Raw genomic sequence first — 144,179 nt, 5'->3', positions numbered from 1 at the left:
GTAAGAGGCCCGCATACTGCAAAAAAAAAAAAAAAAAAAGTGATGAAGGAGAAAGATCTACAACCAAGTTTACTCTACCCTCCAGGGAACTCATTCAGATTTGATGGAGAAATTAAAAGCTTTACAGACAAGCAAAAGCTGGGAGAGTTCAGCATGACCAAATAAGCTTTACAACAAAAGCTAAAGTACCTTCTCTAGGCAAGAAACACAAGAAAAGGAAAAGACCTACAATTACAAACACAAAACAATTAAGAAAATGAGAATAGGAACATACATATCGATAATTTCCTTAAATGTAAATAGACTAAATGCTCCCACCAAAAGACACAGACTGGCTAAATGGATACAAAAACAAGACCCATATATATGTTGTCTACAAGAGACCCACTTCAGACCTAAGGACACATACAGACTGAAAATGAGGAGATGGAAAAAGTTATTCCATGCAAATGGAAACCAAAAGAAAGCTGGAGTAGCAATTCTCGTATCAGACAAAATAGACTTTAAAATAAAGACTATTAGAGGAAACAAAGAAGGACAGTACATAATGATCAAGGGATCAATCCAAGAAGAAGATATAACAATTGTAAATATTTATGCACCCAACATAGGAGCACTTCAATACATAAGGCAAATACTAACAGCCATAAAAGTGGAAATTGACAGTAACACAATCATAGTAGGGAAATTTAAAACCCCACTTTCATCAATGGACAGATCATCCAAAATGAAAATAGATAAGGAAACACAAGCTTTAAATGATACATTAAGCAAGATGGACTTAATTGATATTTATAGGACATTCCATCCAAAAACAACAGAATACACATTTTTCTCAAGTGCTCATGGAACATTCTCCAAGCTAGATCATATTTGGGTCACAAATCAAGCCTTGGTAAATTTAAGAAAACTAAAATTGTATCAAGTATCTTTCCGACGACAATGCTATTAGACTAGGAATCAATTACAGGAAAAGATCTGTAAAAACTAGAAACACATGGAGGCCAAACAATACACTACTTAATAACGAAGTGATCACTGAAGAAATCAAAGAGGAAATCAAAAAATACCTAGAAACAAAAGACAATGTAGACACGATGACCAAAAACCTATGGGATGCAGCAGAAGCAGTTCTAAGAGGGAAGTTTATAGCAATACAATCCTACCATAAGAATCATGAAACATCTCAAATAAAAAATCTAACTGTGCACCTAAAGCAATTAGGGGAAGAACAAAAAACCCCCCAAAGTTAGCAAAAGGAAAGAAATCATAAAGATCAGATCAGAAATGAATGAAAAAGAAATAAAGGAAATGATAGCAAAGATCAATAAAACTAAAAGCTGATTCTTTGGGAAGATTAAAAAAAATTGATAAACCATTAGCCAGACTGATCAAGAAAAAAAAGGGAGAAGACTCAAATCAATAGAATTAGAAATGAAAAAGGAGAAGTAACAACTGACACTGCAGAAATACAGAAGATCATGAGAGATTACTACAAGCAACTATATGCCAATAAAATGGACAACCTGGAAGAAATGGACAAATTCTTAGAAAGGCACAGCCTGCCAAGACTGAATCAGGAAGAAATAGAAAATAAGAACAGACCAATCACAAGCACTGAAATTGAAACTGTGATTAAAAATCTTCCAACAAACAAAAGCCCAGGACCAGATGGCTTCACAGGCGAATTTGATCAACAATTTAGAGAAGAGCTATCACCTATCCTTCTCAAACTCTTCCAAAATATAGCAGAGGAAGGAACCCTCCCAAACTCATTCTATGAGGCCACCATCACCCTGATACCAAAACTAGACAAAGATGTCACAAAGAAAGAAAACTACAGGCCAATATCACTGATGAACATAGAGGCAAAATCCTCCACAAAATACTAGCAAACAGAATCCAACAGCACATTAAAAGGATGATACACCATGATCAAGTGGGGTTTATTCCAGGAATGAGAGGATTCTTCAATATACGCAAATCAATCAACATAATACACCATGTTTGCAAATTGAAGGAGAAAAATTATATGATCATCATAATAGATTTAGAGAAAGCTTTCGACAAAACTCAACACCGATTTATGATAAAAACACTGCAGAAAATAGGCATAGAGGGAACTTTCCTCAACATAATAAAGGCCATATATGACACACCCACAGCCAACATCATCCTCAATGGCGTAAATCTGAAAGCATTTCCACTAAGATCAGGAACGTGACAAGGTTGCCCACTCTTAGCACTATTATTCAACATAGATTTGGAAGTTGTAGCCACACCAATTAGAGGAGAAGAAAAATACTAGGAATCCAAATTGGAAAAGAAGAAATAAAGCTGTCACTCCTTGCAGATAACATGATACTCTACATAGAGAATACTAAAGATGCTACCAGAAAACTACTAGAGCTAATCAATGAATTTGGTAAAGTAGCAGGATACAAAATTAATGCACAGAAATCTCTGGCATTCCTATACAGTAATAAGGAACAATCTGAAAGTGAAATTAAGAAAACACTCCCATTTACAATTGCAACAAAAGGAATAAAATATCTAGGAATAAACCTACCTAAGAAGACAAAATACACATATGCAGTTATTTATGAGACACTGATGAAAGAAATTAAAGATGATACAAATAGATGGAGAGACATACCATATTCTTTGATTGGAAGAATCAACATTGTGAAAATGACTACTACCCAAAGGAATCTCCAGATTCAATGCAATCCCTATCAAACTACCACTGACATATTTCACAGAACTAGAACAATATATTTCACATTTTGTATGGAAACACAAAAGACCCCAATTAGCCAAAGCAATCTTGAGAACGAAAAATGGAGCTAGAGGAATCAGGCTCCCTGACTTCAGACTTACTACAAAGCTACAGTAATTAAGACAGTATAGTACTGGCACAAAAACTGAAATATAGATCAATGGAACAGAATAGAAAGCCCAGAGATAAACCCACGCACATATGGACACCTTATCTTTGAAAAAGGAGGCAAAAATATATAGTGGAGAAAAGACAGCCTCTTCAATAAGTGGTGCTGGGAAAACTGGACAGGTACATGTAAAAGTATGAAATTAGAACACCTCCTGACACCATACACAAAAATAAACTCAAAATGGATTAAAGACCTAAATATAAGGCCAGGCACTATCAAAGTCAGAGGAAAACATAGGCAGAACACTCTATGACATAAATCACAGCAAGATCCTTTTTGACCCACCTCCTAGATAAATGGAAATAAAAACAAAAATAAACTAATGGGACCTAATGAAACTTCAAAGCTTTTGCACAGCAAAGGAAACCATTAACAAGACCAGAAGACAACCCTCAGAATGGGAGAAAATATTTGGTAATGAAGCAACTTTCATAGGATTTATCTCCAAGTTTTACAAGCAGCTCATGCAGTTCAGTAACAAAAAACAAACAACCCAATCCAAAAATGGGCAGAAGACCTAAATAGACATTTCTCCAGAGAAGATATACAGATTGCCAACAAACACATGAAAGTATGCTCAACGTCATTTGTCATTAGAGAAATGCAAATCAAAACTACAATGAGATATCATCTCACAGCAGTCAGAATGGCCATCATCAAAAAATCTAGAAACAATAAATGTTGGGCAGGGTGTGGAGAAAAGGGAACACGCTTGCACTGTTGGTGAGAATGTAAATTGGTAGAGCCACTATGGAGAATAGTATGGAGGCTCCTTTAAAAACTAAAAATAGTACTACCATACGACGCAGCAATCCCACTACCTGGCATGTACCTGAGAAAACCATAGTTGAAAAACAGTCATGTACCAAAATGTTCATTGAAGCTCTATTTACAATAGCCAGGACATGGAAGCAACCTAAGTGTCCATCAACAGATGAATGGATAAAGACAATGTGGCACATATATACAATTGAATATTACTCAGCCATCAAAAGAAACGAATGTGAGTTATTTGTAGTGAGGTGGATGGACCTAGAGTCTGTCATACAGAGTGAAGTAAGTCAGAAGAGAAAAACAAATACCGAATGTTAATACATATACATTGAATCGAAAAAAAAAAGGTCATGAAGAACCTAGGGTTAAGACAGGAATAAAGACACAGACCTACTAGAGAATGCACTTGAGGATATGGGGAGGGGGAAGGGTAATCTTGACAAAGTGAGAGAGTGGCATGAACATATATACACTACCAAATGTTAAATAGATAGCCAGTGCTAAGCAGCTGCATAGCACAGGGAGATCAGCTCAGTTGTTTGTGACCACGGAGCGGGATGTTATAGGGTGTGTGGGAGAGAGGGAGGGAGATGCAAGAAGGAAGAGATATGGGAACATATGTATATGTATAACTGATTCACTTTGTTATAAAGCAGAAACTAACGCACCATTGTAAAGCGATTATACTCCAATAAAGATGCTAAAAAAAAAAAGAAATGAAATCAGCTTAAGAGACCTCTCAGACAACATTAAATGTAACAACATTCACATTATAGGTGTCCCAGAAGAAGTAAGATAGAAAGGACCCAAGAATATATTTGAAGAGATTATAATCAAAAATTACCCTAACATGGGAAAGGAAGTAGCCACCGAAGTCCAGGAAGTGCAGAGAGTCCCATAAATGATAAACCCAAGGAAAAATACATGAAGACACATAGTAATCAAACTGGCAAAAATTAAAGACAAAGAAATATTATTGAAAGCAGCAAGGGAAAAATGAAAAATAACATACAAGGTAACTCCCATAAGGGTAACAGCTGATTTCTCAGCAGAAACTCTGCAAGCCAGAAGGGAGTGGAATGATGTACTTAAAGTGATGAAAGGGAAGAACCTACAACCAAGATTACTGTACCCAACAAGGATCTCATTCAGATTTGATGGAGAAATCAAAAGCCTTACAGATAAGCAAAAGCTAATAGAATTCAGCACTAGCAAACCAGCTCTACAACAAATGCTAAGGGAACTTCTCTAAGTGGAAAACACAAGACAAGAAATGACCTACAAAAACAAACCCAAAACAATTAAGAAAATGGTCTATGAACACACATATTGATAACTACCTTAAACGTGAATGGATTAAATGCTCCAACCAAAGGCACAGGCTTGCTGAAGGGATACAAAAACAAGACCCATATACATGCTGTCTACAAGAGACCCACTTCAGACCTAAGGATGCATACAGACTGAAAGTGAGGGGATGGAAAAAGATATTCCATGCAAATGGAAATTAAAAGAAAGCTGGAGTAGTAATACTCATATCAGGTAAAATAGACTTTAAAATAAAGAATGTTACACGAGATAAGGAGGGACACTACATAATGATCAAGGGAGCAATCCAATAAGAAGATATAATAATTATAAATATATATGCACCCAACATAGGAGCACCTCAATACATAAGGCAACTGCTAACAGCCCTAAAAGAAGCAATCGACAGTAACACAATAATAGTGAGGGATTTTAACACCTCACTTACACCAATGGACAGATCATCCAAAATGAAAATAAGGAAAGAGAAGCTTTAAATGACACAATAGACCAGATATATTTAATTGATATTTATAGGACATTCCATCCAAAAACTTCAGATTACACTTTCTTCTCAAGTGCACACGGAACATTCTGCAAGATAGATCACATCTTGGGTCACAAATCAAGCCTCAGTAAATTTAAGAAAATTGAAATCATATCATGCATCTTTTCTGACCACAATGCTATGTGATTAGAAATGAATTAGAGGGAAAAAGACGTAAAAAACACAAACACATGGAGGCTAAACACTACGTTACTAAATAACCAAGAGATCACTGAAGAAATCAAAGAGGAAATCAAAAAATACCTAGAGACAAATGACAATGAAAACATGATGATCCAAAACCTACGGGATGCAGCAAAAGCAGTTCTAAGAGGGAATTTTATAGCCATACAAGCCTACCTCAAGAAACAAGAAAAATCTCACATAGACAACCTAAGCTTACACCTAAAGGAACTAGAGAAAGAAGAACAACAAAACCCAGAGTTAGCAGAAGGACAGAAATCATAAAAATCAGAGAGGAAATAAATGAAACGGAAACAAAGAAAATAATAGCAAAGATCAATAAAACTAAAAGTTGGTTCTTTAGCAAGGTAAACAAAATTGATAAACCATTAGCCAGACTCATCAAGAAAAAGTGGGAGAGGACTCAAAGCAATAAAATTAGAAATGAAAAAGCAGAAGTTACAACAAACACCACAGAAATACAAAGCATCCTAAGAGACTACTACAAGCAACTGTATGCCAATAAAATGGGCAGCCTGGAAGAAATGGACAAACTCTTAAAAAGGTATAACCTTCCAAGACTGAACAAGGAAGAAATAGAAAATATGAACAGACAAATCACAAGTAATGAAATTGAAACTGCGATTAAAAATCTTCTGACAAACAAAAGTCCAGGACCAGATGGCTTCACAGGTGAATTGTATCAAACATTTAGAGAAGAGCTATCACCCATCCTTCTCAAACTCTTCCAAAACATTGCAGAGGAAGGAACACTCCCAAACTCATTCTATGAGGCCACCATCACACTGATACCAAAACCAGACAAAGATACTACAAAAAAAGAAAATTACAGACCAATATCACTGAAGAATATGAATGCAAAAATCCTCAACAAAATACTAGCAAACAGAATCCAACAAAACATTAAAAGGCTCATACAGCATGATCATACGGGATTTATCCCAGGGATGCAAGGATTTTTCAATATACGCAAATCAATCAATGTGATACACCATATTAACAAACTGAAAAATAAAAACCATATGATCATCTCAATAGATGCAGAAAAATCTTTTGAGAATATTCAACAGCAATTTATGCTAAAAACTCTCCAGAAAGTGGGCATAGAGGGAACCTACCTCAAAATAATATAAGCCATATATGACAAACCCACAGCAAACATCTTTCTCAGTGGTAAAAAACGGAAAGCCTTTCCTCTAAAATCAGGAACAAGACAAGGATGTCCACTCTCACCACTATTATTCAACATAGTTTTGGAAGTCCTAGCCATGGCAATCAGGGAAGGAAAAGAAATAAAATGAATACAAATTGGAAAAGAAGAAGTAAAACTGTCACTGTTTGCAGATGACATGATACTATACATAGAGAATACTAAAGATGCTACCAAAAAACTACTAGAGCTAATCAATGAATTTGGTAAAGTAGCAGGATACAAAATTATGCACAGAAATCTCTTGAATTCTTATACACTAATGATGAAAAATCTGAAAGAGAAATTCAAGAAACACTCCCATTTACGATTGCAACCAAAAGAATAAAATACCGAGGAATAAACCTACCTAGGGAGACAAAAGTCCTGTATGCAGAAAACTATAAGACACTTATGAAAGTAATTAAAGATGATAACAACAGATGGAGACATATACCATGTTCTTGAATTGGAATAATCAATATTGTGAAAATGACTATACCACCCAAAGCAATCTATAGATTCAAGGCAATCCCTATCAAATTACCAAAGTCCTTTTTTAGGGAACTAGAACAAAAAATCTTAAAATTTGTATGGAGACACAAAAGAACCCGAATAGCCAAAGCAGTCTTGAGGGGAAAAAACGGAGCTGGAGGAATCAGACTCCCTGACTTCAGACAATACTACAAAGCTACAGTAATCAAGACAATATGGTACTGGCACCAAAACTGAAACATAGATCAATGGAACAAGATAAACCCAAGAGGTAAACCCATGCACCTATGGTCAACTAATTTATGACAAAGGAGGCGAGGATATACAATGGAGAAAAGACAGTCTCTTCAATAAGTGGTGCTGGGAAAACTGGACAGCTACATGTAAAAGAATTAAATTAGAACACTCCCTAACACCATACACAAAAATAAACTCAGAATGGATTAGAGACCTAAATGTAAGACTGGATACTACAAAACTCTTTGAGGAAAACATAGGAAGAACACTCTTTGACATAAATCATGGCAAGATCTTTTTTGATCCCCCTCCTAGAGTAATGGAAATAAAAACAAAAATCAACAAATGGGACCTAACGAAACTTGATGCGTTTGCACAGCAAAGGAAACCATAAACAAGACCAAAAGACAACCCTCAGAATGGGAGGAAATATTTGCAAACGAATCAAAGGACAAAGGATTAATCTCCAAAATATATAAACAGCTCATGCAGCTCAATATTAAAAAAACAAACAACCCAATCCAAAAATGGGCAGAAGACCTAAATAGACATTTCTCCAAAGAAGACATACAGATGGCCAAGAAGCACATGAAAAGCTGCTCAACATCACTAATTATTAGAGAAATGCAAATCAAAACTACAATGAGGTATCCCCTCACACCAGTTAGAATGGGCATCATCAGAAAATCTACAAACAATAAATGCTGGGGAAAAGGGAACCCTCTTGCACTGTTAGTGGTAATGTAAATCTATACAGCCACTATGGAGAACAGTATGGAGGTTCCTTAAAGAAATAAAAATAGAATTACCATATGACCCAGCAATCCCACTACTGGGCATATACCCTGAGAAAACCATAATTCAAAAAGACACATGCACCCCAATGTTCATTGCAGCACTATTTACAGTAGCCAGGTCATGGAAGCAACCTAAATGCCCATCGACAGACGAATGGATAAAGAAGATGTGGTACATATATACAATGGAATATTACTCAGCCATAAAATGGAACAAAATTTGTTTATTTGTTGAGATGTGAATGGATCTAGAGTCTGTCATACAGAGTGAAGTAAGTCAGAAAGAGAAAAACAAATATCGTATATTAATGCATATATGTGGAACCTAGAAAAATGATACAGCTGAACTGGTGTGCAGGGCAGAAATTGAGACACAGATGTAGAGAACTAACGTATGGACACCAAGGTGGGAAAGTGGCATGGGGGTGCGGGTGGTGGTGTGATGAATTGGGCGATTGGGATTGGCATGTATTCACTCATGTGAATGAAATTTATGACTAATAAGGGAAAAAAGGGGCTCATAACTTAATAAGAACAATATTTCTTCCTTTCTGTATTCTTATACCTTGTAGTTATATTTCTTGCATTATTGTACTTGCTAAGACTCCAGTACAGTGTTAACTAGAAGTGGGAATATTTGGGAGCTATGAATTATTCTCAGTCTAAAAGTGAAAGCTTTTAATGTTTTACCAAGCTAATTTTTTGTATATAGGGAATAACAAATTGAATAATAATTGTATCCTTTAAAAAAAAAAACAGACCTCCTCAATGTTAGAATCCTTTTCTTTGTGACATAAGACTTTCAGACTTCATAGAATAAAACTCAACTCAAAGGAAAAAAAAAGTCCCAAAGCTTAATGATTCTCTGTTTATTTCTTTAAAATATCTTTTTTCTTTGTGTTTCTCATTCTGTTTTAACTTCACTGACCTTTTCACTGTAATGTTTAATCTGCCAGCAATCCCATTCAGTGCATTTTCCATCTCAAACATGGTAGTTATCATCTCTAGAAGTTCATTGCAGATATCTTGTATACCTTCTGTGTTTCTAATTAATTTCTGAACATATAGAATATAGTTACAGTAACTATTTTAATGACCTTGTCTCTTAATTGTAGTGTCTGTGTCAGTTGGGGGTCATTTTCCATTGACTGATTTTTCTCATTTTCACTCATATGTTCCATTTTTGAATGCCTGATAATTTTTTATCAGTTCTGAGACATTATTAATTTTACATTGTTGAGTGCTGATAATTTTTGCATTTCTATAAATACCATACCTTTCATCTTCGTTCTGGGACACAGTTACTAGGAAATTGTTTAATCCTTTCAGGTGTTCCTTTTATGTTTTTTAAGGCAGTACTAGAGCAATTCTCAATCAATCTTAAGGTAATTATTCCCCAATATGGAGGCAAGTCCCTTCTGTGTACTCTAACTAATGCCCCAAGGGTTATGAGGTTTTCCAGACTGGCTGATGGAGACAGACACTCTTTTCCACTTTGAGTGAGTCTCAGGTATTCTTTCTTATAATATTTTGATGTTGTTTTTTCCCTAGCCTCTGGTAGTTTCCTCACCTGCACACACAAATCAGAACTCAACTGAATACTTGAGAAGAACGCTTTGCAGATCTCTGGAGTTCTTACTCTGTGCAGCTATCTCATCTCCTTACTCTGTCCTGTGGACTCTCTCTGACTTGATCTCCTCGACTTCCAACTCCATCTGCTAACTCAGGGAATCCTGTGGGCTTCACCTTAGTTCTACCTACTTGTGCCTCAAAACTGTAAGCTGGGGCAATAGTAGACCCCACCTCATTTGTTTCCCATTTCTCAGGGATCATTGTCCTTTGTTACCTGATGTCCAGTGTCTTGAAACACGTTGTTTCATAAAATTTGTCCTTTTTTGTTTCTTTTGTGTGAGAGGATAAAATCTAATTCTTGTTCCTCCATCTTTCCCAACAATTGTGAGCCTGCACTCTTAAACCCTAAGGTATAAAGCAGCTCTCTCCCCACTTCTCCTTTTTTTGTTTAACATCTTTATTGGAGTATAATTGCTTTACAATGGTGTGTTAGTTTCTGCTTTATAACAAAGTGAATCAGTTATACATATACACATGTTCCCATATCTCTTCCCTCCTGCGTCTTCCTCCCTCCCACCCTCCCTATCCCACCCCTCTAGGCGGTCACAAACCACCTATCTGATCTCCCTGTGCTACACGGCTGCTTCCCACTAGCTATCTATTTTACGTTTGGTAGTGTATATATGTCCATGCCACTCTCTCACCTCAACACAGCCTACCCCTCTCCCTCCCCATATCCTCAAGTCCATTCTCTAGTAGGTCTGTGTCTTTATTCCCGTCTTACCCCTAGGTTCTTCATGACCTTTTTTTTTCTTAGATTCCATATATATGTGTTAGCATATGGCATTTGTTTGTCTCTGACTTACTTCACTCTGTATGACAGACTCTAGGTCCATCCACCTCACCACAGATAACTCAATTTAGTTTATTTTATAGCTGAGTAATATTCCATTGTATATATGTTCCACATCTTCTTTATCCATTCATCTGTTGATGGACACTTAGGTTGCTTCCATGTCCTGGCTATTGTAAATAGAGATGCAATGAACATTTTGGTACATGACTCTTTTTGAATTATGGTTTTCTCAGGGTATATGCCCAGTAGTGGGATTGCTGGAGAGGGTGTGGAGAAAAGGGAACACTCTTGCACTGTTGGTGGGAATGTAAATTGATACGCTCACTTTTCCTTAAATGTTAAAACAGAGCAGATAGCCAATCCTGTGGGGATAAAACAGAACAAAGACTCTGAAAGGAAGGAAGCCAAGGGAATGTATGTAAGCAGGCATCTCAGAGAGTTTGGGGGCTCAGTTTTCCCCTAATCTTCCTGAAAGCTTTAGCAGAAAAGGGGGGTGGGGAGCAGAATTCCCTAGTTTCCATTTTCTGGAAAAAAGGAGGCACAGAGGCATGTCTAAATGGACATTTGTCTTGGGCTGAAATTCCAGAGGAGTTGATCTTGTGGCCAGATCAGCAAACATCTGGGACCAGAAATTCATCTGTGATTTCATGAGGTGCTAAAAGTCTTATTCACACACGTTATTCTGACAGTCAGAAAGTAGAGGGGGAAGAAAGCACATGAAATTCTATCCCAGAAGAGAACCTTGCTAGACTGCAATTTCTTACACCAGTAAGGGGCATGGGAGGAGACTTAGAACCTGTCTGTGTGTCCGTCTCTCTCCACAACACACACCACATGACCCCTCTTGGAAGAGACCCAGTTTACCTGAGGACATGACACTCTTCAGAGGCTGGCTCCTGGAAAGGATGGTGAGTCCAGGGTGAGGTTATGAATGAGGGGTGCAGCCTTGGTGCTGAGGGGAGGGATGGTTCTCTCAGGGTGGGCTTGTTGGAAGAGGCAGGGCAGGAAGAGCTGGTTGTAGGTTTGGAGAGGAGCATGGCATTTGGGCAGGTGGAATAGTGTTGCAGGCAAGAAAAAATAAACAGTATGTGGTACAGGGATTACTTCTCATCCTACCCGGATATTGCCCCTTTTGATGTCACTTTACGTGGCTTTCTGTTTGGTAATCCCTCTGCCTTAGTCAATTTGAGCTGTTATAATAAAATACCACAGACTGGGTAAGCTTATGAACAACAGAAATTTATTTCTCATAGTTCTGGAGGTTGGAAGTCCAAGATCAAGCTACTGACATGGTTGCCTTTTCCTGGTTCATAGCTGATGCCTTATTATTGTGTTCTTACATGGTAGAAGGAGCTAGGGATCTCTGTGGGGTCTCTTTCATAAGGCTCTAATTCCATTTATGAAGGCACTACCCTCATCACTTAAGCACCTCCCCAAAGCTCTAACTCTTAGTATCATCATTTTTGGGACTTCAACATATGAATTTTGGAGGCACACAAACATTCAGATCATAGCACCCTCCATCCTATCCCACCCCATTCATACAGGTGAAGCTGACTTGCCACCATCCACCAGAATTGAGAAGGGAGAAGGCTGTATATGTATCATCTTCTACCCATACTGCAAGGCTAGTCTGGGTTGACTAGCTCAGTTATCATGGTAGATTTCATGATCCAATATGTTGTAGCCATGGAGGACCTCACTGGACATGTGTAGATGTGGGGGTCCAGGGAAGTAGAAGGAGCACTGACTTTGAAGTTGATGCTTGTTCTACTTCCTAGCTGTATAATAGTAACTAAATTCCCTTATCTCCTTATGCCTCAATTTACTCTAATAATTGACTTATTTTTAAGATGTTTGACTGAGCTGATGTGATAAACCCTTCCCCTGCCCCCCCCACACATATTTCTGTGAGAAACTCTGGGTATTTTTCTGCTCCCTAATCTCACAAGTGAGTGGAATACATAACAATAAAAGAAAGCATAAATAACTACATTAGTATTAGACAATTACATTAGTATTAGACAATAACTACATTAGTATTAGACAATTTAAGCTTAAATTCACTAAATACGATAAAGAGGATCATCAACAATAATACAAATCATATTTTCTGAAGAAGTCATAGCAACATAAGAGCTAAATGCCTACCACCCAAATTATTAAAATGGGAAATAAAAACATACGTTATAGTACAGATTTCAATGATCTAATTTCAAAATAGAATATATATAGCAGGAAAAAATTTAAATACATAAAGTAATTAAATAAAACCTTAAAGTAATTAATAAAACCTTAAATTATATACATTTAATAGAAAAGATATTGTTTTTTTTCTCCATATATCCACGAAACATATCACCAAACAGTCCCTGAGATTTAATACACTGTGTCTGTCCTCTGCTTTGTAACTTGGGGATTGTAAGGTTAGTCAGGCCTAGCTTCATGCCTTGAAAGAGCTAACAGATTTTTAGGAAGCAAATACATAAAAAACAACAGTAATAAATTAGTTTAGATAACATGCAGATACATATACCAACATATTGGAACACAAAGAAAGGAAAGATTATTTTTACCTGTGCTGAGGTGTGAGATCAGAGATGGGAGGACAGAAAAGGCTTTGTAGAGAAAGAAATACTTGAGTTGAAACATAAAACATGAATGGGACCTTACCTTCATCAGGTGAACAAGGTTCAGAGAAAGATGGTTCTAGCCAAAGGAAACAGTATGTATAGAAATACAGGGGTATGAAACAGCATGACAAAACAGTATGGTACTGGCAAAAAACAGACACATAGATCAGTGGAACAGAATAGAAAGCCCAGAAATAAACCCACACACATATGGTTAATTAATCTATGACAAAGGATGCAAAAATATGCAATAGCAAAAGACAGTCTTTTCAATAAGTGGAGTTGGGAAAACTGAACAGCTACATGTAAAGGAATGAAATTAGAACATTTTCTCACACCATATACAAAAATAAAGTCAAAATGGACTAAAGACCTAAATGTAAGACCAGAAACCACAAAACTCTTAGAAGAAAACATAGATAGTACACTCTTTGGCATGTCTCAGCAATATTTTTTTGGATCTGTCTCCTCAAGCAAGGGAAACGAAAGCAAAAATAAACAAATGGGACCTAATTAAACTTGAAAGCTTTTGTACAGCAAAGGAAACCATTGAGAAAACAAAAAGACATCCTATTGAACGGGAAAAGATATGTGCAAATGATATGTCTGATAAGGGGTTAATATCCAAAATATATAAACTGCTCATATAACTCAATATAAACAAACAAGCAACCTGATTTTAAAAATGGGTGGAAGAACCTAGGAGTAAGACAGGAATAAAGACACAGATCTACTAGAGAATGGACTTGAGGATATGGGGAGGGGGAACGGTGAGCTGTGGCAAAGAGAGAGAGAGGAATGGACATATATACACTACCAAACGTAAGGTAGATAGCTAGTGGGAAGCAGCCGCATAGCACAGGGAGATCAGCTCAGTGCTTTGTGACCACCTGGAGGGGTGGGATAGGGAGGGTGGGAGGGAGGGAGACGTAAGATGGAAGAGATATGGGAACATATGTATATGTATAACTGATTCACTTTGTTATAAAGCAGAAACTAACACACCATTGTAAAGCAATTATACCCCAATAAAGTTGTTAAAAATAAATAAATAAATAAAAATAATAATTTTAAAAAAATGGGTGGAAGACCTGAATAGATATTTTTCCAGAGAAGACATAAAAATGACCAACAGGAATATGAAAAATGCTCAATATCACTAATCATGAGGGAAATGCAAATCAAAACCACAATGAGATATCACCTCACACCTGTCAGAATAATTATCATCGAAAAGAACATAAAATAACAAATGTTGGTGAAGACATGCATAAAAGGGAACCCTAGTACATTGTTGATGGGAATGTAAATTGGTGCAGCCACCATGGAAAACAGTATGGAGGTTCCTCAAAAAACTAAAAATAGAGCTACCATATGATCCAGCAATTCCACCCCTGGGTATATATCCAAAGAAAATGAAAACACTAATTTGAAAAGATATATGCATCCCAATGTTCACAGCAGCATTATTTACAATAGCCAAGATATGGAAGCAACCTAAGTGGTCCATCAACAGATGAATGGATAAAGAAGATGTACAAACACACACACGCACACACACACGGTGGAATATCAATTATTCAGTCATAAAAGAATGAAATTTTGCCATTTGCAACAACATGGATGTACATAGAGGTCATTATGTTTAGTGAAGTAAGTCAGTTAAGGGCAAATAGTATGCTATCACTTCTATGTAGAATCTAAAAAATAAACACAAACTAATGAATCTAACAAAACAGAAACAGATTCATAGATATAAGGAGCAAACTAGTGGTTACCAGTGGGGAGAGGTATAAGGGGAGTGGCAAAATAGGGGAAGGGGATTAAGAGGTACAAATTACTACATATAGAATAAATAAGATACAAGGATACAATGTACAGCACAGGGAATATAACCAATATTTTATAACTTTAAATGGAGTATAATCTTTAAAAATATAGAATCACTATGTTATACACCTGAAACTAATATAACATTGTAAATCAACTCTACTTCAAGTTAAAATAATTTTTTTAATTATTCGTCAAGGTTAAAAATAACGTTTCATGTAGCTGACATTCTCCATTCAGAGAACTGCAAAACAGAGCAGAAGGAAGAAAACTTTTATGGGACAAAGAATAAAGAACAAGGAAGAGAAAAATAGAAAATTTCTGATTGGCTGAGGCCACAGACTCAACCTTGTTTGGGATGAGAAGGGACAAGAAAATAGTACAGTGTCCAGAGTTGGCTTGACATTTGGGGATTGGCTGACCTGGTATATGTACTACGTTTCTGGGCAAGCAGAACATTTACAGGAACACAAAAGCTATCTAAATTTCAACTTGCTGACATGGCACCCAGGGTAGGAGCAGCTCCATTTTGGACCTATAAAATTATGCCAACAATATTAATAAAAGTAAAACCACTCTCAGGAAAAACAAAACGAAACAAAACAGCACAGCAAGTAGGAAGGAAAGCATTTCCTCCACTCAGAACTGAAGGGAGCATCCACTTTAGAGTACACTTCCACCAGGGGGCAGTAGGAGTCTTACTCTTGTTCTTAGGCACAGATGTGGTTAGTTAACTTAGAAATTTGTTAACTTTCCCCACTTATAACTATTTCTAAACTCCCCTATATTAATAGTACGAAACCATGTCCACTAAAGGGTGTAAGAAATATTGCTTTCTTTTTTTTCTAACACTATTTTTTTCTTTCTTCATCCCCATCACACTAGAATGGTGGATACTTAATTTCAGTTATTTAAGGACTCTTTCCCCTTTGACATACTTCTCTCCAGGGATGTATTTATATTCTGGAGGGAGGATACAGAGTTAGGCATCTAATACTCTGTGCTCTTATATATCCTTGCTGGCATCACTGAGATATATTCTTGTGAGGCTTTTGGTCATTTGTCTATGCCAGTCACTGATACCTCTTCCTTGTTCTGATCACAGAATCACTTCAGTTTCCTTGCTTGGAAAATGTTTTATTGCTCTTGCACTGCTCTTGACTATAGGAAATTATGGGCAGGTTTATTTGCCTAGATACTACACAGAAATGTCTTCTTTATTCTTGCAAATTGTGATGCAATGAGGGGACTCTGGGATTTTGCCAGGTACCTGTCCTCCACACTAGGGAGGAAAAAAAAAATTCACTCTTCTTCCTGATATTCAGACTAATCTAGGAGTTCTGGAGTCTCAGTCTGAGTTTTAGCAGGCTATATGTTCCATTCTCAGAGTCCACAGTGGTATCTAATCTCTCTTTGCTTTGTCTTTGAGACTTTTCTCCTCTTCTTATATTGGGAAAATTTAATCTAGTCTCAAAGGAAAAACTGACCCTGACTGTTCACTTAGGCTTATGGATGAATTTGCCTTATGCCCAAATTAAGGATTTTCAAAGTCAAAAGCCAGGAACTGACTTTGCTATTTACTTACTTCATGTCCCAGATACACTGAAGGCAGATTGCCTTCTATATAGAGGTATGTATTTAGGTGAGACAAAGAAAGCTGAAGGAGAGAGGTAAGGGTTTAGAATGTCCATTGAGGGGACTGTGAAATGTTGCTGACCAGCGATTTGCCTGTAAGTTCTGGAGCATGATTGTGATACCCGAGGAAATGTTGGAACCATGGAGTTGGAGTCAATCCAGACAGGTTAGTGATTTTACCAGAGTGTCTCCTCACTTGCCTAGGCATGGAGTCAAAGGAGGATAGCTGGGGAAATAGTCTAGGCTTGGGCTATTGCTGGGGAGTTCCCAGACCCATGGGGAGTATTGTTAAAATTATTGGACTAGGGACAGAGAACATTCTTCAGAACAATGAGCAACTTTTAGATTCAGACTGTTTATTACTTGTATAGACCACAAAAGGAAGAGTAGTCAAAGGTGTCATTTTCCTGGGTCTTTGTCTCACACACTGAAAAGGATGACACCAAAATAAAAGAGGCAGATGCCTATAGTGTGAACTGTGGATACTCCACTCCTGAGGAGCCAACTCCAGCCTTCAGGTAAGTGGTTTTATGTTCTTTAGCTCTATTCTGAAAGATATGAGTCAGGAAGCTTGATACCTCATCAGAACCCAAGAGGCAATGAAAAGTTGTCTTATGATGATAGCCTGATAGGAGAGTTAAGGAGGCAAGTGGGAGGTGACCTTATAGAAACTCATCACACGCCTCCCACCAGCTTCTGTTCTGGGAGGATCAAAGGCACTCAACCAAGATCCAGATTTGCTGTAGTTAAAGCCTTTGCCTACATGGCAAATATGGATGCATGCAAGGTTGCCAGGGGGCTATGGCAGAGAATTTTGTCTACTTTCCTCCCATCTCCCCTTTCTGCTTGAGAGAGGAGGAGACAGTGTGTACAGCCTTATGTATCCCTTAGCAAATTATTATAGTTATATTTACTACTTTTGCCATTTAACCTTCATACTAACTTTACAAGTGATTAACCTACCACCTTTACATCATTGGGTTACTTTGAATTTTATCAATACTATATATTTACCTTTACCAGTAAGATTTATACTTTGATATTTTTTCCTGTTACTAATTACCACCATTTCTTTTCAACTTAAAGAAGTCCCTTTAATATTTCCTGTAAGGCCATTCATGGTGATGAATTTCTTTAACTTTAGCTTACCAAGAAAACTATTTCTCCTCCAATTTTGAATGACAACTTTGCCAGTTAGAATATTCTTGCTTGGCAGAGTTTTTTTCTTTCAGCACTTTGAACACATTGTGCTACTCACTTCCAGGCTGCAAAGTTTCTGCTGAAAAATTTGCTGATAGTCTTATGAGGATTCCCTTATGCTTAACAAATTGTTTTCCTTTGCTACTTTTAAGATTCTCTCCTTGTCTTTAACTTTTGACACTTTAATTATAGTGTCTTGTTGTGGGTCTCTTTGGGTTCATTTTATTTAGAAACGTCTGAGCTTCCTTTCATCTTGTCTTTTGTTTGAAATATATTTCTATGTTTTTTTCATTTTCCTGGACTCTTTATGTTGGTTTCTATGCATTAAATAAAACAACCACCTATCCCAGTCTTGAAGGATTGGCCTCCTGTGGGAGATGAACCTAATTGTTCCACCCTGCCCCAATCTTTGTTGTCTCTCAAAACTTTGTGCTTATCCAAGCAGCCTATTTTACTTTTAGTGGTTTCCAGTAGTTGAGAGTGTGTCAAGACCTGTTGTTACAAACAGGAGGATCTCAGTCAGCCTTTAGATTCAGTCTGTATGGAAAATGGACTCTCAGGCAGCAGCCTTTAAAGTATGCAAATATACTTATTTTAGGGGAGGATTGGGAGATAGATAGGCATTTCTTTCTGTTCCTTCTTCACTGAGCCTTGGAATGATAGCTAGCACAGAACTGTTTCTATCCTACCATCACATTGAACTCAAGAACAAAAGTCTTGTTGGCCACTAGAGCTAGGAGATCAAGGTACTTCCCCTAAGGGGCAGCCATGAAAACTGGAGCACCAGACATAAAAACCAGGACACCAGGTGTGTGCACAACTTCCCTTTAGGAGTTACCAGTGATCTGGAGCATGGCAGAGGGAGTGTGAAGATAGCTCCTGCCCTTTGAGGTCTTTGGAAAGGATTACATTGAGTTCTTAGGTGTGTGTTTAATTAGCAGCCTGCCCCTCAGGACACAGCTATAAAGATAAGCTAATAGACCTCTTTCACAGAAAGACTGGGTGCCTCAGTCTGTTACCTCTCACGTGTGCCCTCGGAGGTGGTAGCCGGTTAAGAATACTTTCTCCATTTGTCACAGTCCTGTGGGACCCATTAGCATTAGCCCCACTAGTCAACATAGCCAGGTAATCTAGAGGTGTCCCCTGGGTGGCAGCTACAAAAATTGGGGCATCAGACTAGTGTACAATCTCCTGAGAGATATAGTGAACTGGAGCAAGGCAGAGGGAGAATGCTAAAATGGCATCCACTGCCTTCTGTCTCTGGAGAGCACCTAAGTAGGCTCCTAGATATGTGCCAAACCAGAAGCCTGCCCCTCATACCAAAGCTCCAGGACAAACAGATAGACCTCTTTTTCGGAAAGACTGCCCAGGACAACTGGCCAGGATCTGTTTCTCTACTTGTTACAGTTCCATGGGACCTGTGAATGCAAGCCCCACTTGTCACCAGAGTCAGAAGTTCTAGGGGCATCCCCAGGGTGGCAGTCACAAAACTGGGGCATCAGACATAAAAACCAGAGCACCAGATGCCTGTACAATCTCCCCTCCAGGGGATTACTGGTAACCTGGAGCATGGCAAAGATGAGTATGAAGATAATTCTTGCCTTCTGAGGTCTTCGGAGAGGATTACACTTGGCTTTAGTTAAGTATTTTTCATAGAAAACTATTTGGAAATTGGCAGAAGAACTCCTATATAATCAAAGTTGCAAGAAAGATCTCCACCTAACCAAGTAGGGGGAAAAAAAGCATCAGGTAAGGATCTGCGCCTCTGGGAGGTATCTGTAAGGACGAGGAGGTCTGCATGGGTGGACCTTCGCCCTGGGGGGTTAGCAGTTTGAGCCACAATCTGGGTATCCCTGTCCTGGGATCTTACATGGAGGAGTTAGGCTGCTTTACCTGCTGGGAAATCCACCAAGACAGAAAGAAGGGCTGTAGGAGTCTAGGCTCTACTTGTGAGAAGTATGTGCGTGTTAGCTTGCTGACAATCAAGGCAGACAGACCCTTTACTGGTGGCTGGTGCCTTGTCACACTTGCCAATCTGAAGCGGTGAACAACACAGCCTCACTCATGCCCCAACACAGCCTGGTGTGAGACCTGGGCAGAGACTCAGCCTAGCTGTGTAGAGACAGACCAGGGCACCTGGGGTGTGATATGAGTGGATCTGAGAAGACTATTGTCAGTGAACACACACAGCAGCAGGTGTAGCTGTGGCAAACATTGTCAATGTACACATGGGGCAACACCACAGGTGCACAAATGGCTAAGTGCTGAATCTTGGGCAGATAGGCCCTGGAAAATGACTCATTTAGCTATGCAGAGATAGGCTGGAGGTCCTGGGGTGTGGTCCATGTGGGGTGGCGATGGCTATTGTCAGCATGTTCCAAGAGTATGCAGTGGTTTATCTCCCAGCAAGAGTGCCCAAGCTCCACCCACTATACATCACAGTTAGCTTAGTGCTAGATCTGGGGCAGATAGGTCCTGGGAGAACTCTGCCACAGAGGCAGCCCAGATCTCAGACAACAGCACAGCCAACTCAATTCCTGCACTCACAATCCCCTAACCCCCAGTCCCAGTCTACTCCCCACCACAGCTTTGCACTAGATGTGGGAAGAATACTACAGAGAAAGGGACACAATATTGAGTTGCTTCTGAGCAGAACTGAGGATGCCTACAAAGGCAACACATAGGTCAACTGTGACCACACGGGCCTCACTAGCTTCAGTAATCACCACATTTGGGGTAAAAACATGCACTCAATGGCAATGGAGCTTGATCCAACTCAACAATAAGGGCTTCTACTTCAACAACTGGAGAATAGGCCCCACCCCTGACAGGGCTGTGACATCCACAGAAGAGAGAGGAAGCCATGCCTCACATCCAGCACAGGCTCTAGATACTACAACATGAAAAATGAAAAGGAAGAGGAACTACTCCCAATTAAGAGAACAAGAGAACAGTCAGTTTTACCCACCACCAGTCCCTCCCATCAAGCCTCTTAAATACCCTAATCCACCAGAGGACAGAGAGCAGAAGCAAGACAAACTAGAATCCTGCAGCCTGTGGAACAAACACCACATTCACAGAAAGATGGACAAGATGAAAAGGCAGAGGGCTATACAGTAGATGAAGAAACAAGATAAAACCCCAGATAAACAACTAAATGAAGTGGAGATAGGCAACCTTCCAGAAAAAGAATTTAGAATAATGATACTGAAGATGATCCACAACCTCAGAAAACGAAAGGAGGCAAAGATCGAGAAGATGCAAGAAATATTTAACAAAGACCTAGAAGAATTAAAGAACAAACAAACAGATGAACAATACAATAACTGAAATGAAAACTACACTAGAAGGAATCAATAGCAGAATAACTGAGGCAGAAGATCAGATAAGTGACCTGGAAGACAGAATGGTGGAATTCACTGCTGTGGAACACAATAAAGAAAAAAGAATGAAAAGAAATGAAGACAGACTAAGAGACCTCTGGGACAACATTAAATGCAACAACATTCGCATCATAGGGCTCCCAGAAGGAAAAGAGAGAGAGAAAGGACCTGGGAAAATATTTGAAGAGATTATAGTTGAAAACTTCCCTAACATGGGAAAGGAAATAGCCACCCAAGTCCAGTAAGAGTAGCGAGTCCCATACAGGATAAACCCAAGGAGAAACATGCTGAGACACATAGTAATCAAATTGGCAGAAATTAAAGACAAAGAAAAATTATTGAAAGCAGCAAGGGAAAAATGACAAATAATATACAAGGGAACTTCCATAAGGTTAACAGCTGATTTCTCAGCAGAAACTCTACAAGCCAGAAAGGAGTGGCATGATATACTTAAAGTGATGAAAGGGAAGAACCTACAACCAAGATTACTCTACCTGGCAAGGATCTCATTCAGATTGGATGGAGAAATCAAAAGCTTTACAGACAAGCAAAATCTAAGAGAATTCAGCACCACCAAACCAGCTCTAAAACAAATGCTAAAGGAACTTCTCTAAGTGAGGAACACAAGAGAAGAAAAGGACTTACAAAAACAAACCCCAAACAATTAAGAAAATGGTCATAGGAATATACATATCGATAATTACCTTAAACGTGAATGGAATAAATGCTCCAACCAAAAGACACAGGTTTGCTGAATTGATACAAAAACAAGACCCACATATATACTGTCTACAAGAGATCCACTTCAGACCTAGGGACACATACAGACTGAAAGTGAGGGGATGGAAAAAGATATTCCATGCAAATGGAAATCAAAAGAAAGCTGAAGTAACTCTGCTCATATCAAAAAAAAATAGACTTTAAAATAAAGGATGTTACAAGAGACAAGGAAGGACAGTACATAATGATCAGGGGATCAGTTCAAGAAGAAGATATAACAATTATAAATATATATGCACCCAACATAGGAACACCTCAATACATAAGGCAACTGCTAACACCTCTGAAAGAGGAAATCAACAGTAACACAATTATAGGGGGGAACTTTAACACCTCACTTACACCAATGGACAGATCATCCAAAATGTAAATAAATAAGGAAACAGAAGGTTTAAATGACACAATACACCAGATAGATTTAATTGATATTTATAGGACATTCCATCCAAAAACAGCAGATTACACTTTCTTCTCAAGTGTGCACGGAACATTCTCCAGGATACATAACATCTTGGGTCACAAATCAAGCCTCAGTGAAATTAAGAAAATTGAAATCATATCAAGCATATTTTCTGACCACAACGCTGTGAGATTAGAAATGAATTACAGGGAAGAAAACGTAAAACACACAAACACATGGGGGCTAAGCAAAACGTTACTAAATAAAAAAGAGATCACTGAAGAAATCAAAGAGGAAATCAAAAAATACCTAGCGACAAATGACAATGAAAATACGACAATCCAAAACCTATTGGATGCAGGAAAAGCAGTTCTAAGAGGGCAGTTTATAGCTATACAAGCCTACCTCAAGAAACAAGAAAAATCTCAAATAAACAATGTAAACTTACACCTAAAGAGACTAGAGAAAGAAGAACAAACAAAACCCAAAGTTAGCAGAAGGAAATAAATCATAAAGATCAGAGCAGAAATAAATAAAATAGAAACAAAGAAAACAATAGGAAATATCAATAAGACTAAAAGCTGGTTCTTTGACAAGGTCAACAAAACTGATAAAATATTAGCCAGACTATCAAGACAAAGAGGGAGAGGACTCAAATCAATAAAATAAGAAATGTAAAAGGAGAAGTTACAACAGACACCACAGAAATACAAAGCATCCTTGGAGACTATTAAAAGCAACTCTATGCCAATAAAATGGACAACATGGAAGAGACGGACAAATTCTTAGAAAGGTATAACCTTCCAAGACTGAACCAGAAAGAAACAGAAAATATGAACAGACCAATCACAAGTAATGAAATTGAAACTGTGATTAAAAATCTTCCAGCAAACAAAATTCCAGGACCAGATGGCTTCACAGGTGAATTGTATCAAACATTTAGAGAAGAGCTAACACCCATCCTCCTCAAACTCTTCCAAAAAATTACAGAGGAAGGAACATTCCCAAACTCATTCTATGAGGCCACCATCACCCTGACACCAAAACCAGACAAAGATACTACAAAAAAAGAAAATTACAAACCAATATCACCGATGAATATAGATGCAAAATCCTCAGCAAAATACTAGCAACCACAATCCAACAGCACATTATAAGGTTCATACACCATGATCAAGTGGGATTTATCCCAGAGATACAAGGATTTTTCAATATACGCAAATCAATCAATGTGATACACCATATTAACAAATTGAAGAATAAAAACCATATGATCATCTCTATAGATGCAGAAAAATCATTTGACAAAATTCAACACCGATATACGATAAAAACTCTCCAGAAAGTGGGCATAGAGGGAACCTACCTCAACATAATAAAGGCCATATATGACAAACCCACAGCAAACATCATTCTCAATGGTGAACAACTGAAAGCATTTCCTCTACTATCAGGAATGAGACAAGGATGTCCACTCTCATCACTATTATTCCACATAGTTTTGGAAGTCCTAACCATGGCAATCAGAGAACAAAAAGAAATAAAAGGAATAGAAATTAGAAAAGAAGAAGTAAAAGTGTCACTTTTTGCAGATGACAGGATACTATACTTATGGAATCCTAAAAATGCCACCAGAAAACTACTAGAGCTAATCAATGAATTTGGTAAAGTAGCAGCATACAACTTTAATGCACAGAAATCTCTTGCATTCTTATACACTAATGATGAAAAATCTGAAAGAGAAATTATGGAAACACTCCAATTTACCATTGTAACAAAAATAATAAAACACCTAGGAATAAATCTACCTAGGGAGACAAGAGACCTGTATGCAGAAAACTATAAGACACTGATGAAAGAAATTAAAGATGATACCAACAGATGGAGAGATATACCATGTTCTTGGATTGGAAGAATCAATATTGTGAAATTGACTATGCTACCCAAAGCAATCTACAGATTCAGTGCAATCCCTATCAATTTACCAATGACATTTTTTACGGAATTAGAACAAATAATATTAAAATTTGTATGGAGACACAAAAGAACCCGAATAGCCAAAGCAGTCTTGAGGGAAAAAAACGGAGCTGGAGGAATCAGACTCCCTGACTTTGGAGTATACTACAAAGCTACAGTAATCAAGACAACATGGTACTGGTAGAAAAACAGAAACATAGATCAACAGAACAAGATAGAAAGCCCAGCGATAAGCCCACACACCTATGGTCAACTAATCTATGACAACGGAGGCAAAGATATACAATGGAGAAAAGACAGTCTCTTCAATAAGTTGTGCTGGGAAAACTGGACCACTACATGTAAAAAATGGAATTAGAACACTCCCTAACACCGTACACAAAAAGAAAGTCAAAATGTATTCGAGACCTAAATGTAAGACCGTACACTCTAAAACTCTTAGAGGAAAACATAGGAAGAACACTCTTTGACATAAAGCACAGCAAGATCTTTTTTGATCCACTTCCTAGAGTAATGGAAATAAAAAAACAAAAATGAACAAATAGGACCTAATGAAACTTCCAAACTTTTGCACAACAAAGGATACTATAAACAAGATAAAAAGACAACCCTCAGAATGGGAGGAAATATTTGCAAATGAATCAACGGACAAAGGATTAATCTCCAAAATATATATACAGCTCATGCAGCTCAATATTAAAGAAACAAACAACCCAATCCAAAAATGGGCAGAAGACCTAAATAGACATTTCTCCAAAGAAGACATACAGATGGCCAAGAAGCACATGAAAAGCTGCTCAACATCACTAATTATTAGAGAAATGCAAATCAAAACTACAATGAGATATCCCCTCACACCAGTTAGAATGGGCTTCATCAAAAAATGTACAAACAACAAATGCTGGAGAGAGTGCAGAGAAAAGGGAACCCACTGTACTGTTGACAGGAATGTAATTTGATACAGCCACTGTTGAGAAAAGTATGGAGGATCCTTAAAAAACTAAAAATAGAATTACCATATGACCCAGGAATCCAACTACTGGGCATATACCCAGAGTAAACCATAATTCAAAAAGACACATGCACCCCAATGTTCATTGCAGCACTATTTACAATAGCCAGGTCGTGGAAGCAACCTAAATGCCCATCGACAGACGAATGGATAAAGAAGATGTGGTACATATATACAATGGAATATTACTCAGCCATAAAAGGAAGGAAATTGAGTCATTTGTTGGGACATGGATGGATCTACAGACTCTCATACAGAGTGAAGTAAGTCTGAAAGAGAAAAAAAAAATATCATGTATTAACACATATATGTGGAACCTAGAAGAATAGTACAGATTAGCTGGTTTGCAGGGCAGACTTTGTGACACAGATGTAGAGAACAGATGTATGGACACCAAGCGGGGAAAACCGCAGTGAGGTGGGGATGGTGGTGTGCTGAATTGGGCGATTGGGATTGACACGTATACACTGATGTGTATAAATTTGATGACTAATAAGAACCTGCAATATAAAACAAACAAACAAACAAAACAACTAATACTAAACTTTCTTTGAGTTATTTGTATGGAAATATGTTAATATAAATGTTTCAGACATTGCATGAAATTTCTAAAGATCTTATATGTTCTGGTATAATGTTATAAATCATAATTCCAGTTATTACTTTAAAATGTATATCTCAGAAATAACTAAATTTCCTTGTCAATTGCATTATTATGAACTTTCATCAAATATTTAACCATGGTCATTTTTAAGTCTTTTGTAATTTACAGACAGTTCTGGGTGTACTCTGATGCTTTTGCAAATATGTTCCTGTAAAAGGGTTTCATCTTCAAGGAATTCATGGAAAAGACTCTGACAAGTACAGTTTCTGGTAACCCACTATACTGCTGAACTGAATGAAGAAGCATTTTCAGAACTCTAATGGAAAACTGATGAACTCTTAAAAGTGCTAACAAAAGATCAAGAGGAAAATAAAAAGATTAATTACACAGGACTGAGTGAACTGATGTGGACGATTATAATTTTTGCGACTTTGTGTTTGAATAAAAGAAAAAAAAATCCCACAAGGACCCAGAGGCAAAAAATATACAAATCAATTTTCACTGCAAAGTAAAGGAGCTGTTATAGTGGAGGATTACTGGACTGAATGTCAATATTATGACATATTATGAGTGTGTTTTGTGCTTGGTAATTGCAATCATTGTTGCTTTTTTTTGTGGTCATTCATTTACAATGCTTGTTGTCAGTCTATTTATCTCTTGTAAAAATAAAATAGTGTGTGTGTGTGAAAAAAAAGTGAGTGGCGGGCTTCCCTGGTGGCGCAGTGATTGGGAGTCCGCCTGCCGATGCAGGGGACATGGGTTCGTGCCCCGGTCCAGGAGGATCCCATGTGCCGTGGAGCGGCTGGACCCGTGAGCCACGGCCACTGAGCCTGTGCGTCCGGAGCCTGTGCTCTGCAACAGGAGAGGCCACAACAGTGAGAGGCCTGCGTACCACAAAAAAAAAAAAAAGTGAGTGGCATTATATGGGGAAAGAATCTTATAAAGAGTGAATATATGTATATGTATAACTGATTCACTTTTGCTGTACACCTGAAACTAACACAAGATTGTAAATCAACTATATTCCAATAAATTTTTTTAAAGTGAAAAAAAAAAGAACAAGAGAAGTCTCCTGAAAGAACAAATAATGAAACAAAGCTCACCAGTCTACTAGACCTTGAGTTTAAAAAAGAGGTGATAAAAATGTAAACTGAATTTAGAAATATTATTGATAGAAATGTAGATCACTATACCAAGGAACTAGAAACTGTAAAGATAAGATAATCAAAAATAGACAATTCAAGTGCCAAGATAAAAACCAGTCTAGAAGCAATGAATAGCAGACTAAATGGCACAGAATAATGAACAAGTGATCTGGAAGATAAAATAATGGAAATCACCCAATCATAACAGCATAAAGAAAAGAAAATTTAATGAGAACTGTTTAAGGGATCTTTGGGATAACATCAAGCATACCAACATTTTCCTTATAAGGGTCCCAAAAGGAGAATAGAGAGAGAAGGGAGTCAAAAATGTCTTTGATGAAATCATGGCTGAAAACTTCCCAAACCTGAAGAAGGAAACAGATATCCAGGTACAGGAAGTAAAGAGCGTCCCAAGGAAGATTAACCCAAACAGACCCACACCAAGACATATCATATTAAAAATGTGAAAAGTAAAAGATAAAGAGAATTCTAAAGACAGCAAGAGAAAAACAAAAAGCCAGGTACCACTACAAGGGAGCCCCCATAAGGCTATCAGCTGATTTCTCTCCAGAAACTTTGCAGGCCAGAAGGGAGTGACATGATATATTCAAAGTCCTGAATGGGAAAAACCTGCAACCAAGGATACACTACCCAGCAAGATTATCATTTAGAATAGAAAGATAAAGAATTTCTCAGACTAGCAAACACTAAACCTACCCTAAAAGAAACATTGAATGGTCTTCTTTAAATAGAAAAGAAGCAGGAATCTATAGAAAAGGGAAATCACAATAGGAAAGGTAAATATACAAAAGGATCGAAGATCATTTAAATAAGCCAGTACATATATTAATAAAAAATTATAAAAGTGATTATAGCTACAATTAACAGCAAAAGGATAAGCATGAAGATGTAAAATAGATTATCAAAATCACAAAATGGGGGTAGGGGAGTATAAGAATGTAGATTTTTTAGAATGTGTTTGAACTTCAATGACTATCAGCTTAAAGGAAGAGTTATAGTTATGGATCAATGTACTTGAACTCCATGGTAACCACAAATCAAAAACATACAATAGATTCACAAATACCAAAGAGAAAGGAATTCAAGCACACTACAAAAGAAAATCATCAAACCACAAAGGGAAAAACAAAAAGAAGAAATGAAGAAAGAAGAACTGCAACAACCTGAAAACAAGAATTAAAATGGCAATAAATACATAGCTATCAATAATTACTTTAAATGTCAATGGACTAAATGCTCCAATCAAAAGACATAGAGTGCTAGGTTGGATAAAAACTTAAGAACCTACAGTATGCTGCCTACAGGAAACTCACTTCAGGGCAAAAGACACACACAGACTGAAAGTGAGGGGGATGGAAAAAGATATTTCATGCAAATGGACACAACAAGAAAGCAGGGACGATGATACTCATATCAGACAAAATTGACTTTAAAACAAAGGCCATAAAGAAAGACAAAGAATGGCATTATATAATAATAAAGGGATCGATACAAAAAGAAGATATTACAAATATTAACATATACATGCCCAATATAGGAATATCTAAATACATAAAACAAATACTAACAGACCTAAAGGGAGAAATTGACAATAATACAATAACAGTAGGAGACTTTAACACTCAATTGACATCAATGGATAAATCATCCAGACAGAAAATCAATAAGGCAGAAAAGATCCTAAATGACACAATAGAGCAGTTGGACTTGACTGATACCTACAGGACACTACATCCAAAAATAGTAGAATAAGCATTCTTTTCAAGCATGCATGGAATGTTCTCTAGGATAGACCACATACTAGGTCACAAAACAAGTCTCAACAAATTTAAGAGGATAGAAATTATTTCAAGCATCTTTTCTGACCACAATAGTATGACACCAGAAATCAACTATAGAAAGAAAATGGGAAAAGAATGAACACATGGAGAGTAAACAGCATGCTACTAAAAAACCAGAGTCACTGATGAAATCAAAGAATTCAGAAAATACTTGAAGGCAAATGAAAATGAAAACATAACCTTACAAAATCTATGGGATGTAGCAAAAGCATTTCTAAGAGGGAACTTCATAGGAATACAGGCCTACCACAAGAAACAAGAAAAATCTCAAACAGCTTAATCTACCTCCTAAAAGAATTAGAAAGAGAAAAACAAACAAAACCCATAGTTAGCAGAAAGAAGGAAATAATAAAGGTCAGAGAGGTAATAAATAAAATAGAGATTAAAAATAGGAAAGATAAAAAAAAATAGGAAAGATCAATATACCAAGAGCTTTTTTGTTTTTTAAAGGTACACAAAATTCAAAAACCTCTAGCCAGGCTCACCAAGAAGAAAAGAGATAGAACCCAAATAAACAAAATAAGAAATAAAAGAGGAGCAATACCAAGTGATACTACAGAAATACAAAATCTCATAAGAGAATACTATGAACAATTCTATGTCAAGAAACTGGACAACCTAGAAGAAAAGGTCAAGTTTCTAGAAACATATAGCCTCCCAAAACTGAGTCAAGGAGAGACAGATAATTTGAACAGACTAATCACTCAAAGTGAAACAGAATCTGTAATTTTAAAAACTTGCTGCAAAATAAGTCTTCAGCTTCATTGGGGAATTCTACCAAATATACAAAAAAGAACTTATACATATCCTTCTCAAACTCTTCCAAAAATCTGAAGAGAAGTTTTGACTCCCAAATTCACTCTATGAAGTTGCCATCACCCTGATACCAAAACAAGACAAAGACATTACAAAAAAAAAAAAAAAGACCAACATCTTTGATGAATATAGATGTAAAAATCCTCTGCAAAATATTAGCAAACTAAATTCAACAGTGCATAAAAAGGATCATACACCATGATCAAATTAGATTCATTCCAGGGTCACAAGGATGGTTCAACATATGAAACCAATCAACGTGATACACACCATCAACGAAAGGAAAGACAAAAACCACATGATCATCAATAGATGCAGTAAAAGCATTCAACAAAATTCAACATCCATTCATGATAAAAATTCTCACCAAAGTGGATATAGAGGGAACATATCTCTACATAATAAAATCCATTTACAACAAACCCAGAGAAAATTAATATTCAATTGTGAAAAGCTGAAAGCCTTCCCCCCAAATCAGGACCTAGACAAGGATGCCCACTCTCACCACTTTTATTCAACATAATATTGGAAGTCCTAGCCACAAGAATCAGACAAGAAAAAGAAATAGAAGTTATTCAAACTTTAAAGATAGGGTAAAACTCTCTCTATTTGCAGATGACATGATACTCTATATAGAGAGCCCTAAAGACTCCACACAGAAACTATATCAGAAGTAATAAATTAATTCAGCATGGTAGCAGGATAAAAGATTAACATACAGAAATCTGTTGCATTTTTCACTAATAATGAAATAGAAAGAGAAAATTTAAAAACAACCAGTTTAAAATCATGTCAAAAAAATACCTAGGAACTTAGCCAAGGAGGTGAAAGATCTATACACTGAAAACTATATAACATTGATAAAGAAATTGAAGATGATTCAAAGAAATGGAAAGATATCCCATGCTTTTAGATTAGAAAAATTAATATTGTTAAAATGACCATACCACCCAAAGCAATCTACAGATTTAATGCAATCCTTACCGAAAGACCCATTACATTTTTCACAGAACTAAAATAATTAGTCCTAAAATTTATATGGAACCACAAAAGATCCTGAATTACCAAAGTAATCCTGAGGAAGAAGAACAAAGCTGGAGGCATATGCCTTCCATACTTCAGAGTATACTATAAAGTTACATTAATCAAAACAGCGTGGTATTGGCACAAAAACAATAGAACAGAAGAGAGAGCCCAGAAACAAACCCACTCACCTATGGTCAATTAATCTATGACAAAGGAAGCAAGAGGATGTAATGGAGAAAAGATAGTCTTTTCAGCATGTCGTGTTGGGAAAGATGGACAGCAACATGTAACTCAGTGAAATTAGAATACTCATTACACCATATATAAAAATAAATTCAAAATGGTTTAAAGACTTAAATATAAAATACGAATCCATAAAATTCCTAGAAGGGAACATAGGTAAATCATTCTCTGACATAATTCGTAGCAATATTTTCTTGTTAAAAAAATTTTTTGTAGCAATATTTTCTTAGATCAGTCTCCCAAGGCAAAAGAAACAAAAGCAAAAATAAACAAATTGGACCTAGTTGAACTTAAAAACTTTTTGACAGTAAAGGAAATCATCAAAAAAATGAAGACAACCTACTGAAGGGGAGAAAGTATTTGCAAATGATGTGACTGACAAGGGGTTAATAGCCAAAATATACAAACAACTTATACAACTCAATATTAAAAAAACCCAATCAAAAAATGGGCAGAAGTCCTGAATAAACATTTCTCCAAAGAAGACATACAGATGGACAAAAGGCACATGAAAATATGTTCAACTTTGCTAATTATTAAAGAAATGCAAATCAAAACTGCAATGAGGTATCACTTCACACCAATCAGAATGACCGTCGTCAAAAATCTACAAATAATAAATGCTGGAGAGGGTGTGGAGAGAAGGGAACCATCCTACACTGTTGGTGGGAATGTAAACTGGTGCAGTCACTATGGAAAACAGTATGGAGATTCCTCAAAAAACTAAACATACAGCTACCTTATGAACCAGCAATCTCACTCCTGGTTATATATTAGGAAAAAATGAAAACTCTAATTCAAAAAGATACATTCATCCCCCAATGTTCATAGCAACACTATTTACAATAGCTAAGACATGGAAACAACACAAGTGCCCAACAGATTATTCACTTAAGAAGATGTGGTAGGTATATACATCAGAATATTACTCAGCCATAAAAAAATGAAATATTGCCATGTGCAGGAACATATATGGACCTAGAGAATATTATGCTTAGTGAAGTAAGTCAGACAGAGAAAGACAAATACTATATGATATCACTTATATGAGGAATCTAAAAATAATACAAATGAATCTATATACAAAAGAGAAGCAGACACACAGGCATAGAAAACAATCTTATGGTTACCAAAGGGGAGGGGGAGAGAGGGACAAATTAGGAGTATGGGATTAACAGACACAAGCTATTGAATACTATACATAAAATAGATAAGTAACAAGGATTTACTGTATAGCACAGGAATTTATATTCATTATCTTGTAATAACCTATAATGGAATATAATATGAAAAAACACTGGATCATTTTGCTTTACACGTGAAATTAGCAAAACATTGTAAATCGACTATACTTCAATTTTTTAAAAAGTCCATGTTCACTGAAGCCTTTCCTTGTGTAAAATAATGTCATTTTCCTCTGGCTGTTTTATAGGTTTTTAACATACCTTTGGTTTTAAGACTTGGTTTTCTTGGAAGTTATGCTGTTCACTGAGCTTCTCATACATACAGAAATGTTTTACTCACATAATTTAGGAAGCTTTTGTTTATGACTTCTTCAAATATATTTTCTACCCCAGTCTATTTCTCCTCCATTTTTTGGAACTCAAATTACACATATATCAGTATCTTTGGTAATGCTCAATAGCTCTCTCAGTCTCTGTTTATTTTTCCCCTAACTTTTTTCCTTTATATATTTCTGATTGGTTAGTTTCTATCAATCTAACTTCAATTTCACCAATTTTTTCCTTTGAAATTGCCATTCTGTTATTAAACTCATCCAATTCCTTTTTATTTTAGATAGTGCACTTTCAATTCTAAAATTTACATTTGCTTCTTTCTTACAGTTTCTACTTCTCTTCTGAGATTTGTTTTTCCTTCATTTATTTCAAGTGTGTTTTTCTGTACCTCATGGAATATAGTTATAATAGCTACTTTAATGTTATGCCTCATAATTCCAATATCTGGGTCTCTTCTTGTTTGACATCTGATGATTTTGTTTTTCATTTTGAATGGGGCATATTTTCTTGTTCTTTAATACTAAGTAATTTTTTTGTTTATCCTGGACATTGAAAATGTTTTGTGTAGACTCTGTTCTTTTATAACCCTCTGGAAAATGTTGATCCTTTTCTTTTAGTAGGCAATCAATTTGGTTAGATTCTGCCCATCAGTTCTGTCTTACATTTTCTGGGCTGTAGTTAAAATCTCAGTTTAGTTCTCAAAGCCTTAATTTGCTAATTTGGATATGTGTGTGCATGTGTGGTTCAGGGTTTAGGCTGATAATTTTGTGATTCAAATCTCAGCTCATTTCTCAAAGCCTTTGATTTGCTTGTGAGGTTAACTCCTGCATGTGTGGTTAACTCCTGCATGTGCATTTTCCAGTAAGTGTTGTGTGGTTTTATTCACAGATATGGAATACTTTCTCTGTCTCTTTTCCTCCTGAGATTCCTCACTTGCACTGCATCTTACCCATGCTCCCTTGTGAGGTCCTTTGGCCAGAAAGATGGCAGGGTTTCCATCAGAGTTTCAGCTACCTGTGCTTCTCCAATCCACAAGTGGGACACAATAACCATGCAAGGCTGAGAAAGAAAAAAAAATCTGGGTAACTTACCCTCTTTCTTATGTTATCACTCTTTTCCACCATTTGCCTCCTTTTTGGCTACTTCTCAGAGTCCTCAAGTAGGATTTTTCTTTTTAAAATTTTTTCCAGTGTTTATAGGTGTCATTAATGGCGGGTGTGGTTTGTAAGGGAGCTTACATTCCCATTGCAGAATTGAGTCTCCCAAGAGCACTGTATTTTAAATCTCATTCTATGTCTTAATTTATGTTCAACATTATGTTGATAATTATCCAGTTGCATCTTTTCATAGAATTTTAGGTTTTATTGTGAAAGACATAAAAAGTAACCTGAACACGTGGACAGATATACCATATTTATGAATAGGATTATTTAGCACTATAAAAATTTCAGTGTCTCCCAAATTTATCCATAAATTGATTGACAGTTCAGATAAAATTACAGCAAGAATTTTGTACATTAGTGTACAGATTATAACATAACAAACACTTGCTAAGCCATTATCCATACCTATCATATCCTAACATTTTATAAAGTTGTTTCCAGAGGTGATATTCAAAATATAACAATCTGTATGGCATAGACATCAACTAATGAGAAAAATCCCTGACTACCAGTTTCTATGAGCTCAATCTAGCTACCAAGCCCTGCTAGATTTTTATATTTTTAATAATAAAATATTTTAGATAGAGTTAAATATGCTTTTGTACCTGTTTCCAAATCCCATAACTTCCTCCCTCCCTGTGCAGATTTTTATACTATTACTGTATATGTATGTATCCATAAAATGTATAGCATAGTTTCACATGTACATAAATGGTATGATACTGAAGATATTAGTAGGTAAATATCCATTTTGATACATATTTTAACTGTTGTGTAGTATCTCATTGAACGACTATGCTACAATTTACTTATCAAAATTGCCTATTACTTTGTTTTAAATTTGGGGTAGCCTTCTGATTCTGTTCTATTACAAATAATGTTGCAATAAACATTCATTTCATGTATCATTAGGAACATGTTTCTCTTGGATACTACCTAATAGTGGAATTTTGGGTTATAGGTTATATTTATATTTAATTTTACTAGATAATATAGTTGGACAAATGTATACCACCACAAATACTGAATGGGATTGCCTATATTCTGATACTCTCCCCAACACCATGTATTATCAATCTTCATTTTTAAAAAATATATTTTTTAGCTTTTACTAATTTAATAGACAAAGTGGTATTTTATTTTATGGTAATTTTCATTTCCTTAATTAATGCTTATTGATTTTCATTCAGGCCAGTCTCAAACTCAGTTTATTTCTTTTTAGTAGAAATTATTTTGAGGTCCCTTATTGTAGCCAACATACCTTCATACTCTATACTTTTCTAACTTCTCCCCTCTGTTGCAGTTTCTACCCATAACAACTTGGTACTAATTTCTGTATAGGCATGCTTTTGCCTGTAAATAATAGAAAATTCAACTCCAAACTGACTTTAAAAGGGGGGCATTTTATCATACATTAGGAAAATTCAGGGATAGCACTGGATTTAGGCATGGCTTAATGTAAAAACAAAAATTGGCAATAAAAGAAAAAAAGAAATAAGGGGAGGAGAGAGGGAAACAGTGGAAGAAGATGTGAAGAAGAAGAAGAGGTGACTTCCTCACATGGCCCACTGAACTGAGATGCCAGGCAGCACCGTTTCTCACTAGGAAGTCTGGTCTGAAGTGCCAGGTGTGAGGCTTTTACGGTGCACACTATGAACAAGTGAAACTAAGCAAAGCATGAAGGATAAGGGGGAAAACGTCCATATTTGCACAGCTACCATAAACACACCTTGATCAGCTCAATATTCTGCATGAATCTAATAGAAACCACAGGTTCTCTGGCTGTATCTGTTTCATAAAGACAAGAGTTCATACCAAGTTTCCGTGGCAAAGATTTTCAAGGAACAATGAGATAAAACTGCTGGTTTTCAGGGATATTTCCAGCTTTGGACCTCAGTGATAAAAATGAGAAGATAGAAGTGGATAATCTACCAGAAGATGCTACTAAGAAAATTGGTGGACCCCTGAGAAGAAGGCTAAATTAATTTTGATTTATTCTCTTGATTCATGCTGAACTTTGCTAATACTACCTAACACATGAGGAAGCTGTGAGCTTAATCTTTGCCATAGTCAGAAAGTGTAAGACCCTGTAGCAGCCAGCATTCAGGTCTGAAAGATTAACAGAAGTCAGCAGAATCTGCAAGGGGCCATGGGGAGGACTGTGTAGAAGCAGTGAAAAGTGGATGTCTGGTTACAGATAAAGCAAGTCCTCATTCCACAATTTTCTCTTCTTCCACTGAGGTAAAGCTGTCATAATTTGTTTCATAAGAACACTTGGAGGAGTAGTATGAAATTTCTGGTAATGTGCTCTATTAAGAGATAGTCTTTTAGACAGAGTGAAGAGTCAAGATGGTGGAATAGGAGGACAAGGAATTTGTCGCTCCTCACAGGTACATCAAGAATACATCTACAAATAGAACAATTGTCTCAGAGCACCAGCTGAACATTAGTGGAAGACTTCAGACACCTAAAAGAACAAGAAACATCCTCTTGCAACCAGGTAGTTTGAAAGAAAGAAAAGAGGAATCAAAAAAGAGACCAGCAACCCTGGCAGGAAGCTGAAGGTGAGAGGAGGTCCCAGCACTCAGAAAAACTCCCTCACGGTGGAGAAATCAGCTGGGACAGAAAAGAATCTTCGGGGATCAAAGGAGAATACAACGGACGGTCTGTGGAAGGCAGGACAAAGTAAGAACTGCGTGCATGGTCTGAACTGCAGCTCTGCACATCCCAGCCTGAGTTGTGAGTTTCCTGTTGTGGAGGGGGATTGGGTGCTGGAAAGTGGGATTTGGAACATGGACCCAGGAAGGAGACAGCTGTTGGCTGTGAAACGACAGCCTGACGGGATAGGAGTAAGGAGCTCCACAACCTGGAAAGTTTGCAGAGAAACCTCAGGACCCCGTAGAAGAAAGGCATCACTGTTGAGTGGCAAACAGGGGTGGGGCCACTATTACAACCCCTTTCCCCACTTGCTGGCTACTTTGGCCTCTGCAGGCATTGGGAGGGGCAACCACCTGAGCAGGCTTACCTGCCCCTCAAGCCAAGGTCTCCTCCACATCCTCCGCCCACGTAGGCCACAGGGTCCTGAGTGTCGCCCAACCTAAAGCCTCCTTGGGAAACAGCCCTTGGCACCCTGCCTGAGACAGGAATCTGCGGATGCTGGCTGGTGCTGAGTGCTAAAGTGTGGGGTTAAAAGAGCAGATCCAGGGAGAGGACCACTGTTGGCTGCATGGATACAACAGAGGGGATGGGAGTGAGAAGCTCCAGGACCAGGAATGTCCCTATAAGAAGCATTGTCTGCCTAGAAAATGAGGTGCCATTGTTGAGTGGCACACAAGGGGAGGGACTGCCAAAAGCCCCACACACCAGCCCCTCCAACAAGAGCAAGCTTGCCCCAGTCAGTTGCAAATTCCTGCCTGTCCCTGCTGCCACAGGCAATTTTAGAACACCCCAGTTGTGGTTGCCTTACCACTCCCCAGACTGAGGGAGTAAGTGGATCCCAATTAGCTGCTGCTTTCTCTCTCTCTTGCCTGGGTGGGGAACAGATGTCTGAGGGCGGTGCTGACAAAGAGTTGGGGCCAAAATCAAAGCTGAGCCCCACAGGCACTGCGACTGAGGAGGAGGAATCTTTCCATGCAGCTGCATAGGTCTCAAACTATTTTATTTTATTTTATCTTCTTCTTTCTTTCTTTCTTCTTTCCACTTTTTATTCTGAGCCATGTGGATGACAGGCTCATGGTGCTCCAGCCAGGAGTCAAGGCTGTGCCTCGGAGGTGGGAGAGCCAAGTTCAGGACACAGGTCCACAAGAGACCTCCAAGCTCCATGTAATATCAAATGGCAAAAATTTCCCAGAGATCTCCATCTCAATGCCAAGACACAGCTCCACTCAATGACCAGAAAGCTCCAGTGCTGGACACCCTATGCCAAACAACAAGCAAGACAGGAAAACAGCCCCATCCATTAGCAGAGATGCTGCCTAAAGTCATAATAAGGTCACAGACACCGCAAAACACACCACCAGACGTGGAACTATTGACCAGAAAGACAAGATCTAGCCTCATCGACAAGAGCACAGGCACTAGTCCCCTACACCACGAAGCCTACACAACACACTGAACCAACCTTAGCCCCTGGGAGCAGACACAAAAAACAATGGGAACTACAAACCTGCAGCCTGAGAAATGGAGACCACAAACACAGTAAGTTAAGCAAAATGAGAAGACAGAAAAACACACAGCAGATGAAGAAGCAAGGTAAACACCCGCCAGACCTAACAAATGAAGAGGAAATAGGCAGTCAAACTGAAAAAGAATTCAGAAAAATGATAGTAAAGATGATCCAAAATCTTGGAAATAGAATGGAAAAAATACAAGAAACGTTTAACAAGGACCTAGAAGAACTAAAGAGCAAAGAAACAGTGAGGAACAACACAAAAAATGAAATTAAAAATTCTCTAGAAGGGATCAGTGGGAGAATAACTGAGAAGAATGGATAAGTGACCTGGAAGATAAAACAGTGAAAATAACTAACAAAGAGCAGAAAAAAGAAAAAAAATGAAAAGAATTGAGGACAGTCTCAGAGACTTCTGGGACAACATTAAACGCACCAACATTTGAATTATAGGGGTCCCAGAAGAAGAAGTGAAAAAGAAAGGGACTGAGAAAATATGTGAAGAGATTATAGTTGAAAACTTCCCTAATATGGGAAAGGAAAGAGTTAATCAAGTCCAGGAAGCACAGAGAGTCCCATACAGGATAAATCCAAGGAGAAATATGCCAAGACATATATTAATCAAACTGTCAAAAATTAAATACAAAGAAAACATATTAAAAGGAGCAAGGGAAAAACAGCAAATAACACACAAGAGAATCTCCATAAGGTTAACAGCTGATCTTTCAGCAGAAACTCTGCAAGTCAGAAGGGACTGTCAGGGCATATTGAAAGTGATGAAGGAGAAAAACCTGCAACCAAGATGACTCTACCCAGCAAGGATCTCATTCAGATTTGATGGAGAAATTAAAACCTTTACAGACAAGCAAAAGCTGAGAGAGTTCAGCACCACTAAACCAGCTTTACAACAAATGCTAAAGGTACTTCTCTAGGCAAGAAACACAAGAGAAGGAAAAGACTTACAATAAAGGAACTCTAAACAATTAAGAAAATGGGAATAGGAATATACATATCATTAATTACCTTAAATGTAAATGGACTAAATGCTCCCACCAAAGGACACAGATTGGCTGAATGGATACAAAAACAAGACCCTTATATATGCTGTCTACAAGAGACCCACTTCAGACCTAGAGACACATACAGACTGAAAGTAAGGGGATGGAAAAAGATATTTCATGCAAGTGGAAACCAAAAGAAAGCTGGAGTAGCAATTCTCATATCAGACAAAATAGACTTTAAAATAAAGACTATTAGAAGAGATAAAGAAAGACACTACATTATGATCAAGGGATCAATCCAAGAGGAAGATATAACAATTGTAAATATTTATGGACCCAACATAGGAGCACCTCAATACATAAGGAAAATGCTAACAGCCATAAAAGGGGAAATCAACAGTAACACAATGATAGCAGAGGAATTTAACACCCTTCTTTCACCAAATGACAGATCATCCAAAATGAAAATAAATAAGGAAACACAAGCTTTAAATGATACATTAAACAAGATAGACTTAATTGATATTTATAGGACATTCCATCCAAAAACAACAGAATACATGTTCTTCTCAAGTGCTCATGGAACATTCTCCAGGATAGATCATGTCTTGGGTCACAAATCAAGCCATGGTAAATTTAAGAAAATTTAAATTTTATCAAGTATCTTTTCTCAACACAATGCTATAAGACTAGATATCAATTTTGGGGAAAAATCTGAAAAAATACAAACACATGGAGGTTAAACAATACACTACTTAATAACCAAGATATCACTGAAGAAACCAAAGAGGAAATCAAAGAAAACTAGAAACAAATGGCATTGAAAACACAACAACCCAAAACCTATGGGAAGCAGTAAAAGCAATTCTAAGAGGGAAATTTATAGCAATACAATCCTACCTCAAGAAACAAGAAAAGTCTCAGATAAACAGCTTAAACTTACACCTAGAGCAACTAGAGAAAGGAGAAAAAACAAAATCCAAAGTTAGCAGAAGGAAAGAAATCATAAGGATCAGAGCAGAAATAAATGAAATAGAAACGAAGAAACAATAGCAAAGACTAATAAAACTAAAAGCTGGTTCTTTGAGAAGATAAAAAAAATTCAAAAACCTCTAGCCAGATTCATCAAGAAAAAAGGGAGAGGACTCAAATCAATAAAATTAGAAATGAAAAAGGAGAAGTTACAACTGACACCACGGAAATACAGAGGATCGTAAGAGAGTACTACAAGCAACTATATGCCCAAAAGTGGACAACCTGGAAGAAATGGACAAATTCTTAGAAAGGTACAACCTTCCAAGTCTGAATCAGGAAGAAATAGAAAATATGAACAGCCCAATCACAAGTAATGAAATTGAAACTGTGTTTAAAAATATTCCAACAAACAAAAGTCCAGGACCAGATGGCTTCACAGTTGAAGTCTATCAGACATTTATAGAAGAGTTAACACCTATTCTTCTGAAACTCTTCCCAAAAAATTGCAGTGGAAGGAACACTCCCAAGCTCATTCTACAAGGCTACCATCACCCAGATACAAAAACCAGACAAAGATACCACACACAAAAAATTACAGGCCAATATCACTGATGAACATAGATGTAAAAATCCTCAACAAAATACTAGCAGTGTGAATCCAACAATATATTAAAAGGATCAGACAACTTGATCAAGTGGGATTTATCCCAGGATGCAAGGATTTTTCAATATCCAAAAATCAATCTGTGTGATACACCACATCAACAAATTGACTAAAAACCATATGATCATCTCAATAGCACCAGAACATACTTTTGACAAAATTCACCACCATTTATGATAAAAACTCTCCAGAAAGTGGACATAGAGGGAACAATCCTCACCAAAATAAAGGCAATATGTGACAAACCTACAGGTAACATCACACTCAAGGTTGAAAAGCTGAAAGCATTCCAAGATCAGGAACAAGACAAAGATGCCCACTCTAACCATTTTTATTAAACATAGCTTTGGAAGTCCTAGCCATGACAATCAGAGAAGAAAAAGAAATAAGAGGAATACAAATAGGAAAAGAAGAAATTAAACTGTCACTGCTTGCAGATGACATGATGCTACACAGAAAATCCTAAAGACCTTACCAGAAAACTACTAGAGCTCATCAATGAATTCAGTAAAGTTGCAGGTTACAAAATTAATATACAGAAACCTTTGCATTTCTACAGACTAACAACAAAAGATCAGAAAGAGAAATTAAAGAAACAATCACATTTACCATTGCATCAAAAAGAATAAAATACCTAGGAATAAACTTAACTAAGGAGACAAAAGACCTGTACTCCTAAAACTATAAGATGCTCATGAAAGAAATCAAACATGATACAAACAGATGGAAAGATATACCTTGCTCTTAGATTGGAAGAATCAATATTGTGAAAATGACTCTACTACACAAGGCAATCTACAGATTCAATGCAATCGCTAGCAAATTACCAATGGCATCTTGCACAGAATTAGAACAAAAGAATCATAAAATTTGTATGGAGACCCAAAAGACCCCGAATAACCAAAGCAATCTTGACAAAGAAAAACGGAGCTGGAGGAATCTGGCTCCCTGACTTCAGACACTACTACAGAGCTACAGTCATCAAAACAGTATGGGACTGGAACAAAATAATAAATATAGATGAATGGAACAGGATAGAAAGCCCAGAAATAAACCCATGCAGGTACAGTCAATTAATCTATGACAAAGGAGGCAAGACTGTACAATGGAGAAAAGGAAGTCTCTTCAGTAAATGGTGCTGGGAAAACTGGACAGCTACATGTAAAAAAATGAAATTAAAACATTCTTTAACACCATACAGAAAATAAACTCAAAATGGATGAAAGATCTAAATGTAAGACTGGATACTATAAAACTCTTGGAGGAAAACATAGGCAGAACACACTTTCACATAAATTGCAGCAAGACCTTTTTTTCATCCACCTCCTAGATTAAAAACAAAAATAAACAAGTGGGACCTAATTAAACTTGAAAGCTTCTGCACAGCAAAGGATACCATAAACAAGACAAAAGAACAACCCTCATAATGGGAGAAAATATTTGCAAATGAAGCAACTGACAAAGGATTAATCTACAAAATATACAAACAGCTCATGAAGCTCAATATCAAAAATCAAACAACCCAATCAAAAAAATGGGCAGAAGACCGAAATAGACATTTCTCCAAAGAGGACATACAGATGGGAAACAAACACGTGAAAAGATGCTCAGCGTCAGTAATTATTAGAGAAATGCAAATCAAAACTACAATGGAGTATCACCTCACACCGGTCAGAATGACCATCATCAAAAATTCTACAAACAATAAATGCTGGAGAGGTTGTGGAGAAAAGGGAACCCTCTTGCACTATTGGTGGTAATGGATTGGGATAGAGGTTCCTTAAAAAACTAAAAATAGAGTTACCATATGATCCAGCAATCCCACTCCTGTGCATATATTTGGGGAAACCTCTAATTCAAAAAGATACATGCACCCCAATGTTCATAGCAGCACTATTTACAGTAGCGAGGATATGGAATCAGCCTAAATGTCCATCAACAGAGGAATGGGTAAAGAAGATGTGGTACATATATATACATATACGATGGAATATTACTCAGCCATAAAAAGGAACGAAATTGGGTTATTTGTAGAGATGTGCATGGAACTAGAGACTGTCATACAGAGTGAAGTAAGTCAGAAAGAGAAAAACAAATATTGTATATTAATGCATATATGCGGAATCTAGAAAAATGGTACAGATGATCTTATTTGTAAAGCAGAAATAGAGACACAGATGTAGAGAACAAACATATGGATACCAAGGGGAACAGGGGGTGGGATGAATTGGGAGATTGGGATTGACATATATACACTTTTGATACTATGTATAAAATAGATAACTAATGAGAACCTACTGTATAGCACAGGGAACTCTACTCAATGCACAGTAGTGACCTAAATGGGAAGGAAATCCAGAAAACAGGGGATATATGTATATGTATAGCTTATTCACTTTGCTATATAGTAGAAACTAACACAACATTGTAAAGCAAGTATACTCCAATAAATTTTTTTAAAAAAGAAGCGATAATGGGGCTTCCCTTGTGGTGCAGTGGTCGAGAGTCCGCCTGCCGATGCAGGGGACACGGGTTCGTGCCCCGGTCCAGGAAGATCCCACATGCCGAAGAGTGGCTAGGCCCGTGAGCCATGGCCGCTGAGCCTGCATGTCCGGAGCCTGTGCTCCACAACAGGAGAGGCCACTACAGTGAGAGGCCTGTGTACAGCAAAAAAAAAAAAAAAAAAAAAAAAAAAGACGTAATGTAATATTTCATTCAGATGTCTATTCTGTGAAACAGGACATGAGTTCTGGGGTGTCAGAGATGAAACAGATCTGCATGATGGGGCCCCAAGGAGCTCACAATCTAGCATGTAGGAAAGAGAGTAAACAGTAAACCAGTAAACAGAGAGCTCTTACCCAGTTTATTAAGTGCTCTGACAGAGCCATGCAAAAGAGCAAGGAGGAAGGAAAGACTAACTAAGCTTGGGGTGATTTCAGATGGCTTCTTGGAAAAAGCAGAATTTGTACCAATCTTTATAGGAAGGCAGGCCTTTTATTGGTAGGCATGGGGTGTGAGAGAGGGGAACAAAAACATTCCAGGTAGAGGAAGAGTTTGAGCAAAGGTATGGCATTGGCAGGAGGCAGAACATGAGTCATCCACTGTGACTGAGGCCTGTGAGGCTGTCAGAGACTGACTGTGGAGGGCCTTGAATGATAGGCTAAGGAGCTTGGATTTAAACCTGCAGGCCAAGGGAACCCTTGGTGGCTGTAGATATGGTCATCTTGGCATTTGAAACATGACTCTGAGGGCCTCTGTGCAAGTAGAACAGATGGGAAGCAGGTGCATTAGATCAGAGACCCATCTGACACTGTCCCATGTGCCCCTATGCTCAGCAGAGGCTCCTCAGAGCCTGCAGTCCTACAAGAACTACTCCTTCTTCCCTTCTCTTCTTCCAATGTTCTACTCCTCCCACAGGACACACCCAGCTCAAATACACCCTATCTGGAAGCTTTCACTGCCTTCCAGTAGGCGATTTCCTCTGTGAGGCCCGTCAGTATCCTGCTCTGGGATTCTTCAGTGGCATGTTGTATTCTTATGCATCCCAGCCAGATGGAGAAATCTTCAAGGACAGGTTGTGAATCTCATCCAGTTTTGCATCTCCAGTGCATAGTATGGGTTTTGGCACATGGAAAACCACTGGGGAACTCTTCACCAGTGAATTAGAGAAAGAGAAAGTACATGAAGAGAAAGAAGAAATGGGAGAAGGGGAGGAGAATACTTGGAGAGAGGGAGGGAAGGGGGAAGAGAGATAGGGTGTTGGTATGGTCAAGGGAAATAAGAGGAAGAGTGTGGAGGAGAGCACAGGGCCAATGTGGGTTCTTTCTTCTTCCCATCAGTAGCACCAAGTATCAGACCTGCCACAGTGAGTGTCAGGCTTTGGAATCAACCAGATGTGGGTTCATATTCTGGTTCCATCACTTAGTGACCATGTGCCTTTAGACAAGACACGTCACCTCTTAGGCATTAATTTCATCAACTGTGGAATGGTGATAATACTAGTTCTTCCTACATGGGCGTTTTAGAACTTAAGAATAGAGTCTGTCATACAGAGTGAAGTAAGTCAGAAAAACAAATACCATATGCTAACACATATATATGGAACCTAAAAAACAAACAAACAAACAAAAGGTTCTGAAGAACCTAGGGGCAGGACAGGAATAAAGATGCAGACATAGAGAATGGACTTGAGGACATGGGGAGGGGCAAGGGGAAGCTGGGACGAAGTGAGAGAGTGGCATGGACATATATACACTACCAAATGTAAAATAGATAGCTAGTGGGAAGCAGCCGCATAGCACAGGGAGATCAGCTCTGTGCTTTGTGACCACCTAGAGGGGTGGGATAGGGAGGGTGGGAAGGAGATGAAAGAGGGAGGGGATATATGTATACTTATAGCTGATTCACTTTGTTATACAGCAGAAACTAACACAAAAGTGTAAAGCAATTATACTCCAATAAAGTTAAAAAAAATAGATGTGAGTTCTTTGAGGGCAGGGATCCAACATCCAACAAGGGCCATGGCACAACTGTGTGCTCAACAAATAATTACTGACTGAGGGAGTAAGTGATTGCCCTAGAAGAACTGTTTTCCACACTGGGGAGCAGTGCTCCATTCCACAAGAGACAGAGGCTAAGCACTTGTGTACCAGTGTACCAATAAAGGAGAAACACAGTCCCAGTAAAAATTTTCAGCTAAGTTGATATACATTAAAAGCATCAATATAGTGATCAGGGGATAAATAAAAACTTTTGGTAGACTTTCTTATATTTACTGATTTTATTCTGAATTACATATGATGCAGGGGATACCCTAACTTTTAGCGTTTAGAGACTCTAAATGTCTTAATTTGGTCCTACTTAAGCAATAGAAATTAACATGATCTAGTCCCCTACCGCAGAGCAGCTCCTGGGGAGAGAGACCCAGACACACAACACACTACAACAACACACTATGTAACTGAGGTTGGCATAGAGGGGTCTGTAGGAAGCATTGGTGTGGGAGCCCAGAGAAACACAGTCCTCCTAGGGGCAACAGAGGAATCAAATAGGAATGGGGATACAGTGTGGGGGATAGAGAAATCAAATGGAGAATAGAAAAGAATGATTGCTGAATAAGAGGTAGTAAGCAGAAAAGAGGTCACATTGGGGAGAAAGGAAATCTGGAAGTAGGGAGTGAGGGAGGAGACTGACAGGCAGGGAAGGAGACCCCTCTGGAGGCGGAAAGAGGCAGGATCACTTCCGGCTGGGGAGGGGGAGCAAATAGGCTCAGACCTAAGGAGAGGCTTGGAGAGAGCGGATGCCTTCTGGACGGGAGAGGTGAGCTAAAGTGCCCTGCTTTACTGAAGACCTTGTGGGGGACTCCAGGCTAGGGTTTGACGTGCTTGACTCCACACATCCCTAGGGTTTGAAGGAAACCTGCTAGAGGTTCAGGAGCTAACCGCATAGAAGTGGTCGGATAGAGGTGTCTGGACTCGGTTTGCAAGGGAGAAAGGAGAGGGCAGAATCCCCTTTGGGCAACGGAAAGAGAGATCTGGACTCAGTTCGGGCTGCAGGAAGGAGGGATGCTGACCCGGTTGGGACTGCAGAAAAGAGAGATGGAGAAATAGTTCCGGCCATAGAAAGAATGGAACACGATCCAATTAGGTAGGGAGATAGGCGATGGGAGGCTTCGTTTAAACTGGAGAGAGGTCACAGGACCTGGTTTGGGCCACAGAAAGTAGAGACTGGGAGCTAGAAAAAGTAAGAGGCAGAATCCTTATTATACATCTGAAATGACCTGGCTCAGAGGGGAGAAAAGAGGGGCTAGGACCCGGTTGATACCGGTTTGAAAAGAAAGGGACAGAACCTGGTAGCGTTTGGGAAGGATTACACAAAAGCCGAATACCATAGGATTTGTGGGTGGGGTAACCATGTTGCAGTAAGGGCGGGATGGTCACTTGCAGAAGTAAGTAAGTAGGGGTGCGGTGTTGCGGAAGGGGCAGTGCAGGCACTTACTGCAGAGCATAGGGAGGGGGCATATAAAGAGAAGAGGAGGTGCGGAGGAGTACAGCAGAGCGGAGGGAGGGGGCATTACAGAAAGGGGCAGTGCGCTGCGTGGCTATACTGCAGAGGAGAGGTGTATGGTGTTGGGGAAGGGGCGGAACGAAGAGGTGCTGCAGAGCGGAGGGAGAGGGACCGGTGTTGGGGGAAGGGTTGGAATGAGACGAGATGCAGTTAGAAAGAGTGGGTCAGGAGTGGCGTCAAGATGTTCTGCTGCTCTGAGGGCAGAGGGCTTATGTGGGATTGAGGTGGTCAGGCTGTCCAGTCCACCAAAGCACATGCGCGCTGAGCGCCTGCGGTTGCCCTCACGCCTCTGGTTGATGTGCATGCGCACTACCGAGTTGCGGTAAGGGTGTTTGTAGGGTAAAGGGGCGGGATCGAGAGCAGGCTTGCGGTTTCTTGGAGGCAAAAGGAGCTAGGATTTGGAAGCCAGATGGTCTGGGTTTCTAGGTATGAGAACCCAGTAGTTGAAGGGTTTGGGGCCCAAGGTTTGATCAGAACCCCCTCCTTCAGGATTGGCAGGAGACCTGATGAATGTCCACCTCCCTCTTATTCTTTCCTGACTCAGGCCCCTTCTCGGCTTTCCAGAAAAATGGATAGGAGAAATGACTCCGATTATAAGATGACCCCGTTCCAGGTGAGGCCCCTCTGCATTCTTGGCAGGCCATCTGCCCTATTCTGAGTTCATTTAAGGCTGTTGAGCCCCTACCACTCTGTAGTTGCATAATTTCCTGCCTAACCTGTTTCAGTCCTCCCCTGAATGGTGGAGGAGGAGGTGAAGAAAACCTGCCTATTTCTTGCTCCCTTCCTCTTCCTTCACCCTCCCCTTCAATCAGTCACCATTCAGAGGAGGGGGAGGTTTTGTAGAAAGGGTGGATTGTAGGGAGGCCAAATGGCTCAGCACGTTATAATCTTAAGTGTGTAGGGCCCTCTGGGAGCCTGGGCTTCACTTCCCTCCAGATGTACAGCCTGAGACAACAGAAGAAGATAGTGTCTTGCTGATGCATACCCTCTTGTCATCAACCAAGGACCTACTAGCTATGGACCCACCAGTTGCCAACCGGCCTAAGAAAAGCAAGACCAAGAAGGCCCCTATTAAGGCTATCACTAAGACAGTACGCACTGCCCCTCCAGTTCCATCTGCCAATGTGATTACCACCAACAAGCCTAAAATAACTTTTCTGGCTTTAAACCTGCCAATCATCCCCCAGATCAACCAGGCTTCAGCTACCACTGAGGTAGCCAATACTCAGGCTTCTTCATTCACTGCTCAGCCTAAGAAAGCCAACAAGACAAAGAGAGTTACTGCTAAGGCAGCCCGAGGCTCCCAATTTCCAACTGGCAGTGAGAGTGTTACTACACAGATCAAGTTACCCTTGTAGGCCCTAAATGTGCCAGTCATCCCACAGACTATCCAGGCTCTGATTGCCACTGAGTCAGCCAATTCTCAAGCCTTGTTAGCCTCCATCAAGCCTAAGAAAGCTCCCAAGGCTAAGAAGGCTAACAATAAGGCCATAACTAGTGCCACTGAGATCTCACTGACTCCATCCACCACCTACTCAGCTACCATCCAAGGCCAAATTACCTCCATCCGAACTAAGAAAACCTCCAAAGCCAAGAAAGCAACTGTTAAGGACACAAATACTGACACTGAACTCCTAGAGACCCCAGATGCCACTGAGACAGCTACCAGGCAGATTGAGGCCTCAGCAGCAGCTATCTGGCCCAAAAAATCCAAAGTCAAGAAGGCTGCCTATAAGGGCCCAAATTCTGCCTGTGAGATCTCTGAGGCCCCACCTGCCGGTCAAATGGTCACAAAACAAGCCCTAGCAGCCACCCTCCGGGTCAAGAGAAGGTACAGGGCTCAGAAGGTTGCCACTAAAGCCCGGACAACTGAAAGCCAGACTCAAATTGACAAAGGGGCCCAGGCTAAGATGACTACCCCTCAGATCAATATAAGTGCCCTTGAGACTCAGGTTGTTGCTGCTGTCCAGGCCCTGGCAGATGACTACCTGGCTCAGTTGAGTCTGGAGCCAACAAACAGGACCCGGGGCAAGAGGAACCGAAAGGTGAGATCTCTGACATCACCATCCTTAACTCTGTACTCCTTTTCCATTCCTATCTGCCTGGTTTGTTCACTTGTTCTTTTAAGTTTACTGAGCCAGTCCCTGCATTCACATAGGCTGTGAGAGATGCTGAGAGGAATGTGATATAGTTCCTGCTGCTTTGCAGTTCAAAAATTGGTGGGGAAATAAGGCATCCATACACTTAGCTACAAACTGGATATAATTCAACTTGTATTTATCAATACATAGTAGTTAGCATGGACCAGGCTTTGTGTTGGGTATAGTCACACAGGTTATGCTTTTATGTTTTAAAGTAACTCTTACCAGCTAGGTCCCAGTGTTACAGATAAGAAAACCAAGTCCCAGAGAGGTGAAGTGACTTGTTGAAGGGGTACAGCTAGTAGAGCCAGTGGTGGCCAAAAGAAGAGGAAGAACCAGACCCTGCCCTTGGGTTGCTCCTGTCTTGGCAGGGAAATGAAACTCCTGACCGGAAGACAGTGAAAGACAAATCTAGAACTCAGTGTGGCTAATGGTAAGGTCAGGACCCCTACAGGGAGGGTTTAGGGGACTTTCAGGAATAGGCAGGGTGAGGAGACAGAGCCATCTCTTTCACCTGGTGATTTTGGACCTTTCTGCTTTCTGATGATGCAGTCCAAGCATCTGAACGGGGATGAGAGAGGTGGTGGTAATTATAGGTGGATTCCATGGGGCCGGAGGCCTCCGCTATCCTGAGATGTGGCCATTTTGCAAGAAAGGGTAAGAATCCAATGCTGCCCAGTCTCTTCTCTTCTTCACCTGCCCTCTTCTCTGTCATTCTTCCAAGTTTTATGAAAACATATTGAGATCTCCCCATGTATTCCTCTTCTCCCAGGCAAATAAGTTTATGAAATACCTGTTGGTTAAGGACCAGACAAAGATCCCCATCAAGCGCTCAGGTAGAGTCATCCCAACCCTCCTCCCTGAGCTCTCCTTTCTACTCCCCTCTCCTCCCTGCCCTGGGGGTAACCATTTAGTTTTATGGCCTCTTCATTCTCTCATCTATCCTCCCCTGCCCTTTTCACACTCTGTCATGGCTGGCATCTCCCATTAACACAGTTCAGGACTCAGACTACACTAACCCCATAGGGCTGGCAAAAGGGCTGCAGTTCTGTGGCCCCTTCTCAGCCCAGCTGCTCCCACCTCTCCCTTCCTGCAGACATGCTGAAGGATGTCATCTAAGAATATGATGAATATTTCCCAGAGATCATTGAACGAGCAAGCTATGCTCTGGAGAAGGTGAAGGGACATCCTCTGTGGGATGGGCACAATGGGGAAGTCTTGAATGGAACAAAGGTGTACACGTCCCTTTGCGGGGGACCACAGAGACTCCCTAATCCAGCCCCATCACTGTGCAAATGAGCAGATGATGGCCTAGGGAGGGACGTAGACTAGCCTCGGGTCACACAGCAAGTACAGCTAGGACCCAAGCCACCCAGCTTAGTCCTGGCTTCTGTCTACTGCTGGACATGTCCTGTAGTGTATTTCAGTTGCTCACCTCTCCCTTCCATCCCCCATTATCTGTCTCCCTAGAGTCCCATTAAGCATAAAGACTATTTTGATAACAATAGTACATTTGTTACCTGTTTGCTGTGTTAGTTAAGTGCTTTACATGAATTATTTCACTGCCTAGGCTGAATTTTGTGACCTCACAGGCTATTCTTTTACTTGGCAGATGTTTCGAGTCAATCTGAAGGAAATTGATAAACAAAGTAGCTTGTATATTCTCATCAGCATTCAGGAATCCTCTGCAGGCATCCTGGGAACGTAAGCTGGGAAAGGGCTAGGATGGGAGGGAGGCTTCTGCTTTTGTCCATGGTACTACTCCATCCCTGTCCTCTCCCCACATCCCCTAGGAAGTCAGGAAAGACAGAGCCTAAAAACCCCTTTTCCATATCCCACACGTAGTTGGAGCCCTACACATGATAGTGGTGCCTGTTTATGATTGAATGGAGGTTGTAGAAGCCTGGGACAGGTCATTCCTACTGTCAAGTTTTCTGTATCTCCAGAAGCTTCCCTGTTGTTGCTTGTCTCTTCCTATTGACCTTGGTAGAGTGGTTCCCAAGGGAGGGCTTCCTGGTATGGGTGAATCATGAGGGTTGAAGGGCAGGAGCATCAGTGGGGCCATGCCTAGAATTCTTTTGGAGCTGAGGGGTCTGGAAGAGAAAGAAGGGACTCATATTGGCTGGGTGTCTGGGTTGTAGTGGGTTGACAAATACAAGTACAATTCTATCCTCTCAGCAACCTGGGGAGAGGAAAATGTGATTTTCCCATTTTATGAATAAGGGAGTCTAAGTGCCTTGCCCAGGGTCACATAGAGCTTGAAGCATAGACTGGGCAGAATTCTCTCATATCTGAAGAATCTGGGAGAAGCTAACCTAGTAGGCTGGCTGGTGTGTATTTTTTTGCAGATGGCTGCTGGATGTAAACCTTCTCTCTGTCCCATTATTTCCCTAGGACCAAGGACACACCCAAAATAGATCTTCTCATGGTGATTTCTGAGTGTCATTTTTATGAATGGCAACAAGGCCAATGAGGGTGAGTTGCTGGGCTGGCAGCCGAATGGGGGGTCATGGTCAGAATTCCACATGTTCATTTTCTATCCCTGTTTCCTTTTGCCTCCCCTTGCAGCTGGCATCTGGGAGTTGCTGCCCAAGTTGGGGCTGCACCCTGGGTATGATTGGGCTCTGTCAGCAGTTGCTTTCCATGTTGTCCTTTGGCAAGAGAGGATGGTCCCAGGATTGCATCAGCCTGGTGGTCTGGTGGAGGGGGCGGGATTGCTGGACTGGGTAGAGGGTCCAGGGTTCTGACCTGGGTGGATGGGGAAATGGTCCTGAACTCTCTGCTTCCCCTTTCTCCTATGTTCTTTTTCTGTTCTAAGCTGATATATAAGATAGACCTTCAGGGCATCCCTGATAAAGAACCATCTGGCCTCAACTGCCTGCTTCTAGTGACCATGTGTTCATTACTTTCCTGAGTTCATTGAGATGGCCTTATGTACTAGAGAGGTCTCTTCCATGTTGGGAAATGCCTCTGCCCCCATGTGGGAAGTTCTGATCTTGGTTCATGGGTTATTTTTCCCATTGTTAGGGTAAGGCACTCGCTCTTTGGGGAAGTGAGGAAGCTCATCACAGATGAGTTTGTGAAGCAGAAGTAAGTGGTGTTTGGGGGCTTTGTCAGGCCATGAAGTGTTCTGAGTGTGCCGATCTGGTCCAGAAAGTGCTCGATTGCCCTTTTCTTACACTACCTTTAGAGGTATGGGCATCCTGTTCCCTAGAACTGAGTCCATGGTGGACCATACCAGGGCTGGGCCAGACCAAACACAAGGCCCTTGCTGTGGGGTGTGCTCAGAGCAGAATGCCCAAAGAATGGCTCCTCTGTTTACAACACACCCAATAGAAACTTGGGTTTACTCCTCACAGGTGGCAGGATACTTTGGCCTCCCTGTGACACCATGCCCTATACATGCGTCCCCTGCCACACCAAGTGACTACTTTGCACAGGGCCAATGGGAAATGTCTCAGTATTGGAGGTCAAGACCATGAACTGTGTTTTGGAGTGAGTCTAGGGAAGGAGGGCCTTGGAAATCCTTCTCTAGGAGCTGAGTTTAGTTTTTCTTTGGAGGAGGTTGCCACCTGGTCCCAAGTGGTTAGACAACAGGTTTGCTTGGTTAGAAGCAAGTTTCATTTCCTTTCTTCAAGGTACCTGGAATACAAGAGGGTCCCCAACAGCAGACCACCTGAATATGAGTTCTTCTGGGGCTTGTGCTCCTACCATGAGACTAGCAAGATGAAAGTTCTCAAGTTTGCATGCAAGGTAATAGGAGAGCTGCCCTGACTTGGCATATTAAGGGTACAGGATGTCTCTGGCTGGGGTAGGCAGTGTACAGGGATGGGCAGGTATAGGGCAGTCTGCAGTTCATATATAAGCACATGGAACTTCATTTATGTCCCAGAATGCTGCTTGACATAAAGTTTACATTGTTTCATTCATGTTCATACTTTGTATTAGTCTCCTCAACTGCCATAACAAAATACTATAGACTGGGTGGCTTAAACAACAGAAAATTATTTTATCATAGTCCTGAAGGCTGGAAGTCCTAGATCAAGGTCCAGCAGTGTTAGTTTCTAGTGAAGCCTCTCCTCCTGGCTTGCAGATGAATACCTTTTTGCTGTGTTCTTGGTGGTGAGAGAGAGTCTCTTCTTATAAGGACACTAATCCTATTGGATCAAGGACCCACCATTATGACCTCATTAAACTTTACTTCCATAAAGGCCTACCTCCAAATATAGTCACATTCGAGGTTGGTACTTCAAAATATGAATTTTGGGGGGACACAAACATTCAATCCACAACATACTCTCTTATCGTTTCCCATATTACAGATGAAGACACTTAGGCTCAGTGAGATTAAGTAGCTTGTCCAAGGTCACACAGCACCTAAGTTATCGAACTGAAATTGGATCTCAGGACTGACCCATGATAGAGTCCCAACAACTAAGACTTTTTTTTTAAATGCTACTATTAGTTTTATACAAAGCCCATGGTAGGTATTTAATACATAATTACAAATGTTATTTTTCTTATAATGATTGTAATTCTCATTTTAGGTGCAGAAGAAAGACCCCAAGGACTGGGCCGTGCAGTACCGGGAGGCAGTGGAGATGGAAGTCCAAGCTGCAGCTGTGGCTGTAGCTGAGGCTGAGGCCAGGGCTGAGGCAAGAGCCCAAATGGGGATTGGAGAGGAAGCTGTGGCTGGGCCCTGGAATTGGGATGACATGGATATCAACTGCCTAACAAGAGAAGAGTTAGGTAATGATGCTCAGGCCTGGGGCAGATTTTCACTTGAAATTGAGGCCAGAGCCCAAGAAAATGCAAATGCCAGCACCAACATTGACTTCAGCAGAGGATCTAGCACCAGGGCTAGCTATAGCGATGGTGCTAGTACTAGCTTCAGTGGTGTCCCCAGCCCCAGTAATGTCTTTGGTGACAGGGCTGGCATTAGCTTTGGTGGCACATGCAGCACCAGTGCCAGCTTCAGCAGTGTAGCCAGCATTAGCTTTGGTGGCACCTTGCACCAGTACCAACTTCAGTGGTGGGGTCAGCTCTAGTTTCAGTGGCCCACTCAACACCAGTACAAGTTTCAGTGGTGGAGCCAGCTCTGGTTTTGGAGGCATACTCAGTACCCCTGCTGGCTTCAGTGATGCACTCAGTATGAGCACCAGCTTTGGCAGTACACTCGGCACCAGTGCAGTCTTTAGTGGTGCACTTAGCACCAGCACTGGCTTTGGTGGCACACTCAGCACTAGTGTCTACTTTGGTGGCTCTCCCAGTTCCAGTGCCAGATTTGGTGGCAAACTCAGTACCAGTATCTGCTTTGGTGGCTTTCCTAGCACCAGCACTGGTTTTGATGGTGTACTCAGTACCAGTGCTGGTTTAGCTGGTGTACCAGCTCTTTCAGCAATAGCACTGACTTTGGTGGTACACCAAGCACCAGCTTCTGCTTTGGTGATTCTCCCAGCACTAGTGCCAGCTTTGGTGGTACACTCAGCACCAGTCTTGGCTTAGGTGGTGCACTCAACACCAGTGCTGGTTTTAGCAGTGCTGTCAGCATTAGCATTGCCTTCAACAGTGCACCCAGTGCCAACTCTGGCTTTGGCAGTGTGTTCAGCACGAGTACTGACTTCAGTGGGGCACCTAACACCACTACTGACTTTGGCAGTGCTCCCAGTACCAGCATTAGCTTTGGTGGAGCCCCCAGCACCAGATTCTGCTTTGGCAGTGTGTCTAACACCAACCTATGTTTTGGTGGCCCTCCTAGTACAAGCACCTGCTTTAGTGGTCCTACCAGTGCCAGTTTTGGTGATGGACTCAGCACCAGTGCTGGTTTCAGCTTTTGTGATGGGTTAAGCACCAGCACTGGATTTGGTGGTGGACTGAGCACCAACTCTGGCTTTGGTGGTGGACTGATCTCCAGTGATATCTTTGGTGGTGGGCTGGGCACCAATGCTGGTTTTGGCAGCACACTTGGCACCAGTGCTGACTTTAGTAGTGGCCTCAGCATCAGTGATGGCTTTGGCGGTGGGCCTAATACCAGCTTCGATGGAAGACTGAGCACCATGATTGGCTTTGGCAGTGGTTCCAACACCAGCACTGGCTTTATTGGTAGACCCACTTCCATTGTTGGCTTTGGCAGTGGACTGAGCACCGATGCTGACTTCAACGGTGGACCAAGCAGTAGTGCTGGCTATGGCAGTGGACCGAGCAATGCTGCTGGCTTTAGTGGTGGAGCCACCAGCCTTGGTGCCTGTAGCTTCTCCTATGGCTAGTGAGGTTTCAGGTAATTACAACATTTCCACAGCCAAGGCCGATGGGGATGGGTATAAGAGCTGGGAGATGTTATAAGAAACCCCAAGGTGGGAGGGCAGGGTGGGGAGATGAGCACAATGAAGGAAGTATGAGAAAATAGTATATTTGGTGCTAAAATGTGTTTCTGTTTGGTGTTTTGTTTTCAGATTTATATCGCATGTTTACAGATACCGCTAATGAATTGCAGCAGTCCTTCCCATGGAGCCAAGGTACATCCTTGGAATCTTTGTCCACGTAGCAATCTAAGCAGATATTACCAATCAGCTGAGGGTGACATACTATGAAAAAATCTGTTTGCCAATCCTGCTTTGTTGTTTGCTTTCTGTGTCTTGTCATATTTGATATGAGTTACATTAAATTTGAAAAATGAATTGCAGTTTGTTCTGTCTTTTAATGTGCCTAAGTTGTTGTGAGTGACATTTTGGGTTCATATAAGAGCTAGAGATAAGCATAGCTCTTTGGGGAAGGTGGGCTCCAGCTTTAGGCTAAAAGGCAAGTATGACTTCAGTGGGGTAGGGATGTGGGGAAAGCATAGCAGGCAAGGGGATAATACCTTAAGTCAAGATCTAGAAGGAGAAAGCCTGGAACAGAAGGCAAAGGGAGAGGGTTCTGGAGAGTAAGTATAGATTCATTTTGAGATATTTGTGTAAGAATGGGAGGGATATAGAGGGACGTAACTAAAGGTGGACATGGGAACAAGGGAGGACTTTTTTGGGATAGGAGAGAGACCTGAGCATGTTGCATAGACAGTGGGGGCAAAAGCCAATAGAGAAGGACAGGATATAGATATGGAATAGTCAGGAACTGACTGAATCAACCCATCCTTGGGGAGGTGGGATGGATAGAATACCAGAGAATAGAGGGTGACCCTGACTTTGAACAGGATTTAAGGGTGGCTCTAGAAGGAGATAAATGTAGATTTGCTTCAAGCAGTGATCCCAATAAAAAAAGTGATGTGGATCATACAAGGTTTGTGTCTTGCTGGTGGTTGTGATGGAAGGACAAACAAAGTCAGGGGGTGTATGCATCTGTCTCTTCGCAACTGGGTTGCTGCTATCTGCCCACAGTAGCTGCATGGAGATTGGCTGAAGAAATAGAATGTAGGATGCAAGCTGGCCAGGTATGGAAGAACAGTGAAGAGGAAGAGGACTGGTGGATTGGGAGATAATGGAGGAATCAAAGGACTATACTCTTGATGCAGTACAAGAACAAGTATTGTTCATTCAAGAAATACTACATACATGCCTGCTGTGTGGGAGGCATGCTGCTAGGGATCCTGTGGATGACACAGAGAGTTTTAAGGACCAGGGGGCCAGTGGTCAGATAGTGGGATGCTTGTATTTAAGAAGTCAGACTGTAGAGAAGTCTAGATGATGCCAACCAAGCAGTGAGTGGCTGAAGGGAAGATGCTCACTGAAGTTGAGGGGGTAGGACACTAGGAGACCAGGGTATTGTCTGAATCATTTATATGGACAGTGAAATAACTCAGGATGGCAACAAGAGTTGGAGAAGGAAGGAGAACTGTGGTCTGAGTGCAGATTCTTCTTTGAATGTAGGGATGAAGGTGTCATGTTCCCAGCCATGTTGCCCACGAAGAAACAAGGCCATAAGCACTCACATGAACCTATCTCCACCCTCACATTTGGAGGTACTACTCCAAAGTCCTTCTTTCCAGGTAGTTCTCACCCAGTCCATACCCCAACAGCACCAGAGCCATTTCATAGGGTCAGGATCTTAAGAGGATCTTGTGGGAAAATCCTCACAATGACCTCCTTTCCCCTTTTGTAGGCAGTAAGAGAAGTCTTTATTGATCAGGAAATAGGAATTAAGAAGGAAAAAGTTTCATCCTGACCTAGACAGCTCCTTAGTTGTAGCTAGAAATCAAGACCTGTTTTGGAGCTGATGAGGGTTTCTTCACTGGAAGCAGGTCTCTTTCAGTGAGGCCAACTCCAGAGTGTTCTCAGTGTAAGAGAAGAGCAACAATAGCAGCTCCTAAACGTGAAAGATAGCGAGGACAGAGGCAGTTTTATGTCTTAGAAAGGGCTCAGTAGTGGGCAGGGACAGTGTCCAGGGCTTCCTCAGGTTCCCGGCTGACGTCCACATTCTGAGAGGAGAGAACCCAGTATTAGCAGGAAGCAGCCAGCAGTGTGGAGCCCCCACCCCTCCCTGCCTCTTGTCCTCACTGCCAGGCTCCCCTATTTCAGCCAAGCCTGGATCCTGACCCTCTTCTCAGGCAAGCCTGGGGGAACCTCAGCCAGAGGGCTTTTAGGCAGGGTTGCTCTAGCTGTGCGTGTCTAGGGTGCCTCGGGTCTGGGCTGTGGTTCCTGCATTTCTGGGTGCTGGTTATTCTACCTGTTGGTGGAAACACCCAAGCTCTGTGGGACTGGGGCTGCCTTTCTGCAGGGGAGGGTGCTTTCACCATGTGCCAGCTTAGGACACAGAGTCCCTCACCTACCTCAGGCTTCTCCCGATGTGTGTTTACAGCCTCCACGTTCAGGTAGATGGACTCCACTTTGCAGCCTCAGAAAAGAACAACCCGTTCATCCATAAGCCACCCGGGTAAGCACAGGTCTTTCCTGAAGTGTCATTCCCTCCTCCACCCATCACCACCCACACCCCCAGCTCCATGCTGTGTGCAGACTGTGACTGCCCTTTAGGGAGGGGAATTTAGACCACTTGTGTGATGTCAGGGGAAGACACTAGGCCTAAGATACAGGAATGGGGCATCCTCCCAGCTCTTCCCCTAATAGTCTCAGACTTCTCTGAGCCTCCCTTGCCCAGTTGTCAATGGGAATGAGAGATGACAAGAGATGATTTTTGCACCCCTCCCCAGCTCTTGTCTGTGAGACAGAAACCTAATAATAACAATGGAGCTCTGTGGATCCTCCCAGCTGTGTTAGGTGCTAAAGTGGTGGAAGAGTCCTGGTGTCTCTGCCTGGGGCGACCAGTCCCAGGTAAAATTTATTTCCAGAACTATGCGGTTATGGCAACATCAGAGGTGTGGAAGGTCAGAAGGGAGTTCTAGGAAGCCTGAAGAAAGAGGAGGGTGGTATCATTGGGGCCTGGAGTGGGCAGAGGAGGCCCAATGCCTATGGAAGCCCCCTTAGCTCCATCCCTGTGGATTGAACACTAATCCAGGTTTCAGTACACCATCTGCCCTCTTCATACTCCAGAATAGATTTGAGTCTGTCTCTTCATCGCTCATGAACATTCCAGAGCTGACTAATGCCCCCAAAGAGAGTCTCAACTGCCCGGGCTGGTCTTTGAACCCTCTCTTCAAATCTGGCCCCAACATACACTTATTCATCTGGTCCCTTTTGGGGACCCCCTCTTCTACAGCTTTGTGCTGTATGATTGGTGCTCTGGTAGAGACAGAGAAAGCTGGGGCCAGGTCCCAGATTTAGAGGCCACCTCAGTCCTTCCCCATTCTCATCTTGCTATCACAAGCCCTGCCTCTACCAAGACATCCAACTACCCACCCAGGAAATCTCTCTCAGGACTCTTCTGGGAAAATGCTAGGCATTGCAGGCATGCTCATGGTGTCTATGTGCTTTTTCCCCAGATGAAGGTAGGGGACTCACCATAAGCCACAGGTGTAAGTTTGAGCACTGTGTGCAGAGGGCACCTGAGATAAGGCAGCTCATCTAGAAAGGAGGAGAGAGCAGCCCTCAGAGACAGGGTGCTGGGGAAGGCACCACCTCCCCAGGCCTCCAGGCTTGCAGCACTCTCCCTTTCCACCCCCTTCCCCATGGTTGTCTTCACCTGGGCCCTTCTCCCCCACAGTCTTCAGAGACAGTGCTGAGAGCAGGGTGGGGAAGGAGGAAGAGAGCAGAGAGGCAGCCTCAGGAGCAGGGAGGAAGGAGGGCCCTGGAGATCGCAGACAGACCCTGGGTCCCCCAGACGCTGAGGATGGTCACCTTGGAGGTGGCCGACCTCCTCACCCACAGGGCAAACATAAGACCAAGGCAGGCCTCCCTCCCGCCCCAACCTCAGCCCTTCCATGGGCTCCCCCACCACAAAGGCTCACAACAGGTCCCAGCAAGTGTTTTCTGAGGCCCTACTATGCGCTGGGGCCGTGGCTGAGGTGTGCGTGCACCTTGGCAGCTCCCGCAACTTTCTCCCCAGCCCAGGCCTGTGCCCTCTGACTCCTGGGACACTTGTTGATGGACAAGCATTCACCGATTCACTTGTTTCCAGTTACTGAGGATTATGTATAAAGTTGTTCTGAATATTCGCATGCAATTACTCGTATGGCCTTGATGACATTCAGACAGCCCTGATGGGAGGTGATGATCAGGCCCATTCCATGGATGAGGACACTGAGGTTCTGAGAGGGAAGGCACTTGCCCTATGTCCCACAGCCAGGAAGTGGCAGTGCTGGGACTCGAGCCCAGGATGCTTTGAGGCCAAATGTGTGCTCTTCCCACTGCAGTCTGCTGCCACTGCCTTCGAGGGACTCACAGTGTTGTGGGGTGACACCCCCACCTCACTCCTCTCTGCAGACATCCACCCTCCTGACCACCCAGGCAACCTATACGGCTCCCCATCTCCCTTCATTGAGCCAGAACTCCACCCCTCACGGCCTCCCTGCCCCTGAGGTTCACTGTAGGCTTTTAAGGCCTGCCACTGACCACTCAGCCTCCTGACACATAAGATTTGGCAATTTCCTGGGCAACCAGTCTGCTCCTCCTCCTTGCCTTTGTCACCATCATCTTCAGGTGCTGGGCCCAGTGCTTTTGGTGCACTATCTCATTCCATCCTCACTGATACTCTGCGGGAGTTACTGTTCCTCACTGCACACATGACAAAATAGATTCAGAGAAGGGAAGCGACTTGCCTGAGGTCTCTGACCCAGCTCTGCCACTGCCTGCACAAGTGACCTCAGCCCTGTCTTTTCCCTTTCTGGTCCCTAAAGTTCCTATCTCTCATAGCACAGGATTGGACCCAGCTCTGAGGTCTTATGGGTCTGAGTTCTCAGTCACACCATCTCTCTGGGTCTCAGTTTCCTCACGTGAGTGATAGGGGCAAGAGCATGTGCCCAGCCCTGCCTGGCCCAGCTCTTAAGACAGCTGTGAGAAGATGGCATGGCCTGTGCATGAAAGTGGTTAGTAAGTGGGTAAAGCAGTGTGCAAACGGGAGATGCATGTGCTTCCCATGCACCTCACATGTGTCTGAAGTGAGAGGCCTCTGGAATGCACCTGAGATTGGTACCTCTCCTTGAGCCCTGTGATCTTGGGCAATTCCTTCATCCCTCAGAGCTTCCATTTCCTCTTCTGCACAGTTGGGGTTACAAGACCGGCCTCACAGTCTCAAAAATAGTACTGAGCAGTAGAGATGTGGACAGTATCAGAAATCTAGCAGCACCACCCCACCCCCTGTCATCTTTTTTCCATTGAAGAGATTGAGGACCAAGCAGAGGAAATTACTTGTCCAATGTCAAGTTTTCAAGTCCCAGGGGTTCCAATTCTAGATGACTCCATATTACAAGTGCCCTTTGCTTGGAAGCTAGCGTCATAGAAAAGATCCAAGTCTGCAGGATATTGTACACTTCAAATATGACTTTGCATTGTCCTCACACTCCCTCCCTCCAGTATCCTGGAGATGTCAGTGCTTCAGCATTCATGTCAGAAACGGACTCTCCCACCTGAAGGTGACACAACAGTCTCTTGCCAGGCCAGCTGCCTTAGTTTGCATTTCAGTATTTGTAGTCAGTGTAGATACTCTGTAAATTAAAATATCTAGATGTTTTTTATAAAAAGAAATTATCATTTAAAAATTTTAAATGAAAACATCAATATCTTGGGGAAATCATCCCTATAGCAACGACAGAAACCTATAATCAAAATCAAGAGACCACAAGAGGTCCCATTCCACCTGAGAACAGCATGCCTCAGACAAATACTGGCTCATCTTTTTCAGGTTGAGGCAGACTGTTAAGGTTGGCTTTGAAAATGTTATCTCAGAGTAACACTGATATTAATAATAGCAGCTAACACTTATATGGCCCATACTTTGTGTCATGAACTGTTCTAAGCTCTTTATGTTAAATATGTTCATTTATTTAAACTTCATCATTATTCTCCCCATTTTACAGATAAGGAAACTGAGAACAGAGAGGTTAAAGTAATTTGCCAAAAGTATTATGTGACAGAGCAAGAACTTGAACACATGCACCCTTGCTCTAGATCCCGTGCTCTTAACTATTAAGATATAAACCACCAATTTCTGGTGTCAGAGTCTCAACTCACATGCAGCTCCCATGCCAGGAACAGAGAGAACAGTGGTACCTGAGCTCTTGTCCAGGAAGTAGGCCAGGAGGCACCGCATGACAGCCTGGTGGCAGATCACCAATACATTTTCCTGCCGTTCTAGTTCCATTATAACTGGCTCCAGACGCTGGACCAGATCCTCATAGGACTGAAAGGGAGAGAAACACTTGGGTAAGAAGAGGAGATGAGGCACATTTGCCCAGAGGAGAAGAACTCTACACTAGGAATCAGGAAAACTTGGCTGTGGTGCCAGTTCCGTTGTTGGTCCAGCAGTATGACCTTAGGCAACTCACTTCCTTCTTAGGGCCTTAGTTTCTCATCTATTAAATGGGGCAACCAATATAGTAGAGTAAATAACAATAATAAAATTTCCACTAAAATTCCCTAGAAAATCTGGATAAAATAAATGTCTGCACTGCTGATCTTTCAAGAAAATGAAGGAAACGTTATGAATATATGGTTCCAAAATGAAGAAAAACTGAAAAAAAGAGTGATAAATGGATATAGAAGCCACAACTCCCATGAGGGCATTTGCCAATCACAGTATCCAAGAGACTTGAGCTTTTAAAACCTTATAGAAACACGAGACAAGGCCTTAGGTGTGTACGAGATGGGGATTTGGGACTGAGACTCTCACAAAAATCTGAGACCTTCAAAGGACTACATCCTCAGAAAAACTATAAGCTAAAAAATATATCCACAGGCAAAGGGAAACAGTAAGAAAATATATCTGTCTCTGCCTGATTCTTGGTGGAAAAAATTAGGAAAAGCCTCCTGTAAGAATGTATAACCACAAGCCTATCCTCAGGTGGATTTGTGGTTGAGAATTATACTACCTATGTGTTTTAGAAAATGCTAAGCTGAGAGTTTAATAAAAAGTGATTTCAAGTCATTAGCTCCCAAGAGTGTCTGGAAGAAGCAAATGGAAATTCTCTCTGGATTCTCTCAACTCAGACTGCATGGGATTCCCATAGATAAATTTTCATCAAACTGAAGCTCACATAACATGCAAGGAAAATAAGCTATCATGAGTAAAAATAAGCAGAAACAACAAGAACCCTAACAACTTAAGATAAAGGATCCACAATATAAAATGAATATGCTTGAGATTTTGAAAGAAATAAAAGATTGAATCAAAAATGTAAGGAAGAAATAAGATGCTATTGAATATATGATCTAGATTTGAAAAAGAACTAAGTAGAATTTCTATAAATGAAAGATATAGTCATTAAAATGGAAAACTCAATGGATAGAGTAAACAGCAGATTAGATACAATTCAAGAAATACTGTTCTGGAAGATAGAGCTGAAGAAATTACTCAGAATGTAGCAAAGAGATTGAAAATAAGAAGAAGTTAGGAGACATAAAGGATAGAGACAGGACTAACACACATCTAATTGCATTTCAAGGAGATAATAGAGAAAATATGAGAGAGGAATATTTAAAGATATAATGTCTGGGAATTTTCTAGAATCGATGAAGAATCCTAGTCCTCAGATTCAGGAAGTCCAATTAACCCCAAGCAAGATAAATGAAAAGAAATTAATATTTAGACATATCAGAGTGGAACTAAAAGCCATAGAGACCCAAAGACCCTAAATGCAGCCAGAGAGAAAAGAAATGACAATTAGAATTTCAGGAGACTTCTTAACCATGTTAGAAGCCAGAAGACAGTGGGGACAATATCTCCAAAGTGCCGAGAGAAAACTGTCATCCTAAAGTTTTATACCTTGCCAAAATACCATCTAGGATTAAGAGCCACCCCTCCTTAAAGACATTTTTAGACAAAAAGAAAGGTGAGTCTACTACCAACAGATCCTCCTAAAGAAACTTCTAAAGGAAGATAGACATTGAACCCAGAAGGAAAACTTCAGCTGTAAGGAGAAAGAATGATCAAGGGAATGATCAAGGGAATTGGATATATGTGGCTAAATCTAAATAAACACTGACTGTATACAATATTATTTTTTAGCGAATAAGAATTATATTTTAATTGGATAAGTGATTTTACCCCTTTTCCACTATATAAAATCCATCTAGGAGAACAGTATGGAGGCTCCTTAAAAACTAAAAATAGAACTATCATATGATCCAGCAATCCTACTCGTAGGCATATATCCAGAGAAAACCATAATTTGAAAAGATATATGCACCTAATGTTCACTGCAGCACGATTTATAATAGTCAAGACATGGAAGCAAGCTAAATGTCCATCAACAGATGAATGGATAAAGAAGATGTGGTATATATATATATATATATATATATATATATAAAATGAACTATTACTCAGCCATAAAAGAGAATGAAATAATGTCACTTGCAGCAACATGGATGCTTCACTTCACTTATCATATTAAGTGAAGTAAGTCAGAGAAAGACAAATATCATACGATATCACATATATGTGGAATCTCATTTTTAAAAAATAATACAAATTAACTTATTTACAAAACAGAAACAGACTTACAGATATCAAAAACAAATTTATGGTTACCAAAGGGGAAAATTGGGGGGGGGTGGAATAAATTAGGAGCTTGGAATTAACAGACACACACTACTATATATAAGATAGATAACCAACAAGGGCCAACTGTATAACACAGGGAACTCTACTCAAAATTATGTGATAACCTTTATGAGAAAAGAATCTGAAAAAGAATGAATATATGTATATGTATAACTGAATCACTTTGCTGTACACCTGAAAGTAACACAACATTGTAAATCAACTATAATCCAACAAAATTTTTAAAAAAGAAAAAAATCCATCTATGTGGGTACAAAGTTTATTAAGTGTTTGGAAGTAGCTCTATTTTGTCTAGCATTTATAATAATTCTACTCTGGTAATATTGATTTAACTTAAAAAATATAATATGTTGGTATTATAGGAACAAATAGTGATATATTCTGATAGATTGTTGTAAATTGAAGTGCTTCAGTAAGCATTAATTCAATCAACATCTACTTAGTAAGTTGTGCTTACAATAATAAATCTATTAATAACAATAATAAGTCATCTGGGGGATAAGACACAAGTTTGAAGTAAAATATAAAACAACAATTAACATGTAAGTTAAGAGAGGGAGTGACCAGAGTTGTAACATTTTTATATTGTTTTAGGGGGTGGGTGAAGATATTGATTTTTAGATTTTGTCAATCACACATATTAAAATGTTAAGAGTAACTCTAAAAGAAAGGAGATTGTATAAGTCAAATATAGATGTAAAAACTCTCAATTCTAAAGAAGGAAGGAAAAGAGAAAAGATAAACTAAGCCTAGAGAGCTCAAAATAAGAGAATAGAAAGAAGTTCAAATAAATCAGTAATTACAATAAAAGTAAGTGTACCAAATTTACAATTCAAAAGACATACATTTTCAATTTTTATTAAAACCAATAAAAGTCAACTATACGCTGTCTATAAGAAACAAAACAAACATACACAGAGAAGTTGAAAGTAAATGACTAAAGATGAACTAAGCAAATACTGACCAGAAGAAATCTTATATAGCTATATTAATAACATATAAAATACACTTTTAGGCAGAAAGCATTATTAGGGGGAAAGAGGCTTGCTCACTATGTAATAATAAAATATACAATTCACTAAGGAGATATAATTGCTTTAATTTTGTATGCCTCTAACAACATAACCTCAAAATATATAAAGGAAAATGAGGGCAAAGTCGGACTGACTTCATAATGTCATTTTTGAGGATGAAAATACACATGTGAAAGTGCTTTGTAACACAGGATATCTATTGTTTCTTCTCTGATATCCTGCTTTCTGATAATTGTTCCCTGGAATCTATCAAAAATGGAGTATGACTAACAAATATTCTAACATGTGGAACTGGCTAAATGGAGACTGGGTTGAAAACAACTAGGATTTACCTCACATGGGAATAGGGAACTGATAGTCTGGTTCATGTGGTGGCAAAGAAGTTGGATAAACCATTAGCCATTGTCCCTTGGGACTCCAACCCACAGTCCAGAGAGGCTGGAGCTTTAGGCAACTTGGCAATAAAATGTCAGGAAATTAGAGTATATTGAACTATTTCAAATACCTTTAGTGTAAAGATATCAAATTCAAAGTTTAGGACAAAGTGAGTCCTCCTGAAAGAAGACAGGAAAATAATCAGGCAAATGTGTAGCTTTTAAAAAAAGGGGAATCTGTTGCCTATAGCTAAGAATGAGAGAGCAAAGGGCCAGATAATCATATGCCTTGCGGGATGGAAGATGCTGCAAAATTTGCTTTACCCTGTTTTTAAAGCTGTCTAGGAAAATATGGAATCCTGGTAGTTGGAATAGAGATACTGGGGAGCAGTCCTAAGAGTCTGGTCACCCCTCCAAACCTTACCTCTCCCTTGGGATAGCGGTAGCGATATTTATCTTGGTCTCGTAGTGCAAATTCTTCAGGGTAGTGCTCTTGGATTTCTTCGTAGGTCATCTCCTCACAGACACCCTGAGAAAAATTATTTGGGGACAAAAGTATTCACAAGTTGAAATCCCACAACCTTTACCATAGTTCTGAAGCCAATGACTGTGGAACGTTAGCACACAAGCACCTGGGTTTCTGTGAACACAGCTCTAGGTCTGCGTCTGTTGTCTGAATGTATGTGTGTATGTATGCACAAGGTGTGTAGCTGTGTGGATGTGAGAATGAGTGCATGTGTATAGGTGTGTTCAGGCTGAGTGTATGGTGGGTATCTGGTGTTTCTCTATGGTTGTCTCCAAAGGTTTATAGGTGTACATTGTATATATGAGTGTGTACTTTTATAAATTTGTGGGGATTTGTGACTGTGTTTATCTGTGTGTGTGCAGCATGATTATGGTGTATATTTGTGGTATGTTTAAGGTTCTATGCTGTTGGTTGTGTTTTTGTCTCAGCATATGTATAGTGTATTGGTGTGAGTGTGTGTGTATGAAGACTGTCTGATCATCTAAGAATCTGCCTGCATGGGTGTCTCTGTGGTCTGTCCCTCCATGTGGGTCTCAGTGTGTCTGTGGTATGTGTATCTGTGAGTGTGTATGTCCCTGATTATATGTGTGAGTATCTGTGTACCTATGTCTAAGGTCTGCATTAATCTGTGGTAATATGATTGAGGTTATGTGTCTGTACTGTTTATATGTCCCTGGTATGCCTCTATGTGTCTATGTGATGTAGATATATGCAAAGACTGCATGTGTGTCTATGGTGAGTGTGATATGTATCTCTAGGTGTGTCTGTCTGTAAGTGTGCATGTGTGTGCATGAATGGTGCAAATATGATTGGTAAATGCATCTGAGAGGGAACCTGTGTTTGACTATTGGGTCCATGTGTCTGTGAAGTACATGTCTGTGAGTGTAAACATACCTATGGTGGATGTCTGTGACTGTGTAGGCAGGCGCATGTGTGTGCGCACATCCACAGCAGTGCTTTCTTGTGTTATAGCATTTCCCATCCCTCCTGCCCACACCTCTGCTCCAGGACCTCTGGCAGATAAAGAAACAGGTATCCACAGACTTCTCAGAAGGCAAGAATTAGTAAATTCCTAACAGTTTCAGAGTGGTCCTTGGGGAGATACACTCTCCACACCCAAAGGAATCAAGGGCTCAGAGAATGAGTTCCCACTGAGAAATCCACAGAAGTGAGGTGGCTGCTGGTAGAGGTGGGAAGTGATGTTGGGTCTGTAAGATTTCCTTCTGGTTGTGTAGATTCCAAGTAGACCTTCCTGTAGGGGAGCAATGTGCTCTGGTTGTTGTCTTTTGAGCCATCAACCAAGCTTCCCTTAGGGTTTAGGTTCACCCCTGCCCCAGCCTACAAGAAGACAGGCAGTGTCAAACCTGCAACTGACACTGTCCATAGGAGAAAGTGCACCCTGTATATACACAAGGTCCTTCCAGATTGGCTTTGACTTTATATTCTGAGGCATGCTGGGAGCCTGTTGCCTGTGGAAGTGGCCACTGACTTTATTGACAAGGAAAATTGCTTAACTTCTCTGAATTTTATTTTCCTCATCTGCAAAATAAAGATAATTATAACTACCTCACAACAGTAGTTTGAATATTAGAGATAATATATGTAAAAAAAACTAGTACAGAATGTACAAGGCACATTTTAAAAACTCAATCAATAGAATATATTATTATATTAATTAATATTATTTAGATTATATAGTAATTTAAATAGATTAATTTAATCTAATGTTATTAGATTAATATATCTAATTATTAATATATTACTGAATGGAAAAGAAACCAGAAAATTAGACATCATTCTAAATTCTTCCTTCTTCCTTACCCATCCCCTCATAGCTAATTCCTGAGATTCTACCTCTTAAATTTCTCTCAGATATATTCCTTTTTCTTCCCTCTCCATCTGCACTGCTATGACCTTAGTAGGTCTACACACACACACACACACACACAATTCCCTCTTTGCTTATTCTGCTTTCTCTGCGTGACATACTATTCCTGATCCTCTCTCTCTGGCTCACTGTTACTCACCCCTTAGGCTTTAGCTAGGCATCACTTCCTCTAGGCAGATCATGGCTGGGTCAGATGCCTTGCCCCAACATCTGTGTGCCCACATTCTAACCCATCAGAGGCTGTATCATGCACACTATTTTGCATTCCTCTGTCTACCCTGTTTTTTTCTGAAAACCCAGTGAAGACAGGAACCAATCTCTGTCTCCAGCACTACTCCAGAGCCTGAAATGGAGTAGGTATCCAATAAATGTTTACACCACATGTGGGCCAGAAACAAACAATAACTGAACAATTATGATGAACTGTTGCTTGCATGTATTTTATAACAAATATATGTGATATGTATAACAATGCTGTATATCCCTTTTCTAAATATGTGTGCCTCTGTACATCTACAGTTAAGCATATATGTATTATGTATACACAAACATACTTCTATGTATTTATCTAGCAGGCAATCAGGTTAACCTACCTACACACAAGCTATCTATATCTGTAGTGAAGCTTTTACTTTAGTGTCTAACCTGAGGTCAGTGTACCTATAGTACAGGTGAGACAATGGAGAGGAAACACTTTCTCAAGAAGCTCATGGAAAAACCTGACTCTAATGAGAGACTGCCATGTCACGAGGGTCATATGAAATATTTACCAAATTTTTCTTCTTCATTTCATCTCCAATATACATATGGGCCATCACACCCTCACCTCTTGCCTAGACAAATGCAGCCATCTCCATACCGGTATGCATTCTCATTCTGGCCTTCTTCTCACCTAGTCTCCACACATGACCAGAGTGGTCTTTTTTTAAGAAAACGTGAATCACATTCAGGCCACTCCTCCTTGACTTAGACCACATCAATGGCTTCCCATTTTTAGGGCAGCATCCAAATCCCTCAACATGGGCTATAAAGCCCTATAAGCTGTCTTCATTTCCAACCTCATCTCCCTTCTCTCCAGACCTCACACTCACTGTCCCAGACTCTCTGCTATTTTTCCCCAGTTCCCTAAACATGCCATGCTCTCTTCTTACCTCTGGGCTTTCACATGAACTGTTCCCTATTTCTCGAATTAAAATTATCCCTCACCCCAGTCCATTTTGCCTGCTTCTTGTCTCATCTCCAGCTTCCTCTAGGAAGCTTTCCTTCTAAATCTTCCACCATTGTCTTGTCAAGAGTACCCTCACCTTCTGAGACTCTATAGTCCCTTGTACTTCCCCTCTCACAAACTTTTGTCACATGCAAAGCAATGTCTTATTCACGGCCTGCCTTTGGGCTCCATGAGAGTAAATATCTTGTCTGTTCTGGCCTTCACTGGATCCCCAAGACACAGAACAGTGTTTAGCACAAGAAATGTTTGCCGAATTAATTAGGTTCCCCATATGAGCCAGAGTAGAGGCAATCCAGGGGATAAGCCTAGAGTCAAGCCTCACCATCCACCGGGAAATCCATCCCCCTCCATCTCACCGCATCAATCTCATTCAGGGCCTTCCACTGCTCATAAGGAACACCCAGGGCTTCAGCTGTCTGGATAGTCCTCTTCATGTGGCTGGTCCACACCTTCAGGGAGCTGATGCCCTGGGACTGAATGAAGTTGGCCAGGGCATAGGCATACTGGGGAGTAGGGGTGCAAAGGAGGAGAGCAGGGGAGAAAGAGAGATGAAAGAAGACAGGGTGACCATGAGAAGAATTTCAGATCTGCCACAAATAATGGAGTGACGATGAACAAGCAAAAGTAGAGCTTAAATATTCCCAATTTATAAAAAGTCATACTCTTGCCCATGTGACTAAGAACCAAGGGAATAGAGAAGAATATGTGTATTTATGTGTGTATATGTGCATATGTGTGCGTGTGCATTCACTGATGTTTGCTCACAGAACCTCCTACTTGATTGTTCATTTATTCAAACAGCCCACCTCTAACATTTGTGGAGCCTGGGACAAAAGTACAAATGGAAGCACTCCACTCATAGTCTACTTCCCTCCTTTTCCCATTTCTGCTCCATCCTGCACTCCTAGGTGCCTTGAGTACACGTTTATGGATAATCCAGTCACAGGAACAAGTTCTGTCCACACCATATCTCCACCAATCTCCATAACACAGAAACAGTAACCCCTTGGCCACCCCTTTGCCTAGGGGTGAACACTTCTGTGACATGGCCTTTTCTCAGGTGAAAAGACTCTGGGATGTGCCCATGTAGGTAATGGAAGCAGACTCTGGGCAGGAAATTCTAGTGTTCTGGGTACTCTGAGTGTGGTCTGGAAGTGTATGGGGGTGGGATGTGGGGTACATTTCCCTTTGACCCTGTGAATTCTCATTGTTTGAGCAGGGGACCTGGTACCCAGGTTCTAAGGGCATTCAAACATTTACTGAGTGTGTGTGGCCATGTGCTGCGTACTGGGGTGTCCTGTTATTAAGACATGGTCAGTCCAGTGAGGGAAACAGTGACAGCACTAAAAGGAACCACTTAGGTTTGTGGGAGCCCAGATGAGCAAGTGGTTCGCTATTCTTCTGCATACAGGCATGTTATTCATCACAGATGGTTTGTGAGGAACATCTGCACAAATGTACAGGTACAGGCACACATTTTTATGTACAAATATAGGCATTGTGTACACACATTCTAATTATGGATTATGAGTCAGCAGTCAGTGTGCTCTGGTGGAAGGAGTGCTGACTGGGAGACAGACGATGGGGGTTATGCCTGTGTGGCCTGGGACATGTCCCTGGTCATCTCTGGCCTCATATCTCCTGCTTATAAAATGTAAACAGCGTTAGCTCACTCAGCCTGGTCTCTGTGTCACATTGGATAGTGGACCGGGAGCACCCAGAGCGCTCCCTGGTACATAGTAAGTGAGAGCTACTGTGATTGGTGGTGGGTGACAGTTGATGGGAAACTGCTTTGTAAACAATGCATGGTGCACTGTGCCCTTTAGCATGAAGGTTGGGGCCAGGCGTGTGCATGTACATGTGCACACTTGTGTTCAAGGAGGCATGTTGGGTGGAGATGGCCACGTGTCCAAACTGGGTGCTAAATTGTGCAGGCAAAGCCACGGACAGCCCTAACCAAGAGACCCCTGGCTGTAGGTGGTGCCACGGGCTAGGGTGGCTCCTCCAGTGGTCTCTGACTCTGCGAGAGAGGCGAGAGTCAGAGGTCAGAGTCTACCTCGAGGGGAGGCTACCAGTCTGAAAGTAACAGAAAATGATCCAGGAGGACCAGGCCTTCCGGTGTGATGCCTTGCCTGTGATACTGCCAGCTCTGCAGTGGGGGGAGACTGAGGAGCAAGCATGAAGGCCTGGTTTTCAGTCCTGGCTCTGTCCTTTACTGGCTGTGTGACCAGGGGCCACTCTCTGTTCCTGTGTGGGCCTCAGCCTCCTCATCCATAAATCAGTGACAGTAATGGCCACTGCACAGAGCTGCTATGAAGATTAAATGAGGCCACACATGTGGAAGCAGACGGTGCCGTGAATGTGCAGAGGTGTCCAATAAGAGAGGACATTCCCTCCCTCCTGCACCTCATTTCCCACTTGTTCCACCCCAAGCCATCCTCCCAGCAAGAACAATAACTGTGTTAACAAGCCCAGGGTCAGGGCCAAATATGGGAAAATGTGTCTCTTTAATTGGCCAGCACCCATAATGTGCAGCTCACTATTCTCAGCTACAAAGAGACTCCCACCGTGAGGGTCAGAGATGGGCCAGAAATGGGGGGGATGGAGCCCAGGTGACCTGACTAGGAGGGCAGGAAAGGACAGGGGAGGGCTTCCTGGACCAGCTCATGGAGCAGGAGATGGGTCCTGGAAGGGGTGGAGCAGGGAGGGCAGAAAAGAAGCGGTAACTGGGGGAGGACAAGTGCTGACCCTGTGATAACCTGTAGTGGGGGTTTGGGAGAGTAGAATCAGCCCTGAGTAATGGAGGAGAAGACGGATTCAAAGGTGGGGCACTTTAAGGCAGGTATCTGTGCAAATGACGGTCACCAGCTGACAGAGGGGACAGAGGAGGACAGCCTCGGTGGGGAAGCTGCACAAGCAAAAGCACAGAGTTGTGAGAAAGATGAGGGGACCAGTCAGGCAGGAGAGAGGGTGCTTATTGTAATGGGGCTGGAGGAGCAGCCAGATCTGGGAAGGCCTGGACCAAGCCATCAGACTTGCAGATGCTGTTGGCACTTGGGAGCCATTCAGTGGGTCAAAACTGAGTGGCTGATGGGGTGGAAGAGCAAGAGTGACCAGAACCTGCTTTTATCCTGCCACTGAGTACCCCCATCCTCAGGACCCAGGCAGCAGCCACCCCACCAATCCACAGCCCACCTGGACCAGATCAGCCAAAACCTCTGAGTGCATGGGGCCATCCCTACCTGCTTGCCCCGAGCTGAGAGGCCAGAGTCACCTCCGATGCGGCCTCTGAGGTTGAGTTCACTCTCACCATGCCGGCATAGGTAGATGGAGCGGGGTGTGACGTGGATGTTCATGAGATAGTAGACTGTGCGGCTCTGGATGTGGTCCTGCAGTCGGTTCACCATGTAGCGTGTGCCCACGTCGAAGATCTTGATGTAGGACAGGTGGCTGGGCCAGCCCAAGCAGGAGCAAGGGCAGCTCAGGGGCTGATGTTGGAGAGGCTGATCCCAAGAGAAAGCCCCAACCACACACCCTGCCTTCAAGCTTCCTCCATAACCCAGCTCTCACCTACCTTTCCTCTGACAAGGTGCTATGCCTTGCCCTGTTCTGGGTACCTGTTCTAGAGACTTGGTTCCTGGCCACTCTGAGGAGCTCACTGCCTGCTACCATCTCCTTTTCTCTCCTTTCCTCAATCTCAGTTTGAGCCAGACTGTCTTTTTACTTTCACTCCTCACACTTCAGGCATCTAGGGTTCTCTCTTTTTTGGCTCACACTGCTGACATACTCAGAGAGAAACAGTAATCCTCTGTGTCCCTGACTGTCTCCAACATCTCACAGGCCACTTGCATTTGCTGACCATTTTGTGTGTATGTATGCACCTGGCAGGGGTGGGGGCTTCAAAGTGCATAAATCCTCACAACCATCCTAGGAAGCAGAGATTATTATCTCTGATAGGTGAGGAAACTGAAACACAGAGAGAGGAATTGATTTGCCTAATGTCAAACTCTCCAACCATCTCATCTATGACTCTCAGAACCTAAGTAGAAAATATCTGATGTAGCCTTGTTGCCTTGTTTCTGGTACTAGGTCCTGAGTGGCTCTAGGAGAACTTCCAAATTCTGTAGCTTAGTCTGACATTCTAGGTGCCTTCATACACTGGTCCTGCTTTGCCTCACCTCAGTGTTCCATGTCTATGCTCATAACTTCTCTGTTTCATTCTAGCCTTAATGCTTTTGCTGAAATATTCTCTGTACTCCTCTACTTTTATTCAGATTTAACTAGGCCATTGCAAGGTACTGTTCTCTTTCCTTGAAAATATGTTATTTGCCTGATTTCCAAAGTTGAGCTCCTATGCATCCATCCTTCAAGAACCAGTACATTCACTCTCTTTAGAAAGTTTTCTTTGAGCCCAGGATCATATGAAGTCATTTAAAGGTACTTCACATCAAAAGTCTTATAGTAGCTAATGCTTACCCCCATTATGTGTAATTTAAAATAAAAATTATAAGCTATATTATAACATGAAGAAGGTCTACTGAGTTCTGGTTATATTTTTTTCTGTTTTGACTACCTTGATGCTGTTTTTGAAATACAAACTATTAAAAGCTTTCAAGATTTTCTTTTCTTATTTTTGGTGGACTCTACCTTGCTGGTGCCCTAAACGCATGTCTAGTCCACCTACTGGGTAAACATGTTCTTCCAGACCTTTTCCTCCCAGTTGGACTGGGTCCCCTCTTCTGTGTTCCCCCATCCCACTTGCTTTACCATCACCACAATTCTGGTCAACTGCATACTCATTGTCTTCCTCAACCACCTGGGCATTCTATCAGAACAGAGATAGATAGACCTTCCCTCTTTGGGTTCCTAGGGCACAGCTTAGGAGTGGGCCTTGATGCATGGATTGTAAATGTCTGTTGATGGAAAAACGATTAGATAAAGCCAACTTTCAGAATCAGTTGTCTTCAGACCCAAACTGATTCATCAAACACCGAGTACCTGCAGCAGTCTAGGCCAAAGGCTAGGGGCTTTCTCAATGCTGTTCTTTCATTTTAGCTCCCCTCCTTCAAACTTCTTCCACCATATGCTACTATTCATACAGTGCCTTTGTGGAAATTTGAAAAAGTTTCCCCTACTCCAGTACACGTCTTGGTGAGAAAAGCAAGTGTACCCGTGACCTGGCACAGTGAACAATATTCACAATTGTACACAAGGTCCTGCCCCTTGACCTGAGTGTCTAAGCCTCATGTGGCACTTTTATGATATAGGGATGTGGGAGGAGGATAACCATGATGGAAGTTTGAAGACAAGAATTTGAGTATATATTCTGCTACTCACTCATTGTGTGGCCTCAGGTAAGCCCTTGCCCTGCTGTGGGTCTGTTTCCCCATCTAAGAAGTGAGGCAGTAACAATGCTCACCTCTGGGGACTTTGGTTGGACAAAGTTGGAAGGATGCTCTTTAAACTTCTTTGGGTGGTGATGACTGTTAGAAGTCTCCTTATACTTCTTACTTGGGGTCCAAAGGGTCTGAGTGACCAGGGTCTCTTCTCATCACAATCCATTTTGAAAGAAAGTGAGGTTCTGGGTATACCCTACGTCTAAAACTCACATCTTCCCTGTACTGCCAGCTAACACCTCTCCAATCTTTAGTTGGTATTGTGAATGAAAGTTTCATATTTTTAATGTATCTTCCCATATGTCAAAGCACTATGGAAGCTACCTGAGGATAGAACCTACCTCTCTTGCCCTTATTTACACCCCCGATGTACACCATAGCCCAAAGAATCCAAATACTTACTGGTTGAAGGTGCATGCGTGTTGTGAAAACAGACATGATTAAGAGACAGAATATGTAGTTAGAATCCTAGCTCTACCCCCTGACTTGTGGTGGAAGCTTGAGCAAGTGGTTTCAGCTCTCTAAGATGCAATCTCCTCTTCTTGAAAATTTATGATCATAAGACCTATTTCAGCCTCCTTAACAGGGATGCCGAGGGGATTCAATGAAACAAAAAAGGTGAACATGTTTGGAAGCTGAAATGTCATCCATGTGTGAAGAATACTTTTGAAAACATAATAGCAACAACCACAGGAGAGAGGCATTTCTCCCCCCCTGAGATCAGGGTCCTAATATGTCCACATTGTTCAGGAAAACACTACTTCAAGCCCCTTATGATGAACACCTTACACAACAAGGAATCACCACCTCATGGATAATTAGAGCTGGGAAGGCCCTTGAAGACAAATCAAGTACAGTTTCCTGATGTTACAAATAAAGTTGAGGCCCAGAGAAGGAAGGCATTCCTCCAGGTCCTACAGGACATCAAAACCGGGCTAAGAATCCTGACCTTTACTTTGGGGTTCTGGGTTCTTACCTGTCTAGTTCATCATCCAAGGGTTGGTAGTTGACCTCATAGCACTCAATTCTCTTTAGAAAGTCTTCCAGAACCTTTTCATGGTCACAGTCTATGTAATCAGGGCTGCCAAGTTTCACTTGCTGGAGGAAGGGAAAAAGATGGAAGAACCATGGGAGACAGAGACTCCGACAGTGCCCTTGGGATGAATGCTTAGAGATCACTGAGTACAATATTCCTCATCATAAAGATGAGGAAGTTGAGACTTGGAGAAAGGTTCTTGCCCAAGTTTACAAAATCAGTCAGTTGAAGAGAATCTGTACTGTGTTAACACCTCATTCCTTATCCCTGTGTGGTCAAACAAGGTCTGTTACATTATATTCAGTTCACACACTGTTTAAGAGAAACATTTATAAGTGGCCTGGAAATTGTGGTGTGAGAAATGGTTGAAGAAAAGGAACAGGAGATCTTGGCTGGGGATCATAATGGCTTACATGTATTGAGTGTTTACTGGGATAACATGGCATATATTGGCTTTAGATTTCTGAGGGGCTGGCAACTCCTAATCCCTTAATATATCTACCTTCTCCACCCACATTCACCATCTCAGTGAATGTCACTATCATCTACTCAAGTCACCTGAGCCTAAAATGAATCTGGGAGTCATCCTAGATGTGTCTCTTTCTATCATCCCCCACCTCTTAGAAGGTACCAAATCTTCCCCCCTGTATCTTCTAAATATCTCTCCAGCTGGCCTCCATCCATTTCCTGGATGCTCACTCTAGCTTTGTGACTGGTTACTCTGTCTATAGTCTAGTTACTTTCCCATACTAGCAGCCAGAAGGATATTTCTAACATGCACATCTGAATATGGAATTCCTCTGCTTGAAACCCTTCACCATTTCCTCACATCTTTTAGGACAAAGTATGAAATATTTTAGCAGGTGACTCATGGCTTGTTATGATTGGGCCCCAAATGATTTCTTCATCCTCCTCTCCCATTGCCCCTCTAGACCTCCACACACTTTGCTTTAGACAACCTAGGCTATTTCTAGTTCCCCATAGATGCCATACTTAGTATATGCTATCCCCCTATTTTCCATTCTTTACTTGCCAAATTCCTATGCATTCTTCAAGATGAAGGTCAGCTATTACCTTCATTGAGAAGCCTTCCCATGCAAGGTTAGGTCCTCAACACTGTGCTGCCACAGCCTCCTTTGTTTCTTCATCTCAGCACTGATCTCACAGAATTATGTCTATAAAATTGTCAGTCTCCCTCACTAGACTGTGAGCTCAAGGGCCAGGCACTCCCCTATCTATTTCTGTCTCTAGTACCCAGAATGGTTCAACCCAGGTGTATGTATTCAATTTATGTTTAATCAACAAATGGATGGATAGGTGGATGGATGAAAAGGAAAGAGAGTACTTGGACATATTCTATGCCTCAAGAGGCAAAATTAGGACCAATGAGTGGAAATTACAGGGAGGCAGATTTCAGATTGATTGGACTGCACTTAATGAAGACAATGAGCTTTCACACTGGAGGTACAAAGAGAAAATCTACACAAACAATTAGCTAAGATTTCAAGTTTCTGATGAAGTGTTGAAGGAGGTGACTTTTAAGGTCACCTCTGTCCCCAAGATACAGTAATTTAATGAAATAGGGAACAATAAAATGTAGTGAGTGAACTAAATCTAGACCACATGCCTAGAAACTGTAGTGATAGCTACAGTGATAGCTCTGTGATAGCTACAGTGATAGCTACAGTGATAGCTACAGTGATAGCTCTGATATGAATTGTGGGTCAGAAAAAAGAGCTTTCAAGGCAGACATCCAAGTTTGAGGTCCAGTCCCAGTTCTACCTCTTCCTGGCTGTATGAACACTTGACAACTTACCTCTCCTCTTGGAACCTTAGTTTCCTCTCCAATACTTAAAGGAATTTCACAGAATCATTGTATGCCAGGATGATCAGGGAATACTTCCTATAGGAAGTGGGAGGAGAAGCTCAGGGAAGATACCTCCTTTAACTGCACAGAGGTATTTCTAGGTATGATCCAAATCTGAGACAAAATAAGAAGGAAAGGTGACTGGTGCTCCTTACCCTGATGTTTTCTGCAATGACGTCAGGGTCATTACAAATGGACTCGATGAAAAAGACCTATAAAAGAAACAGAAGAAAGATTTCCAGCAAGGAATTATGTTTGGTAGGAGTCAAACATAGCTTGACCCCTTCTCAATGGCTCTGAGTCATCTTTAGAGGTATCTCTGACAACATAATTTCATACAATGGTGCTTTCAGGATTCTGAGTTTTATGAGTCAGATTGGCCCTGAATTGTAGTGGTTCTCTCTCCTCCTTCCTCATACCCACCCCCACAGTGTCAGCTTGTCAGCAGTTATCTTCCATTGCCTAATGTGGCACCTCTTCTTTCCTGTTCTGTTCTGTTTTGATGCTTCTAACTGTGACCTGGAAAATCCTACAACTAAATTAAAATGCTGACCCTATGGTAGCTGATTTGGCATCTCTTCCTCCCCTGGTTTGCCTTTCTTTGGTGTTTGTTAAATGAGTAGGCTCTAGATAAGAGTTAGAGAGTTACTCTACCTTGTAACCATGTTCTTTAGCAAACTGCAGAATCAGTGACCGTCGTTCTCTGGTAGTGTTGGTGGCATCAAAAACCTAGAGGCACACGATGAGATTGGTTTGCTCTGAATCTGGCTCTGATAGAATGCCTACTCTTTGACCATCTCTGTGCTAAGTACAGGGCTTCCAGAAAGGGATAAAACTTGAACAGGGTTTTGAAGGATTTGGAAATGGCTTATATCAATTTCTCAAACACTCATTGAGCCCTCACTGCCTGCCCAGAAATGTAGCAGACTCTGTAGACATAATAAAGCAAGAGGAAAATGGTGGGGGTTTATTAGAGTTATTTTACAGGTAAAGTAGCTGAGGCTTAGAGGAAGTGTTTGCCTTAACCAATGTCACAGAGAGACAAACTGTCACAAACTCTGACAAAGCAGAGTTGGAACCAATTCTCTCAACTCCTAGGTGAAGCTTCTTCCTTCCCTATCACTTTGGAGCTCTTTGAAGCACTTTTAGAATTTGCAAATCCCAAAGGTCTATGAGATTAAATTGATTAAATGTTTAGCTAAATCTCTAGAACTTAAAAATGTTTGTATTGCAGTCAAATTCTAGTGTAGTCCTGCTGAATTCTTGGGGATGGAGTGGTAGTGTATACTGGTTAAGGGTGTAGATTCTGGGGACTTCCCTGGTGGTCCAGTGGTAAAAAATCAGCCTTCCAAAATAGGGGATGCAGATTCGATCCCTGGTCAGGGAACTAAGATCCCACATGACGCGGGGCAACTAAGCCCATGTGTCACAACTACTGAGCTCACGTGCCTCAACTAGAGAGACTGCGTGCCACAAACTACAGAGCCCACACTCTCTGGAACCCACGTGCCACAACTACAAAGCCCATGCACCCTGGAGCCTTTGCGCCACAACTAGAGAAGAGAAAACCCGCACGCCACAATGAGAGAGAAGCCTGTGCAGCGCAGTGAATAGCCCATGCACCGCAATGAAAGATCCCGCGTGGTGCAACAAAAGATCCTGCAAGCCTCAACAAAGATCCCATGTGCCGCAACTAAGACCTGACACAGCCAATAAATAAATAAATAAATAAATAAATAAATAAATAAATAAATATTTTTAAAAAAAGAAAGAAAAAAGGAGTGTAGATTCTGGAGCTATACAACCTGTATTCCAGTTTTGGCCTGCCACCTTGGTAAAATATTTAATTATTTAATCTCTCTGCACGACATTCTTCTGGGCTATAAAATGGAGTATAATAACAATACCTATCTCATGGGGGAGGGTGGAAATTAAATAAATATGTGCAAAGTGCTTAGAACAATGTTTAGAACATAGTAAATGCTCAATATATATTAGCTCTTCTCCAACCCAGCAGAAACCTAAGAAAAAATGCAAATTTCTTTACCGCAACATGACCTTCCTCACAGCTGAGATAGTTATGGACATCTTTCAGGGCTGCTATGGCACATTGCCTGAAAAAGATGAAGGAAGAAACAGAAACAACCATTATACCCAAAATGGTCTCCTCTCTATTTTTCTGAATTATCTTTTGCACTATCTCTTAGATGTCCTACATTAAATTATTCATCTGTTGAATATCTACAAAGGGTGTCCTATATTCTAGGTACAAGCACAGAGAGGTCACACAGTTGAAAATGTGCTATGACAAGCACAGAGAGGTCACACAGTTGAAAATGGCTCTGTGTAGACATTTTAGGTGCAGGTATAAAGTAACATACCCAGGAAAAGTTGACTAATGACAGAGCCATAGTATTAAGGGCTCCAAACCTTGAACTAATAGCGCTCAAGCTGAATTGGTTCTTGAACCCAAGAAGAGCCTGAATATATGGTCTGTGAAGGAGAAGGCATTCCTGGCATATGTAACAGGGCAAGCACAGGTAATAATGTGGAAATGTATTTATGCTTTTGGCAAAAATCTGGTTAGTGATTACTCTTTGCTGAGTTCTATTAAGAGGATATGGATCAATAAATGAGACCCAGGCTCTGTTCTGGAAGTGCTCAGAGTCTTGTAGAGGAGAGACAACTTGAGGTTGAATGGATGAGACTGGAGTGGGCCAAGCTACTGAGACTCTTATTTTAAATTCTAAGCTAAGTTTCCACTCTCTCTTGTCAGAAGTAGGAAACTGTTAAAAGTTCTTAAGCAGGGGATGGATATGACCAGAAATAAGCTTTGGTTAAGATAGTAGAAGGGCTGTCCTAACCACCCTTTGAGACTCTAGGTGGACTCCTTGCTAACCCAAGTTGCTCTGCCCTACTCCCCCATCATTTGAACAAAGGTCTCCCTCAGCCAGGGGGCAGCACAGGTCTTTAAAGTATTAGGTACTCACTTCCTGATAAGTAGGGCCTCCATGTTGTCTGGGAGAAAGAATTCGTAGTTCTTGTAGCTCACTGCCTCTCGTCGATACTGGCCTAAATTAAACACTGAAAGCAGGAGCCCTGGTGAAGAGGTTGGGAAGATCCCAGTGGCAAAATAATGTCCTTTCTTGGAGGTAGCTCAGAGGTAAAAGAAGGTATAGTTTGTAGCTATATAATATGTTTACAAAGCTTCAAATTATGGCCACCAGCTCATTTACTCCTTACAACAACCCTGAAAAGTAGGAATCATCATTCCCATTTATAAATGAGGAAATCAAGGGAGTAACTCTCATAGCTAATAAGTGGAGAGATGGGATTCAAACCCAGGACTGTTTGGTTCCAAAGCTGGTGATCTTTCCACTATTCCATTTTAACATAAACTCCAAACCTTTTAATGCCCATAGTATTACTATATATTATTACTGTGTTCTGTACATTACTGCATTGGAAAGATAAAGAAATTGGGACCCAGGGAGTAAAATCCGTCAAGGGTCAAACATTGAGTCAGCTGGGGACATAACTAGACTGGGCCTCCTGAATCCTAGTCCAATGTTGTTACATTTTCTGTATCAAGACAGAGAGTCTAGATTTATTGCCTTCTTTAGGCCACACTTTCTCATTTGTAATGGTGAAAAATCAGAGAGGAGGGAAGGAAAGGGGAAAAGAGGGGATAATAGGCAAAGAGGTAATGTAATATTTTCTTCATTCATCCAATAAATAGTTTCTCATGCCTACTTTGTGAATCAGGACATGAGTTCTGGGGTGTCAGAGATGAAACAGATCTGCATGATGGGGCCCCAAGGAGCTCACAGTCTAGCATGTAGGAAAGAGAGTAAACAGTAAATCGGTAAACAGAGAGCTCTCACCCAGTGTGTTAAGTGCTCTGACAGAGCCATGCAAAAGAGCAAGGAGGAAGGAAAGACTAACTAAGCTTGGGGTGATCTCAGATGGTTTCTTAGAAAAAGCAGCATTTGTACCAGTCTTTATAGGAAGGCAGGCCTTTTATTGGCAGTCATGGGGTATGGGAGAGGGGAACAAAGACATTCCAGGTAGAGGAAGAGTTTGAGCAAAGGTATGGCATTGGCAGGAGGCAGAACATGAGACATCCACTGTGACTGAGGCCTGTGAGGCTGTCAGAGACTGACTGTGGAGGGCCTTGAATGATAGGCTAAGGAGCTTGGATTTAAACCTGCAGGCCAAGGGAACCCTTGGTGGCTGTAGATATGGTCATCTTGGCATTTGAAACATGACTCTGAGGGCCTCTGTGCAAGTAGAACAGATGGGAAGCAGGTGCATTAGATCAGAGACCCATCTGACACTGTCCCATGTGCCCCTATGCTCAGCAGAGGCTCCTCAGAGCCTGCAGTCCTACAAGAACTACTCCTTCTTCCCTTCTCTTCTTCCAATGTTCTACTCCTCCCACAGGACACACCCAGCTCAAATACACCCTATCTGGAAGCTTTCACTGCCTTCCAGTAGGTGATTTCCTCTGTGAGGCCCATCAGTATCCTGCTCTGGGATTCTTCAGTGACATGTTGTATTCTTATGCATCCCAGCCAGATGGAGAAATCTTCAAGGACAGGTTGTGAATCTCATCCAGTTTTGCATCTCCAGTGCATAGTATGGGTTTTGGCACATGGAAAACCACTGGGGAACTCTTCACCAGTGAATTAGAGAAAGAGAAAGTGCATGAAGAGAAAGAAGAAATGGGAGAAGGGGAGGAGAATACTTGGAGAGAGGGAGGGAAGGGGGAAGAGAGATAGGGTGTTGGTATGGTCAAGGGAAATAAGAGGAAGAGTGTGGAGGAGAGCACAGGGCCAATGTGGGTTCTTTCTTCTTCCCATCAGTAGCACCAAGTATCAGACCTGCCACAGTGAGTGTCAGGCTTTGGAATCAACCAGATGTGGGTTCATATTCTGGTTCCATCACTTAGTGATCATGTGCCTTTAGACAAGACACGTCACATCTTGGGCATTAATTTCATCAACTGTGGAATGATGATACTAGTTCTTCCTACATGGGTGTTTTAGAACTTAAGAATAGAGTCTGTCATACAGAGTGAAGCAAGTCAGAAAGAGAAAAACAAATACCATATGCTAACACATATATATGGAATCTAAAAAACAAACAAACAAGAAAAGGTTCTGAAGAACCTAGGGGCAGGACAGGAATAAAGACACAGACGTAGAGAATGGACTTGAGGACATGGGGAGGGGGAAGGGGAAGCTGGGACCAAGTGAGAAACTGGCATGTACATATATACACTACCAAATATAAAATAGATAGCTAGTGGGAAGCAGCTGCGTAGCACAGGGAGATCAGCTCTGTGCTTTGTGACCACCTAGAGGGGTGAGATAGGGAGGGTGGGAAGGAGATGAAAGAGGGAGGGGATATGGGGATATATGTATACTTATAACTGATTCACTTTGTTATACAGCAGAAGCTAACACAACATTGTAAAGCAATTATACTCCAATAAAGTTTAAAAACTAGATGTGAGTTCTTTGAGGGCAGGGATCCAACATCCAACAAGGGCCGTGGCACAACTGTGTGCTCAGCAAATAATTACTGACTGAGTGAGCAAGTGATTGCCCAAGAAGAACTGTTTTCCACACTGGGGAGGAGTGCTCCTTTCCACAAGAGACAGAGGCTAAGCACTTGTGTACCAGTGTACCAGTAAAGGAGGAACACAGTCCCAGTAATAATTTTCAGCTAAGTTGATATATGTTAAAAGCATCAATAGTCATTGGGGGATAAATAAAAACTTTTGGTAGACTTTCTTGTATTTACTGATTTTATTCTGAATTACATATGATGTAGGGGATACCCTAACTTTTAGCGTTTAGAGACTCTAAATGTCTTAATTTGGTCCTACTTAAGCAATAGAAATTAACATGATCTAGTCCCCTACCGCAGAGCAGCTCCTGGGGAGAGAGACCCAGACACACAACACACTACAACAACACACTATGTAACTAAGGTTGGCATAGAGGGGTCTGTAGGAAGCATTGGTGTGGGAGCCCAGAGAAACATAGTCTTCCTAGGGGCAACAGAGGAATCAAATAGGAATGGGGATACAGTGTGGGTGATAGAGAAATCAAATGGAGAATAGAAAAATATGATTGCTGAATAAGAGGTAGTAAGCAGAAAAGAGATCACATTGGGGAGAAAGGAAATCTGGAAGTAGGGAGTGAGGGAGGAGGCTGACAGGCAGGGAAGGAGACCCCTCTGGAGGCGGAAAGAGGCAGGATCACTTCCGGCTGGGGAGGGGGAGCAAATAGGCTCAGACCTAAGGAGAGGCTTGGAGAGAGTGGACGCCTTCTGGACAGGAGAGGTGAGCTAAAGTGCCCTGCTTTACTGAAGACCTTGTGGGGGACTCCAGGCTGGGGCTTTGAGGTGCTTGACTCCACACACCCCTAAAATTTAAAGAAAACCTTAAGGTTGTGAAGAAATGGTAATGCTAAGAAGAATCGTATTTTTGGTGTAGAAGTAATAATAAAGGTGATAAAAGTAGTATGTTACTCATAGGGTTTTTTTCAGGTCTTACAAAAATCGTGCTCCTTGAAAACAGATATTTAATCTTTGTAGTTTTCTTATGCTTAGCAGCTATCACGGGATTGGGCACAGATTACGTACTTAAGAAATTGTAAAAATTTATGAGGTTAGTGGTGGTGGTGGTGGTGGTGGTGGTGCTATAGTAGTAGTAGTAGTAGTAGCAGTAGTAGTAGTAGTAGTTGTAGTAGAGCAGCAGCAGCAGCAGTAATAGTATTAGTCCTAATACTGTTAATAATGTTTTGAGACATTCCTTTACTCGTGGTTTTGCCCTTTTGAGGTCAGCTACCTTACTGTATTTTCCATAATTGGCCTATAGAGGGCTGTAGAACAAAGGCTTTCAGGGACATACCTTTAGTTGGTGTTCCTATCCAGTTGAGATATCGTGTGAGCTTCGTGGAGATGTAGGTCTTTCCTCGAGCTGGTAAACCCACCATTATCACCATCGTGGGGGAATTTGTAAACTGGGGTATGGATGCTGGAAGACAAACAGAACCTCAAATCTTATCCCCAGGTTCACATGATATTCTGGTATCAACTCAGAGCTGTAGAATTGGAATGAGCATCTCGCCCACCATTAGAACAAGGAAAACAAAAACTGGAAAATTGCAAATTGTCCTCTATTGAATTCATGAGAAAACTGAGATTGCAATGCTAAAAGCTAACCCAAAATCTGTAGACATAGGCATCTACAGGGAACAACAGGGCCCAGGTACTTGCTTATCTTTTGCAGATACTACTGAATAATATGTAGTCATAAGAAGATAACAGCTAAAATTTGTTAATGAATTGCTAAAAGTTGGTTGTGTGTTAGTGTGAGAATGTGAAACCCCTGGGGGCTGTAGACATAGGTGGTTTTGAATCCTCTTGCAGACTTTCCCCCTAAGAAGTCCACCAGGTGCTGGCAGGGAAGAATAAGAATCCGGAGAAAGATATTCTATAGTTCTGGTTTGGGGGAGGGAAACAGAACAGCATCCATTGCTGAAACTGTGCCCAAAGCATTCTGCCTTTATACACTGCAGAGCAAAGGCCTTAACCTTCACAGGGAAAGGTAATAAAACTGTAGTCTGAGCACACTGGTGGAAATTCATTGCAGCTAGCAGAGAGGAATACCCAACACCACTAAAACTCTGCCCAGACCAATCTACTCTATCTCCCCTAGGGAAAACAAGCCTTGCTCTGCAGAAGGAATGGCAATAGGAACTGAGGGCACAGGTGGAAACTCACCACCACAGGTGAAGGAGAAAATTTGAAAAAATGCTATAACCCAGGAGGGATAGGAATATGTGCTAGGCTCACAGTTATATTTAGAGGAGGGGCAGGAACATTTGGGAAAGTCACACCTCTATGACTCAGGATAAGCCTGCCTAAGACTGAGACTTAATCAAAATAACATAGTATGTCCCTAGTCCCCTATTCTCCACTACAAGGCTAAAATAAATCAAGTAAAATAATAGCAGACTTTATTTTTAAAGAATGCAAGAGGTAAGTTACCTCCAGAGAGCAGCACAAAGGGAAGAATCAAGGAAAGAAAAAAACATAGTCTGAAGAGACAAAAAAATCATCAGGACAAGACTTAGTTATGACACATTTTGGAATTTCCAACAGACAACTTAAAATAGCTGTGATTAATATGATTAAGTACTTTTCTATATTGAAAAAGGTAGACAACATGCAAGATAAGATAGCAGCAAGGGATAAAATGTATAAGAAAGAATCATATGTAAATACAAGAGAAAAAACACATTAACAGATCTGAAGAATGCCTTCAGTGTGCTTATTAGTGAACTAGACACAGCTGAGGAATAAGCAAAATTGAAGCTAGAACAATAGAAATTACACAAACTGAAATGCAGAGAAAAAATAAAGAGTAAAAAAAGAAAACAGAACAAAACATCCAAGAGCTTTGGGACACTATCAAATTAGAATACTAGAAGGAGAAGAGAGAGAGAATGGAGAAAAAAATATTTGAATAAATAATTGCTGAAATTTTTCATAATTAGCAATTGATATAAACCCCAGATCCAAGTATCTCAGAGAACACAAAGCAGGGTAAATAAAATTTGTAAAAGAGCCACATCACACCCAGACATATCAAATTCAAACTGCAGAAAAACAGGCAAAATAAAATATTGAAGGCAGTCAGGGAAAAAGGGTGGACGGAACACCTTACATACAGAAGAACAAGAATAATTACACAAGACTTCGTACCAGAGTCACATAAGCCAAAAATAGTGGAATGGAACCTTTAACATACTGAAAGTAAAAACCCTGCCAATCCAAATCTAAATTCAGCAAAAATGTCCTTCAAAAATAAAGGCAACCTCCTTCCCACCCTCCCTCCCTCCGTCCTTTCTTTCTTTCCTTTCTTTCTTTCTTTCTTTCCTTCTTTCTTTCTACTTCTACTAATTCTTTCTTTCTACATTTTCTCCCTTTTATTCTGAGCAGTGTGGATGAAAGGCTCTTGGTGCTGCAGCCAGGAGTCAGTGCTGTGCTTCTGAGGTGAGAGAGCCAGCTTCAGGACACTGGTCCACAAGAGACCTCCCAGCTCCACGTAATATCAAACAATGAAAATCACACAGAGATCTCCATCTCAACACCAACACACAGCTACACTCAACAACCAGCAAGCTACAGTACTGGACACGCTATGCCAAACAACAAGCAAGACAGGAACACAACCCCACCAATCAGCAGAGATGCTGCCTAAAATCATAATAAGTCCACAGACACCCCAAAACACACCACCAGATGTGGAACTGCTCACCGGAAAGCCACGATCCAGCCTCATCCACCAGAACACAGGAACTAGTACCCTCCACCAGGAAGCCTACACAACCCACTGAACCAAACTTAGCCACTGGGGACAGAAACCAAAAACAATGGGAACTACGAACCTGCAGCCTGCTAAAAGGAGACCCCAAACACAGTAAGATAAGCAAAATGAGAAGACAGAAATACACACAGCAGATGAAGGACCAATATAAAAACCCACCAGACCTAACAAATGAAGAGGAAATAGGCAGTCTACCTGAAAAAGAATTCAGAATAATGATAGTAAAGATGATCCAAAATCTTGGAAATAGAATAGAGAAAATGCAAGAAACATTTAACAAGTACCTAGAAGAACTAAAGATGAAACAAACAATGATGAACAACACAATAAATGAAACTAAAAATACTCTAGATGGGATCAATAGCAGAATAACTGAGGCAGAAGAACGGATAAGTGAACCTGGAGGATAAAATGGTGGAAATAGCTACTGCAGAGCAGAATAAAGAAGAAAGAATGAAAGAACTGAGGACAGTCTCAGAGACCTCTGGAACAAAATTAAACACACCAACATTCGAATTATAGGGGTTCCAGAAGAAGAAGAGAAAAAGAAAGGGACTGAGAAAATATTTGAAGAGATTATAGTTGAAAACTTCCCTAATATGGGAAAGGAAATACTTAATCAAGTCCAGGAAGAACAGAGAGTCCCATACAGGATAAATCCAAGGACAAATATGCAAAGAAACATATTAATCAAACTGTCAAAAATTAAATACAAAGAAAACATATTAAAAGCAGCAAGGGAAAAACAACAAATAACACACAGGGGAATCCCCATAAGGTTAACAGCTGATCGTTCAGCAGAAACTCCACAAGCCAGAAGGGACTGGCAGGACATATTTAAAGTGATGAAGGAGGAAAACCTGCAACTAAGATTACTCTACCCAGCAAGGATCTCATTCAGATTTGATAGCGAGATTAAAATCTTTACAACAAGCAAAAGCTGAGAGAGTTCAGCACCACCAAACCAGCTTTACAACAAATGCTAAAGGAACTTCTCTAGGCAAGAAACACAAGAGAAGGAAAAGACCTACAATAACGAACTCAAAATAATTAAGAAAATGGGAATAGGAACATACATTTCGATAATTACCTTAAATGTAAATGGATGAAATGCTCCCACCAAAAGACACAGATTGGCTGAATGGATACAAAAACAAGACCCATATATATGCTGTCTACAAGAGACCCACTTCAGACCTAGAGACACATACAGACTGAAAGTAAGGGGATGGAAAAAGATATACCATGCAAATGCAAACCCAAAGAAATCTGGAGTAGCACTTCTCATATCAGACAAAATAGACTTTAAAATAAAGACAATTAGAAGACACAAAGGAGGACACTACATAATGATGAAGGGATCCATCCAAGAAGAAGATATAACAATTGTATATATTTATGCACCCAACATAAGAGCACCTCAATACATAAGGCAAATACTAACAGCCATAAAAGGGGCAACCGACAGTAACATATTCATAGTAGGGGACTTTAACACCCCACTTTCACCCATGGACAGATCATCCAAAATGAAAATAAGTAAGGAAACACAAGATTTAAATGATACATTAAACAAGATGGACTTAATTGATAATTATAGGACACTCCATCCAAAAACAACACAATACACATTTTTCTCAAGTGCTCATGGAACATTCTCCAGGATAGATCATACCTCAGATCACAAATCTAGCCTTGGTAAATTTAAGAAAATTGAAATTGTATCAAGTATCTTTTCCAACCACAACGCTATGAGACTAGATATCAATTACAGGAAAAGACCTGTAAAAACTACAAACACATGGAGCTAAACAATAACCTAATTAATAACGAAGTGATCACTGAAGAAATCAAAGAGGAAATCAAAAAATACATAGAAACAAATGACAATGGAGACACGACGACCCCAAACCTATGGGATGCAGCAAAAGCAGTTCTAAGAGGGAAGTTTATAGCAATAAAATGCTACCTTAAGAAACAGGAAACATCTTGAATAAACAACCTAACCTTGTACCTAAAGCAACTAAAGAAAGAACAACAAAAAAACCCCAAACTTAGAAGAAGGAAAGAAATCATAAAAATCAGATCAGAAATAAATGAAAAAGAAATGAAGGAAACGATAACAAAGATCAACAAAACTAAAAGCTGGTTCTTTGAGAAGATAAACAAAATTGATAAATCATTAGCCAGACTCTTCAAGAACAAAAGGAAGAAGACTCAACTCAATGGAATTAGAAATGAAAAAGGAGAAGTAACAACTGACACTGCAAAAATACAAAAGATCATGAGACATTAATACAAGCAACTCTATGCCAATAAAATGGACAAGCTGGAAGAAATGGACAAATTCTTCGAAATGGACACCCTGCCAATACTGAACCAGGAAGAAATGGATAATATGAACAGACCAATCACAAGCATTGAAATTGAAACTGTGATTAAAAATCTTCCAAAAAAAAAATCTTCCAACAAACAAAAGCCCAGGACCAGGTGGCCTCACAGGTGAATTCTATCAAACATTTAGAGAACAGATAACACCTACTCTTCTCAAACACTTCCAAAATATAGCAGAGAGAGAAGCACTCCCAAACTCATTCTACGAGGCCACCATCACCTTGATACCAAAACCAGACAAGAATGTCACAAACACGGAAAACTACAGGCCGATATCACTGATGAACATAGATGCAAAAATCCTCAACAAAATACTAGCAAACAGAATCCAACAGCACATTAAAAGGATCATACACCATGATCAAGTGGGGTTTATTCCAGGAATGCAAGGATTCTTCAATATACGCAAATCAATCAATGTGGTAAACCATATTAACAAACTGAGGGAGAAAAACGATATGATCATCTCAATAGATGCAGAGAAAGCTTTTGACAAAATTCAACACCCATTTATGATAAAAACCCTGCAGAAAGTAGGCATAGAGGGAACTTTCCTCAACATAATAAAGGTCATATATGACAAACCCACAGCCAACATCATCCTCAACAGTGAAAACCTGAAAGCATTTCCACTAAGATCAGGAACAAGACAAGGTTGCCCACTCCAACCACTCTTATTCAACATAGTTTTGGAAGTTTTAGCCACAGCAATCAGAGAAGGAAAGGAAATAAAAGGAATCCAAATCAGAAAAGAAGAAGTAAAGCTGTCACTGTTTGCAGATGACATGATACTACACATAGAGAATCCTAAAGATGCTACCAGAAAACTACTAGAGCTAATCAATGAATTTGGTAAAGTAGCCGGATACAAAATTAATGCACAGAAATTTCTGGCATTTCTATCCACTAATGATGAAAAATCTGAAAGTGAAATCAAGAAAACACTCCCATTTACCAGTGCAACAAAAAGAATAAAATATCTAGGAATAAACCTACCTAAGGAGACAAAAGACCTGTATGCAGAAAATTATAAGACACTGATGAAAGAAATTAAAGATGATACAAATAGATGGAGAGATATACCATGTTATTGGATTGGAAGAATCAACATTGTGAAAATGACTCTACTACCCAAAGCAATCTATAGATTCAATGCAATCCCTATCAAACTACCACTGGCATTTTTCACAGAACTAGAACAAAAAATTTCACAACTTGTATGGAAGCACAAAAGACCCCAAATAGCCAAAGCAATCTTGAGAACGAAAAAAGGAGCTGGAGGAATCAGGCTCCTTGTCTTCAGACTATACTACAAAGGTACAGTAGTCAAGACAGTATGGTACTGGCACAGAAACAGAAAGATAGACAAATGGAACAGGATAGAAAGCCCAGAGGCAAACCCACGCACATATGGTCACCTTATCTTTGATAAAGGAGGTAGGAATGTACAGTGGAGAAAGGACAGCCTCTTCAATAAGTGGTGCTGGGAAAACTGGACAGCTACATGTAGAAGTATGAGATTAGATCACTCCCTAACACCATACACAAAAATAAGCTCAAAATGGATTAAAGACCTAAATATAAGGCCAGAAACCATCAAATTCTTAGAGGAAAATATAGGCAGAACACTCTATGACATAAATCACAGCAAGATCCTTTTTGACCCACCTCCTAGGGAAATGGAAATAAAAACAAAAATACACAAATGGGACCTAATGAAACTTCAAAGCTTTTGCACAGCAAAGGAAACCATAAACAAGACCAAAAGACAACCCTCAGATTGGGAGAAAATGTTTGCAAATGAAGCAACTGACAAAGGATTAATCTCCAAAATTTATAAGCAGCTCATGCAGCTCAATAAAAAACAACATACAACCCAATACAAAAATGGGCAGAAGAACTAAATAGACATTTCTCCAAAGAAGATATACAGACTGCCAACAAACACATGAAAGAATGTTCAACATCATTAATCATTAGAGAAATGCAAATCAAAACTACAATGAGATATCATCTCACAGCAGTCAGAATGGCCATCATCAAAAAATCTAGAAACAGGGCTTCCCTGGTGGCGCAGTGGTTGAGAGTCCGCCTGCCGATGCAGGGGACGTGGGTTCGTGACCCATCCTGGGAAGATCCCACATGCCGTGGAGTGGCTGGCTGGGCCCGTGAGCCATGGCCGCTGAACCCGCGCGTCTTGAGCCTGTGCTCGGCAATGGGAGAGGCCACAACAGTAAGAGGCCCGCGTACCACCAAAAAAAAAAAAATCTAGAAACAATAAATGCTGGAGAGGGTGTGGAGAAAAGGGAACACTCTTGCACTGCTGGTGGGAATGTAAATTGATACAGCCACTATGGAGAACAGTATGGAGGTTCCTTAAAAACCTACAAATAGTACTACCATATATCCCACTCCTGGGCATATACCCTGAGAAAACCATAAATCAAAAAGTGTCATGTACCAAAATGTTCATTGCAGCTCTATTTACAATAGCCCAGAGATGGAAACAACCTAAGTGTCCATCATCAGATGAATGGATAAAGAAGATGTGGCACATATATACAATGGAATATTAGTCAGCCATAAAAAGAAATGAAACTGAGTTATTTGTAATGAGGTGAATAGACCTAGAGTCTGTCATACAGAGTGAAGTAAGTCAGAAAGAGAAAGACCAATACCGTATGCTAACACATATATATGGAATTTAAGAAAAAGAAAATGTCATGGAGAATCTAGGGGTAAAACAGGCATAAAGACACAGACCTACTAGAGAATGGACTTGAGGATATGGGGAGGGGGGATGCGTAAATTGTGACACAGCTAGAGAGAGGCATGGACATATATACACTACCAAACATAAGGTAGATAGCTAGTGGGAAGCAGCCGCATAGCGCAGGGAGGTCAGCTCGGTCCTTTGTGACTGCCTGGAGGAGTGGGATAGGGAGGGTGAGAGGGAGGGAGACGCAAGAGGGAAGGGATATGGGAATATATGTATATGTATAACTGATTCACTTTGTTATAAAGCAGAAACTAACACACAGTTGTAAAGCAATCATAGTCAAATAAAGATGTAAAAAAAACTCTAAATAAAAAAAATAAAGGCAAAATAGACTTTTTTTCAAACAAAAATGGGAAATTCATCAACAGCAGATGTGTCTTATAAGAAATATTAAAGGACATTATTTACGCAGAAGGGATATGATATAGGTCAGAAATTGGATCTACATAATTTAAGTGAGAGCATTGGGAAAGGAATACGTGAAGGCAAAATATATCTTTTTATTTTCCATATTCTTAATTGTTCTAAAAATTAACTGACTGATGTGGAGAAAAGGGAACCCTCGTACACTGTTGTTAGGATTGTAAACTGGTTCAGCCACTATGAAAACAGTGAGGGTTTCCTCAAGAAGTTAAAGCTAGAACTACCATATGATCCAGCAATTCCACTTTTTGGTATTTATCTGAAGAAAACAAAAAACAGTAATCACAAAAGATATATGTACTCCCCTGTTCGTTGAAGCATTAATTACAATAGCCAAGATATGGAAGCAATCTAAGTGTCCATCAATAGATGAATGGATAAAGAAGATCTGTTTTATATATATATATATATATATATATATATATATATATATATATAATTTATATTATATGTATACACACACAGTGGAATATTATTCAGCCATAAAAAATGAAATCTTTACCTTTGTGACCTCATGGATGGATCTACATTGTATTATGTGAAGTGAAATAAGTCAGACAGAGAAAGACAAATACCATATGTTCTCACTTATATGCAAAATCCAAAAAATAAAAAAAAGTCAAACAAAAAATGAAAACAGACCCATAGATGCAGAGAAAAAATGGATGGTTGGGGGTGAATAGATAAAGAGGATTGAGAGGTACAAACCTCCAGTTATAAAATAAATAAGCCACAGGGATGTAATATGCAGCATAAGGAATATGGTTGATAATATTGTAATAATAATAACTTTGTATGGGGACAGATGGTTACTAGACTTATCATGGTGATCATTTCATAATATATGCAAATGTTAAGTCATTATGTAGTAAACCTGAAACATAATATTGTATCTCAACTATATTTCCAATTAAAACAACCCAACTGTTTAAAGCAATAATAGTAACAATGTATTGAGTGTTTATAGCAAATGTAAAAATTAAATGATTACAATGGTGACACAAGGGAAGGGAGTAAGATTGGGAATATTCTTTTGTAAGGTACTTGGACTACATGCAAAACAATATAGTGTTATTTGAAGATGAACCCAATTATTTTAAACTGTACATTGTAAACCCTAGGGAACCACTAAATTTTTTTAAAGATATATAAATTATAAGGAAATAGAGGAGATAAAATGGGATCATAAAAATACTCAAATAAAATAAGAAAAGTCAAAAGAGAGAGAAAGAGAACAAAGAACAAATGCAATGAATAGAAAAACAGCAAGATGGCAGATTTTAATCCAACTGTATTAAAAATCACTTTGAATGTGAATTTTCTAAACACACCAGTTAAAAGACAGAGATTGTCAGAGTGGACAAAAAAGCAAGAATCAACTAGAAGCCATCTACAAAACACATGCAGCTGGGTCCAGTTCTGGGACCTTCTTTTATCTCTCACTAACTAACTCGAATATAAAACCTTGATAGAATTCATGAACACCTATTTGAAAACTGAAAAGTAAATATAGGCAGATGGATTGAGAAAAGATCAGAGTTTGAAATACCACCTAAATGGTTGAGTTCAACATTATTTTTTTCCCTCCAGAATCCTAAGCCTGAATTGGACATGATATGAAACCCAGAGGTGAGCATTGTTTAACAGTCAGAGGGCAATACAGGAAAAGCCTTGATGTTATGGCTTAAGGAGTGGAAAAGAGAACTCCTAAATGTGAGAATGTGAGACATTCCTAGGATTTTATTTACTCTACTTCTGTTTTGGTCCCACAGTGGGAGTAGTGACAGCAAAAGTAGTCCAGAAGCAAGAGTGGTCCATAAAGGGAACTGCCAGTAATCAAAAATCTCAGGGATAAGGTCCTTTCTCTAGGTGGAGCCATGGCGTCAAGGGGACAAAACTAAACTTCATACTAATTTTTCCTCTCTCTCTCCTGCAACTTGTTTCTGGGAGTGATACTACCAAGAAAGTGGGTGGTTTCTGAACAGAGGACAGAAAATGGGAGCCTAGAGAAATGGAAAGTACTGAAAAACTACGGGAGAGGGAACAGTTTAGAAAAGAAATTACGAAAAGTGGTTTTGAACTGCTGGGCTCACGTTTGATCTGTGAGTGCTTTGATGTGACCCTAATCAGCCTACCCAAGATTTGGAAAGTGAATCATCCCAAGTTCCACACTGACCACTAGGTTATGCACACACCGTACTGGTCTAAACAGTACTATGAAAGTTTCAAAAATGTTCAAAAAATTAGAACCCCAATACACAGAAGGGTAAAACAAAAACATCAACCTCCATAGGATAAAAATAATACTCTTGGTCTTAAATGATATTTACAATGTCCACAATACAAACTAAAATCAATCAAGATACAAATAACTATGAAATCTCAACTCACATGAAAAAAGACCATCAACAGACATGAAATCATGAGATGACACAGACGATGGAATTGTCTAAAATTATCTATTATAAAAATTCTTGAATGAGAGACCAGATCAAGATGGCAGGGCAGTAGAATATGAATCTCACCTCCTCCCACAAATACATCAAAAATATACCTTCACGTGGAATGATTCTCACAGAATATCTACCGAACGCTGGCAGACTCAGACCTCAGACTCCTGAAAGGGCAAGAAAATCTCCATGTAACAGGGTAGGACAAAAGAAGAAAGAGAAAAAGAAAGAGGGAAAGAAATTGGGGCAGGACCTGAACACCTGGGAGAGAGCTGTGAAAGACAGAAAGGTCCCACACCCTGGGAAGTCCCCTTACCTGCAGGGAAATCAGCCAGGACAGAGGGAAAGCTTCAGAGCCTTGGAGGAGAGTGCAGCAGCTAGTTTGAAGCAGCCAGAACAGACAGAAACCTGCACAGACAGTATCAGAGCTACCTTGTCACATTATCCCGGGGTGCAGAGACAACAGAGGGAACACTGCGCAGTGAGAACCCAAAGAGGTATGAGCCAGGCAGAATTGGATGGTTCAACTGCAGGGATTCATTGATCTGCATTCACTAGTGCCTTCAACTACTCTCTAGGATATTTTCCATGATATCTTTCCTTTTCATGAAATGGGCCAGAAAATGTATGCTGTGGAGAACCAAAAGAAGTGGTGAAGAGCAAGGGGTGTCACTGAACCTGGTAATGAGAACTCAGTGAACTGCTCGTCTGTTCCTCTCCCTCCAGAAAGCTGTACCTTAGAATTGTGTGAAATCACCTGTTCATACTTCAGGGTTCTTCCATAAAAGAAGATTGGTTATGGGGGTTGGAGACAAGATGGTGGAGTAGAAGGACTTGAGCTCACCACCTCTCACAGAAACACCAAAATCACAACTAACTGCTGAACAACCATTAACAAAAAAGATAGGAACCTACCAAAAAAGATATTCTACATCCAAAGACAAAGAAGAAGCCACAAAAAGATGGTAGGAGAGGCACATTTGCAATGCAGTCAAATCCCATACCCACCAGGTGGGTGACCCACAAACTGGAACAAAACTATATTGCAGAGATTCTCCCACAGGAGTGAGAGTTCTGAGCCCTGCATCAAGCTTACAAGTCTGGGGGTCTGGCATTGGGAGGAGGAGCCCCCAGAGCATTTAGCTGTGAAGGCCAGTGGGGTTTGATCACAAGAACTCCACAGGACTGGTGGAAACAGAAACTATACTCTTAGAGGGTGCACACTAGTTCTCATGTGCCCCAGAACCCAGGGAAAAGCAGTGACTTCAGAGAGGAGCCTGGTTCAGACCTACATGCTGGCCTTTGAAGGTCTCCTGGGAAGTTATGGGGTGGCTGAAGCTCACTGTGGGAAAAAGAACAGTGCAGGCAGAGACTCTGGGGAGTATTCATTGGCATGAGCTCTCCTGGAAGCTGCCATTTTCGCAGCAAGACCTGGCTCTACCCAACATCCTGTAGGCTACAGAGCTGGGAGGCCTCAGGCCAAACAACCAACAGGGCAGTAACACAGCTCCACCCATCAGCAGACAGGCTGCCTAAAGTCTTCCTGAGCCTACAGCCACCTCTAAACACACCACTTGCCACAGCCCTGTCCACCTGAGGGACAAGATCCAGCCCCAACCAACAGTGGTCAGGCACTAGTCCCTCCCACCAGGAAGCCTGCACAAGCCTCTAGACAAGCCTTACCCAGCAGGACGCAGACACCAGAAGCAAAAGAAATGACAATCCTGCAGCCTGCAGAACAGAGACCACAAACACAGAAAATTAGACAAAATGAGACAGCAGAGGAATATGTTCCTGATGAAAGAACAAGATAAAACCCCAGGGACTTCTGGGAAGATGGCAGAAGAGTGAGATGCGGAGATCACCTTCCTCCCCACAGATACACCAGAAATACATCTACACGTGGAACAACTCCTACAGAACACCTACTGAACGCTGGCAGAAGACCTCAGACCTCCCAAAAGGCAAGAAACCCCCCACGTACCTGGGTAGGACAAAAGAAAAAAGAATAAACAGAGACAAAAGGATAGGGACGGGTCCTGCACCAGCGGGAGGGAGCTGTGAAGGAGGAAAAGTATCCACACACTAGGAAGCCCCTTCGCGGGCAGAGACTGCGGGTGGTGGAGGGGGGGAGCTTCGGAGCCGCGGAGGAGAGCACAGCAACAGGGGTGCGGAGGGCAAAGTGGAGAGATTCCAGCACAGAGGATCAGGGCCGACCGGCACTCACCAGCCGAGAGGCTTGTCTGCTCACCCACCGGGGCGGGCGGGGCTGGGAGCTGAGGCTCAGGCTTCGGTCAGAGCGCAGGGAGAGGACTGGTGTTGGCAGCGTGAACACAGCCTGCAGGGCGTTAGTGCACCGCGGCTAGCCGGGAGGGAGTCCGGGGAAAAGTCTGGACCTGCCGAAGAGGCAAGAGACTTTTTCTTCCCTCTTTATTTCCTGGTGCGCGAAGAGAGGGGATTAAGAACGCTGCTTAAAGAAGCTCCAGAGACGCGCGCGAGCCGCGGCTAAAAGTGCGGACCCCAGAGACAGACATGAGATGCTAAGGCCGCTGCTGCCGCCAACAAGAAGCCTGTGTGTGAACACAGGTCACTATCCACACCCCGCTTCTGGCGAGCCTGTGCAGCCCACCACTGCCAGAGTCACGGGTTCCAGGGACAACTCCCCCGGGAGAACGCACAGCACGCCTCAGGCTGGTGCAACGTCACTCCAGCCTCTGCCGCCGCAGGCTCGCCCTGCACTCCGTGCCCCTCCCTACCCCCCCGGCCTGAGTGAGCCAGAGTCCCAGAAACAGCTCCTCCTTTAACTCCGTCCTGTCTGAGCAAAGAACAGATGCCCTCCGGCGACCTACATGCAGAGGCGGGCCGAATCCAAAGCGGAGCCCCGGGAGCTGTGAGAACAAAGAAGAGAAAGGGAAATCTCTCCCAGCAGCCACAGAAGCAGCGGATTAAAGCTCCACAATCAACTTGATGTACCTGCATCTGTGGAATACATGAATAGACAACGAATCATCCCAAATTAAGGAGGTGGACTTTGAGAGCAAGATTTATTATTCTTTCCCCTTTTCCTTTTTTTGTGTGTATGTGTATGCTACTGTGTGAGATTTTGTCTGTAGAGCTTTGCTTCCACCATTTGTCTGAGGGTTCTATCCGTTCTGTTTTTTTTCTTAATAATTACTTTTTATTTTAATAACCTTATTTTATTTTACTTTATCTTCGTTCTTTCTTTCCTTCCTTCCATCCTTTGGACCACGAATCATCCCAAATTGAGGAGGTGGACTTTGAGAGCAAGATTTATGATTTTTTCCTCTTTTCCTCTTTTTCTGAGTGTGTATGTGTATGATTCTGCGTGAGATTTTGTCTGTATAGCTTTGCTTCCACCATTTGTTCTGGATTCTATCCATCCACTTTTTGTTTTTTTTCCCTCTTAATAATTATTTTTTTATTTTAATAACTTCATTATATTTTATCATACTTTATTTTACTTTGTCTTCTTTCTTTTTTTCCTTCCTTCCCTCCTTCCTTCCTTGCTCCCGCCCTCCCTCCCTCGCTCCTTTCTTTCTTTCTTTCTACTTCTACTAATTCTTTCTTTCTACTTTTTCTCCCTTTTCTTCTGAGCCGTGTGGATGAAAGGCTCTTGGTGCTGCAGCCAGGAGTTAGTGCTGTGCCTCTGAGGTGGGAAAGCCAACTTCAGGACACTGGTCCACAAGAGGCCTCCCAGCTGCACATAATATCAAACGGTGAAAATCTCCCAGAGATCTCCATCTCAACACCAGGACCCAGCTTCACTCAACGACCAGCAAGCTACAGTGCTGGACATCCTATGCCAAACAACTAGCAAGACAGGAACACAACCCCACCCATTAGCAGAGAGGCTGCCCCAAATCATATAAGTCTACAGACACCCCAAAACACACCACCAGACGTGGACCTGCCCACCAGAAAGACAAGATCCAGCCTCATCCACCAGAACACAGGCACTAGTACCCTCCACCAGGAAGCCTACACAACCCACTGAACCAACCTTAGCCACTGGGGACAGACACCAAAAACAACAGGAACTACAAACCTTCAGCCTGCAAAAAGGAGACCCCAAACACAGTAAGATAAGCAAAATGAAAAGACAGAAAAACACACAGCAGATGAAGGAGCAAGATAAAAACCCACCAGACCTAACAAATGAAGAGGAAATAGGCAGTCTACCTGAAAAAGAATTCAGAATAATGATAGTAAAGATGATCCAAGATCTTGGAAATAGAATAGAGAAAATGCAAGAAACATTTAACAAGTACCTAGAAGAACTAAAGATGAAACAAACAATGATGAACAACACAATAAATGAAACTAAAAATACTCTAGATGGGATCAATAGCAGAATAACTGAGGCAGAAGAACGGATAAGTGACCTGGAGGATAAAATGGTGAAAATAACTACTGCAGAGCAGAATAAAGAAGAAAGAATGAAAGGAACTGAGGACAGTCTCAGAGACCTCTAGGACAACATTAAACGCACCAACATTCGAATTATAGGGGTTCCAGAAGAAGAAGAGAAAAAGAAAGGGACTGAGAAAATATTTGAAGAGATTATAGTTGAAAACTTTCCTAATATGGGAAAGGAAACAGTTAATCCAGTCCAGGAAGCACAGAGAGTCCCATACAGGATAAATCCAAGGAGAAATACGCCAAGACACATATTAATCAAACTGTCAAAAATGAAATACAAAGAAAACATATTAAAAGCAGCAAGGGAAAAACAACAAATAACACACAGGGGAATCCCCATAAGGTTAACAGCTGATCTTTCAGCAGAAACTCTGCAAGCCAGAAGGGGCTGGCAGGACATATTTAAAGTGATGAAGGAGAAAAACCTACAACCAAGATTGCTTTACCAAGCAAGGATCTCTTTCAGACTTGATGGAGAAATTAAAACCTTTACAGACAAGCAAAAGCTGAGAGAGTTCTGCACCACCAAACCAGCTCTACAACAACTGCTAAAGGAACTTCTCTAGGCAAGAAACACAAGAGAAGGAAAAGACCTACCATAACGAACCCAAAACAATTAAGAAAATGGGAATGGGAACATACATATCAATAATTACCTTAAATGTAAATGGACTAAATGCTCCCACCAAAACACACAGATTGGCTGAATGGATACAAAAACAAGACCCATATATATGCTGTCTACAAGAGACCCACTTCAGACCTAGAGACACATAGAGACTGAAAGTAAGGGGATGGAAAAAGGTATTTCATGCAAATGGGAACCAAAAGAAAGCTGGAGTAGCAATTCTCATATCAGACAAAATAGACTTTAACATAAAGACTATTAGAACAGATAAAGAAGGACACTACATAATGATCAAGAAATCAATCCAAGAAGAAGATATAACAATTGTAAATATTTATGCACCCAACATAGGAGCACCTCAATACATAAGGCAAATACTAACAGCCATAAAAGGGGAAATCGATAGTAACACGTTCATAGTAGGGGACTTTAACACCCCACTTTCACCCATGGACAGATCATCCAAAATGAAAATAAATAAGGAAACACAAGCTTTGAATGATACCTTAAACAAGATGGACTTAATTGATATTTATAGGACATTCCATCCAAAAACAACAGAATACACATTTTTCTCAAGTGCTTATGGAACATTCTCCAGGATAGATTATATCTTGGGTCACAAATCAAGCCTTGGTAAATTTAAGAAAATTGAAATTGTATCAAGTATCTTTTCCAACCACAATGCTATGAGACTATATATCAATTACAGGAAAAGATCTGTAAAAAATACAAACACATGGAGGCTAAACAATACACTACTTAATAACGAAGTGATCACTGAAGAAATCAAAGAAGAAATCAAAAAATACCTAGAAACAAATGACAATGGAGACACGACGGCTCAAAATCTATGGGATGCAGCAAAAGCAGTTCTAAGAGGGAAGTTTATAGCAATAAAATGCTACCTTAAGAAACAGGAAACATCTTGAATAAACAACCTAACCTTGCACCTAAAGCAATAAGAGAAAGAAGAACAAAAAAAAAAACAAAAGTTAGCAGAAGGAAAGAAATCATAAAAATCAGATCAGAAATAAATGAAAAAGAAATGAAGGAAACAATAGCAAAGATCAATAAAACTAAAAGCTGGTTCTTTGAAAGGATAAACAATATTGATAAACCATTAGCCAGACTCATCAAGAAAAAAAGGGAGATGACTGAAATCAATAGAATTAGAAATGAAAAAGGAGAAGTAACAACTGACACTGCAGAAATACAGAAGATCATGAGAGATTACTACAAGCAACTATATCCTGATAAAATGGACAACCTGGAAGAAATGGACAAATTCTTAGAAATGCAGAACCTTCTGAGACTGAATCAGGAAGAAATAGAAAATAAGAACAGACCAATCACAAGCACTGAAATTGAAACTGTGATTAAAAATCTTCCAACAAACAACAGCCCAGGACCAGATGGCTTCACAGGCGAATTCTATCAAACATTTAGAGAAGAGCTAACACCTATCCTTCTCAAACTCTTCCAAAATATAGCAGAGGGAGGAACACTCCCCAAGTCATTCTACGATGTCACCATCATCCTGATAGCAAAACCAGATGAGGATGTCACAAAGAAAGAAAACTACAGGCCAATATCACTGATGAACATAGATGCAAAAATCCTCAACAAAATACTAGCAAACAGAATCCAACAGCACATTAAAAGGATCATACACCATGATCAAGTGGGGTTTATTCCAGGAATGCAAGGATTCGTCAATATACGCAAATCAATCAACGTGATACACCATATTAACAAATTGAAGGAGAAAAACCATATGATCATCCCAATAGATGCAGAGAAAGATTTTGACAAAATTCAACACCCATTTATGATAAAAACCCTGCAGAAAGTAGGCATAGAGGGAACTTTCCTCAACATAATAAAGGCCATATATGACAACCCCACAGCCAACATTGTCCTCAATGGTGAAAAACTGAAAGCATTTCCACGAAGATCAGGAACAAGACAAGGTTGCCCACTCTCACCGCTCTCATTCAACAGAGTTTTGGAAGTTTTAGCCACAGCAATCAGAGAAGAAAAGGAAATAAAAGGAATCCAAATCAGAAAAGAAGAGGTAAAGCTGTCACTATTTGCAGATGACATGATACTATACATAGAGAATCCTAAAGATGCTACCAGAAAACTACTAGAGCTAATCAATGAGTTTGGTAAAGTAGCAGGATACAAAATGAATGCACAGAAATCTCTGGCATTCCTATACACTAAGGATGAAAAATCTGAAAGTGAAATCAAGAAAACACTCCCATTTACCACTGCAACAAAAAGAATAAAATATCTAGGAATAAACCTACCTAAGGAGACAAAAGACCTGCACACAGAAAATTATAAGACACTGATGAAAGAAATTTAAGATGATACAAATAGATGGAGAGATATACCATGTTCTTGGATTGGAAGAATCAGTCTTCTGAAAATGACTCTACTACCCAAAGCAATCTACAGATTCAATGCAATACCTATCAAACTACCACTGACATTTTTCACAGAACTAGAACAAAAAATTTCACAATTTGTATGGAAACACAAAAGACCCCGAATAGCCAAAGCAATCTTGAGAACGAAAAATGGAGCTAGAGGAATCAGGCCCCCTGACTTCAGACTATACTACAAAGCTACAGTAATCAAGACAGTATGGTACTGGCACAAAAACAGAAAGATAGATCAATGGAACAGGATAGAAAGCACAGAGATAAACCCACTCACATATGGTCACCTTATCTTTGATAAAGGAGGCAGGAATGTACAGTGGAGAAAGGACAGCCTCTTCAATAAGTGGTGCTGGGTAAACTGGACAGGTACATGTAAAAATATGAGATTAGATCAGTCCCTAACACTATACACAAAAATAAGGTCAAAATGGATTAAAGACCTAAATGTAAGGCCAGAAACTATCAAACTCTTAGAGGAAAACATAGGCAGAACACTCTATGACATAAATCACAGCAAGATCCTTTTTCACCCACCCCTTACAGAAATGGAAAAAAAAAAACAAAAATAAACAAATGGGACCTAATGAAATTTAAAACCTTTTGCGCAGCAAAGGAAACCATAAACAAGACCAAAAGACAACCCTCAGAATGGGAGAAAATATTTGCAAATGAAGCAACTGACAAAGGATTAATCTCCAAAATTTATAAGCAGCTCATGCAGCTTAATAACAAAAAAACAAACAACCCAATCCAAAAATGGGCAGAAGACCTAAATAGACATTTCTCCAAAGAAGATATACAGACTGCCAACAAACACATGAAAGAGTGCTCAACATCACTAATCATTAGAGAAATGCAAATCAAAACTACAATGAGATATCACCTCACACCAGTCAGAATGGCCATCATCAAAAAATCTAGAAACAATAAATGCCGGAGAGGGTGTGGAGAAAAAGTAACCCTCTTACACTCTTGGTGGGAATGTAAATTGATACAGCCACTGTGGAGAACAGTATGGAGGTTCCTTAAAAAACTACAAATAGAACTACCATATGACCCAGCAATCCCACTACTGGGCATATACCCTGAGAAAACCATAATTCAAATAGAGTCATATACCAAAATGTTCATTGCAGCTCTATTTACAATAGCCCAGAGATGTAAACAACCTAAGTGTCCATCATTGGATGGATGGATAAAGAAGATGTGGCACATATATACAATGGAATATTACTCAGCCATGAAAAGAAACGAAATTGAGCTATTTGTAATGAGGTGGATAGACCTAGAGTCTGTCATACAGAGTGAAGTAAGTCAGAAAGAGAGAGACAATTACCGTATGCTAACACATATATATGGAATTTAAGAAAAAAAATGTCATGAAGAACCTAGGGGTGAAACAGGAATAAAGACACAGACTTAGTAGAGAATGGAATTGAAGATATGGGGAGGGGGAAGGGTAAACTGTGACAAAGCGAGAGAGAGGCATGGACATATATATACTACCAAACGTAAAGTATATAGCTAGTGGGAAGCAGCCGCATAGCACAGGGAGATCAGCTCGGTGCTTGTGACCGCCTGGAGGGGTGGGATAGGGAGGGAGGGAGGGAGATGCAAGCGGGAAGAGATATGGGAACATATGTATATATATATAACTGATTCATTTTGTTGTGAAGCTGAAAGTAACATTACATTGTAAAGCAATTATACTCCAATAAAGTTGTTAAAATGAAAAAAAAAAAGAAAAACCGCAGAAGAACAACTAAGTGAAGTGGAGATAGGCAAAATACTCAAACAAGAATTCAGAGTAATAATAGTAAAGTTAATCCAAGATGTTGTAAAAAGAATGGAGGCACATACTGAGAAGTAGAAATGTTTAACAGAGAGCTAGAAGATATAAAGAACAAAGAGAGTTGAACAATACAATAACTGAAATAAAAAATACACTAGAAGGAATCAATAGCAGAATAAATGAGGCAGAAGAACAGATAAGTGAGCTGGAATACAGAATGGTGGAAATCATTGCTGTGGAACAGAATAAAGAAAAAAGCATGCAAAGAAATGAGGACAGTCACAGAAACCTCTGGGATACAACAATCACATTATAAGAGTCCCAGAAGGAGAAGAGAGAGAAAAAGGGCCTGGGAAAATATTGGAAGAGATAGTAGCTGAAAACTTCCCTAACATGGGAAAGGAAACAGTCTCCCAAGTCCAGGAAGCACAGAGTCCCATACAGGATAAACCCAAGGAAGAACACACTGAGACACATATTAATCAAACTGACAAAAATTAAAGACAATGAGAAAATATTAAAAGCAACAAATAATATGCAAGGGAATCTCCAGAAACTTATCAGTTGATTTTTCAGCAGAAATTATGCAGGCCAGAAAAGAGAGGCAGGATATATTTAAAGTGACAAAAGGGAAAAACATACAACCAAGTATATTCTACCCAGCAAGGCTCTCATTCAGATTCATCAGAGAAATCAAAAGTGTAAAGCAAAAGCTAAGAGAATTCAACACCACCAAACCAGCTTTAACACAAATGCTAAATGAACTTCTCTAGGTGGAAAAGAAAGGGCTACAACTAGAAATAAGAAAATTACAAATGGAAAAGCTCAACAGTAAAGGCAAACATAGAGTAAAGGTAGGAAATCATCTGCACACAAATGATATCAAAACCAGAAATCGTGAGGAGAGTACAAATGTAGGATATTGGAAATGCATTTGAAATTAAGAGACCAGCAACTTAAAACTATCTTGTATATAGTATATATAGAGACTGCTATATCAAAACCTCATGATAACCACAAAACAAAAGTGTACAATAGTTACATACACAAAAAATAAAAAGGAATACAAACACAACACTAAAGATAATTATCAAACCAGAAGAGAAGAGAACAAAAGAGGAAGGGAAGAAAAACACTAAAAAAAACAAATCCAAAACAATTAACAAAACAGCAATAAGAATGTACATATTGATAATTACCTTGAATTTAAACAGATTAAATGCTCCAACCAAAAGACATAAACTGGCTGAATGGATACCAAAAAATAGACCCCTATATATGCTGTCTACAAGAGACCTGCTTCAGATCTGGGGACACACACAGACTGAAAGTGAGGGGATGGAAAATGTTATTCCATGCACATGGAAAAAAAAGAAAGCTGGAGTAGCAATACTCATACCAGACAAAATAGACTTTAAAATAAAGACTGTTACAAGAGACAAAGAAGGACACTACATAATGATCAAGAGAACAATCCAAGAAGAGGATATAACAATTGTAAATATATATGCACCCAAAATAGGAGTACCTCAATTTATAAGGCAAATACTAATAGCCATAAAAGGAGAAATTGAAAGTAACACAAAAATAGTGGGGGAATTTAACACCCCACTTTCATCAATAGACAGATCATCCAGACAGAAAATCAATAAGGAAACAGAGGTCTTAAATGACACATTAGACCAGATGGGCTTTATTGATATTTATAGAGCATTCCATCCACAAGCAGCAGAATACACATTCTTTTCAAGTGCACATGGAACATTCTCCGGGATTGATCACATGCTGGGCCACAAAGCAAACCTTGGTAAATTTAAGAAAATTGAAATCATATCAAGCAACTTTTCCAACAAAACTCTGTGAGATTAGAAATTAACTACAATTTTTAAAAAGCTGTAAAAAACACAAACACATGGAGGTTAAACAATATGTTACTAAACAACCGATGGATCACTGAAGAAATTGAAGAGGAAATCAATAAATACCTAGAGACAAATCAAAACGAAATCAAGACGATCCAAAACCTATGGGACACAGCAAAAGCAGTTCTAAGAGGGAAGTTTATGGTAACACAATCTTCCCTCAGGAAACATGAAAAATCGCAAACAATGTAATCTTATACTTAAAGCAACTAGATAAAGAAGAACAAACAAAACCCATAGTCAGTAGGAGGAAAGAAATCATAAAGATCAGAGCAGAAATAAATGACATAGGGATAAAAAACAATAGAAAAGATCAATGAAACTAAAAGCTGCTTCTTTGAAAAGATAAACAAAATGAAAAACATTTAGCCAGACTCAAGAAAAACAGGGAGAGTGCTCAAATCAATAAAATTAGAAATGAAAAAGGAGAAGGTACAACTGACACTACAGAAATACAAAGGATCATAAGAGACTACAACTAGCAACTATATGCCAGTAAAATGGACAACCCGGAAGAAATGGACAAATTCTTAGAAAGGTACAATCTCCCAAGACTGAACCAAGAAGAAATAGAAAATATGAACAGAGCAATCATAAGTAATGAAATTGAAACTGTGATTTTAAAACTCCCAACAAACAAAAGCCCAGGACCAGATGGCTTCACAGGCGAATTCTATCAAATATTTAGAGACGAATTAATGCCTATCCTTCTGAAACTATTCCAAAAAATTGCAGAAGAATACTCCCAAAATCATTCTTTGAAGCCACCATTACTCTGATAATAAAACCAGAAAAAAATACCACAGGAAAGAAAATTACAGGCCAATGTCACTGATGAACACTGACACAAAAATTCTCAACAAATTACTAGCAAACAAAATCCAACAACACATTAAAAGGATCATACACCATGATCAAGTGAGATTTATCCAATGGATGTAAGGATTTTTCAATATCTGCAACTCAATCAGTGTGATACATGACATCAGCAAATTGAAGAATAAAAACCATATGAATACCTCAATAGATGCAAAAAAACCTTTTGACAAAATTCAACAACAATTTATGATAAAAATTCTCCAGAAATTGGGCATAGAGGGAACCTACCTCAACATAACAAAGGCCATATATGACAAACTTTCAGCTAACATCATACTCAACAGTGAAAAGCTGAAAGCATTTCCTTTAAGATCAGGAACAAGACAAGGATGTCCACTCTCACCACTTTTATTCAACATAGTTTTGGAAGTCCTAGCCATGGCTATCAGAGAAGAAAAAGAAATAAAAGGAATCCAAATTGGACAAGAAGTAAAACTGTCACTGTTTGCAGACATAATACTATACATAGAAAATCCTAAAGATGCTACCTGAAAACTACTAGAGCTCATTGATGAACTCGGTAAAGTTGCAGGATATGAAATAAATATACAAAAATCTGTTGCATTTCTGTACACTAACAGCAAAAGATCAGAAAGGGAAATTGAGGAAACAATCCCATTTACCATTGCATCAGAAATAATAAAATACCTAGGAATAAACTTACCTAAAGAGGCAAAATACCTGTACTCTGAAAATATGGAGAGTAAAAGGAACTAGATTGACTAAAATAATTGCAAGATAAGAACAATTTTGGAGGAAACTTCCTACTTGATTTTAAGATTTATTATAAAGGTACAGTGTAGTATGGGCAAAGGATAGACATATAGATCAAAAGAATGAAATAGAGAAACCAGAAATAGATCCACTCAAATACAGTTAAGTTTTTCTGCCATGCAGAAGCTTTTTAGTTTGATTTAGTCCCACTTGTCTATTTTTGTTTTTGTCGCTAGTGCTTTTTGTGTCATATCCAAGAAATCACTGCCTAGACTAATGTCATGAAGCTTTCTCCTTAAGTTTTCTTCTAAGAGTTGTACAGTTGCAGGTCTTATATTTAAATATTTAATGAATTTTGACTTGATTTTTGTGTATGTTGTAAGATAAGGGTCCAATTTCATTCTTTTCCATGTGGATATCCAGTTTCCCCACTACCATTTGTTTAAGAGACTATCCTTGAAATCAGGATCATCAAGAAATTATCTGCAATCCCATGTTCATTGAAGCATTATTCACAATAGCCAAGATATAAAAATAACCTAAATATCCATCAACTGATGAATGCATTAAGAAAATATGGTATATACATATAATTGAATATTATTCATCCTTTAAAAATAAGGAAATCCTATCATATGTGGCAACATGGATGAACCTGGAGTACATTATGGTAAGTGAAATAAGCCGGTTCCAGAAGTTCAAATACTGCATGATTACACTTATATGAGATATCTAAAATAGTCAAACTCAAAAGCAGAGAGTAGAATAGTTGTTGCCAGGAAATGAGGAGTTGCTATTCAATGAGTATAGAGTTTGAGTCATACAAGGTGAATAGTTCTAGAGATCTACTGTAATTGTGCCTATAATTAATAATACTTTATTATGCACTTAAAACATTGTTAAGAGGGTAGATCTCATGTTGTGTTCCTGCCACAATATAAAAAAGCAACTACCAATTGTCTAATTTTTGTGTAATATCAAAGAAAAATACAATTATCTAAAACTAAAGGCTATGAGCATATTGCTGTTTTCCCAAGCTACTGTATAGGAGGACAAATTTTCTTCATATATTTCAACCAAGATAACACATTGCAACAGATTGAATGCAGAAGGTATGAAAATACATCTATCTTCTATTAAGCCAGACATAAAAGAGATTTGCAAATTCATAAAACAATTTTTCTTTACCTTCCTTGAGGGGAAATAAAGTTATTTTTATGAAAAATGTGCTATTTATGTTATCATGTAGTAGGTTTATTATTTTCATGTTTAAGTGGGTTAATAAATATATATTATAAAGAAAACAGAATATACCATGAAATCATTAATTTTAAAAAAGCAAGAGTAGCTGTTACTATCCAGTTAATTAGACTTCAGTGCACAGAAAATTACTACATACAAAAGGAAATTACATAATGATAAAAGATCAATCCCTTAGGAATATATAATAATCCAAAGTGTATGCATACCAGACAACAGAGACTCAAAATAAATGAAGCAAAAATTAAAAGGAGAAATAAGACAAATGCACAAGTATATCTGAGGACTCCAACATACACTCTCAGGAATTAATAGAATCATTAGACAGAAAATCAGCAACAATATAGAAGAATTAAACAGCACAATAAATCAGCAGTATCTAATTGACATTTATAAAGCACTACACCCAGAAACAACAGGATAAATATTTTGTTCTAGTGCCCATGGTACATTTCCATGTCCTGAGCCATTAAATAATACTCAGTAAATCAAAAGTGATTGACATTAAACATAGTGTATTCTCTGATCTTAATTGAATCAAAGTAAAAATCAACAGAAGGAAGACAGCAAAGTCTCTAAACACTTGGAAATTAAAGAACATACTTCTAAATAATCCATGAATGAAAAAAGAAGTCTCAAAAGAAATTTTGAAAATACACATAGAACTGACTTAAAGTTAGAAAACAACTTCTCAAAATATGAGGGGTGCAGCTAAAGTAGTACTGATAGGGGCATTTATAGCACCACAATGCTTATATTGGAAAAAGGAAAAGTCTCAGATCAGTAATCTAAATTACCACTTTAAAAAAACTAGAAAAATAAGAGCAAAATAAACAAAAGCAAGCAAAAGGAAAGAAATATTAGATAAGAGCAGAAATCAATGAAAACAGAAAAACAATAGAGAAAATGAATAAAATAAAAAGCTGATTCCTAAAAAAGATCAATGAAATGGATCAACCTTTAGCAAGACTGAAAAATATAAAAAGAGAGGACACAAATGACCATTATCAGAAATAAAATAGGTTATATCACTACATATCCTGCAGTCATTTAAAAGCTAATAAGGGAATACTACAAATAATTTTACTCTTATAAATTTGACTACTTAGACTATATAGACCAATTCCTTGAAAACCACAACCTCCCACAACTCAACCAAGATGAAATAAGCAATCTGAATAGTCTTGTAATCATTAAAGTAATTGAATTAAAAATAAAATCTCCAGAAATAGAAATCTCTATGCTCAGATGTATTCATGTGAGAAATCTACCACACATTTAAAGAAGAATTAACACAAATTTTACACAATAACTTCAAGAAAACAAAAAGAGAAGGGAGGATTCCCAGCTAATTTTATGAGGCCAGAATTACACTGATACCAAAAGAAGATGAATAGAGTACCCAAAAAACCCCTATAGGTCAATATCTCTCATGAACTTAAATATAAAAATCATCAAGAAAATGTTTGCAAATGGAATCCAGCATTGCATAAAAAGAATTATATGCAATAACTAAGTGGGATTCAGTCCAAGTACGCAAGGCTAGATGAACATTCAAAAAAATCAATTAATGTAACCCACAATATTGATAAGCTAAAGAAGAAAAATATGACAATGCATGTAGAAAAAACACTTCATATATTAAACATTAATTAGTGATAAAAATTATTGGCAAGTTACAAATAGAAATGAATTACTTAAACTTGATAAGGAATCTTTACAACAAAAACCTATTGTCATTATTACCCTTAAAAGTGAAAGACTTGGACTTCCCAGGTGTCACAGTGGTTAAGAATCCACCTGCCAATGCAGGGGACATGGGTTCGATCCCTGGTCTGGGAAGAACCCACATGTCACGGAGCAACTAAGCCCGTGTGTCACAACTACTGAGCCTGCACTCTAGAGCCCACAAGCCACAACTACTGAGCCCTCGTGCCACAACTACTGAAGACTGAGTGCAGAGCCTGTGCTCCACAAGAAGAGAAGCCACTGAAATGAGAAGCCTGTGCACCACAGCGAAAAGTATACCCTGCTCTCTACAACTAGAGAAAGCCTGCATGCAGCAATGAAGACCCAATGCAGCCAAAAATAAATAAAATAAAATAAAGATATTTTTAAAAAGTAAAAGACAATACTTTCCCCCTAAGATCAGAACCAATGTAAAGATGTTCACTCTTTCTACTCTTTTGACATAGTACTGGAAGTTCTAACCACTGCAATAAGGCAGTAAAAGGAAATAAAAGGCATACAGTTTAGAAAAGAATAAACAAAATATTTCCTATTTGTAGATGTCATGATTATCTATATAGAAATTCCCCAAAAGTATAAAAGTTCTTAGAACTAACAAGTGAGTTCAGCAAGGATGAAGGAACAAGATCAACACAAAAAAATTAATTGTGAGACTTTTACTTCCATCATTAGGAGTTCTGTGAACCCACTCCCCAATGAAAAAAAAGCAAAACTGGCAAATATTATTTAAAAAAATAACCTTTTAAAGTCTCTGAAAATTATTCTAATGGGATACAGCACATGAAGCATTTATTCAAAAAAAATCAACCAAAATTCAGTAAGAACAGTGAGAATCTGTGGCATTTTTGCCATGATCCTCACTCCTGACCCCCAAGTTTAGTTTAATGGAACCTCCACTCCAGGTGTGTGTGTGTAGCCAAAAAGATGGGGCTCCCTTCCCCCTAAGAGAGTTCACCCAATCAAATGATATGGTACCTCAGTGGGAGGGGCAGACAGTCAGCACCTCACATCCCTTCCAGCTCCAAGTTGCAGAAGCAAATGTAGCTCAGAGGTTGGAGATGCCCTTCCCTCATCCAGTCCCTACCCATAGGATGAAGGTTATACCCCAGGTGCTGTAGGCTGAAAATACTGGGTTCCTGATCACCCTCACTCCAACTTGCTCAGAGGCCAGAAGTACTACACCAGGATAGGCAAACAGAGAAGACCAGAGGACACTGCCCAACCCAGCACCCACAGCAGTGGATCAGAAGGTTTGCCCATGGAGAGAAGCAGTCCATAAGACAAGAGCCTAAGGGTGCTCTTGAAAACAATAGGCCCACTTAATTAAGAGCAGCAAGCTAAACCGTAGAACAGCTAGTTCACCAGAGAGAACCAGAGAACGAGCCAATTAAGAAGAGCCCTCCTCAGGTCAGAGCTAACCTCAAAGACTACTTTTGCCAGAGTTTAATTAGATAAAACTGCTGAGCAATGTACGCCTGGGGGCAATATAAAAAATAATAGCAATCAGCTAATAATTAGTGGATCCCAGAGTGTAATACCAGATGAGACTGACAGCTTAGTAGAGTAATCAGGGAAAGAGATAGTGAAAGTGAGCCCAAAGTCTATGCCCTCCAAGGAGTAACACCAAAGGCTTCACACTGCAGAGAAATAGAATTCACTAAAATAGCCTAACCAAGTCACAAAGCAAAGAGTTATATTACAGTAAGGAAATGACATAAGAAGTTAATTCAAACCCATAGAAAAAAATGAATGGAATCAGACAGTAAATATAAAAAAAACTTTATAAGTATATATGTGCTCTCCTTAATTTTCTCAGCTTCTTTAAAACATAAAATTATATAAAATAACAATTATAACAATATATTATTGGGGTTTTAGCATGTAAAGATATGACATGTATGAAATAATAGCACAAAAAAGAAAATGGAATAGAGATACATAGTGGTAACATTTCTATATCTTATTGGAATTAAGTTAGTAAAAATCTAAAGTAGATTCTAATAGTTAAGATAAAATTATTAAAGGAATTAAATATTAAACTAGATAATATTAACTTAATGCAAAAGAAAGGAGGACTAGAAGGAAAAAGACATAATCTATATAGAAAATTTAAAAGTGGCACATTTAAATCCAACTACATCAATAATAACATTAAATGTTAATGGATCAAGCAATCCAATCAAAAGGTGGAAAATGTCTAACTGGATTAAAAACAAGATCCAACTATATGATGCCTACAGAAAATACATTTTAGATTCAAAGACACAGATAGATGAAAAGTAAAAGAATGTAAAAAAATATATCATGCAAAGACCAATCAGAAGAAAGTTGGAGTGGCTATACTAAGATCAGATGAAAGTAAAAGTAAAAGTAAAAGCTAAAAAACATTGCTAGAGATATGTAATGACATGATATAATGACAAAAGGGTCAATCCATAAGGAATATATTATAATTATATCTAAGAAGAGGGCCCCACAATACATGGAGCAAAAACTGACAGAATTGAAGCAAGCAATAGACAATTTGATAACAATATTTGGAGACTTTAATATGGAACTTTCAATAATGGATAGGACAACTACACAGAAGATAAACAGAGAAACAGAAGACTTGAACAACACTGTACACAAACCAGTCCTAACAGACAACTATAAAACACTCCACCTCTAAACAGCAGAATGTACATTCTTCCCAAGTGCACATCAAACATTCTCTAGGATACATCATAGTCTAAGTCATCAAATAAGCTATAGTAAACTTAAAAATATTGAAATAATATAAAGTTTGTTCTCCAGTCATAATGGAGTGAAATTAGAAATTAACATCAGAGAGAACTTTGGGAAATTCACAAGTATGTGAACTATAAGGAGGGATATTATAATTTGATACAGAACAGAAAAGTATTAAAGAAAATTAACAAACCCCAAACTGGTTCTTTGAAAGGATTAACAAACTCAACAAACTTTTAGCTAGATTGACCGAGAAAAATAGAGAGAAAACTCAAATGAATAAATTCAGGAATGGGGAGGAGCTGCAAGATGGTGGAAGAGTAAGATGTGCAGATCACCTTCTTCCCCACAAATACATCAGAAATACATCTACATGTGGAACAACTCCTACAGAACACCTACTGAAAGCTGGCAGGAGACCTCAGACCTCCCAAAAGGCAAGAAACTCCCCACGTACCTGGGCAGGGCAAAAGAAAAAACAGAGAGAAAAGAATAGGGACAGGACCTGCACCAGTAGGAGGGAGCTGTGAAGGAGGAAAGGTTTCCACACACTAGGAAGCCACTTCGCAGGCAGAGACTGCAGGTGGCAGAGGGAGGAAGCTTTGGAGCCATGGAGGAGAGTGCAGTAACAGGGGTGCAGAGGGCAAAGTGGAGAGATTCCTGCACAGAGGATCGGTGCCGAACAGCACTCACCAACCCGAGAGGCTTGTCTGCTCACCCACTAGGACGGATGGGGTCTGGGAGCTGAGACTCCGGCTTCGGTCAGATCCCAGGGAGAGGACTGGGGTTGGCTGCATGAACACAGCCTGAAGGGGGCTAGTGCACCATGGCTAGCCAGAAGGGAGTCCTGGAAAAGGACTGGAACTGCCAAAGAGGCAAGAGACTTTTTCTTGCCTGTTTGTTTCCTGGTGCACGAGAACAGGGGATTAAGAGCACCGCTTAAAGGAGCTCCAGAGATGGGCGCGAGCCGAAGCTACCAGCGCAGACCCCAGAGACGGGCATGAGATGCTAAGGCTGCTGCTGCAGCCACCAAGAAGCCTGTATGCAAGCACAGGTCACTATCCACACCTCCCCTCCCAGGAGCCTGTGCAGCCCGCCACTGCCAGGGTCCCATGATCCAGGAAAAACTTCCCCGGGAGAACACACAATGTGCCTCAGGCTGCTGCAACATCACGCCAGCCTCTAACGCTGCAGGCTAACCCCACACTCCATACCCCTCCAGCCCTCCGGCCTGAGTGAGCCAGAGCCGCCTAATCACCTGCTCCTTTAACCACATCATGTCTGAGCAAAGAACAGACGCTCTCAGGTGACCTACACGCAGAGGCAGGGCCGAATCCAAGCTGAATCCCAGGAGCTGTGCGAACAAAGAAGACAAAGGGAAATCTCTCCCAGCAGCCTCAGGAGAAGCGGATTAAATCTCCAAAGTCAACTTGATGTACCCTGCATCTGTGGAATACCTGAATAGACAACGAATCATCCCAAATTGAGGAGGTGGACTTTGGGAGCAACTATATATTTTTTTTCCTTTTTTCTGTTTTTCTAAGTGTATAGGTGTATGCTTCTGTGTGTGATTTTGTCTGTATAGCTTTGCTTTTACCATTTGTCCTAGGGTTATGTCTGTCCGTTTTTGTTTGTTTGTTTTTGTTTCGTTTGGTGTTTTTTTTAGTATAGTTTTCAGCACTTGTTATCATTGGTGTATTTGTTTTTGGTTTACTTGTTCTCTTCTTTCTTTCATTCTTTTTTTTAATTCTTAAAAAAATTTTAGTAATTATTTTTTGTTTTTTATTTTATTTTATCTTATTTTATTTTACTTTACTTTATCTTCTTCTTTCTTTCTTTCTCCCTTTTATTCTGAGCCATGTGGATGAAAACCTCTTGTTGCTACAGCCAGGGGTCAGGGCTGTGTGTCTCGGGGGGAAAGCCAAGTTCAGGACATTGGTCCAACAGAGACCTCCCAGCTCCATGTAATATCAAATGGCGAAAATCTCCCAGAGATCTCCATCTCGACGCCAAGACCCAGCTCCACTCAACAACCAGCAAGCTACAGTGCTGGATACCCTATGCCAAAAAACTAGCAAGACAGGAACACAACCCCACCCATTAGTAGAGAGGCTGCCTGAAATCATAATAAGATCACAGACACCCCAAAACACACCACCAGACGTGGACCTGCCCACTAGAAAGACAAGATCCAGCCTCATCCACCAGAACACAGGCACTAGTCCCCTCCACCAGGAAGCCTACACAACCCACTGAACCAAATGTAGACACTGGGGGCACCACCAAAAACAACGGGAACTACGAACTTGCAGCCTGTGAAAAGGAGACCCCAAGCACAGAAAGTTAAGCAAAATGAGAAGACAAAGAAACACACAGCAGATGAAGGAGCAAGGTAAACACCCACCAGACCTAACAAATGAAGAGGAAATAGGCAGTCTACCTGAAAAATAATTCAGAATAATGATAGTAAAGATGATCTGAAATCTTGGAAATAGAATAGAGAAAATACAAGAAACGTTGAAAAGGACCTAAAAGAACTAAAGAGCAAACAAACAATGATGAACAACAAAATAAATGAAATTTAACATTCTCTAGAAGGGATCAGTAGCAGAATAACTGAGGCAGAAGAATGGATAAGTGACCTGGAAGATAAAATAGTGGAAATAAATATTGCAGAGCAGAAAAAAGACAAAAGAATGAAAAGAACTGAGGATAATCTCAGAGACTTCTGGGGCAATATTAAATCCACCAACATGCGAATTATAGGGGTCCCAGAAGAAGAAGTGAAAAAGAAAGGGACTGAGAAAATATTTGAAGAGATTACAGTTGAAAACTTCCCTAATATGGGTAAGGAAATAGTTAATCAACTTAAGGAAGCACAGAGAGTCCCATACAGGATAAATCCAAGGACAAACATGCCAAGACACATATTAATTAAACTATCAAAAGTTAAATACAAAGAAAAAATATTAAAAGCAGCAAGGGAAAAACAAAAAATAACATAAAGAGAGTCCCCACAAGGTTAAAAGCTGATCTATCAGCAGAAACTCTGCAAGCCAGAAGGGACTGGAAGGACATATTTAAAGTGATGAAAGGGAAAAACCTACAACCAAGATTACTCTATCCAGCAAGGATCTCATTCATGTTCGACAGAGAAATTAAAACACTTACAGACAAGCAAAAGCTAAGAGAATTCAACACCACAAAAACAGCTTTACAAAATATGCTAAAGGAACTTCTATAGGCAGGAAGCACAAGAGAAGGAAAAGACCTACAATAATAAAACCAAAACAATTAAGAAAATGGTAATAGGAACATACATATCGATAATTACCTTAAATGTAAATGGATTAAGTGCTCCAATCAAAAGACATACGCTGGATGAATGGATACAAAAACAAGACATGTACATATGCTGTCTACAAGAGATCCACTTCAGACCTAGAGACACATACAGACTGAAAGTGAGGGTATGGAAAAAGATATTCCATGCAAATGGAAATCAAAAGAAAGCTGGAGTAGCAATTCTCATATTAGACAAAATAGACTTTAAAACAAAGACTATTACAAGAGACAAAGGATACCACATAATGAACAAGGGATCAATCCAAGAAGAACATATAACAATTTTAAATATTTATGCACCCCAAATAACAGAACCTCAAGACATAAGGCAAATACCAACAGCCATAAAAGGGGAAATTGACAGTAACATAATCATACTAGGGGATTTTAACACCCCGCTTTCACCAATGGACAGATCATTCAAAATGAAAATAAATAAGGAAACATAAGCTTTAAATGATACATTAAACAAGATGGACTTAACTGATATCTATAGGACATTCCATCCAAAAACAACATAATACACTTTCTTCTCAAGTGCTCATGGAACATTCTCCAGGATAGATCATATCTTGGGTCACACGTCAAGCCTTGGTAAATTTAAGAGAATTGAAAGTATATATTCTGAGCACACTGCTATGAGACTAGATATCAATTACAGGAAAAAATCTGTAAAAAATACAAACACATGGAGGCTAAACAATACCTTACTTAATAACCAAGAGATCACTGAAGAAATCAAAGAGGAAATCAAAAAATACCTAGAAACAAATGACAATGAAAACACGATGCAAAAACTATGGGATCCAGCAAAGGCAGTTCTAAGAGGGAATTTTATGGAAATACAATCCTACCTTAAGAAACAAGAAACGTCTCAAATAAACAACCTAACCTTACACTTACAGCAATTAGAGAAAGAAGAACAAAAAGACCCCAAAGTTAGCAGAAGGAAAGAAATCAAAAAGATGTGATCAGAAATAAATGAAAAAGAAATGAAGGAAACGATAGCAAAGATCAATAAACTAAAAGCTTATTCTTTGAGAAGATAAAGTTGACAAACCATTAGCCAGACACATCAAGAAGAAAAGGGAGAAAACTCAAATCAATAGAATTACAGATGAAAGAGGAGAAGTAACAGCTGACACTGCAGAAATACAAAGGATCATGAGAGATTACTACAAGCAACTATATGCTGATAAAATGGACAACCTGGAAGAAATGGACAAATTCTTAGAAATGCACAACCTTCCGAGACTGAACCAGGAAGAAGTAGAAAGTATGACCAGACCAATCACAAGCAATGAAATTGAAACTGTGACTAAAAATCTTCCAACAAAAGCTCAGGACCAGATGGCTTCACAGTCAAATTCTATCAAACGTTTGGAGAAGAGCTAACACCTATCCTTCCGAAACACTTCCAAAGTATAGCAAAGGGAGGAACACTCCCAAACTGATTCTACAAGGCCACCATCACCCTGATACCAAAACCAGACAAAGATCACACAGAAAAGAAAACTACAGACCAACATCACTGATGAACATAGATGCAAAAATCCTCAATGAAATACTGCAAACGGAATCCAACAGCACATTAAAAGGATCATACACCATGATCAACTGGAGTTTATCCCAGGAATGTAAGGATTCTTCAGTAGCCACAAATCAAACAATTTGATACACCATATTAACAAACTGAAGAATTAAAACCATATGATCATCTCAATAGATGCAGAGAAAGCTTTCAACAAAATTCAACACCCATTTATGATAAAAACCCTGCAGAAAGTAGGCATAGAGGGAACTTACCTCAACATAATAAAGGCCATATATGACAACCCCACAGCCAACATCATCCTCAATGGTGAAAAACTGAAAGCATTTCCACTAAGATCAGGAACAAGAAAAGGTTGCCCACTCTCACCACTCTTATTCAACATAGTTTTGGAAGTTTTAGCCACAACAATCAGAGAAGAAAAAGAAATAAAAGGAATCCAAATTGGAAAAGAAGAAGTAAAGCTGTCACTGTTTGCAGATGACATGATAATATACATAGAGAATCCTAAAGATGCTACCAGAAAACTACTAGAGCTAATCAAGGAATCTGGTAAAGTACCAGGATACAAGATTAATGCACCCAAATCTCTTGCATTCCTTTACACTAATGATGAAAAATCTGAAAGGGAAATCAAGAAAACACTCCCATTTACCATTGCAACAAAAAGAATAAAATATCTAGGAATAAAACCTACCTAAGGAGACAAAAGACCTGTATGCAGAAAACTATAAGATACTGATGAAAGAAATTAAAGATGATACATAAATGGTGAGATATACCATGTTCTTTGATTGGAAGAATCAACATTGTGAAAATGACTCTACTACCCAAAGCAATCTATAGATTCAATGCAATCCCTATCAAACTACCACTGGCATTTTTCACAGAACTAGAACCAAAAATTTCACAATTTGTATGGAAACACAAAAGACCCCGAATAGCCAAAGCAATCTTCAGAAAGAAAAACGGAGCTGGAGGATTCAGGTTCCTGGACTTCAGACTATACTACAAAGCTATAGTAATCAAGAGAGTATGGTACTGGCACAAAAACAGAAATATTCATTAATGGAACAGTTTAGAAAGCCCAGAGGTAAACCCACACACATATTGTCACCTTATCTCTGATAAAGGAGGCAAAAATATACAATGGAGAAAAGACAGCCTCTTCAATATGTGGTGCTGGGAAAACTGGACAGCTACATTTAAAAGAATGAAATTAGAACACTCCCTAACACCATACACAAAAATAAACTCAAAATGGATTAAAGACCTACATGTAAGGCCAGACATTCTCACACTCTAAAGGAAAACATAGGCAGAACACTCTATGACAAAAATCACAGCAAGATCCTTTTTGACCGACCTCCTAGAGAAATGGAATTAAAAACAAAAAATGACTGGGACCAAATGAAACTTCAATGCTTTTGCACAGCATAGGAAACCATAAACAAGACAAAAAGACAACCCTCAGAATGGGAGAAAATATTTGCAATGAAGCAACTAACAAAGGATTAATCTCCAAAATTTACAAGCAGCTCATGCAGCTCAATATCAAAAAACAAACAGGGCTTCCCTGGTGGTGCAGTGGTTGAGAGTCTCCCTGCCAATGCAAGGACATGGGTTCGTGCCCCAGTCTGGGAAGATCCCACATGCCGCGGAGCAGGTTGGCCCATGAGCCATGGCCACGGAGCCTGCATATCTGGAGCCTGTGCTCTGCAACAGGAGAGGCCACAACAGTGAGAGGCCCACATACCACAAAAACAAACAAACAAACAAACAAACAAAACAAACAAAAAAACAACCCAATCCAAAAATGGGCAGAAGACCTAAGTAGATAGTTCTCCAAAGAAGATATACAGATTGCCAACAAACACATGAAAGAATGCTCAACATCATTAATCATTAGAGAAATGCAAATCAAAACTACAATGAGATATCATCTCACACCGGTCAGAATGGCCATCATCAAAAAATCTAGAAACAATAAGTGCTAGAGAGGGTGTGGAGAAAAGGGAACCCTCATACACTGTTGGTGGGAATGTAAATTGATACAGCCACTATGGAGAACAGTATGGAGGTTACTTAAAAAACTAAAAATAGAACTACCATACAAACCAGCAATCTCATTACTGGGCATATACCCTGAAAAAAACATAATTCAAAAGAGTCATGTACCACAATGTTCATTGAAACTCTGTTTTCAATAACCAGGACATGGAAGCAACCCAAGTGTCCATCAACAGATGAATGAATAAAGAAGATGTGGCACATATATACAATGGAATATTACTCAGCCATAAAAAGGAATGAAATTGAGTTATTTGTGGTGAGGTTGATGGGCCTAGAGTCTGTCATACAGAGTCAAGTAAGTCTGAAAGAGAAAAACAAATATCGTATGCTAACACATATATATGGAATCTAAAAAAAAAAAATGGTCATGAAGAACCTAGGGGCAAGATGGGAATAAAGACGCAGACCTACTAGAAAATGGACTTGAGGACACAGGGGGGAGGAAGGATACGTTGAGCCAAAGTGAGAGAGTGGTAGTTTGTATGTGAACATATATACATTTCCAAATGTAAAATAGATAGCTAGTGGGAAGCAGTCACATAGTCAGGGAGATCAGCTTGGTATTTTGTGACTAGCTGAAGGGTGGGATAAGGAGGGTGGGAAGGAGGGAGACACAAGAGGGAAGAGATATAGGGATATATGTATATGTATAGCTGATTCACTTATTTATAAAGCAGAAACTAACGCACCATTGTAAAGTAATTATACTCCAATAAAAACGTTAAAATAAATTCAGGAATGAAAGAGGGATATTACTACTGACTTTATGGAAATAAAAATAATTATAATGGAGTTCTATGAGCAACTGTATGCCAACACAATAGCTGACTTAGACGAAATGGACAAATTATTAAAGCAATACAAACTCCCAAAACTGACTCAAGAAGACATCTAATTGATCTATAACAAGTAAAGAGATTGAATAAGTAACCAAAATAACTTGCCACAAGGAAAAGTCCAGGATTCGATGGTTTTACTGGAGAATTCTACCAAACATTTAAAGAATTAACATCAATTCTTCAAAAGCTGTTTCATAAAATAGGAGGGAATATTTCCTAACTCATATCTTGAGTATTTCTGTGATACCAAAGGTAAACAAAGATATCAGAGAGAAATAAAATTATAGCCCAATATTTTATGAATATAGATGCAAAAATCTTCAGCAAGATATTAGCAAATTGAATCCAGAAAAATATAAAAGATTATACACTGTCACCAAGTTAGCTTTATTGTAGGAATGCAGTGTTAATTAGACCTCTGAAAATCAAGTAGTGTAATACACCACATCACTAGAATAAAGGACCAAAACCACATGATCATCTCAGTGCACATAGAAAAGCCAATTGAAAAATTAAACACTCCTTCATAATAAAACCACACAACAAACTAAGAATACAAGAGAATTTCCTCAGTCAGATAACGGACATCTATGAAAAACTCATGGCTAATATTGCACTTACTGGTGAAAGATTGTATGTTAATCCACTAAAATCAGAAACAAAAGAAGGATGTCTATTATCACTTCATCTTTTCAACATTGTACTAGAGGTTCTAGTGAGGGTAATTAGGCAAAAAGAAATAAAAGGCCTCCAGATTGTGGAGGGAGACACAAGACGGAGGAGATATGGGGATATTTGTATATGTAAAGATGTTAAATAAATAAAATTAAAAAGAAAAAAAGAAAAGAAATTAAACTATCTTTCTTTGCAGATGACATGATCTTACATGTAGAAAATTCCAAGAAATCCACTAAAAATCTACTAGTACTAATAAATGAGTTCAGCAATGTTGCAAGATACATGATCAATATATAAAAAATTATATTTCCATAAAGAAGCAAGAACAAGCAAAATGAAATTAATAAAAACAATTCAATTTACAATAGCATCAAAAACACTTAGGAATACTTAAAAGCAATGCAAAACTTATACTCTGAAAACTAACACTGTTGAAATTAAAGAGGACCTAAATAAATGGAACAACAACTCATGTTCATGGACCTAAGACTTAATAATGTTAAGGTGTCAGTATTCTCTAATTGGTCTACAGATTCAACACAGCCCTATCAAAATCTCAGCTGACTTCTTTGCAGAAATTGAAAAGTTGATCCTAAAGTTCACATGGAAATTCAAGGGACCTAGAAGAGCCAAAATCATCCTGAAAAAGAAGAACAAAGTTGGAGGACTCACATTTCCCAATTTCAAAACTTAATTTAAAAAAACTATAGTAATAAAGACAGTGTTGTACTGGCATAAGGATATATATATATATCCTTATATATATCTATAAAGCTTATATATATATAAACCATTGAAACAGGACTGAAAACTCAGACATAAACTCTGTAACTTATGGTCAACTGATTTTCATCAAGGCTGCCAAAACAAGTCAGTGGTAGAAAGAAGTCGTTTCAACAAATGGTGCTGGAACAACTGAATATCCACATGCAGAGAATGCAGTTGGACTCCTACCTCACATCATATGCAAAAATTAACTCAAAATGAGTCAAAGACCTAAATGTAAGAGCTAAAACTATAAAAGTCTTAGAAGAAGAAAACCTAGGCATAAATTTTTGTGACCTTGGATTAGACAATGGCTTCAGGGACATGACACCTAACACAAACAACAATAGAAAAAATAAGTAAATTGGACTTCATTAAAATTAAGAACTTTTGTGCTTCAAAAGATACTCTCAAGAAAGTGAAAAGATAGCTCACAGAATGGGAATAAATATCTGCAAACCATATATTTGACAAGAGTCTAGTTCCCAGAATACAAAAAGGAAAAATCAACCCAAATAAAAAGACAAATAACCCAGTTTAAAAACGAGCAAAGAATCTGAATAGACTTTTCTCCAAAGAAGATATACAAATGGCCAATAAGTACATGAAAAGATGCTCAACATCATTAGGCATTAATAAAATGCAAATGGGACTCACAGTGATATATCATTTCATACACACTTAGGATGGCTATAATTTTAAAAATGTTAGTGAGGATATAGAGAAATTAGAATGCTCATATGTTGCTTTTGGGAATGTAAAATGTGAAGCCACTTTGAAAACCAGTTTAGCAGTTCCTCAAAACATTATAGATAGAATTACCAGAGGACTCAGCATTTCCACTCCTAGGTATATATTCAAGAGAAATGAAAACATATGTGCACAAAAAAACTTGTGAAAGAATGTTCATGACAGCATTACTCATAATAGCCAAAACAGAAACAAACCAAATTTCCATCAATTCATGAATGGGTAAGCAAAATGTGGTGTATCTATATAATGCAATATTATTCAGCTATATAAAGGAATGAAGTATCTACACATGCTACAACATAGGTTAACTTTGAAAATGTTATGCCCAATGGAAGAAGCCAGATACAAAATGCCACATATTGTATGATTCCATGAATGTGAAATGTCCAGAATAGGCAAAACTATGGAAACAATAAGTAGATTTTAGTGGCTGCCAGTGACTGAGGGGAGAGGGGAATCTGGAACGACACTAAAGGGTATGGGGTTTCTTTGGGGGGTGATGAAATGTTCTGGAATTAGTAATGATGGTATACAACCATGCAAATATACTAAAAACCAATAAGTTGTACACTTTAAAATGGTGAGTTTTATGGTATGTGAATTACATCTCTATCAAAAACATTTTTCTTATACCAATCAGAATGGCCATCATTAAAAAGTCTACACATAATAAATGCTGGAGAGGATATGGAGAAAAAGGAAACCTCCTATACTGTTGGTGGGAATGTAAATTGGTGCAACTACTGTGGAGAACAGTATGGAGGTTCTTTACAAAGTTAAAAATAGAGTTACCATATCATCCTGTAATCCCACTCTTGGGCATATATCCAGAGAAAAATCTAATTTGAAAATATACATGCATTCCAATGTTCATAGCAACACTATTTACAATAGCCAAGACATGGAAGCAACCTAAATGTCCATCAGCAGATGAATGAATAAAGAAGATGTGGTACATATATACAATCGAATATTACTCTGCCATAGAAAAGAATGAAATAATGCCATTTGCAGCAACATGGATAAACTTAGAGATTATCATGTTAAGTGAAGTAAGTCAGACAGAGAAAGACAAATATCATATGATATCACTTATAAGTGGAATCTTAAAAATGATACAAATGAATTATTTACAAAACAGAAATAGACGCACAAACATAGAAAACAAACATGGTTACCAAAGGGGATAGCAGGGGTGAGGGGGAGAGATAAATTAGGAGTTTGGGATTAACATATACAAACATATATAAAACAGATAAACAACAAGGGCCTACTGTATAGCACAGGGAACTATATTCAATATCTTGTAATAACCTATAATGGAAAAGAATCTGAAAAAGAATACATACGCTGAATCACTTTGCTGTACAGTTGAAACTAAAACTAACACAACATTGTAAATTAACTTACTTCAATAAAAATGGTTAAAACCATTTTTAAAAAGTGTAAGAAAGATATACCAGGCAAATATAAAGCTAAATAAAGCAAATATATATACATATATATTAATATCAGGAAAAAAATTGTAGGACAAAATGATACTAGATTACCAGAAATAATTTCCTTACACATTGATAAATATTCAATATACCAGAAATATATAGCAATTCTAAATTTGGAACTATTTACAAAGCTTCAAAATTGACATAGGTCAGGGGAAGATGGCGGAAGAGTAAGACGCAGAGATCACCTTCCTCCCAACAGATACACCAGAAATAAATCTACACGTAGAACAACTCCTAGAGAACACCTACTGCATAGTGACAGAAGACCTCAGACCTCCCAAAAGGCAAAAAAACTCCCCACGTACCTGGGTAGGGCAAAAGAAAAAACAGAGACAAAAGAATAGGGACGGGACCGGCACCAGTGGGAGGGAGCTGTGAAGGAGGAAAGGTTTCCACACACTAGGAAGCCCCTTCGCGGGCAGAGACTGCGGGTGGTGGAGGGGGGAGCTTCGAGGCCGCGGAGAAGAGCACAGCAACAGGGGTGCGGAGGGCAAAGCGGAGAGATTCCCGCACAGAGGATCAGTGCCGACCGGCACTCACCAGCCCGAGAGGCTTGTCTGCTTACCAGCCGGGGTGGGCAGGGCTGCGAGCTGAGGCTCGGACTTTGGTCGGAGCGCAGGGAAAGGACTGGGGTTGGCTGCGTGAACACAGCCTGAAGGGGTTAGTGCACCACGGGTAGCCGGGAGGGAGTCTGGGAAAAGGTCTGGAGCTGCCGAAGAGACAAGAGACTTTTTCTTCCCTCTTTGTTTCCTGGTGCGTGAGGAGAGGGGATTAAAAGCGCTGCTTAAAGGAACTCCAGAGATGGGCGCGACCCACGGCTAAAAGCGCGGACCCCAGAGACGGGCGGGAGACGCTAAGGCTGATGCTGCCGCCACCAAGGGGCCTGTGTGCGAGCACAGGTCACTATCCACACCCCTCTTCCGGGGAGCCTGTGCAGCCTGCCACTGCCAGGTTCCTGGGATCCAGGGACAACTTCCCCGGGAGAACGCACAGCGGGCCTCAGGCTGGTGCAACGTCATGCCCGCCTCTGCCGCCGCAGGCTTGCCCTGCACACCGCGCCCCTCCCTCCCCCTAGCCTGAGTGAGCCAGAGCCCCTGAATCAGCAGCTCCTTTAACCCCGTCCTCTCTGAGCAAAAAACAGACGCCCTCCAGCGACCTAAACGCAGAGGCAGGGCCAAATCCAAAGCTGAGCCCCTGGGAGCTGTGAGAACAAAGAAGAGAAAGGGAAATCTCTCCCAGCAGCCTCAGAAGCAGCGGATTAAAGCTCCACAATCAACTTGATGTACCCTGCAACTGTGGAATACCTGAATAGACAACGAATCATCCCAAATTGAGGAGGTGGACTTTGAGAGCAAGATCTATGATTTTTTCCCCTTTTACTCTTTTTGTGAGTGTGTGTGCTTCTGTGTGAGATTTTGTCTGTATAGCTTTGCTTCCACCATTTGCCCTAGGGTTCTATCTGTCCGTTTTTTTAAAAATGTTTTTTCTTAATAATTAATTTTAATAACTTTATTTTACTTTATTTTCTTTCTTTCTTTCTTTCTTTCTTTCTTTCTTTCTTTCTTTCTTTCTTTCTTTCTTTCTTTCTTCCTTTCCTTCCTTCCTTCCTTCCTTCCTTTCCTCCTGTAGACAACGAAACATCCCAAATTGAGGTGGTGGACTTTGAGAGCAAGATTTATGATTTTTTCCCCTTTTCCTCTTTTTGTGAGTCTGTATGTGTATACTTCTGTGTGAGATTTTGTCTGTATAGCTTTGCTTCCACCATTTGTCCTAAGGTTCTATCCGTCCTTTTTTTAAAATTTTTTTCTTAATAATTATTTTTAAATTTAATAACTTTATTATAATTTACTTTATTTTATTTTACTTTATCTTCTTTCTTTCTTTCTTTTTTCCTTCCTTCCCTACTTCCTTCCCTCCTTCCTTCCTCCTACTGTCCGTCCCTCCCTCCCTCCCTCCTTTCTTTCTTTCTTCCCTTCTTTCCTTCTCTCCTTCTTTTCTTCTTTCTTTCTTTCTTTCTTCTTTCCTTCCTTCCTACCTTCCTTCCTTTCTTTCTTTCTTTCTTTCTTTCTTTCTTTCTTTCTTCCTACTTCTACTAATTCTTTCTCTCTACTTTTTCTCCCTTTTATTCTGAGCCTTGTGGATGAAAGGCTCTTGGTACTGCAGCCAGGGGTCAGTGTTGTGCCTCTGAGGTGGGAGAGCCAACTTCAGAACACTGGTCCACAAAACACATCCCAGCTCCACATAATATCAAACGGCAAAAATCTCCCAGAGATCTCCATCTCAACGCCAGCACCCAACTTCACTCAACGACCAGCAAGCTACAGTGCTGGACAGTCTATGACAAACAACTAGAAAGACAGGAACACACCCCACCCAGTACCAGAGAGGTTGCCTAAAATCATAATAAGTCCACAGACACCCCAAAACATACCACCAGACGTGGACCTGCCCACCAGAGAGACAAGAAACAGCCTCATCCACCAGAACACAGGCACTAGTCTCCTCCACCAGGAAGCCTACACAAAACACTGAACCAACCTTAGCCACTGGGGACAGGCATCAAAAACAATGGAAACTACGAACCTGCAGCCTGCAAAAAGGAGACCCCAAACACACTAAGATAAGCAAAATGAGAAGACAAAAAACACACAGCAGATGAAGGAGCAATATAAAAACGCACCAGACCTAACAAATGAAGAGGAAATAGGCAGTTTACCTGAAAAGGAATTCAGAATAATGATAGTAAAGATGATCCAAAATCTTGGAAATAGAATAGACAAAATGCAAGAAACATTTAACAAGTACCTAGAAGAACTAAAGATGAAACAAACAATGATGAACAACACAATAAATGAAATGAAAAATACTCTAGATGGGATCAATAGCAGAATAACTGAGGCAGAAGAATGGATAAGTGACCTGGAAGATAAAATAGTGGAAATAGCTACTGCAGAGCAGAATAAAGAAAAAAGAATGAAAAGAACTGAGGACAGTCTCAGAGACCTCTGGGACAACACTAAACGCACCAACATTCGAATTATAGGGGTTCCAGAAGAAGAAGAGAAAAAGAAAGGGACTGAGGAAATATTTGGAGAGATTATAGTTGAAAACTTCCCTAATATGGGAAAGGAAATAGTTAACCAAGTCCAGGAAGCACAGAGAGTCCCATACAGGATATATCCAAGGAGAAATACGCAAAGACACGTATGAATCAAACTGTCAAAAATTAAATACAAAGAAAGCATATTAAAAGCAGCAAGGGAAAAACAACAAATAACACACAAGGGAATCCCCATAAGGTTAACAGCTGATCGCTCAGCAGAAACTCTGCAAGACAGAAGGGAGTGGCAAGACATACTGAAAGTGATGAAGGAGAAAAACCTGCAACCAAGATTACTCTACCCAGCAAGGATCTCATTCAGATTTGGTGGAGAAATTAAAACGTTTACAGACAAGCAAAACATGAGAGAGTTCAGCACCACTAAACCAGCTTTACAACAAATGCCAAAGGAACTTCTCCAGGCAAGGAACACAAGAGACGGAAAAGACCTACAATAATGAACCGAAAACAATTTAGGAAATGGGAATAAGAACATACATATCGATAATTACCTTAAATGTAAATGCACTAAATGCTCCCACCAAAAGACATAGATTGGCTGAATGGATACAAAAACAAGACCCATATATATGCTGTCTACAAGAGACCCACTTCAGACCTAGAGACACATACAGACTGAAAGTAAGGGGATGGAAAAAGATATTCCATGCAAATGGAAACCAAAAGAAAGCTGGAGAAGCAATTCTCATATCAGACACAATACTTTAAAATAAAGACTATTAGAAGAGACAAAGAAGGACACTACATAATGATCAAGGGATCGATCCAAGAACAAGATATAACAACTGTAAATATGTATGCACCCAACATAGGAGCACCTCAATACATAAGGCAAATACTAACAGCCATAAAAGGGGCAATTGACAGTAACACATTCATAGTAGGGGACTTTAACACCCCACTTTCACCCATGGACAGATCATGCAAAATGAAAATAAATAAGGAAACACAAGCTTTAAATGATACCTTAAACAAGATGGACTTAATTGATATTTATAGGACATTCCATCCAAAAACAACAGAATACACATTTTTCTCAAATGCTCATGGAACATTCTCCAGGATAGATCATATCTTGGGTCACAAATCAAGCCTTGGTAAATTTAAGAAAATTGAAATTGTATCAAGTATCTTTTACGACCACAACGCTATGAGACTAGATATCAATTACAGGAAAAGATCTGTAAAAAATACAAACACATGGAAGCTAAACAATACACCACTTAATAACGAAGTGATCACTGAAGAAATCAAAGAGGAAATCAAAAAATACCTAGAAACAAAGGACAATGGAGACACGATGACCCAAAACCTATGGGATTCATCAAAAGCAGTTCTAAGAGGGCTTCCCTGGTGGCGCAGTGGTTGAGAGTCCGCCTGCCGATGCAGGGGAATACGGGTTCGTGCCCTGGTCTGGGAAGATCTCACATGCCGCGGAGCAGCTAGACCCGCGAGCCATGGCCACTGAGCTTGCGTGTCCAGAGCCTGTGCTGTGCAACAGGAGAGGCCACAGCAGTGAGAGGCCTGCATACTGCAAAAAAAAAAAAAAAAAAAAAAAAAAAAAAAAAAAAAAAAGCAGTTCTAGGAGGGAAGTTTATAGCAATACAAGCCTACCTTAAGAAATAGGAAACATCTCGAATAAACAACCTAACCTTGCACCTAAAGCAATTAGAGAAAGAAGAACAAAAAAAACCCCAAAGTCAGCAGAAGGAAAGAATTCATAAAAATCATATCAGAAATAAATGAAAAAGAAATGAAGGAAACAATAGCAAAGATCAATAAAACTAAAAGCTGGTTCTTTGAGAAGATAAACAAAAGAGATAAACCATTAGCCAGACACATCAAGAAAAAAAGGAAGAAGACTCAAATCAATAGAATTATAAATTAAAAAGGAGAAGTAACAACTGACACTGCAGAAATACAAAAGATCATGAGAGATTACTACAAGCAACTATATGCCAATAAAATGGACTACCTGGAAGAAATGGACAAATTCTTAGAAATGCACAACCTGCCAATACTGAATCAGGAAGAAATAGAAAATAGGAACAGACCAATCACAAGCACTGAAATTGAAACTGTGATTAAAAATCTTCCAACCAACAAATGCCCAGGACCAGATGGCTTCACAGGTGAATTCTATCAAACATTTAGAGAAGAGCTAACACCTATCCTTCTCAAACTATTCCAAAATACAGCAGAGGGAGGAACACTCCCAAATTCCTTCTGCAAGGCCACCATCACCTTGATACCAAAACCAGACAAAGACGTCGCAAAGAAAGAAAACTACAGGTCAATATCACTGATGAACATAGATGCAAAAATCCTCAACAAAATACTAGCAAACAGAATCCAACAGCACATTAAAAGGATCATACACCATGATCAAGTGGGGTTTATTCCAGGAATGCAAGGATTCTTCAATATACGCAAATCAATCAATGTGATAAACCATATTAACAAATTGAAGGAGAAAAACCATATGATCATCTCAATAGATACAGGGAAAGCTTTTGACAAAATTCAACACCCATTTATGATAAAAACCCTTCAGAAAGTAGGCATAGAGGGAACTTTCCTCAACATAATAAAGGCCATATATGACAAACCCACAGCCAACATCATCCTCAAAGGTGAAAAACTGAAAGCATTTCCACGAAGATCAGGAACAAGACAAGGTTGCCCACTCTCACCACTCTTATTCAATATAGTTTTGGAAGTTTTAGCTGCAGCAATCAGAGAAGAAAAGGAAATAAAAGGAATCCAAATTGGAAAAGAAGAAGTAAAGCTGTCACTGTTTGCAGATGACATGATACTATATATAGAGAATCCTAAAGATGCTACCAGAAAACTACTAGAGCTAATCAATGAATTTGGTAAAATAGCAGGATACAAAATGAATGCACAGAAATCTCTGGCATTCCTATACACTAAGGATGAAAAATCTGAAAGGGAAATCAAGAAAACACTCCCATTTACCATTGCAACAAAAAGAATAAAATATCTAGGAATAAACCTACCTAAGGAGACAAAAGACCTGTATGCAGAAAATTATAAGACACTGGTGAAAGAAATTAAAGATGATACAAATAGATGGAGAGATATACCATGTTCTTGGATTGGAAGAATCAACCTTCTGAAAATGACTCTACTACCCAAAGCAATCTATAGATTCAATGCAATCCCTATCAAACTACCACTGGCATTTTTCACAGAACTAGAACAAAAAATTTCACAATTTGTATGGAAACACAAAAGACCCCGAATAGCCAAAGCAATCTTGAGAACGAAAAACAGAGCTGGAGGAATCAGGCTCCCTGACTTCAGACTATACTACAAAGCTACAGTAATCAAGACAGTATGGTACAGGCACAAAAACAGAAAGATAGATCAGTGGAACAGGATAGAAAGCCCAGAGAAAAACCCACGCACATATGATCACCTTTTCTTTGATAAAGGAGGAAGGAATGTACAGTGGAGAAAGGACAGCCTCTTCAATAAGTGGTGCTGGGAAAACTGGACAGGTACATGTAAAAGTATGAGATTAGATCACTCCCTAACACCATACACAAAAATAAGTTCAAAATGGATTAAAGACCTAAATGTAAGACCAGAAACTATCAAACTCTTAGAGGAAAACATAGGCAGAACACTCTATGACATAAATCACAGCAAGATCCTTTCTGACCCACCTCCTAGAGAAATGGAAATAAAAACAAAAATAAACAAATGGGACCTAATGAAACTTCAAAGCTTTTGCACAGCAAAGGAAACCATAAACAAGATCAAAAGACAACTCTCAGAATGGGAGAAAATATTTGCTTATGAAGCAACTGACAAAGGATTAATTTCCAAAATTTACAAGCAGTTCATGCAGCTCAATAACAAAAAAAATACAACCCAGTCCAAAAATGGGCAGAAGACCTAAATAGACATTTCTCCAAAGAAGATATACAGACTGCCAACAAACACATGAAAGAATGCTCAACATCATTAATCATTAGAGAAATGAAAATCAAAACTACAATGAGATATCATCTCACACCAGTCAGAATGGCCATCATCAAAAAATCTAGAAACAATAAATGCTGGAGAGGGTGTGGAGAAAAGGGAATACTCTAGCACTGCTGGTGGGAATGTGAATTGGTACAGCCACTATGGAGAACAGTATGGAGGTTCCTTAAAAAACTACAAATAGAACTACCATATGACCCAGCAATCCCACTATTGGACATATACCCTGAGAAAACCATAATTCAAAAAGAGTCATGTACCAAAATGTTCATTTCAGCTCTATTTATAATAGCTTGGAGATGGAAACAACCTAAGTGCCCATCAGCGGATGAATGGATAAAGAAGATGTGACACATATATACAATGGAATATTACTCAGCCATACAAAGAAACAAAATTGAGCTATTTGTAATGAGGTGGATAGACCTAGAGTCTGTCATACAGAGTGAAGTAAGTCAGAAAGAAAAAGACAAATACCGTATGCTAACACATATATATGGAGTTTAAGAAAAAAAAATGTCATGAAGAACCTAGGGGTAAGACAGGGATAAAGACACAGACCTACTGGAGAACGGATTTGAGGATATGGGGAGGGGGAAGGGTGAGCTGTGACAGGGCGAGAGAGAGGCATGGACATTTATACACTAACAAACTTAAGGTAGATAGCTAGTGGGAAGCATGGTGCTTTGTGACCGCCTGGAGGGGTGGGATAGGGAGGGTGGGAGGGAGGGAGATGCAAGAGTGGAGAGATATGGGAACATATTTATATGTATAACTGATTCACTTGTTATAAAGCAGAAACTAACACACCATTGTAAAGCAATTATACCCCAATAAAGATTTTTTTAAAAATTGACATAGTTACAAGGAGACATTAACAAATTTTCCATATCAACAAGCAGACAACATTCTGGAAGAATATAGAGCATTTGAGCCAGATTAACAAAGATGACTTAATTGAAGTATATAGTACTCTGAACCCAGTTGTAAAATGTGCATTTTTTTCAAGTTCTCATGGAATTTTTACCAAAAATTATCACACGTTTGTCCATAAAGCAAATCTCGATAGATTTCAAACAATTGAAATCTTACAAAGTTTGTTCTCTAAGGAGAATGGAATTAAATTGGAAATGGCAAGGGCACTGATCTGTCAAAACAGAAGCTGGCCCAAGGGCTTGGCACCAATTGGTAGAGGCCTCCTTCTGTGTTAGGCATTAACCCTTTAGTTGCTGGATGATAATCTGTAGGTCTTAGCAGTCCTGGGAAAGGGACTGAGGTGGCCAGGGCTACTGGGTAAGTGATGGAGAAACTAAGAAAGCCTGGAGCAGTGCGTATTTACCAAATGGTCTGGAAATAGTTTTAAAATTCATATGTCCATACAATTGTGCATCTGTGGAATATCAGCCCTGTTTAGTAGGCCAATTATACAGTCAGATGCTTATATTCAAAAGGAAGAAAGTCTGAAAATTAATAAGCTGTGCATCCAACTCGAGAAATTAAAAAAAGAACAACAGAATAAATCCAAGTAAAGTGAAAAGAAAAGAATAATGATAAGGAAAATAGCTAAATAAAAAGTAAAGGACATCACAGAAAGAATCAGAAAGCCAAAAGTTAACTATTTTAAAAAACTTATAAAAGTGACAAACTTTTGGCAAGATTGATCAAGAGGAAGAAAGAGAAGGTACAAATAAACAAGGTTAAGAGGATATAAATGCAACAGAGATTTTTAAAAATATGGAGATAAGAAGTTTATGCAAATAAATTTGAAAAATGACATGAAATAGAAAAATTCCTAGAAAACCGTAATTTAACAACACTGACAAGAAGAAATAGCAAACTGGAATGATTCTATAGCTATTTAAAAGGCTGTATCCATTAAAATTTTTCTTACAAAGAAGACACCAAGCCCGGATATTTTTACCTGGAAGTTGTGCTAAATATTTAAAGAACGAATAGTTCCTTGGACAAACTCTGTGAGAAAATAGAATGAAAGGAAATAGTTCCCACTTCATTTTATGACACAAAAGTCAAACAGGGACCTGGAACTATGAGAATGGAAAATGTACAGGTCACTCTCATTCATAAACAAAATGCCAAATTCCTGAACAAAATATTAATGAACTAAATCCAGCAGTTTTTATTTATCCTATGATTGCAAGATAAGTTCCAAACAAGAAAAACCTCTAATGTAATTCACATTAACAGATTAAAATAGAAAATCAACCTGTCATCTCAGTGGATACAGAAGGCATGTTTATAAAATTCAACATTTACTCATCTTTAAAATATCCTAATATATAAGTAGGACTACATAAAATTAAAAACTTCTGTATAGCAGAGGAAACAACAAAATGAAAGCCAACCTGTGGAATGGTAGAAAATGTTTGCAAACCTTATATCTGATAAAGAGTTAATATCCAAAATATATAGGGAAATACTACAACCCAACAGCCAAAAAACCAAATACCTACTTTAAAAATGGGCAAGAACCTGAATAGATATTTCTATAAGGAAGACATACAGATGGACAACAGGTATATGAAAAGATGTTCAACATCATCAATTATCAAGGAAATGCAAATCAAAACCACAGTGAGATATCATCTTACACTAGTTAGGATGGCTATCCTAAAAAAATGAAATACAACTGTTGACAAGGATGTGGAAATAAAGGGAAATCTCATACATTGTTGGTGGGAATGTTAATCGGTGTTGCTATGGAAAGCAGTATGGTGAATCCTCCAAATGTTAAAAAGAGAACTACTATGTGATCCAGCAATCTCCTTTCTGGGTATATATCCAAAGAAATTGAAATCAGTATCTCAGAGAGATACCTACACTCTCATATTCACAGCAGCATTATTCACAATGGTCAAGATATGGAAGTAACCTAAGTGCCCACTGGTGAATGAATGGATAAAGGAAATGTACATATACATGCATATATGTAATGCAATATTATTCAGGCTTTAAAAAGAAAGAAATCCTGCCATTTGCAACACCATGGATGAAACTGGAGAATATTATACTAAGTGATGTAAACCAAGAACAGAATGAAAAATACTGCTTGATACCACATATGTTTAGGATCTAAAAATGTCAAACTCATAAAAGCAAAAAATAGAATGGTGGTTGCTAAGGGCTAGGATGGGGCAGGGGAAATGAGAAGGTATTAGTCAAATGGTACAAAGTTTTGTTTTTGCAAGAAAAATACATCTTAGAAATCTACTGTACAGCATAGTGCCTACAGTTAATAATATTGTACACATTAAAAATTGCTAAGAAGGTAAATCTTTTGTTAAATAATTATTATTGGCTAATAATAATAGTAAATAAAGTAGATAGGAGTAAAAAAAAGTCCTATTGGCAAACTAAGAACAAACTGGAACTTTCTTAACCTGTTAATGGTATCTACAAAAAAAATTATAGCAAACTTACTCAATGGTGAAACTTTAAAAGCATTACCTTTAAAATTAGGTTCAACATAAACATGCACAATACTAACATTTCTATTTGACGTTGGTGTGCATGTATCAAAGGTAGGAGGTCCTAGCAGTGCAGTAATATAAGAAAAGAGATTTTAAAAAATAAGGATTGGAAGGGAAAAAAGAAAACTGTCATTTACATATAAATTATCAAAATTAATAAGAAAGTTTATCAGGTTTGCTAGTTGCAAATGCAATATACGAAAAAACCACAATTATGTTTGTACTCATTAGCAATAAATTGGTATAAAATGTAATTTTCTAAAAAGGTATACAATAGCAACAAAAATAAGCAAAAAAAGTCTTATACTGATGTATAAGCCCTTTTAACTTTTAAAACTTCACTCAAATAACATCGAAAAAGTCTAAATAGAGAGGCACACCATGTTTACAGAAGACTCGATATCACAAAATGTTAATTCTCCTTAAATTGATATACAGATTGACTGTAATTCCAATCAAAATCCCAAAAGGTGTGTGTGTGTGTGTGTGTGTGTGTGTGTGTGTGTGTGTGTGTGTAACTTGAAAAAGTGATTCCAAAATTTATGGGGACAAAAATCCTCATTGCATAATTGTTCATAACCCAAAACGAAACTACCTAAAGGTACATCAATAGTAAGATGGATAAGTAAATCATGGGATATTCACAAAATGTAATATTACACAGCAAGGAGAATAAACCAACTGCATGCAACAATATTATACATGGCACAAAAAAAACATAACACTGAATGCGAAAAACCAAGTCACAGATGAATATACAAGCTGTTCAAGCACTTTACACACGTTAATGCATTTAATCCTCAAAACCGTCATTAAGTGATTGTGTGCATCCCCTCCCCCACTGCCCACTGTGGGGGTGGGCAGGTCTTCTAGAGAGAATGCTCCGAGCAGGAGGTAATTCAGATCTTTCTGGGGTAAATAACCTGGCCTCCTCAGCAAGGGAGGTGAGGCAGACATTGCCCAGGGCACTAGCTAAGTTTATTATATCTGCGGTCTGACATAATTCAGTCAATCACTAATGAGTTACTGTCTTGTATACACAGAGCCCCATGCTTGGCTATGGTGAGTGGTAGAGTGGAAGTAGCACAGAGCGACCATTTACTGAGTATCTGCTATGTGCCAGGCTTCGGGCTTGATGCTGGGGATATGATGGGCAAAAAGACCACACACCCACCTTCTTGTTTAAATAATCATAATAATAATAATAAGATTTATTGAGTATTTACTATGCACCGGACATTCTTCTAAGCATTTTATATGCTTTAGTTCTCTAATCTTCACAACACTATTACTAACTTCTTTTGACAGGTGAGGAAATGGAAGGACAGGTAAGTTAAGAGAATTGTCCAAGGTCACAGAGGCAGGAGGTGGCAGAGCTGGGACTCAAAGCTAGGCAGTCTGAATCACTGAATCACCTCAACAACATGGGGAAGTAGGTATTAATTCTGTCTTCCAGCTGAGGAAAGACGGGCTCAGAAATAAAGTGAGCACATATTTATTTTGCACCCTCTATATGACAAACACTATAATAGGTGATTTATATCTATTATTTCTCCAATCTGAAAGACAGAGTTCCCAGGAATATAAGGGTCCTAACAATGGAGGACCCAGGTATGCAGAGAGTGGCTTGCCTGCTTGCCAGCTAAACCCAACAGCCCCTTAGAAAGGACAGAGTGGCTTGGTGAGTGAGGGTGGGGTGTAATTCTCAGTCTCATCCAGGCTCCTAGATCACCAGATGAGAGATTGAAACTGCTGGTGGAGAGGAGGAGGAAGAAGAACAGGAGGTTGGTTTTTACCCCTCTCCCTCTATCCACAGCCTCCATTCTACATAGTATATTTAACATTCTACATCTTCCTGGATCCTCCCCTCACTAGCCCTGAGCCTGGACCTCCTCTAGCATTAGCATAGTGGAAGCTTGGTCAGTTGGTCCTTGAGATGTCTGGGTCCCACACTCCACAGCTGTCTTATCTCTGCACACCTTATGGCTCCTCAGGCCAACATTCTTGGGCTGGCAGCACCTTGATCCACAACTGTACACTGTTATCTATTGGAAATGGTATAGTCTACTTAAAAAATATATTTTACAGGTTTTGTTTGCTTCCCCTTTGAACCTGCTCTTTCTTAAATTTTCAAAGTGAACATTACACCAGCAGGCTTTCCCTGAATGTCTTCTCCCTCAACTCCCCAGAGCAGCAAAAGTGTCCATATGTGCCAAGAAGGCAATGCAGGAGACAGGACACCCAGCCTTTCCCAACCCAGTCAGAGGCTTATTAGAAGAGGCCTGAGAAAGGGGAGGAGCAAAACTGACCAATGATACGGTACTGTTGTGTACCCATCACCTGTCCTCTGAGAAACAATGCCAGGAACCATCACCTTATTTCACCCAAGCACTATCAGGCAGTACTAATTTCCAGACACTTCACTGATGTCGCCAAAATAAAACATTTAGGCTAACATTGAACTAGAAACATCAAATTTCCAATAAGAAGTATTCCAAACAAGCTCTGGTGAAGAAAGAAAAAAATTCCTAGTCAAAAATCCCTCTGATTATGATGGTCTTTATATAATCCTCATTCTTTCTCTGTCTTCATCTCTCTCTTTCTATCTTTCTTTCTCTACCTTTTTGACATTAGCCTCTTGTTATCTATCCTACAGCTATTTCATCCAGCTGCTCATCTATTCCAACTTTCAGGTTGGGGTGGGGGTGGTTGGGGGGAATATCCTTTGCTCTTCTACATCCACTCTACCACCACCACCTTGAAGCCCACGGAAGCAAACCCCACTTACAGCCCCTCCTGCGTTGCAGCCTGCTGTTGCCACCGTTGTGTGGAATCCAGATCTTCTGCAATCTGGTTTGGGTGAGTTCTCCCATCTCTCGAGACATCCTAGGCGTCGCAGCTAATGACACCACTGTCCTCAAGGTACCGGGCCTCACTTTGTCTTATTAGCTGTCTCTTCTGTTGCTGTGGTCACAGCAGGTGGTGGACAGAGTTGGGACAAGGAGGTGTGCTGGGGTTCTGAGCTCTCTAGCAGCCTGCCTCCAGCCCCTCTCCTGTCTCCTAGTCATTGCCTGACTTGTCTGCCTCTGCTCCTGTATGTACCAGTGGGGGCTTGGGTGCAGAGGAGAGGTTGGACAGAGGTCAGCAGAGGCCTCTGAACTCCAAGGGCTGTGTACATAAGAGATAAGTTGGAGCCCAGCAAGGAAGACAGCCAGCAAGACAGCCCATGTCTGGCCAGTCACTTCCCTCCAATGAAGACAGGACTAGTAGAGTATGCAAATAAAAGACCGAAGATCATGTGCTTATATCCTGTGTGGGGTGGGGAGGCAAAGGTGATGCAGACAGATCTCAGCAGCTTTCATAGCTTCAAAATAAAAAAACAGGCCCAAGTAGAATGTCAAATTCCAACCCAGAAACAGAGATCCACATCAGAAATGCAAGATTCCCAAGTACAAATGCACAAGCACAAAGTCCCTACTGAAAAACGCAATGTTTTGAGCTAGCAATCTTAGGTCTGAACTGGAAGTAGAAGGTTTACTGCCTCAATGCCCTCCCCTGCAAATGGCATTGCAACCCTTGTCTTCCCTGAATTCTGCTACCTTTCCTACTGAAAGGCCTCTCTCTCCTAAAATGTGCTACCCAGGACACTCTTGGAGAGATGGGCACTATCTGATCATCTTTATGCTCTCTCCAGCCAAAGCTAAATAAATCAGAGTAAATCGGACACCTTGGGAAGAGAAGTGAATGCAGCCATTGCTAGGGGGAGAGATGATAAGCACTGTTCACATGACTGCCAACTGCCATCAGGTCCCCTAGGGAGAAAGGCATTGTGATCTGACCCAGAACCATACTAAAGTTCTTCATGCCAAGTCATGGGGATGGAGGCTTAGCGGGGGAGGCTGCAGCAGGCAGAGTGTGGTGAGTTGGGAGCAATGGCCTCAAAGTAGGACAAGTCCATAGGCCAGAGCCATCCTACCCAGATGTTTCTGCTTTACCCTCCCCCATCCCCCTGGTTGTTTTGAAGCTTTTATGTGTAGTACTCATCTAACAGCATAGCTTACCTGGAAGACGTCCAAGTGTGCTCTTACTTCATTCTTTTGCAACCTTCCCACCCCTTGATGAACCTCCAGTGATTGGCTACAAGAAAGCTCAATTTCTTCCACTGAGCTGGGCAACACTGGGGCAATCTCATGGGGGTAGCAATCTCCAATCCCTGACCTCCAATGCTCTCAGCTCCACTTTGCCTTTTAAGAAGTTCCCTAAAATATATTCTCAGAATCCTAGTCTACATAAGGGTTAGATTCCCTCCATTTGTTGTGTATAAATCATACCAAACTTTCAATACATTTCAAAGCCTGCCCTTCTAAATGAATCTACTGAGGCAGTGGATAACAGTGGTTAAAAGCAATGAGCTCTGGAGTCACACTACTGGAGTGGAATCCCACCTCTGCCCCTTGCTATGACACGCTGGGTAGAAGACTTAATTTTTCAGTGTCGTGGTGTTTTCATCTCATAAGAGTACCTACTCCCTTAGGGTTGTTGAAGATTCAATGTGTTAACACATATAAAGTAACCTGGAAAATGTTCATTATATATTACCTAACACTGATTCCCTTTGTGAAGTAAAAGGTCAGTTACCTCCTTGGCTAATATGCAACTTCTGGTGTAATGCTGAGCATTCAGGAAACACTCAGTAAAGGAAACTTACAAAATTATGACAAAGGGTTAACATTTATAATAAATAAAGAGCTCATGCCAATCAGTTAGAAAGATGAATTCACTTTTACTTTCTTGGTTTTGTGATACAGAAGTCCCCTAGAAATCATTGCATCCAACCCTCTCAGGTAAGAAGATGGAAGCCTAGAGAGGGAAGTATTTTCCTAAGATCCTATAGTAAATTAAGTCACCAAGTTAGAAATAGAACACTGGGGATCTGATTTCTCCAGTCCAGGGTTTTTCTTTGGTTAACTGATCAATCAAGCTTGATTTAAGAATGTGGTCTTCTAGATTAGCTCAGAACATTTAGAGTCTTAGAACTACAGTTTGGAAGACATGCAACTCTCTTAATCGTAATAAGTCTCCTAACTGGTATCACTCTGCTAAGGCTAGTAATCTGAATAATAACCCTTTACATGTATGTTTTCCATGGCCCACAAAGAAACATATTCCTCATCATAGTTGCTCCTTCCAAACATTCTCACTAGCCTCACAGGGAAACTGAGGTCTAGGGAGGGGAAGTGGCTTGTCCGAGGTAATCAATCCAGTCACATGAACCCCTCTTCTATGTTTACAGTTTTGTCCTCATGACCCTGCCAAGAGGCAGAAAGATAAATTTAGCAGCAGGAAATCTGAGATAGGAGCTTAGTGGGCTTTTGACAAGGTCTGAAAGGGTAAACTTAGGATCCAGGCTTGAAAACCCAACTTAAAACTACCTGGAACTGAGTGTGTGTGTGTGTGTGTGTGTGTGTGTGTGTGCGTGTGTGTGTGTTTTAACCACTGTTATCAATTCTGATCCCCAGAAGTAGGAAAACTAAACAAGCTTTATGGGAAGGCCTCAGCCCTGGCTCTTCTCAATCAAACGTGTCTCTCCAGTCATGTCTCTCTTTAGACCCCTGTGGTTAAATTGTGCCAGCTGACTCACTAGGCCCCCAAACTTACTGTGTACTTTTTTGCCTCTGGGCCTTTGCTCAGCCTGGAATGCCTTCTCTTCCCTTCCCTTCTCAGTGAAATCTGACTCACTCTTCAAGGCCAGGCTCAATGCTCACCTCCTCTGAGAAGCCTTGGCTTTGGTTCCCACATTGCCTATATGCTTCTGTTTATCTGTGCAAGTATCCACCTTTTACCGGTCTACTTTCCTACTAGACTGTGAGCTCCTTAAGGATGGGACTGGATCTCAGTTATCTGTGATCTGTTTCCAGGTGTCCAGCTCAGGCCCTGGCACAGAGGAGACTTGCTCAATCTACATCTCTCTGCCCTAGATGAGATGAACATGTGTACAAATAATCCCCATTCAACAAAGGTAAATTTTATAAAAAGAGAGCTATCCAGGGAACTGGGTGGGGGAACTAACTTGGTCTGAAGGTAGAAGGTGGTAGTAGGATCTAGAAAGTTTCTCAACCCTGAATGGGGCAGAACAGAAAGAACAAAAGAATGAAGTCCCCCCCCAGAAAAAAGTTCCAATTAATGGTTACAGAAAAAATTGTTCACTCAGTATCAGAGACTCACTCAAGACTAAGAGCTGAGTCACAAATTCTAATTTGGGGTTAACTCTATGGAGGAAAAGCAAAAAGTATGACTACCTGAGGCCCACAGATCCTGACCATCCTCCCAAAGTATGGAGTGTATGGGAGAATCTCATTAAAAGCAGTATCAAGACAGTACTGATGGGTATCAAAATCACAAATGGGGTCTTCTTATTGGTAATTCTTCGAGTGTGTGGGTGTGAATGCATTTGTGTTAGGGTGAGGAGGGGAGATTGCATGCTTACAGGTCAGGTGCCTATATGTGAATATCAGGCCTTCTGTGGCAGCAGCCTAGGATCCACTTCCTTCTTGGCCACTGCCCTGGCCCACCATCCCCCTACTACTTTCAGCCCCATGCCTGGGGCCCAAAGTTTGCTCTATCCTAGTCCTAGGAGTAGCCCTCCACAGACCATAGTCACTCAGGGAGAAGAGCAGCTGGAGGGTTATGTGTGGTATTGCCTGTGGAGGCTACAGAAAAAGTAGGATCACTAAGACAGAGCACGGAAGTCCTGAAATATTTCAGAAGAGCTTTAGTTCCTGTCATCCCACTCCTCTTCACCTTGTGACAGTCCTCTGAGGGAAATAGGAGGGACTTCAATTTCCATTTTGGTGAGGAGGCTATTGAAGCCCAGAGAAGCTAAAAGACTTGTTCAAAGTGTCACAGCAAACCAGCCTTACTTTATACACCAGTTGGGAGGTAAGAGATACAATCTCTATCACCCAGTTCATTCAAAACTGGACTAGACCATGTTAAAGAGACTTCTAAAGTGCTAGGGAACTGCCCTTTGGGCCAGTGTTCCACAAAGACACGTCAGAATGGATGATAGATAATGAAATATAGAAATCATGTTATCCCCAACTTCCCATACACTTTAGTGAACAGTTTGAGTGTCCACCTATTCCAAGAAAACTTTCCAGAGAGCCTAAAGAATGGATTTGGGTTTGTGTTAACTCCTATCTATTTTTCCTTCTGTTTCACCTACCTGTTCTCCTAGAGGTTTTTTCTTCCATCGCTAGTTATCCAATACACGACACACGGCTCTCTTGCATTTAGACCCCCAAAGCAGGTACAGAGAGTGGCATCAAGCAGGGAGCCTGGAGGCACTCGTTGGCTCCCTGGGAAGGCTGGGGAAGTACCCTTGGTAAGAGGGGGTGTGTGCCCGCTGTTGAAATATCAGCTGCCAAAGAAGTTCCTGAGTCACCCAGAGCCTTTTCTCTTCAGGCCAACCATGTGTTCGCCTTGCCCCAAAGGTCAGAACTAATATTAACAAGCTACTGCAGAATGGGGAAATGAAAACCAGCAATGTAAACAGGCAAGATCTGGATTTCCTTGGGGCTGGTTCAGATTGGTCTTCAGTGTAAATCAGCACGATCCCCTACTGGAAAGTGATTTGGCAATATGAAGCAAGAGCAATAAAAATGTTCATTTCCTTTGTCCTAATTATTCCACTCTTGGGACTCAATCCTAAGCCAATAACCACCAAAACATGGAAAAGCTTAAAGCACCAACATCTTAATTTTAATTGCAGGGCTATTTTCTGATGGCAACAACTAGAATGTAACCTTTAAGTCCTCCAGGAGGAAAAGCAGCTCTTTGGGTCTTTTTTGCAGACACTGAGAATGATGGTTTTAAGGCTATGGAATTCTGGGGGAAAAGTAATTATGCCACAACTCTGGGTGAGGAACCTAAGGATGCGAAATTATGCTTTTCCCTGGACATTGGGCATGTCTATTATTTCTATTTTTATGTTATCAAAAACAAGTCACTAACCTGTTGATGCTCTTGCTATTGCCCTTTATTTGTTCATTCATTCAACAAATATTTATTAACTCCTAATATGTGTTGTGCGCTATATTAGGGGATGGGGCTAACAAGATGAATCAGATATGGTCATTGCTCTCAAGCTCTTGGCAGTCTAGTGACAGAAATAGAAATCAGTGGTAGCTGTGCATTGTAAGCGCTGTGACAGAATGGACCATAGGGTGATGTGGGGGCCCAGAGGAAAAGATCTAACTGGGGAGGTTAGAAAAAACTTACTCAGGAAAATATTCCTTGAGCTGATTAAGACAGGGGTTGAATCCTGGCTCTACTGCTTCTGTGATACTGGGGTGAATTCACTGAACCTCTCTTAGCCTCAATGCCCCTTACAGTGTTGCCCT

At 39.9% G+C, this 144,179-nt stretch overlaps 2 protein-coding genes across 3 annotated transcripts; one reads left to right on the top strand and one right to left on the bottom strand.

Annotated features, from left to right (window-relative positions):
• Positions 1–47,284: 47,284 nt before the first annotated feature.
• LOC307180572 (trophinin-like) lies at positions 47,285–55,437 on the top strand (the record flags this gene model as incomplete). Its single annotated transcript, XM_079910956.1, is given in 18 exon segments — positions 47,285–47,352; positions 47,595–47,643; positions 47,945–48,385; positions 48,389–49,075; positions 49,724–49,801; positions 49,805–49,828; positions 49,944–50,007; positions 50,268–50,287; positions 50,291–50,347; positions 50,784–50,875; positions 51,566–51,605; positions 51,607–51,646; positions 51,740–51,782; positions 52,199–52,261; positions 52,810–52,924; positions 53,719–54,176; positions 54,178–54,539; positions 54,542–55,437. Coding segments are annotated over 18 exon segments (3,597 nt in total).
• A 1,760-nt stretch (positions 55,438–57,197) lies between these two features.
• On the bottom strand, positions 57,198–138,677 carry PFKFB1 (6-phosphofructo-2-kinase/fructose-2,6-biphosphatase 1; the record flags this gene model as incomplete). 2 transcript variants are annotated; one of them, XM_079911595.1, is made up of 14 exons in its annotated part: positions 57,198–57,581; positions 57,933–57,997; positions 59,059–59,121; positions 61,765–61,894; positions 66,109–66,213; positions 69,683–69,829; positions 72,569–72,776; positions 75,699–75,820; positions 77,781–77,837; positions 78,280–78,354; positions 79,673–79,739; positions 80,616–80,709; positions 84,548–84,673; positions 138,566–138,677. In XM_079911595.1, the coding sequence occupies 14 exons, from the start codon at positions 138,660–138,662 to the stop codon at positions 57,522–57,524; spliced, it is 1,416 nt and encodes a 471-aa protein (XP_079767721.1). In that variant the 3' UTR covers positions 57,198–57,521. The 2 variants fall into 2 exon arrangements, with proteins under 2 accessions (XP_079767721.1, XP_079767722.1); XM_079911596.1 differs by having other exon boundaries at positions 80,616–80,643; positions 138,566–138,662.
• Positions 138,678–144,179: the final 5,502 nt, after the last annotated feature.

The sequence above is a fragment of the Stenella coeruleoalba genome (assembly GCF_951394435.1).
Source record: "Stenella coeruleoalba genome assembly, chromosome: X".
NCBI lineage: Eukaryota > Metazoa > Chordata > Mammalia > Artiodactyla > Delphinidae > Stenella > Stenella coeruleoalba.
This window is presented reverse-complemented; position numbering and strand designations above follow the sequence as displayed.